At 38.5% G+C, this 144,179-nt stretch overlaps 2 protein-coding genes across 5 annotated transcripts; one reads left to right on the top strand and one right to left on the bottom strand.

Annotated features, from left to right (window-relative positions):
- Nucleotides 1–1,073: 1,073 nt before the first annotated feature.
- Nucleotides 1,074–6,719, bottom strand: btbd10b (BTB (POZ) domain containing 10b). Of its 3 annotated transcripts, none has more exons than XM_029498198.1 (9): nt 6,629–6,719; nt 6,086–6,233; nt 5,493–5,689; nt 4,777–5,092; nt 4,584–4,686; nt 3,917–4,037; nt 2,851–3,048; nt 2,648–2,758; nt 1,074–2,337 (listed from the first exon to the last, which is right to left on the bottom strand). In XM_029498198.1, the coding sequence occupies exons 2-9, from the start codon at nt 6,184–6,186 to the stop codon at nt 2,006–2,008; spliced, it is 1,479 nt and encodes a 492-aa protein (XP_029354058.1). In that variant the 5' UTR covers nt 6,187–6,233; nt 6,629–6,719; the 3' UTR covers nt 1,074–2,005. The 3 variants fall into 3 exon arrangements, with proteins under 3 accessions (XP_029354058.1, XP_029354057.1, XP_029354059.1); XM_029498197.1 differs by having other exon boundaries at nt 6,562–6,701; XM_029498199.1 differs by having other exon boundaries at nt 1,076–2,337; nt 5,493–5,686; nt 6,562–6,701.
- Nucleotides 6,720–60,503: 53,784 nt separating this feature from the next.
- Nucleotides 60,504–124,386, top strand: galnt18b (UDP-N-acetyl-alpha-D-galactosamine:polypeptide N-acetylgalactosaminyltransferase 18b). 2 transcript variants are annotated; one of them, XM_029497934.1, is made up of 11 exons: nt 60,504–60,985; nt 85,301–85,496; nt 87,395–87,561; nt 92,904–93,087; nt 93,797–93,994; nt 94,245–94,359; nt 108,565–108,750; nt 111,690–111,827; nt 115,568–115,663; nt 117,503–117,667; nt 121,154–124,386. In XM_029497934.1, the coding sequence occupies exons 1-11, from the start codon at nt 60,730–60,732 to the stop codon at nt 121,298–121,300; spliced, it is 1,848 nt and encodes a 615-aa protein (XP_029353794.1). In that variant the 5' UTR covers nt 60,504–60,729; the 3' UTR covers nt 121,301–124,386. The 2 variants fall into 2 exon arrangements, with proteins under 2 accessions (XP_029353794.1, XP_029353795.1); XM_029497935.1 differs by lacking the exon at nt 108,565–108,750.
- Nucleotides 124,387–144,179: the final 19,793 nt, after the last annotated feature.

Genomic DNA, 144,179 nt, shown 5'->3' with positions numbered 1-144,179 from the left:
CACTCTCTGCTGCATTTTTCTTAGCTGTTTGCGTCCTTATTAGGTAACTTGCCTATGTGACATATGCTCATGTCTGACAGTTAATGTGCCAGATGTTGCTGGTGTAAATGAGAACAAAATAAGGAGTCTGTGATGGAGGAAGCCTGAAAGTTCGACCAAAGTCTGGAGAATTAAAATGTACGTGTGTGTCTGTGCAGCAGTAATGTATTTGCTGGTTCCATAAAAAGACATGCTGAGTGAATGAAACTAAAGAGAATAATAAGCTGATTCAATTTCTGATTGACTGTTTAGACAGATGGGTAAAAGGTTTTATTACAAAGGTTTTTATGGCTTCAGATTTTGCTAACTCACGTATAAAGTCACAGAAACCTTTATCAAATTAATTGGTTGGAAACTTGGTACATGGTTGGCCCTTGCAGGGGTCTGTCGAGGACTTAAGACAACGTCTGTATGTATGTATATATATATATATATATATATATATATACATACACACACACACCAGCAGAGGACGCTTCACATTTGGTTGTGCTGCCTGCATGTGGTGAAAAGGTTTGGGCAATGATATGAGCTGTGGCCTGGCCGAAAGGTTAAAACAGTGTACATTTCTAGCTATTTCTCTTTGCTCTTACAGTGTTTTGCATTGAGGTGTAAGAGGAAACCCAATTTACACCAAATGTACTTATAAAACATAGAAAACAAACACTCCTTTCCTATCCACAAAACTTGTTAAATATTTAAATGTGAGGAAGAGGAAAAAGCATCAAACCAAGTTGTGGTTGTCACTGTTGATGCAGATTTTCTACTGCTTGTTGTTAAAGAGTGGCTGCTTTGTTTCATATATATATAGCTATATGTAGAGCTTCAGTAGAGAAAGAAAATAAGAAAATATAAAAAATTGTGTTTGCAGAGCATTAAAAGTCAAATAAATATTCATGGATTGGATAGCAAACTGACTTTGACAATTTCAAAGAGTACACAACAGCTTTTCAACTTTTTCCATTGAAAGCTAAATTCACGTTAAACAGAGGATCTGCTAAGATTTCTCTAATTTGCCCATTCAGACAATTTTCAACAATGAGTTACATTTTGTAAGGAAATCTATTATTCTTCTGTAAATTGTCTTTATGACTCTTTATACATATATAATCCATCTAAACCGATTATTGTTTTTAACTAGAAACAAGAACCAGCCCCACTAAAATACATCTCTTTTCAATTCACTCCACAATCAATCCTGTATGGCTTGTATGACCCCTGCCATCAATCATGGATGAAATATACAGAAAATTATTTTGATGTCTTTATTTCATGATTTTATGTTTTATTTTTTAAACAACAATTTCAAGCTTTGCACAAAAAGATTCTGACCACAATAGCCTGTGCTCTGCTTAATATCTTGGCCGCGGGAGGAGCATAACATCACATTTCAGATCCAACCAATGACTACATACCCCATTACAGGATTAAAAGACATCTGAGTGGAGTTCAACTGGAGATCATGACACAAAGTGGTGATAACAGATTTTCTCCATGACCAGAAAGCCCTATTAGAGTCTTTATTTTTCCCCGAAAACACATTTAGTTGCTAGGCCACCCAAAACAACCAGAATCAAAATCACCAGGAAATAAAACCCGTGAGAAAACAGTGACACTTCTGTGCTCAGCTAAACTAACCAAATTAAGGTACAATAACACTGTAAATAATAATGGTAATAATAATAATAATAATAATAATAGCCTACATTTTTTCCACACAGAAAAATAAATTCCTTTGATCAAGTAAAAAACAAAATGAAAATAACTGTGAAATCTTCCTTTCACATTATATCCCTTAAGTTGCTTCTTCTACTGTCACCCAGGTTCTCTTGGGGCTCTAAGGCTGCAAAGGAGGTGTCAAGGCAATATGGTTATGGTGCCCCTGGCGCTCCATGCTGCAGCATGCTGGGAGTAGGTCTAGAGGGGGAGTACGGAGCAGAGGCATTGAAAGAGGATCACTGTGTCCTCAAACAGCAGGTGAAGGTGCATCAGGGTCAGGCTCGTTGCTGTAGTTGTTGCTGTAGTGATTTCCACTGGGCGGCTGATTAGGTAGGATGTCCAGTTCATCCACTTGTGGGCCAGGGTGCATCACCACTAGCTGGTCCTGCGGGATGTCTGCTGCGGCTGCTGCCAGATTGGTAATGGACTTGGATTTAACACACTGGAAGTCCACGTGGCGGCTTTTACCCTCTTCCTTTTCCCAGGACATGCGGATGAAGGGCCTCTGCACATAGTTGTAAATGACTTCTGGACGACCTCCTGGGCGTTTCTTAACCTTCTCTTTATATGTAGGATAACCTGTTGCCAGTGCAAACAGGATAAAAATGTCAGTTTAGTGGATCTGAACAGGTTAATTAACTGAGAATACAATATCACCCCAATCGTATGTGGAGACCAGATCAGGTGAAGTCATCAAACATTGACAGGCCACTCTGATATAAAGAATGGCATATATGATTGGGATCTGATTCCAAATTTAACCCATTTTTCGCCCATTGAAGCCTTTACCATCAAAAAAGTGTACAGAATATTCAGGCAATCCTTTAACTAAAGAGGAGACATGGTCAGATAAATACAAATCAGCATATATATAAAAACGTGCACTTACCTTCAATGCCTAGTCTGATTTTCTTCAATCCTCTCTCCTTTAGAACTGACTTGGCAACATCTCGGTTTTCAATATACTTGAAAAATCTGTACAGTTTTGTGCTGTATATGACTGCAAAGAGAAGAACACAAACAATCTTGTTGGTCACATATTTGTAGTTTGGAAATGCTGAGACCCGGGTGTCTATATTAGCATCTACTCACTCTGTGAATACTCTTCTCCCATCTGTGGTGGATATTCTTCATCCCAGTCCACTACATCATCATCAGTAAGGACAACTATGTGACATTCCCTTTCTCCACTCTGAGCACTCGCCACCATCAAAGGCAGTACCATTTCCTCAAGGTAAAACTCAAACTGTCGTCGAGCTCCATCATTAGACAGCTCATGCATCAGGGCACCTGATAACAAAGGAGAAAATGGGCCAGAAGATGTGAGCCAATTTCAATAAATAGATAATAAGCAGGCACAAATAACGTCTCTAAGAGTGTGTATTGAATTTCCATTTCATTTTCATTACTGGTGCTCTTCATGAAGTGACACATTTTCACAGGAACAAACAATAGTACCCTTGTCTGCATATTTGGAACATATGCAGTAAGCCTGGACTGGTGGGAATATTTTCAGATCTGTTTCAAGTCAAACATCACACTCAAATGACAAACAACATTACCACTAGATGTCAGACTTGACTCAGCAGTGACACCTGAATGGAGCATGTAAAGCATGTAACAGAGGCTCAACTTAATGTGTGAAGGGACTCAAATCCACTTGATGATGTTGACACACTTCTACAATGGTTTGCCAACCACTGATACAGAAATTTCCTCTACTTTTTGTTGCCATCCTTGGCTCAGTAGAAATTTCTGCACATCTCATTAGTCACCAGTGGTTCATTTAGTTTGTTGATTAACAAACATAATATATTAATTACGTTGTCAAATAGCGCTGCAACAACGAGACTGGTTGCAACTGTGGGCTACTTTTTTCCCCAGATTCTGTAATGATGGCAACTTTCACTCATCTTGATCACATAAGTAATATGTGATAACACTAGTTTAAGCTGCAACACCGAGCTGAATTTGAAAACCTGGAAATCCACTCAACTCTAATTTGCAGAGGTAACATCCCACCAACTGTTGACACAAGGCCATCTCAGTTCCAGGTACTTTTCAACCAAACAGAAACTGAGATAATATATATCAAGTTTAGAGGGAACGCTGAATGTGTATAACGACCAGTTTCTGGTCCCCCTGAGAAAATACTCACTAAGGTCTCTGCATTTGATGGTGCTGTAGTCGAAGGAGATGCACAGATAGTCACATGCCTCCCGTAATTCAGGAATAGAAATTCCATCAGGGCAACGGATTATTCCAGATTTGTAGTAGTCCTGCGATAGTTAGACAGAACTCAAAATAAATTCAACTATTACAAGCATTACATCAAATATACAGTACATCTGCACCAAAGCTTTTTATGTTAAAAAAACAAAACAAAACAAAAACCCAACAACTAAAAATCTTAAAGCTGTTTATATAGCATTTTTATGCCTAGACTTCCATGGGATGAACTTTACAGCTTGCAGGGCTCATTTATTAACCTTTGCTTTGCATAAGGTATACTTAATTTACCTATACTGAGAATTGCAATATTTAAAAATAAACAGTCAATATCTTATTTATAGCTACCAGACTGTTATGTACTAAACATACATAAATCATCCTATTGTTGGTAGCAGCAATTGAAAACTTCATGATGTCTACAATGTTTCTTTGCTGAAACTACTTTGTTTAAAGGTGTGCTCATTTAACTTTTCAAAGTTATTTTGATATGGTTGTCATGCTGTTAAACTTGCATTATGTTAATATGTACAATACTAAGAGGTGTCTCAAACGTTTAGTTTGCTGAATATATTTTAATAAAGACAACGACTGACCAGAATTGCTCGGAAAACTGTTGAGTTGATGCCCTCAGCCACCTCGTATTCCCCCTTCTCATTGGGGCGTGTGAAATTATGTTCTCTCCCAGATCCAAACATTCTGAAATAGACAAGCAGTTTGTTATACTTTCACTTGCTTCGGTTATAACTGATAAGAACAAAGAATGATGATACTGAAAGTGTACAATACCTGCCCAACATAGTATTGGGTTGTGCAGTGAAGATTGAAGGATCAACTACAAAGCGTGTGTTATCAACAATCAGAGTCACTCTTTCTGAAGACCTAATGTTTCTGGTTCCAACAGTGGCACTTGCTCCTCCATCCTTGGGATTCTCATAGACAAAAACCATTTCTCCAACTCCCAAGCTTTTGAAGGTGCCTTCAGTACTGGACAGGCTGCTGTTACGACTGCTTACCACTCCACTACTGCTGGAGCCACTGGGAGAAACTCTTTGAGGCCGCGGGCTGCTGGGCCTTGATGAAGGGCCTCCATCTCGTTCACGGTCTGGATATAGAAAGGCAGAACAAGGGTTCAGCTAGGAGTTCTCCCTTTTCCAATCAGAAACACATATTGAAATAAATTGTCATTTTGCAGAGTGATTTGGAGGTTCCTCATAAAAAACATTGATACCACCTTTAGAATTTATGAGTACTGCAACAAACAAATCACACCACTCTTAACGTTTGGTTTGTATCCCAACCGCCAAACTAAATGTCTTGGTATGAACACAACCAGGTGGATTAGTGCTGACTTGACTTATTCACAGCCAAAATAGCAGATATATAAACTGGGTTTGAGCTGAGTTGATAAATACAGTCAGCTGTTCTCAGCAGCAGCTGCTAAGAGCTGCAGACCTCCGACATGACATCCGTACATGCTCTCTATTCTTTCCATACATACATACCACTATTGTGTTGGCGGGTGGGTGAGGTGATGTTGCGAATGCAGGGTGTGAGCTGGCCTTCTCTCTCATGTGAGGAATCCCTGGAGCGATCACTGGAGCGGCGGCGGTCACGTGAGCGGTCATAGCCCCCACTGGCACCATGCATGCTCATCGTCCTCAGTTCTGCCTCTGCTCGAGATGCTCTGGACTGACTGCTGCTAACGACATTGTTAAGTTTTACCCTCTTCCCGAAGGCCAGAATATACTTTTACCTTTAATTTTAACTACAACAGGGAGTCATGTTGTCCAACTTTTTTGAAGTTTAGACACACTAAGTCTCAACACTTTGGAGTATGTAAAATACTGGCACTAGTATACAGGCTTACATATGAATCCTTAAAAGTGCATTTAATGACCACCAATTCACCACACTCTCTAAGCTTGTAATAAGAGGATAACGTTCATTTTTGATGTCTAAGCAAAGTGAAGATAAAGTACTTCTGAAAAATGAACCTTGTAAGGATAGTGACTGAGAAGTGGAGTCAAGAGCAAAGATCAGGGGACGGCAGACCAGTTTCACTACATTACTGCCTTAAAGATGGTCGGAGACTCACCTCGTATGCTTGCAGAGCTTGCGAGGACGGCTTGTCGTTTTTCGTTCCCAGTTTTCTGTGTCACTGGAGTTGCTGTCATTTGACTGCAGACGTGCTGCCATCACATGCACAGAGGGGAGTCCGGTGTGGATCTTTCACCGTTCATAATCTGGTTAATGGCGAAATCAACAAGTCAGTTTGCTACACTGCCGACCAGAGGCAAACCACAGACTCCTAAAGAGATAGGTTGTAACTGAGCGTATGTAAACTTGCAATGTCGACGACGTTGGACGATTGTTGGCGTTAGTAAGCCACATAAGTGCCTCACATCAAAGTGTTGACATCACCACTGTCAGGCTGTGTCAATCTTCAATCAGGTTAGCTAGTCCGCTGTGTTAGCACATGCAGCTAATTAACATTAGCTAGCTTCGCTAGTGGCACTTTACAGTACCATTTAATCTAATATTCAGAGACAGGTTCATATTTGTTGGAGTTACCCCGATAGTACTGACACGAAGGCTGTCACATTCCAGGGAGATATGGCAAAATATTAAACATAACTACCTAGCTGGCTACAGTTTCGGCTGAAGTGTAATTCCAGTCGTTCGGCAGCTAACCAGTCATCTCCGTTCAAAACACTCAGCTGACATTCGACGTGTTGACCGTTAACAACCCGACGTGATGACGCAGCACATAGTTAAAATAAGGCTGCTTTAAGCATTTATTTTATTAAGCTTCTCCTGAAATGTAATTTATCTTTATAATAGTGATATTTTTTTTAAAGGAGACAGTTTTTAACCGGATGGTGGACGATTTATACATTTATCTTGGAATGAAATTGAGTCAACTGAAATCGCGAATCTCGCGATACTTTGAAACTGCATGTGTGGTTTTTTTTTCTTTATTGAAAATCAATCTTTGTACAAAAGTATATAAAAAAGATATCAACAGCAACAAACAAACAAATAACACAAACAAGAGAGAGTTAACAACCAGTTAAGTTCCAGCCATGTAGCAGTTTAATGATTCCCCATCTAAAATTTATAAAATCTAACAGTGACAATATGACAATTCAATATGACAATTCAAATACTTATGCAAGTATTAAAGATATTATCAAGTCAAAAAAAAATCTCCCAAAATCTTATTGTGGAAACAAACCTGTCCAGTTTTTGAGTTCACCAGCAAAAACCTGAAAAAAACAAAAACCAAACAAGTCCTGACAATTCCAAGGACATATTGGAGTGACTCCAGCCATCTTCTGTTTATTTTCCTGAAACCCATGGGGAAAATTCCTCTGCCTTTATCCCATCCTATTCATTGTTAACCTTAACTACATATTCTAGGAACAGCGCAGGACCTTACTCATCAAAGTGGTGCTGATGAGGGAGGGGACAGGCTGGTCCAGGGATTCAAACCAGCGACCTTCCAGTCACAAGCTCATAAAATGATAGAAAATCAGACAAAGAATTTTAATGGCATGAATAAAACAGAAGAAAGTTTTGAAAAGGACATTTGCAAACTGGACAAAGGTGCGAAAGCTTACAGACATGTTCACCTCAGTAGTCCTTGTAGAAGGCCCAGTCATTCATGAACCTGGTGAAGGGATACAGCTGCGAACATTTTCACCCAAAGAATAAAATTATGCAGGCCTAACAGAAATAAAAAAGCTGTTTATAAATATTTCATCAAAATGTGTGCTCCCAACTTGATGTTCAGAGTAATCAGATAGCATCTGAGCAGTTTGAAGTCTGAATTAGCACAACTTTATCGAAACTCAAACAGATCTCAGTGCCCACATGGTTTGCATAAGAAGATTCACTGCATCCTGCAACTTACTGCAGTCTATTTAGAACCTTAAGGAGCGGGAGATGCCCCCTCCTGGAGGGAGAGGTGACTTCTCTGATTCCAAAAGAGAAAAAACAAGCGGAGGAAAAGCCATCTTTAGACCAGGCAGGGGCATAGTTTAATATGCTTGTGTCTTCACTCATAACAGTAAAAAAAAAAAAAGGATCATGCCAATCAAAATTGGAATACAAGCCAAGACTTCATATATTGTATGGAAAGATACCTACGATGGGCAAGTTAAACAATGCATACAATAAGACTAGCTGTTTAGTTGGTCCTTCTGCACATTACAAACAACACATAGATTTTAAGTGGTGAATTTTGACACCTACAGTCAGAAAAAGAAGTAATATTGAACGAAAAAGAATTGTATGAAGGCCAACTTTTTCTTCCATGTGATGGCCTGAGACTTTAATGGATATCATATTGTCATACATTGCAAAATTATGTAAACGCTATACATAGGTGAAAATAATTTAAATGTTTAACAAATTTGTTTGTTTAACAAAGAAATTAATAAGAAAAGAAACACTAACATTACATAAAAAACATGGATAGTATTATTGATTTTTAAAAAATATGATGAATAAATTAAAATAAATAAATAATAAATGAATAAATAAACATAAAAAACAAGAACGGTTAAAAAATTCTGTTTCAGTGTGAATTCCTTGAAATCAGTCTTCTGTTTGGTAAAATTCAGGGTAATAAATAAGTTGGATTCAACTTCTCAGATTTGAGCCATAATTTGGAAAAATACTTTTAATATTCCTTGAGTGTCCATGTTGTGGTTTGACACTGGCAACAATGATGTTCTTTAACTTTTCTTGAAGCCAGTCCTGTCTCTCTCCCACTTGATGGTGTTCCCGAACATTATGCATAAGCTGTACCTCACTGATGGTTCTCTTTCTGTAAAAGTACAATATAAAACTGTTAACTCAGGGAGGAACTCCACTATCAGTGACTTTTTCTGATAATTATTATTAAACCCTGTGCATTTCCACCCTGAAGATGATTTTTCATCTTAAAAAAAGAGTTTACCTTAGTGGTTTGGCCTCTGTATATAAACTGGTGAGGAAGATTAACAGAACCAACATTTCCAAGAACCTCAATGAAATCATGCTGAGTGACTGAAACAAATTAGATACAACAGTGGTTAGTGGCTTATCTAAAACTTCTTCCTTGCTTAAACTGAATAACTCATTCATATGCAATTTTTGTAATCATAAATTGAAATACTGATCCATTTTCATGCCATTCTTACCCAAATTAGGGTCCTTATATCCAGGAAAATAAAAATGTGGCAAGTTTTGTTGAGACTGGACTGTATCAGTGTGGCAAACAAGCCAAACTTGTTGATTAGTCTTTCGTGCAAGGAGGGTTCTCCCTTTTATATACAGCGTAGCCCTCCCCTGGTCATCAATGAGCCATTTTCACTGTTGATGTTGATGTCACTTTTACAATGCATTGATGGGTACAGGCATCTGCATGACACCACCTCCACCACCACTCATTACTAACTCATCTTTCAACACCTCTTGAAAGTATCCTGTTTGCCACACTGTTTTGAACTTGGTACATTTCCACCGTTTCCACCATGAAAAACAATGAGAGGCTTTTTTTATGCAATGCTTATGTGTGTCTTGTGAAACATTAAGTTGAAAGAGCTCTTTGTTGGTCAGAATACCTCTAATTGGATATGTCATAGGCAGTTGGACTGCAGTAAAAACATATGCTACTCTTTGAAATAGCAATGACTGTCATGTTTAATTTATAAGCAATGCAATTTATTTTATGGTTCTCCTCATGCAAGCATCTAAAGGTCATGAAGAGGTACAAGTGGGCCAGCCTGAGGGGAATAAAACGGAGAGACAAGTCTAATTAATAGTTGCTCTACCTAGAGAAGGTCTCACAAGTGAAAACTACTGCTATTTTTGTGCAGGGTGTTCATAAAGTCAAGAAACGGAGCCCACTCTTTGACAGAATTTCAACAAAGCAAAAAATCTTTTAAAGTTTCTGAGTTTTCTGTTCATGACAAAGTCCCACTGTACACCTGATCATCTGGTCCTCACATTTTAATCCAACCAAATCATCAAAACTGATGCCTACTTGACACTTTCAGTTGCCTTTGATATCTAAAAATGGAGCACCGGTACAAGGTACCTACATTTTCTCTTCTGAGACACATCAGGTGTGTTGCTGCCTGTCTGTGAATTATCACAGCGGACCCATTGCTAGTTTCACACATAATATCAGTAACAACAGGTTGACTAGACTTTGAAACTCTTTGACTAACATACAGTAAGCTTACTCTTTTTAAATGTGTAGCATTGCAGTTGCATGATGTATGAGCGGTGGATAACCTTGTCGCAGTCACAAGGTGCATTAGGTAACCATGAAAGACATTTTCTAAATGTGGCGAAGGAATGGCTATGCCATGACTGAAGGAATAAGTGCCATGGAGGGACTTATATCTTTCTGTCATAAATGTGGCCTGCAGTCATTCAAACATTTGTAATTAGTAGTAATCATGGGTATTGTTGGGTTCATTTGCTATGTTTTATTTGATCAACATTAGCTAATTTTTATTTCTCATATTGCCTGACTCAAGATGTGTTTCCATATTTCCCCAACTTCAGAATATGTGACTGTCATATAAACACAGCTAATCCAGTGTCAGACCTACAAATTATGTGAGACTGCTTTGTGTACTGGAAACATCATTGAGCTTCCACAGAAATCCATATAAGAGTGAAGTTATTATAACAGGACAGTCAGCCTGGCTTACACTAGTCTGCTTTTTAGAGAAACAGGGACTGAGTACATATAGGGCCATATTATTGATGCTGACCTGTGCCTTTATCAGCTCCCTCCATCATGCACCTTAAAAGTACTAAGCACCACCTGTAGTTAAAACTGAGCTAGATTTTTTGCACACGTGTAGTATACCCAACCGAGTAGCTCTCATTACCTCATACGGTCACAATGTGAGCCATGTCAGTAATGGTATGTTGCTGGTGTGTGAGAGGACTTGACAGGGATTGATGAGAAGAATTGCATGCAAATCATTAGCCTGGGTCACCCCCGAGTCACAGAGAAAGTAATGCACATAAAAAAGACTCATTTCTTTTGAATTATGTTTAAGTATATTGGCTGTAAATAGACTGCCTCTATAAAAGAATAGTTATCACTCAACTATAAGTTCTCAAAGATTTTCACATCACCATAATTTCTATTTTTTGATGTTTTGCTTGGGAATTTGGAGTAAATAAATACAATCCAAATTAATGACATTTAACCTAACAACCAAGTATGTTTTCTCAATATTTACTTCAGATGTATTCATTTTTCTAGCCTCTGTATTGTATGTTTAAAGGCATGGAAGGACACCAAGTCTGTGTAATGCTTTCCCTGAAATCTATAAATGGAATTAGTTTTGTCATGAAATGAGGTCACCTCATTTGAAGATATCATGTAACGTAATAGAATATATTTAGATTGTTGACATCATCCCACCTTTGCCTGTGAAACCAAACAAACACATAGGATACATATTTAAATCATACCATTTGGACAAAAAATATTGCGTATGATGGGGGTTGACTGCACTGCAGCAATAAATCATTCAGATGTTTGCACATCTAAGTCTTCTTGGAGCTACTCAACAGTTTCCTTGCCAAACTACATGTTTTATTCATCCATGAAACAAGTTCAGAGGGATTTGCCTGCCTTGTCAGTGTCATTTTATATGGATACACACACTCATCAATCTATCTCATACTTTTGCAATGTCCATCTGACTCCTAGGCACAGGTGGTCGAGGTGTCAAGTTAGTAGTCAGTACCTCTTCATCTGTTGTGCACACCAGGAGAGAAAAAAATCACTTGTTCTTCCTAATTATAGCACAATACGAGATTTGACAGGATAAATATCAATATACCAATCTATGGCAAATGCTTTGAAAGACACTTTCCATTTTTTAAGGTGAATTTAAAAATCCTTTAATGGTTCCAGAAAAAGCTGCCTGAAGTCTGATTAATGACCTGAAGTGATGCCTCTTGGGTCAGCCTTGGTTGGGTCTGAGGACTGCTAATTTAAAAATGTAAAAAAAAAAAAAAAAAAGTAGATAGAAGTGAGCTTACCAAAGCTCTGTATCCTGCTCCTCATCTCTGATGGGAGGCTAATGGCTCATCACTACATTAGTTGCTACAACCACAGCAAAACAATAGGTTTTTGGAAAAACAATGTATTAAATAAAAATGACACAATCTTTGGTTCTGTTGCATTTTCCTTTTCTTCCCATCAGTCAGACATTTATGCTGCGGGATAATAAATCCAAGCAATTACACAAATTAAGAGGGGAAAGCTCCATTGATAACGAGTACAGGCAGTCTTGCAACAGTTCAGGCCAACACAGAGGCCTGATTTCCACATGATCAGCTCAGTGTGGAAGCAGATGAAGAAAGAAAAGACACTGAAACAGCCTCAATGCATAGAGGAACTCTGGCAACTTCTCCAACAGCCCTCATGTCAGGTGGGTGCTCATTCAAAGGCAAAGGGCAGTCTCACAAAATACGTTCACTAAACTGAATTTTATTTCTGAGAATTCAGTCTAAAACCTTTGCACTGTACACTCTATATTTTGCTGCCCTTTTTCCTGCTCAAACTTGTCAGCGGCTTATCCACACTGCATGAAACGCTTAATTCAATAGGCTGGATGGCAACTTTTTATATTACATTATATTATATTGCCAAATTCAGCTGGTCACACACTTGGAAAGCACTGGATTTCTACTGGAGTTCATGATAGCATTCTTCAAGTTTAGTTTTGTGAGCTGAGCATGAAGATTTTTTTGTATGCTGGTGGGGTTAAAAGTGGGAATGTTAATAAACATCAAGTACAGCAAATTGTAAAAATATGTCAGTCTCTAGTCAAGAAAGAAGCAAACAAGAATATATATATATGGAAAAGATACTGAGGAAATTCTAAAATGTAAAGAGAGTGGGAAGACCACGAATCAGAAGGACTGCCTCTACTCAGTTCACACACCTATTTGCAACATTCACTTTCTACCCAGCAGTAGTCATCTGTGCACATGCTCTTTTCTGGTAATACTCCGTTGGACATTCACACCATTAAAACTTTACACTTAGTGCCTCTGAAGTTGGACCAGATTTCTCTGAAGTTGTACATGAAACAGCTTCAGGGGAGTGGCTTAGCAAACATTAACAGGACTTTTGGTGTTGAGTCATCATCTTTATAACTCAGCCTCCAGTTTAAATAAACTTCACCAATCAGCAGTGTCAAAACTTCATTGGAATATTATTATTCCATTTCAAATACCATTTCAAATACCAAGCTGCAGTGTCAGTGTCACTACAGCTTAAAAATTGTGTTGTACTATGGCTGGTGTCGCGCTTATCCACAAGAGGTCACTCTGATCCAATTGTTCACATAAGCAGATCCAGCTCCTCTTAAAAGTAGCAGTCTCATCTGGAATAACACTGGGCCTCATTTAAGTAATTAAATCATTTTAAAAAGTGATAGAGCAAAGAATAATAAGAGAAAGAAATACAGTAACAATGAAAACGCAACAAAAGAAGACTGACAATGCAACAATACCAACACTAAGGGCAGAAAGACATGATGATAAAAACACTGAAGTTAATTGGAGACTTGGTTTCTTTGTTATCCTGGTACATCAATAGAAATAATAAGACGTTCATTAAGAATCACAACATCCTGGCAGAATCCTTGGAAAGTTTTGCAGGATAATTGTTTGTTTTATTGCTCCTATAGTCTTGTGTCTTCAGTAGCTTTGCAGATGGGGATTTGAACATTTGCACATTTTATTTGGCATTTGTAGTCTTACAGACATTACTTTATGCCAATATTTATCACCACAATCCTTCCACAGTGTGCCCTGCATGCAGACAAAGACTCATTTTTCATTTTAAGCCTACACAGGCACATATAGCTTTTGAAACCAAAATCTGTTGTCCAACCAGAAAATGCTCCAATTGCCAAGGACAACCATTGGCACAGTTTGCTCAGGTATACACAGTGCAATGAAGCAACGCAATTATACAAATAGGTAGATTAACATATGCTTTACATTGCAATCTAATGTAATTAAATGTAGCCTTTGTTAGCTTCTGAAATGGTGCAAAAAAGCCTGCCTGACTGACTGATATTTACATTGATAAACAATATGTCCAATATTCAGTAGTTGTCAATGTAAAGAGCTCATCAAACAGACATTTTTTGTTTTCTTGTTTTTTTTTTTTTTTTGTGTGTGTGCCTGATTTTAAGTGAATTATATCACAGCAGCCTCGGCTGTGGGAAAAAAGCATAAAGTAAGAGTACAGAAGCATCCATTTTTAGACGAATAGATAATCACCTCCTGCTGGGCTTTTCCAGCAGCTCCAGGTACTCAGTGAAAGTTTGGTCCCATGTGGTATGATATGTTTGAAACACAAATTCAGTGTGGAGGGTTCAGAACAAATGGAACTGAAAATAGAAAAGCTTTACCCAGTTACATAAATATGAGTAATTTGATTGAGTCACAGAGGATTTCAGCATTGACTGTCAGATCTTTTTTAGAATGTTCTAGCTGGTGTCAGTGTATTTTCCTGGTCACAACTTTTCTCCCCTAATATAATATGAAACATATTCATGTATTGATGGATGCAATATATATACAATATATACAGTATATAAACATTTTACTTATCTTCCTCGGCTAATTTAAGCCTGTCTAATAATTAGAAAGCAGGCACTTAAGACAGGATGCAGAAATTGCAGAAAGAAAGTATGATAGCAGTCACTTTTTCTTATTTACTTTTGTTGCTCTCGACAAACGGCACGTCATACTAAAGTTTTAGTATTTCCGTACCGGATTCATTGTTCAGCCTCAGAGTATGCCATTCAGGTGTTACAGATCACAGTGAAAGCTGCTACGAAATACAAACCAAAAATAAACTAATCCTTTCTACCCAAGATGACAACAAAAAATCTAGCCACAACCACTAGCTCACAATAGTTTATCATATTGCAGTTATATGCTCCTCAGCAATGCTGACTGTTTGTCAGTAACATTTACAAACAAATTCAATTAAATTATTGGTAAAGGCAAGTCATCAGTAACATTACTATGCTACCACAGCCAGCCATGAACATACGCTGTATACAAAAATAGATGTAGACACCAGAGCTGAAAAGTGAAGCCAATGCTCAAGAGCCTTGAACCTAACGGCCATCAGGGGGCAACTCCACTGGCTGAAAAAAGAACTCCATAAAGAAATGGCCCTATTACTGATTTGATTTATTGGCTTAATAAATGTATTCCTAATCAGTTTACAGTCTCAGTCTTTCTGGTTTCAAATCTTCTCCCATCCAACACAAGGTTCATTTGACCAATTATGTTCCCACTTAGAAGGAAATAGACCATAAAGCAGGGTAATACTATGTGATAGAATGTGGCACACACAGCGACATGCCTAATAACCAGGATAGTGTCCGGAGCAGGTTAGATCCAGCACTCGGATGTTTAACATTATATAGCATCAGACAGAAAAATCTGTTCTGAGCGAGGCTGGAGCCTTCTAGCACATCTTAGGACTCTCCATATCAGTAAAACCTACTATAACTGTAAATTGATTTCATTGTCTGACTACAAAAGAAATTCAGCCAAGGACCTTTCAGCCGGTATGGGTTGCACAAATGACGCTGATGGAGCCAGTTCAGCCGTTTTTGCTAAAAGAGCGATTTCTTGAGTCAAGGGAATTTTAGAAAGTCATCACCTGAATGCTACTTACACACAGTTTCATTTTATGAATGGTCTGTTCCTGTGTGGAAATTTTAATTCAGGGAGGGTCACCTGTGCAATAGATGCACTAATACATACATGCTACCAGAATGTCCACTAAAACTGTATACAGTGAAAATCATATTACAATGAGCAGAGAGTGACTTGGTTGTCTGCACATCATTCCACTATATTGTTACAAAACAGTTGCTTGTTGATATTGATTGACAATTTTGTTTATAGAATCTTTACAGTGAAATATATGGTGCTGTTGTTTCTTGATGCATTTATGCACAATATGCAAGAAAATTTTCAATCGACTTCAAATTGAATTCTGTATCAAAAACAAATTACAATATTGCAAGTAGTGTACACTCTCTACATACTGCAGAAACACCAGAGCAAGAGCAGATTAGTAAGGCATGCTTGAAATAAAAACCCTCAACACTGTTTGTGCTGGTATTCTGCATCATATTGATTTTCTCTCAAATCTGTTTGGAGAGATTGGTGCAATGCTCAGAGCCCAAAATGAAATTCATGGGTGTCCAAATGAAATTCATAGGAAACTGCTTGTAGTTTCAGATGGCAATTAGTTGTGATCGGAATGGTCAATGTGCGAAAATTATTTGTTGCGATTGATTTTCCATTTTCTATCCTTCTAACCCTAACCACCCCCTCCCCCCCCCAAAAAAAATAAAATAAATAAATAAATAAATAAATAAATAAAATAAAATCAACAACCAAACAAACAAACTAAAAATAAATCCTGATTGATGTATGTGCAACATAAACCTTAGACACAAAGCGTGTCACCTTTACTTTGTCTAAAATAAATCACACAGCCGGTGCACTGTTTACATGAATTCATACTGCTATTACGATTTCAAATATTTGACTTAGTTCCATTTAGTACAGTTGATAGGTAATGTTTAGACGACGCTCACTTCTGTTTACACAATGAAACTCAACAAAGCTGAGAGCACAGTAAGAATGCGATTCATCATTTGAAGCCCAGAGCTTTTGATCGTTTAAACATTTATGAATTTTAAACTGGCCGCATCTGATACTTTCACTGCGTTTTCAGATGAAATAAATAGTACCACAAATGGCTTGCAACACATTTGCACATTTTGTGTCGTTCCATCAAAAGAAAAATTAATCAAAACAAAAAAAAATTTACTCACTTTAAGTTTCCAGTTTGCAGGTGAATACCTGACACGTTTATTCAATGGGAATGGAACCTTCCTCTTTCCTCACCAATGAATATTTAATGCAGAGGAAGGTTGCTTTAATAAAGTGGTGTGCAGGCCAGTCAAAGAAATGTTGGTTGAAGAGTGTCTTGAGGGTAGTTCTGTGGTTCTGTGAAAGAAACATATCACCTTGTGAATACTAAAAGGGACAATAAAAAGCAGGGAAAAAGACCAGGGGTAAAAGAGAAGAGGGAAGAAATTCATCTGCATGTTTATGTAGTACTTTGAAACAAAATCATTTTTGAAACATGATATTTTCCAACAGATTCTGCAGTGGTGTCCGAAACTAAGAACTCCTGATGAGTTGTAATACATGGCTTAAAACTGGCTGCTGTCGCTTTATCTGGCTGTCATGTAACTAGCAATTCAAATCGTGTTTAATTAAGGAGTTAGGTAAGCTGGGGACATAAGCTGCTTTATAATAAATCCTTATGGTCATACCTATACCTATAGGTAGGTATAGGTATGACCTATTTTGAAATGATAGATCACATGCTCCAGGCTTTTGGATTTGACCACCAGCATCACAGACTATGACAAATGCTTCACCAGCCTGGATTGCGGCTCCTCCCTCCCACCCTCCTCCTCCAACAAGAAGAACTGAATAAAGTTGCCCTGTGGCAAAAATGGAAGCAAACTGGTCAGCTACAGTAATATTGTCAATATTATTATATTGAAAATTTAACATGGAAGAGAGTTGGAGTCCTTTTGCAGCTCATATGAAGTCTGTTATTCAAAGTTGGAAAATCTTTCACATTTGCATCATCATCTGCAGTGACATCTTGATGAAAGCTGGCTGAATGACACATAATGCTGCAGTTGCCTGCTCTTCTTAATGTGGGAAATTTTGATGAAGATTGAGTGACAGCTAATTATGAAATATTTCTTAGGATGCCTGGTACACAGGTGAAAAATAATGTCAATCCATTATGGAAAAAGAGTGAAGTATTTGTGCCACCTGTTGACCTCTTACACCAGGGGTGTCCAAACATTATTCAGAGCGGGCTGGATTTGATGAGGGGGAAATGTGTGAGAGTAAACCATTCTGCCTGACACTCTTTGAAACATTAAAATGAAAACCAAATGAACTATTCTATTAAAATTTTATTGCAAATTGCATTCTTTAATTTATTTATTTATCTTTTCACATGGAACACTAACAAATCTAAACAGTTCTTATCAAAATTCCCCTGCCTTTTATATCTTAAGGCAATATAACATTAAGAAAAAGCAGTCTAAGAAAAAAAAACAAAACTTCCAGGTTCATTTTAATGAGCCTGGAAGTTCATTTGAGGTTCATTTTAATTATTAGCCATTAATTGTAATTAAATGTTGTCTGTCAACTTGTTTAAAACATGTGAACAAGTGCATAACACCAACAGTTATATTATCCATTAAAGTGCCATAAGTCCAATTTATTTATCTCGTAAATGATTCTGAATTTCCCTGAACCATCGTGTTAGCAGCCAGGGAAGTGTTGCCAAACTGCTTCTTCTCCAGTCAGATATTCTTTGCCATCATCTTAACACAGTCCCTGATAAATTCACCCTGGGTAAAAATTTTGCAGTACTTAGCAGTTAGTGTCGTCACTCGTAGCCCGCCTTTGGTGTCATTTTCATTTGCCTCACTTCTGAAAAAACTGTTGTGAAGTGAAAACAGTGTCCAGTCATTTCATTTTTCCTCTTTGTTTTAGTTTGTCGCACCCGTTAGCATGTTTAGGCTGGTGGTGTCTCTTCACATGAACTCCTTATACAGAGTCCCAGGTGGGAGTTAATGTGAAGAGTAACTAGACAAAAATAGACAAACACACTTTTTTTTTTTTTGTATTTCTGTGAAAAAAAAAAGTCAATTTTCTGGCAGTACTGGAAGCAGCGGGCCGCACAGTCAACTTTCTCTCTGTCTTTTTTTTCTCTCTCTTTTTTTTTTTTTTTTTTTTTTTTTTTTTTTTAATCTGCAGTCGCCATTTTGGAAATTGTCTTGTAAAGGTCATGGTGAGGGTCAAATAGCTGGAGGCCAGCTGTGCTGCTGCCATCTATTGGTCAAACATTAAACTGCATTTTGTTGGTGTGTATTTAACATTATCTGGTCAACAATGCTGCCTAAAATCACATATTTCATGCCAGAGGCTGCAGGCCAAATGAAATTTGACCACGTCAAGTTTCATAAATTTCCGTGACCTTCGTGTAGGAGCTTCATAACAGGTTTGTTTTATCACTGAACTCTATTAAAACTCACCTACTTATGATTTTGTCTCGAACTGAACACATCTTTTAGTATACATTTTTCAAATATATTTTACAATAATATAAAAAACATTCGATCTGTTAACTTATCTCCGTCTAAACTGACATCGCATCACTGATGTACCTCATTGAGATGAAAGCAGATGCTTTCTGTCATATTTAACAAAGGAAGACCAGACTATAATCATTTTTAAATTTGACACATAATCATGACCAAGACATTGAGAATGTTCTTTATTTGTCTTCTGTGACACAGAAACTAGCATTATTTAATGAAGCTGGACACATTGCATTATTGATTTGATTAATGATTGAAGACTATAGTCTACTGCTAAATAGCCCTCAATTAATGGTGTGATACTAATGGCTGTTATGCCTCAACAGCTATGAAAGAAAAAGACAAAAAAAACATTGTTTCTGTGGCACTTACAAATGGTGTGTCAAAGTACTTGCAGAGACGATTGCCAGAAGAAATACACACATAAAAGCTGAATTAACAAAGGGCTGAAAAATGACAAGAATGGCGGTAAAAATTCAAGGCTAAAGCTATCATACAGGCAGAGAAAGGAGGCAGCAGTGGTCTCGTTTAGTTTAGAGTTTGTTTGGTGTTTGGGGCCCTGCAGCTGTTGCTTTGGCTTGTGCAGAGGGACTATGGATGGCTGTATGGATGGATAACTTTGTCAGTGTAAGACAAAGACAGGAGCGCACTCGAGAGGTGCTTTACCTCAGTAAGACTGAGCAGAGAAGTATTGATTGTGGTCTTTTAGAGTAATTTGATAGCTGTTTAGGTCTGTAAGCTACAAAATGATGTCTAAAAACGTAAATTAATGATGTGGTGAAAACCACAGATTGGAGATGCTGTTTCACTCTTGTTTAATTAATAACTAACAAAGGGAAAAACAGTTTACATGTTTTTGTCTACAAAACCAATTTATTATGGTGACTGCCAAGCTCACCCAGCCTGCACAGAAAATGCTACAAGAAAAGGATAGCAAACATGCCCTAGGCTAATCATGCAAATTTATGTGATATTAATACTCTCAGATATTGTTTATATTCATATTGTATTCTTGAATTTAGTATAATTCATTTTTAGATATACTCACTGTATAAAGCAAACACAGTTATTATTATTTTGACAATTTTCTTCTCTTTGAGGGCTGTCAGGTTGTTTCTTTTTCTCATTTTTCTACATTTCTACATTTTTTAAACAACTTCAACTTAGTGTAAGTTTCTGATATTTTAATATGTATAATATAATATGATATAATATAAGAATTTGAGCTGCACATTTTCACTTAAAAACACAATGAGAACTGAAGTCAGAAATGCCCTTTAATTTCTTTCAGATTTTTTTTTTTTTTTTTTTCTTATTTTCTAGTATTTGCTCTGTGGACCATTCTTCTGCTCAAGTTCCAGAAAACTGAATGACACAGTTCAAAACTCTAAATAACGTTAGGACAAAGTGAAATCAAAAAGGTACATTTTTATTCTAGGCACTCTCTTGCTTCCTCATCAAGAGTGCGTTGTGGCATATGTGTGTGCCCAGCAGTATAGCCACAGCACATCATTTTTGGATGTACTATATTTATTGAATGTTATGAGCTTCTCATGAATTCTTGAATTGATGCTATTTATGCTGCTGGGCACTGTGGAGTCCTCTTCATAGTGTTAGACATGCTTTACATGAGAGTAAAAATAAGAAACGCCATGGAAAAACTACTTACCATCACCATGGTTACCATAAGAACTGTCTAACAATGGTTTGCAATTATTTCAGAATTGAATGAAACACATGTTTTCACAGTTGTATCTTTGAAGTATACATGCACTGGAGACTCTATTCAAAACCAAACAATTGAAAACCATTGTATCTGTATTGGACATTGAACTAGACAGTCAAACCAGGATGCACGGGCTATTGACTGCATGCCAGGGATTTCAGTTTGGTGATCTTTTACAGGTGATACTGTTACCAAGTGTGTTAAGAGATTGGATGCACTTTTGTGTTTGATTTTGAATCAAACTGACAAAAAAAAAGTGGGAATTCTGTAAAGGTCTAACAAAAGGTGAATTCCAACCTGAGAACTTGAAGAGGTGACAGATATGGGTACTGAGGCTGAAATATATTCCAGAGCTGTCAACGAGAGTAAACCACAGAGCTAGCTGGCAAACTGTTTGAGCACAGAGGCTGCATGAGAATTGCATCACCATGGATGAAAACATGTTTTTACCTGGGCCCTCCTGGGATAGTTTTGTCTGAGGCAATGCGATTTTTTTGTTTTAGACAACTTCAATACTTTGGTGTAAATCCCTCTGGCAAATCTAATTTAGGAATGCATCTTCCAGTCACAGACATTGAAACAGCAGACATTAAAGGAAGAAAATGACAGCCCCTAATTTTACAGTAATCCAACTGTAAATTACCACCAAATGGCTATATAGTGAAATTTTAAAATGTTTTATTTTGTTGCAGACGGTGTAAATAAAACTACGATGTCGATCAAGTCATTTTGAACAAAGTATTTAGGAGGTAAAAAGAGGCCAAAGGATAAACTCAGAAAAAGATAACGTTTAGAGCTTTACCTCTGAGAATCACATTTTTGGCAGAGTTTAGTTCAATCAGAAATAAAGCCAATTTTCAGCTTAGATGGAAAATGGGGACACAGAAAATTACTTTTATATTTCTGTGCACATACACTGACTAAAAATTTAATCGACAGAAGACTATAGATTGTAAATTTCATTGATTCAAGGACTGTATACAGCATATACAGTAGGAGTATGTTTGAAAAACAGACGTTCACTAGATATAAAAATTTGAATCAGAATAAACACCACAGTGACAAAATGGAGCATACAAAATGAAACAATGAGGCAGAGAGCGTGATAGAAATATGAACTGTTATCAGGCTCTGTCAGTGCTGCAGTGTATATTGACCTTGTTTATTTATAGTCTGCATTTTTTCAGTATAGGAAGGTGGTGGCTATCACTGTGGGGCACAGCAAGAACCCTCCTAGAATTTGCATGATCTACTTGCACAGGGGCGCTGGCTTCCTCTCAGAGACTCTGAAGTCCCTGTTAAGTATGGTTGCTCGCATGTGTCAGCCCAGTGATAGACCTGCAACCACTGATATACTATAGATACAGATATAAGCCTCATTTATATGTTTCCGGAGAGCTGCCTTTGAACTTAGCAGTGTGCAACTCCTCTTAACTCCCAGCTAATCCACATATGATCAAAGCAGTTCGGTGTCAAGTCCTTGGTGTATGCCAATTTGTGGCAAGCAAACGCTCACCCATCATCCAAACATGCCATGAACATGTCAGTGTTGATGACTCCATATAATGAGAGGGTTAAATCAACAAAAACAATAGCAAATAAGCATAATATAATCCATACAATTACAGCAGCTAAAGAAGAAACGTAGGTAGCCAGCAGTGATCTCGACATAGAGATAAAACTGAGAAAGAATCAATGTTATCAGCAGGGTCCAATAAGTGTCATTAACGCAGCTCATGAATCACTGGATATATCCTCATTACTTGAACAGCCTCAGTACCTGCTGGGACTCATGGATTTGTCACATGCTATGGTTTGCCAACCACACCCGTAGACGATCAATTAAAATTCATTCTGCAAGTCTTTACAGTTATTTAATCTTTATAGGTTGTAAGTGAATCATTTTTCTGGAGGAAAACCAAGCTTTTACATCTTAAACTCCCTTCAGCTCCAAGAATTTTATATATGAACGTTGTATACAGGGCAGCATGGTGGAATAGTGGTTCGTGCTGTTGCCAGACAACAAGAAGGTCACGGGTTCGGTTCCTGGGCCGGAGGCCTTTCTGTGTGGAGTTTGCATGTTCTCTCCGTGTGTGTGTGGGTTCCTCCCACCATACAAAGACATCATGTTTGGGTTAACTGGTAACTCTAAATTGTCTGTAGGTCTGAGTGTGAGTGGTTGTTGGTCTCTGTCTGTCTCTGTGTGTTGGCTCTGTGATGGACTGCTGACTTGTCCAGGGTGTACACCGCCCCTCACCAATCACGAGCTTAGACTGGCTGCAACAACCCAGTGACCCGGAAACAGATAAGCGGATGAAGATGAATGCACAGAATTCAGTTGTCCATACACAGTTATCTGAGCTCGGACTGTAACTTTTCACTGGGCCTGAAGTCATGAAGACACAAGTCACAAGTTCAGAGTCTTGTTATTTTTTTCCATGGTGATATTTGCTTCGGCCATGGAAAATAATGGACACCTGCAGTGTCTGGAGCAATAATGATGGACATTACCTGTGAGGATATTGGATATGCAGGTTTTGCATATGCATAACAAAAAGAAAAATAAAACAATTTTTACAGAAACCATTGTTAAAATGTTTGGAAAAGGTAATTTGCATGATGGAAATTGCGAAGTCTCCTCACATGGAAACCATTTTTACTTTATACTTTGACTTTGACTCCTGTTGGATGAAAGTAATCTTTAAACAATACACAACTAGCTATCAACTGTGCCTCGTGCTGATTTCTAATTATGTACAGTAATTATTAGTCCTGTCTAACATTAGCATTATGAGCAATCTAGTCATAACTGAGTGGTTCCCTGTCATCCACCCTGAATAATAAAGCAACAATCAGCATACACTCATGGATCTGTGCTCAACTATTAAGTCAAAACATAAAATATGTGTTGCTGTTTCTCTGTGGCATATTTGAAAACTGTGTTTTCTGGTGCAGACAATATCAGCTTTTATGCTCATAGACTGATTTTCTTTTTGAGGATTTCATTTGGCTGCAACAGTAAATGAACAGTTCAGACTTTTTTTCAGTTGAAAAGACCAATTGCTCTTTATTGTTGGTTGTCAGCAAGCACAATGCAAACGGCATAGTCCTAGAATGTGTATTGCAAGAAATAGTGTGGATCTTGCAGCATTTAGCAGGGGAAACACAGGTACCAGCTATATTATGTGGAGCAGGGGACTCGACAAAGAGCCTTGTTTTTTGTGATCATTCAATTTCTAAATTCAGTGACACTTTGGCTTACAGGCACAGTAATTAAAAACACATGGACTATGATAAAACAACAGCCTCCACAGCCTGCTTGGTGCCGTCTTCTTTTTATTGTTTCTTATAAGCATCAGTGCTGAAAATATTTCACATTTGATGGGCCCTTATAAAAAAAGCTGAAAAGCTAGTTTACTTGTGCTTGTAAAAATAAGGTCTTTTTACTTCACCTTATGAACCATCTAGGATGGTCACAGTTCCCTGTTTTACATTATTGTTGCAGTGTTTGCTGTTTCTTACCAATGCCTAAAAGATGAAAAGGAAAAAATTGGGATAATTGGGCTGCATGCTTAAGCTTAAGGTAAATCGAACTATACAGAACTAAGTAGACTGAAAAGAAAAACAAAACCAAACAAAAAACAGCTAAATGTGACCTTATTGCCCTCCTATTAGCATAATAGAAAGCTTTATCTTACACAAATCTAAAATATGATTATAGCAATGATATTCCCATTCTCTTCACCTTCTAATATTATGACAAATAGTTTATTTTTAACATATCAGAGCTTGCACATGGAGACCCGCTCTCCACATGCTGTAATGAGACTCTGGCTAGCACCAGTGGGTGGCCAGAGAGCAGAACAAATTCACAGCCTAAGGAAAAGTAAGGAAGACTTTGCTTGTATGTGACTCTCTTATAATGTGAGCCACATTGAATGAACAGCTGTTGGTAGAGACATTTAATGTTTCAGTGCCACTACCCTTCAGCTGCATCTTTATGGAGTTACGAGGCATAAAATGAACAAACACAAAAAAATAAATGAATGCTACATGTTATTCGCTAAACCTCCCACTGCATGCTGCCACTTGTCATGATATGCGTTCAGTTTGTGGTTACACTCCAAATTCTTTGCACAAAAGATCTTCAGTTTTGCACAGAAATGAACAAAAACGGATTGCTAATAACAACTCTTGCTCACAGATTTTAGTTGCCTGCCCACAGTGAAAACTCAATGGACTGAGACACATCAGACACACACATCTATAGTGATATAAGACTGAGGCTAACGTTATCATCCCACACACACAGAAATCAACATCCTCACACAGAGTAATTTAGCCCTAGTATTACAGAATAATAATATAATTAAAATGCAATTTAAATGTAATCCATTCTAACATGACACCTTGGGAGGTTAATCTGACATTGTCACATTATGACAAATTATGACTCCTACTAGTTTAAAGTTATTATTCAAAAGAAATGCATTTGGTTAATGTCATGCCCATCTTCCTTTGGTAATATATTGTTGTAAATATAATGAATTTGCTAACACCACATAAAAACGGAGCTGAGGGTGATGTAGACGCTGGCTGTTAATGGCTAAAAAGTACCCACTTTAGACACACATGAGGCTTGTATTTAAGCCTTTTTTGCAGTTTCAGATATTTGGAAGATAAAGTGAGGAATAAGAGGCTCAAAAGTACTGATCTATCACCAATTTTCAGAAAATTCGATACATAAGGCAGCATAAAAGACATTCTTACGTTTTGTGATTCTTAGAAAGAAGCTATCAGGTAGACACTACACGACTCCATATTAAGTGAGCCAAAAATGACAGCTCTACAACAGAAAGGGAATGTGACACACACGCTTAAATTACTGCCAACAAAGGAAGAGCCTTGCCTCTGACATTTTTTCTTTTTGCCAACTATCCATCTGAACAGTAAATACACAAAAACCTAAACATGTGCACCACACATCTCACAACAATGGCTCTGGGATACAGTGGCTGCTACCTCTTTGAAGTCTTTTTTGTTGAGGCTGACAGAGCTGTTGATGTTTGAGGATGCCATTTATGGTGTTGTTTTTGGATTACAGGTTCACCCCCTGATGTGAAAACAGAAGCTGCCACAGTGGTGTTTAATGTAAAATAATCACTGATGACTGAGATTTTTTTTTTTTTTTTTTTTTTCATTTTCAACAATTCCCAACTTAAGTAATGACCTCTGTGCTTTTTGTCTGGACCTCAAGCTACTGTGTGCTTCACACAAAGCTGTAGGCACAAACATACACGCACAGAATAACACACACAGGCTTTCATCCTTCTATGTGCCTTGCGGTGATGACAACTGTAGTCAAAATTGGCAGGGGTTACAGGTTTTCATCTGTCCTCAAGACTCCTCCTCCAGCCAAACGAGAGCAAATAGTTTCTGGCGATTTCTCCTGGAAACTACTGGAAGAACCTAGATACTGAAATAAACCACACACTGCTGTGAGGTATAGGATAAGTGCAATCATGCTCGTCATCATCTTTCTAAACACCAAGTTCAGCAAAAACCACAAACTACAGGGTTTTTGACATTTTGGCTGATCTTGAATGTTACTCTCAATAATACTCATCATTACACGCTTGTTTACTTTTGTACTGGAGCTGCGTAATTCCCTCAACACGATCATTGAGATAATAAGAGAATAATAAAATTACAATGTAGCAGACACAATAGCCTTAACACTGAGTGTCTGACAAGGAATTTAGTTCATTTGTCATCTCCTGGAATCTGTGTCCATGGTCATAAATAGGTGGTTGGGAACTGAATATCTTGTCAAAGTAGGTGCTTTGATAACAACCAAACCAATCTAAATCGCTGAAATTAGGTGGAAACTTTGTCAACCTCGGATTCACTTTATTTTGTCCCCGGGCAGCCTCCAAGACATTACATGTCCATATAACTAAACTAACAAAGGACCACTTGCAGTTTGCTTCATTGGCTATACCAACAAAATGTTCCCAGAAAACATATCTATTTTCTGCAGAAACATCTGGTCTTGCAGTGCAATGTACACTTATTTTTCACATTTACTTGAAATACAAAGTGCTTCTTTCCATGTAAGAGAAGCCACAGTATTTCTCAATCTTAAGCAGAGATCTTTTGTTGCCTGAATCACGGATGGGACTCTGGATACAAGCCCTAGTCCCTGGTGTGTGCTTTGTATACTTGTCATCCACCTAAACTACAAATCTTGGCATTGCTGCTGCTGCTGTTAGACTGTTAGACAATGCAATTTAATTCATTCAATAAAAATTATTGTTGTATAGAAATGTAATGTAGGGGACAGCGTGGCTCTAGTTTGAGAATGGTGTACTGGGGACATAAAAAAACGCAGTAGTGAATCCTCCAAGTAATTATGCAAAGGTTAACATTCAAAGGGCTCAAGGGAAGTTATTATTTTTCTCCTACTGTACACGCTATATCAGGGAAAAGTTTAGCCAACATTTTAATGGGGGACCATGAGGGAACTGACAGTGTATCTTATCCATAATTTGCCTCGCAGCTTCCCTGTACAATTGAGCTGTGACAAACTACGTACAGAGCGGATACAGCCAGACACCAAGAGACATGTCTTTTGCAAGTAAAGCAAGTCATTTGTTTGTCCGCCCTCTTTTACCCATTTTGTATATTGGATGAAAGAAATGTTAGAAGAAATGTAATATTTTTGTTGAAGAATTGACATCAAATGGATGCTAACAAGGAAGCCAGATTTTAATCAAATTTATGCATGCTTATGATTTTTCTAACAAGAAAGCCCACTCTATCTAATAGATCTTCTTCAGGCATTTCTTTGATTTCATTGTTTAATTACATTATTAAGACTTTATTAATTAATTATTATTCATTAATTGCATAAAACAAGAAAATGAAAACAAACCAGAATGTTTGAGAAAGTTTGTAGTTTACAGGAGAAGACGCTCTCAGCAGATGTTGAGCATAAATCGGACTGCTTGGATGGTGTAGACTCAACCCTTTATGTTTATCAGTGAGCCGGAGGATGCGGATGAAACAACACGGATGGGGTATAGACCATCAAAACACTTGGGTGAATACAGGAAAGCGATAATAAGAATAAATCCAAAAGAATGGTGTTTTTATGCTGTGTGGAACGATGCCATGGCACAGCTCTCATACAGGAGAGGGATAAATAATGGCTCGGGGTGGAGATGCTGTTTGGAAAATAGCGGTACTCACTGGGGAGATCAACAATACGGAATAAGCTGAGGCAAAAATGATCTAGATGACTCGAAGAGGAAGTCAGGACAATCACTGATGTTCTTATTTACTGGAGGTAAATCCCAGGGGAGCATACCAGACCCATCATCAGTACAGTGGCAGCGGAAAGGTAATTAGAACACATTCCCTGCGAACATTTCCATTAATTGGAATTATTCAAGGGTGTCATTGTATTCAGAGGTCAGATGGAGGGTGAAAAAGAGTCAGGCATACGAAGCAGGAGGCACAGTTTCATTTCATTATATATATATAATATATATATAATGAAATGAAACTGTTATAATGAAATGAAATTGTTTCAGGTGCATACAAATCCAGACAAAGAGAAAGAAAGAAATTCTCTCTTATTTTCTCTATGACTTTTCAGAATATTTCTACAACCTTACCATGAGACCAAGGTGTAATTAAATGTTAAAAATTGGAAGTGAGTAACTTTTGTGTATGTGTTAAAAAAATTCAAACATTAGTATAGTACACAATATTAAACATCTATTGCGTTGTAACTCCCTGTATAACAGAGGGATCACTCCCGTGAGGAATTCCTGGATATTCTCATTTGGCTTGTTTACTCTCATTGTTTTTCGCCACACATAGCAGCAGTTTCCAGTGTTTTAAAGCTCTCCCTAAAATCCACTGTGTTATGCTCCAGCACCAACAGCAAAGTTTTTTATTTACTGATCTATCTCCACTGCTTATCCCTTTCCGGGTTTGCGGGGTTGCTGGATTCAGTCTCAGGATTCAGTCAGAGGACGGGAGACACCCTGGACAGGTCGCCAGTCCATCGCAGACAGCAACGTTAGCAAATGGCAAATAAAGCAACTAGGGAGCCACATATTTATCTCTGGAGATGAACACTGGACTTATATTCACCACATCAAACAGAGTCTCTCAAACTAAATGACAGTTGGTCCGATAACTGGATCCGTAAAATTAACACTACATATCAATTTGGTTTTTCTCAGCTTGTTTCTTCTGTTCGTGACCAAAAGAAGAGCTTTTGCATAATGTATGGCTAATTCATTTTAAAAGTCCATTGGCAAACCTGAGAAGCAGTACAAAGCTATCAATGTCACTTGCCGTTTTAATCCATATAGCTCGGCTGTGGTGTAAATGATGTCTGAAATCCCTCTCACTATTCAAGGCCTTCTATGTAGAGGACTATATACTGAGTGCATCAATAAAATTGAAAAACACTTTCAGACACTATTTTTCCGTCTTCCACCACAAGTACAGTGGCTGGCGGAATATATGGTCTGGTCTCTTTGTCACTGACTTTTGCTTTTGACTTGAAGTTAAAGCACAGGCCTGAAAGACGGGCAGTGCCATATACTTCATATTCAGCTGTTTGATTGGTAGCTCATTTAAAATGTTAAATATACCCCCCGAGCCCTTGTGCAACAACTCAGCTCTAATGAAGATGCGACACACTCATAATTTCAAATAACTTATATGTGTCCAGCGTGGGCTCAAATAGTGCCATTGCTCATTCTTAATCACAGGTCAGATCATCCCCTCTTACATCACTTCTACAGTATAAAACCTAATCAAAGACAGTAATTTATCCTGCTGAAGGAATATGACTGCCATTACTGGTGTGAAAGCGCTGCGTCTGCATGTACACCACAGGCTCGTATATAACACCTATCAAACCGCTCATTAATATTTTCTTGCTATTTCCAGCTTCCCTCATGAGGTTCTTGCGCTAACTGCACCGTAAAGCAGCACATGCTTTGTTTGGCAGATGTGGTTGATGTTGGGGATATTGACCCAGTACAGTGAGCGAAGCACCTATTTAAACAAAGCTTTGGACCTGCCAGAACAGAAGAAATCCCTCAACCCCAAAGGTGTCAATGATTTGAATACAATATTCCAATGCAATATTTAATTGCACTTTCTCATTCACTTTCTGGCCGTCCGGTAAAGAATTGCCCGCCTCCCCAGTACACCCACCTCCATCCCATCCAAAGAAAAAGGAAGACTTATTGGTCATCCTGAATAATTTCCTTTCATTTCCATCTACAGCACTCACTGTCACACTCAACCATGCCTTTGGCTTTATACTGCAGATTAAACAGATGGCAGAGAACTGCAATAGAAAGAAAACCAAAAAAGAAAAAGAAAAAAAAAAGACATGACATTTTGTATTTGCTGCCTCAAAGCTCTAAGCCCTGACTCCAGAGTGCCAGTAGATGTCTTCTTTTAACACATGCAGATGGTAACTGGAGACGCAGACTGCAGAAGAAAATAAGATGGTAGTTTTATAAATATACAAAGAAGAATTGCACAAATAGAAAAGACTTAAACGATGGATTTCTTACAGGAAACTTCATATGGTGTTTTTTCTTTTAGTTAACACGTCACATGAAACTAAAAGAAAAAAAAATGTTCCCTCTCAAAATCACGACTATTACAATCTATATAAATACGTAAATATATTTTACGATCTGTACCATTTTTTTCAAATTATTAATAATACACCCATGAGCCACATTGCTCCTGTTCTACCTTCAACAGGGGTACTATATTTCATTTCACTCCACATACACCACCCTGCTTCTGTAAATGTTTCCATAACTGCAGCTGAAAGTAGTGCAAAGTTTGATTCATGTAAAAACACTTCTTACAAATCTGTATTTGTTACCTGTTTCCATTATTTAAGACCATTGAAGACAAAGATAGGGACAAATGTGGGAAGTAATGAGAGAGGGATGAATAATGGTTTCAGTCTTTCCATTTTATATGTCGACAACAGGAAAAAACAGAAACACACCAGCCTCATCAATCATGGATGTGGTCATACTGTACAGATTTCCCTGGCATTATGAGACTGCTTCAAATATGGCTGATGTGTTTACACTGTGCATGAATATATGTTTTTCTCATAGTGTATATAGATACAGACATTTTGATATATTTGATATATATAGATACAGACCATATTGCTTGGTGTTCATCATCATTTGTTAAGCAGTAAACTAACACAGGGGGGGCAGACCTACCATGTGAGATCTGAATGAAGAATGAAGATCTGAATGACAAATCGTGTCAAAAAATAAGAAAAGACGAAAGTTAGGAGGGAAGGCTCATGTCCTACAATTTGAACAGTGTTTAAAGATGTGTAATGAAAATAGAATAAATAAATAAATAAATAATCATCATCATAATAATACTACATGCACTTTTATAGCACCCACTTTTATACCACTTTTCAAAACGCTGAAAATATCTCTGTATATTACTGATGAACTCCTCAGATTAACTTTCTCATGTCTCTTGATATGGGCGCTGTGGCAGCATAGTGGTTAGCACTGTTGTCCCACAATAAGGTCGCAGGTTCGGTTCCCAGGCCTGGGGCCTTTCTGTGTGGAGTGTGCATGCTCCCCCCGTAGGTTGTGTGGGTTTCCTCCCACCATCCAAAACATAATGTTTTGGTTAACTGGTGACTCTAAACTGTCTGTAGGTCTGAGTGTGAGTGTGAGTGGTTGTTGGTCTCTGTCTGTCTCTGTTTGTTGGCCCTGTGATGGACTGCTGACCTGTCCAGGGTGACCCCGCCCCTCACCCAGAGTGAGCTGGGATTGGCTCCAGCAATCCAGAAATGCATAAGCGGTTGAATGAATGGATGAATGCCTCTTGATATTGTTCTAATAATTTTATTGTTAAACCATGATCACATTTTTTCTCTTATTTTGGTCAAGTGGTTCAGATGCCTCAACTAACATACAACTAACCAAGCTGAGTGTGTAACAGGTTACAGGCTGCAAGATAGATGGGGATACACAGAGAAAAGATAAGGCAGTAAGAAATCTGATGAGGTGGATGGTGCCACTTGAGCCAGGATAGCTTAGAAATGCAGCAGCTGTCTCAAGGGGATGAAAGACAAACTGGCAGCTGAGCACACTCTGCTACACTCAGCAGGACACACACACTTGGTGGAGGCTTATATAAGCAACGCACACTGTCACACAGACAGCAGGCAGGCAGTGACTGTAATAATGCATCCATAGACTGGGCTCCTCACAGTCAGTGAGTATTTTAATGCTGCGTGAGGAGAAGGCAAGGGAAGAGACTGACAGTAGACAGTGATGACATGTTTGCAGTGTTGTCCGTTTTCTTATCTAACGAAACGCCAATAAACAAAATTATTGCCGTTTTAGCTAGTGGGAAAAATGCTATCTCCCTTGAACAATGCGAAAAGAGAGAACTCAGATAAATGGGTAGAAAACACATACAACAAGATTCCTGAAGCAGTTTTAAAGTGACATCTTGCTTGATGATTTACATTATTCATTTCAACACAAACTGACTGCACCAAATCATCATGCACTGACAGACCCATTTAGCTCCATTCACAGGTGACAGGAGATGCAGAAAAGCACAGATGCTCCTACTGACTCATTGGCCTGATCAGTTTGAATTAATGCAGTTTCCTACAAAAATTCCTACAAAATTCAGATAAAAACAGAATAAAAGTGTTGTCAGACAGACACCTGTCTTTGGTGAACTCCTTTAAAAAGAATCTTAATGCAGCAGAGTCAAAGATATTGTTTTCTGTCTTGGGGCGAAGTTGGTCAACAAGAAAATGTAAGTTAGAATATAAGAATAAGAATAACCTCGAGAATCCTTTTGTTCGTGAAAAATGCTCTCCTTCATGTGTGGGCAAAACAGAAAAGATTGAGAGGACGTTCTCTGATTTACAGCTGTGGAACTGAGTCACATCAAATATTTAATAGTCAACTGAACTCTGGTCAGGAAAATAAACCATTAAAGGGTATAAAGAGACATAATTATAGTTCAAAGAACAGGGTGCATAGGTATGACATATGAGAAGAACTAAACTGAATTAGCTTCAGGAAACTAATTTCTGAATTTTTTAGGCAAAACCAAGCCACTGCTATGTATCAGTTTAAACAATTCACAGATACTTTTCAGAGGGGAACAAGAAAATATACAGTGCAATCTCGCGAGACAAGTTCAGCAAGCTCTTTCTGTGATAGTCGACGACGTGGGAAAAAAATTGGATCAGTAATATCAGTTGTCTGTACAGAAAAAATAATGCTCGCAATGAATAAATAGGAGAAACAGTAAAAAAAAAAAAACTAACAGCGGCTGCTGCCGAACTGTGAAAAGGTAGCTGGAGAAAAACGGCATGTGTAAGCAAATTGGTAAATTACTGTCAGATGATCAAAGCGCTCTGAAATGTTTATTTATTAATACACTGATATTTTCACACTGAGGTGGTAGAAGGATTGTTAATTCGCAAAGCTTGCTATGCTGTGTTTCCTCTAAAGGCTGTGCTGGCGTTAACCTGAGTTTTTTCAGACATTCTTGAGACTTCATTAGAAGAATTTCACCTGACCTTATATGCAACAGTACATGTAATTCAGCTAATGTTCTCAACCGGTAAGTCCCTCTTTTGTAGTCTGAAAAAAACAAAAACAAACAAATAAAATCCCATTTATATTCCATCTATTACATTCACAGGACAATGGCCTTCCTTTTCACTGAGTTTGTGGCATTTTATGTTTTAATTTGTGCAGCCTGAGCAGGTTGTCTTAGTTGAACTGAGTCATTGTTGTGAGACAGAAAAACCAGAGCTAAGCCCAACTTTAGTTTGCTAACCCACTAATCCTGCTTCGGGAGAAAGACCTTTGAAAGCAAAATCTTAAAGTCACATCTAATCCTAGAAGCCTCCATACCCCCCCAAAATTTCAGCTAAGCTTCTTCATGTACGCACTTGCAAAGTTGAACTTGTGAGTGGAGAATAAAGTCCTTTCATCTTTGATGGGCTTCATTTTGACTTACTTTATAAAAATGTTTGAAACCAATGTGGTAGCTAATTATTACTTAACAGCTTGTACTTTACAGAGGCGATCAAGTTTATGTTCTAACACAAGACAGATAAATGTGATTAAGTTGAAGGAAATCAAACTGTTTTTTAAAGACTTTTGTAGATTAACTCAGTGTCGTAGGTCAACAAATGATGACATCCTTTAAACGAAAAATGAAAGGGAAGTTATTTGATTGATTGGCTATTCTCTGTAAATGATATTAAACTGATAAATATGGCCCCATCTATTAGTTTAGCCTGGTGTTTGTCAGATTTAATTATATTTCCCTCCGGTGATGGGGGAACCACCTCACCAGCTAACACAATGAACAACAGGTCCTATAGTGGAACCACCACACTGACCTCAAACTCAACTTTGTCCACACACAGAGTCTCTTCTGTGTCTTTATCAGTTCACCGACTCATATTATACCTTCATTAACATGCTAAAATGCTTGAGACACGTGATATACACCTGCTCACTCCTTTAATCTCACTCAGTGCAGGTGCTGTAATATGAGGCAGATCAGATTAGTCTCCTGTATTATGTGTGTTCCTGTCACGCAGAGGTGGGCCATTTATGATAATTAACAATCACTGAAGTGAGAGATTTAACTGGTAACTATTATTTATAATTGCATTATAAATGCATGCTTTGAAGAAAATTTGTTAACCACTTAAGCAGTAGAAAGGTGAGAATGTAAGAACATTTTTGAACAGTCTCTGACCAGTGAAGATTCTGATGACAGTGACTGATGAAATGTAATGCTTTGTAATACAGGATTGTCAGCAGAACAAAGTGCACATGCGTTTATAGATACATACAGTGGACTCTTCTCATTCTGTTGTGGAATATATTACTGTAAAATAAAAAGTGAAGTGAACGACTACTTGATTATTCAATTTTTGCTGTACTGCTATAGCAAGGTTCACTCCTCACTAACTTTATTCTGCATTGTGTTCAATGAGCACAATGTTCACTGTGAGGAAAAAAAAAAAAAGAAAAACTGGGGCTGAAAATGATGGATTTTGCCTCCATGTTGTACTGGTGGGATTTGCAGTTTTTTTTCTTGTGGAGCCTTGTGCTCAAAGGCTTTCTTCGCTTATCTCCACCCTGAGCCCAGGATAAGACAGGACAGGATTTGTTTTTTTATGTTGGCCCTCTTTGGGCAGTTTGACTCCTCGCCTGTACCCTATGCTAACCTAGAAATGAAAAGCATGGAGTGAGGGCTCTGTAGAGATGACAGAGCTATGTCCCTGTCTTCCTGACAGAGCTGATCTTTAATGCTTCTTTGCCTCTCCTTAGCTGTCAATCTACTTTCCCCTCAACTAGTAACTGGCTGCACTTAATTGTGTCTCTTAAGATTAAGTTTGTGACAACGTACTGGCGCATGGCATCATGGCAGGTTTGAGCATGGAGCGCCTCGACTGCTCTGACAGCTCAGTCCTTGTCAGTCTTGTGCTTCAGAGGCCCTACAATGAAATTGAAAGTTGTTTTTTTTTTTCTTCTTAATCTGTGTTCATATATCAGAGACTGAGACCACATCGTCCAGCCCCCTGCAGCGGCACAGCAGTCCAGTTTAGGTCAATGTTAGAGCAGCATGACTTCACCCATATGGTCACTGGGCTTCAGAGTCAGTTTTCCTAATATAGCATATCCTATATTATATTATGTGGCCATCCTAGCAGCAACTTACTGACACATTAAGATAGAAAATGTTAGTATGAAATTTGTTATAATTAGCATATACGGGATTAAAATGGCAATAGTTTTTGGTCATTGGCTAGTTTATGGTTAGTAAATACACATTTAATTAGATAAATTCTGACCAAGTTGCACCTTATGGAAAAAGAATGAGTAGCCAATTTTCAGCTTTACTGGGGAATTACGTTAATATGGGTACTACTTCTCTCAATCTCAGTGTAAACCAAATAATTACTGTGGGGAACCTGTCATGAGATGGGCACTCACACTGCAAAAACATTGGGAATATTTGCCACCAATTTTTTATGTTAAGTAAATATTAAAAGAATGCAATATATATAACGTCCTGTATACAGATACTCTGAAATAAAGCCAACATATGACATGTGTTACACTTTTCATCCTTTGATGTTAAGCAATGTCCCTTTGCACTGAGGTGCAGGTTTAGTAACTGGTTTAGGAGATCAGAGGGGATAAGTTTCAGCATCAACAACTAGACTTGCTGTGTTTACAGAGCAGAACAGCTACCAGACTGCCCATATCACTGCATTTCCATCCTGTGAGTCATGCAGTCTGTAGGGATTCAGCCCCTGATTGAACATCAGATAACAATGTTTTGCTTTCGATTGGCTGTCCTGTTTTCCTGATTAATAATTTGTGTTGAGGCCAGGAAATGGGTCTGTGTTCTTATCTGTATTTTATTTTTGGTGAGGCTTCTTAACTTCTCACAATCCAAATACACAGAATTCTAAATATTGTTAAGGCATCCTCTAGCCTGTTGTCATTGTCTCCATCAATTTCAATTACTGATTAACAAAAAAAAAAAAAAAATCCTAAAGAGGGCAACATAATATCGATACAACAGCTCAGATATCTTTAATTCTGTTGGTTTTTTGTTCTTGTTTTTTTTTTTTTTTTCAAATCTGCAGCACAGGACTGTGCAGTGTGTTCCAGTGTCTGAATGTGATATGAACAACTTTGACGGTCTTCCCTTACACTAATAAGGTATTTTTTTTCACAGTGACCTTTAGGCATATTCTACATGCAGTAGGCATAATACTGTTCTCTGTACTCCAATTCCCCATTGATTCTGACGGCACTAATCAGTGTGACATGTGCCACAGCTGTCTCCAGATGCTCATAAAATTAAATTCAGTAGTCCCCTGTAATGGACCGAAGTGCAAATAAACTAAGAGTGAATTGATGAATATCACCTTCACTGATGTCAGCTAATCAAGCACTTCAGCCCAGAGAAACAAGCGTAAATAGTTTTTGGAGAAAACCTTGTGATATCTGGTTTGGCTAGTCAGGGGTTTTTCAGGCAGTTTTGTTGATGCCTGGACCTTTTACATGGCACCACGTTACATGTAATTTCAACTAAAGGCTGGATTTCTGTGACATTTGCTGAGAATATTCATCGTGCTGTGATATTTCATCTAAAGGCACTGCTGCATGTTTCGAATTTCCACATGTTCATCAAACCTAAATCTTTAAAGTTGGATTGCTCTGAATTTACTGGGCATATTTTTACTTTTGGGACATGCAGTATTACTATTTTGGAGACTCTACGTAATTTGACCCCATTTTTGGGCCAAAGAAATGAGATTAGTTGAGCAGATTCTTTCTTCCAGTGTGTGTATGTTAAAAAAACGAAACCTTTATGATTCTGTGGCCTTTTCTTCTTACACCTGCCCAACAACAAAATTTACAGCTTACCTGCATGTGGTCAGAACAATGAACAATAATAGCTGCCAGCCTTGCAGGACTGCTGAGTTTTGCCCTGTTTGTTTTTTCTTATTGCAACAGTATATTAAGCACCATGCTTGATTACATCTGAAAAAGAATGTCGAGGAGCTGATGTTCATGAAACCTGCGTTTGAAAATTCCAATATTCCTCATGCTGTAGCGTGACTGTTTAGTCTTTTTTTGCTGGCAGAGTATGAGGCCAGCCCAATTTTCAGGCAATAAATGAAACGAATTAAGTTACTGTGGCCAGTGAATACGAGTTAAAATGCCCCTACATTCTCAATCACGTGTAACTTTTGTGGTTCTCATTGTGGCTCACTATGAATGTGTTTTTGTAAAACTTATCAGTTTTCATACAGACATTTCATTTTCTTATTCAAACCATTATTCACAAAGACTGCACTCTGTGTCTTCACAACGATGCTGAGATGCCCAAACTCAGGGAATCCATGTGAAGCATTCAACAGTTTCCCATGGCTGCTGGTCAAATGGGCTCAAAGTCAATGTGGTCCAGTTGCAGATTTTGATAAAAACAATCCATTGTCAGTCAGCCAAAGAGGAGTGAAGGCAAGTGATAGAGTGTAAACTGGACTAGCCATGTGAATATCTTCTTCCACAGTGGGCCGCTCAGCCAAGACCAACTCCTCCTGGATGACAAGGTCATATGAGCAGGTCAATAAAGGTGGATTGTGTTTGCCAATATTAAGATTATGCAATGAATATAGAAATGTATTTTATTATAAGTGAGACACAAACCAGTATTTGACAAACTATGAGTCGTCCTTAAAGCAGCAAGAGGTGCGTATTTTCTTCTGCATCATCTATAAATATTTGGCTAGATCCTCCACAGTTAAAAAAATATTAATGAATTAACCTTCCATCCTTTTATATTTTCTATCATTTCATTTAGCAGCTGCTTCAGTTGGGAACAAAGTTGTCGACAAAACAGCATATTGCAGCAATTATGTCTAAAAATATTCATTCATATGCCTTTAAAAAGTTTTATTGGCAAAAACTTCACAGTTCTTTGAATTCTTGAGTGCCGTTGCTTGCTGTTCATTTAAATTTGCTACTGCCAGTAAAAATGTATAATGTTTTACTTGACACATTAAATTGCCATTGTTAACCAAACACTGCCAGTGATTATTTTTCATCAGTGAATTGCTGAAAGCCTCTCCAAACACAGTCTATTTGTATAAGAACAGATGGTGGTATTAATCAAAGATTATTCAAAACAGTAAAGATATCAGCTCTCCATAAAAATGACCTCTAAAACAAACATTTGCTTTTTCTCATTAATGTACCTGCATCACTCAGCCCTCCATGCAATACAGACTCATATTAAAGACAAATGGATTTTTCCAGATCAAATCAAATACTACAAATTTCTGCACTTCTTCTTACCATTTATTTCTCCTAATTAATTAGCTTCATTGAGGTAAACTGGCCTGACTCAGACACTGTGTGGAGGCTGTTAGGGAGAAATGCATGAATGGGAAATGGTTTGGAAGGAAAAAGCTTGCAGATAAAAACGGAACAATAGAATCCCTGAATGCAATTAAGCAAAAGAATTAGAAGTCTCTGTAGTGAAAAAGAAATGTCCTGCCTCAGTAGATTCTCTTGCTCAAGCAAAGAAAAAGAACTTTGGCGTACTGATGAAGTAAAGCCTCACATTCCTTTATTCTGGGAACCCCTGGTGGCAAATTTCGCACTTCATTTTTATGCTGGAGCTGAGAACTTAGTGTGGATGATGTTAAAAGCACCTTCATTGGTACTATATTTTTGCCTCAAAAAAGCAGGCGCTTTTTGAACAAATTGATTTTACATGTTCCACATGACTGCTGGCAAATACTGACCCTTGGGCTTTTCTTGTTTCTGCTAAATTTGCTCATTGTGGGTCTCCACCTCCATCCATTGTTTGATTCCTGATTCCTATTTCCTTATCAAACATGAAACAGCTGGCATATGAAAACACGGCCTATTAGTTAAGTGACAGATAGATGTTTTCCTTTTGTAATTAGTACAGAACAGCACAACAACACAAAGTCCAGTCATCATCAGCACCCTGTCAGTCATGACCATCAGCGATGTGCATCATGATAAATTTATGCAGTACTTTTGGCAGAAATTATAAGAAAGGGAGGTATGACAGGTGCGACAGAAATAAAAAAAAACTTGCGTAGCCAAAGGGCAAATGGGTTTGGCTCTGTTTGTTTTGTTTTTTTCATAGAATGATAAGAGCCTGAAAAAAACAAAGGAAAAACAATTCATCTTCATTCTATCATCATGAACAAGATTTTTTTTCTCTCTTTTGTATTGTGTGTTTCTGTGTCTGATTGCTGTTAAGGTTTTTTTTTTTTTTTTTGATGGTAATATTTCCTGAGATTAAATGGATTTTGTGCGTTATTTATTTTTTTGCCAATCCACACTACACGCTACAGCAAAATGAGTGCGTACTGCTGTATTAACTGCCGAGTAGAAACGAGGTGTCTGGGGGTTAGGGTTAGGCTAACCCTAACCCTAACCCTAACCCAGCTTTAGGGGGCTTCCAAATGAAAATCAGGTGTTAAAAAAAACTAAAAAAGTAGAGAGGAAAGGGAGAGATTTACACAACAATGAAGTTTTTAGCTTGCTGCCAATGCTGACCATTAAAAAAATAAATAAATAATATCAATAGCATGCAAATAGCGTTAACCATTATTTAATTAACCAAAACTTAAATACCCACTAATAATGTTTTGTTCCACAGCATTAAAATGTATTTGGCTGAAAAATGGCCATCAATATTAATATAATCAATATAATCAATATAACAGAAATCAATATGTTTCATCCATTAAAAACATCATGAAAAGGTTGCAGCAAGCTTCCAAAGCCTTGTTCACAAAGTTGTGAGAAAATCACAATGAATTTTCATCTGCAGTTGCACATCCTCATTAATTCATCTTCCCTCTCACCCAGCAGATGACACATTGCAGGCACAGAAGCAGATGTACTAGCTGATTGATGTGATTTGTAGAACAGAAGTGTGCCACGCATGGAACATTAGATCACACAGTTTTGCACAGTTAGTCATTTGGTGTAAGACAGATGTTGTCAGCAGACAGAGGATGGCTCGACTTCTAAATGCGGCTTTAGATTCACTCTCAGTATGAAAATCACATTTAACTGAGTCCTGCACTTAAGAATTTACTGCTTTATTTATTTATTTATTTATTTATATATTTATTTTGAGGGGGGGCATTTTTCAACTATTTTAAAGCCAAAATGTACTATTTTCAAGAAAACTTTCTCTTGGTCATTATACATATCAACAAATGTTCATTGCAGTGCCCAGTTACTTTTGTGTGGGTTTTGTTTGGGGGGTTGGGGGGCAACAGCAGACTTCAGTGGAGCTGACCTCAACATGCGCTGTAAATTTTGAACAGTCAGATAGGAGGACAGACTGGGAAGCAAAGTCATAAAGCACTGGAGGAGGCTTTGAGAGGATCCTACCCTTTAGCTCCATTTACAGTTACTATGGCTGAATAAATTCAATGGGCAGGAACTTCAGTCAGGGCAACATGTGATGGAAAAAACAACTAGATTATAATTCACAAGTCAACGTTTAGCAACAACTCACTGGATACATTTCATGGTACTGCACTTGTGCAATAGAGCAATGACTGAGAGTGTATCTCTTTCCACTGCTTTCAAGTTGTGATTACTGCAAACGGATGAACAAGAAAGTTTTGTTTGTTTTGAAAGTTTTTTTGTTTTGTTGCAATTATGGCCCACTAAGAGTGGAGACTAGTCAGCTGTCACTGCCATGACCAGCGTGGGAAGACAACAACTGTGCTCGGTCTACCGTCAGATCCATCCTCCTCTGTGCTCTTGTTTCTTTATCAACGATTGGTAAATTGATTCCACAGAATATTTTGGTTACTGAAGAGTAAGAAAAATAACAGACCATATATAATGGATACATGAACCCGGTGAGCACTATGTGCAAATTGAGTTCTTTAATATTTGAAAATGCCATAAAAAGCTACTCTCCAGTAAATAAAGAGAACTATGCATCAACATTCTCATTAGAGTTCAGCATCTATAGATCGCACAGGTTTTATCCTCCCTCATTTGTGTGTACGCAGTGGACATATATTAGTTGTTTGTGCACTTGTTGGTGTGCTAAGAGCAATTCACATCTCTTCCAATAACTATTACATTTAGAAAATCCCATCTTGAACAGCCTTTCTACACAAAGCGTAATGGGCAGCCTTTGTTAAGGAGCTGAGCCTTTCTAATGTCCTCCTTTTACCAGATTAAAAGGAGCTTATGGCAGGTAAGTGAGACTGTGGCACTCGGAGAAGTCTACTCCTGAGCAAAGCACTGCTCGGTCAGACATAGGGTACTGAGCAGTAACGTAGTGCATGAACAGCTCTGGAGGACTATCAGTGCCCACTGGCACAAAGGCAACAAGTGAAGTCCACCACAGATGCAGCTCAAAGAAGCGACTGTATTCACATTTTTGAATGATTTGTAAACTCAAACTGTGTTATTTTGAGTTTAAATGGTCTGCCTTTCAAGGACACTTGTTCAATGTGCGGGTCTGGCATTGGTAAACGCTGTGCATGTTACTGTGACAAGAATCTGAGGAAGATCAAGAAGCCTTTCCCTCTCTTTTCATTACTGCCATTCAGTTTCACTTGAATAATCATGGGCTGCTAACAGTGAGAATAAACTGAACATTAGCTATGCATGAATACAATATGTCTTTAAGATATTCTAAAAATTAGACCATATCATTTCAAGATATTTTTATCAAGGTGTGGACGCAAAACATTAAATAACTATTACCTTCTTAATAAAGAATCAGTTGTTTTTTTGTTTTTGTTTTAACAGGATTAATATTTTAACCCACACTAAATACACAGAGGAGGTGTATCATGTATGTAATCAATACACTAACAACACAATGTACAATACATGCTGCATAGTGTGTTTTGCACATTCCCAGTTAAATTAGAAAGAACTTGCCATTGCAGTTTGTCTTTAGAATTTAAGTCTCTTTCTCAAGGAATACTTCTTGTATTGTGCTCTATTGATTATTTTTTCTTTTTATTCGCGTGTGCTTGGTTAGTGGAGGAAATATTGATTGTTCCTCCTAATGAACATTAGTTGCAGTGCATAACTTGAGGTTTAGGTTTTATCACTTGATGTATTCCACATTGGGTCTCACATGGTGACATAAATCTATGTAGGATCACCTCTGGCCAAACAATGTCGTTGAATCCTGGAACCCTCTTCCTTCTTATGGAGACGTTGTGTCCTCACATCCACCACAACATAATGTTGTGTAGTTGTACATGAACACAATGGCCTGTTTACTGGACACTACATCAATTGCCAGTTGGAGAGTGACATGTTGATTTATGAGACCTAGGGGGAAAGTAATGAATCAATTAGGCTCATAAGATGCACCTCTCAAGGTCACTGTCCAGTGATTCATATGTATGTACTAAGTTCCTGTCTAATTCATATGTGCAGAATGAGAATCAACAAACTGCATCATCATCATCACTGTCCTGTCATCCTTTGTTTTAGCTTCATTTACAGCCATTAGAATAGTTGATCAGAACAAGAACGCCCAGTTATTTAAACATGATTTTACCTTAAAAAAGTATATAGATAGATAGATAGATTGAAAATGATGTCAATGCTGTAGATTTGATGCGGAGCAATTAAGATTCAGCACATACTGTAATTGAGCCGCTATGAGTAACAACCAGAAAAGGACAGTGTAAATGGGGAGGTGGTAGTGTCAGATTAAAGAGGAATTAATATGCAGTCTAAATTACAGTAGGCACAGAATTCAAAGAATTGTTTTTTTCAATGCACAACAAATGAACCATATGCCTCTTGCATGTTACATTAAAGCTTTATATATTTCCCTGTGTGGAATAGCAAAAATCTTGTAATATAGAATAGAATTTTGTCAGTAATTCTACCTTTATTTAATAGTTGTAAGATGTACATATCTATCTTATATTTCATATTTAATGCCTGGCTGTACAGTATCCAAGGTAACGATGCAGACATAAAGCCCATCACCAGGGGAACAAGTCAGTCCGGGCTTGTATTCCCCAGGTGAGTGTGTGACTGTTAAAACCTTTACATATGTACAGTTGGTCAAAGAAAGCATTAAATACTAATTATAATTATACTGACATTCAGAGTGATTATCTATGTGAACTGATTCATCTCTATCAATAGTCTCTTTTGTAATATAGTAAGTCCAAGGTTAGACTGTTAAACATGTCATTTTTTATATGTAATGGTTTTTATGCTTTTACACAGAAATCATTATACCAGTATTGTAAGTTTCCTTTGATTATGATTTTATTTATTATGAAATAGTGTTACTCAGACCGGGATGGATGTCCCAGATTCCAAAGTGCTTGTAAGCAATAAACAGTCTGTCTTCGTTGGAGTCAACTGCTGTCAGCCGTTAGTCATCATTATCATCACAACACAGCACAGAGACTGTAGACTGTCATTATTATCAGGAATATAAAAGAAGCTTAACAAGGGCAAGTTAATATAGTCCCCCGTTACACAGACAACACACACATTTGGTTGTTTTTATTGGTCACAGTCTATTAACACATTACAGAAACACTAAAATAAAGTGAACTGATATTTTGGCCACTCAGAACATATAAAGTGGTGTCAAATGAAATTACTTCAGGTTGACTAACTAAGCAGTTTAGTTCATGAATAATAATTCAGTTTAACTATTAAAATAAAGTATGCCCAATATTCACTTAGCTTCAGCTTTCTGGTCTCCACCAGCCACTGATGGAAATTTGTGGCTCTTTAGCTGGCAAGTGTCCTATTTTGTTCAACAAATAGTTTCAAACTGTGTGTCACTGCTGTTGGGTTGTGGGCAGCCAGCAAAGAGCTTCCTACTGCTGTGATAGAAACAAACAATGTGAGACCAGGGAGAGTGAACCAGAACAGTCGCATTATCGGCTGGTAACTCACAAATACCTCACTGTTGTACTTCAGTAAATTCATCCCTGTAGGATCAATACTATGAGCAACACCTCTCGCATGCAAGTATCTTGATTTGCTACAATTAGTAAGAGTTGATTTAACAAAAACACCTGAAGAAAAACATGAAAGCTCACAGCTTATGAGTTAAGCAGTTACAGTACTTTCCTATGGGATAAATGACTTCTGTGTATTGTTTTTGTTCTTTGTTGGAAGAGGAGAGAGACTGTGAAGTTTCCTCCATGGTACAAACATTTTTCTTTCACCTAGACAGAAGTTTCCTTCCACTCGGTAAAAGCCATTAGCCGAGCACTGTCCCCCTTACCTCTCCTGCTTTGGAGACGTACTTTCAGGAGAATTTAATTTAGTCTCAAAATGAATCTGTCACCTGTAGTATCGGTCAATTTCTTCAGGTTATCATGGGAACCAGTGACTGTGGAGATTCAATTGATTGGTCACAGGAAACTAAGAACTTCCACTTTGCTCAGCCAAACACCCCAGACTCCTTCCCATGGAGGCCATTAGCGCTCTGATCAGGTGGGGTGAAGACGGGCAGATTTTAGCAAGGCTGACGCTGTTAAATAGAGCCTGCCTGGGGTTTGCAGGTTTCATTGACAATGCTACTGAACGTGCTCAAGCTGTGTGAAACATCCCCAGTGACGCAGCAGAGAGCTCATGGGGAGAAACTACTTTGCCAGCTTGTGTATACACCAAGAATGCACCATTGCAGCCTATTTGTAATCACTGACATCAAGACTGAGAGAGCCAATCTAATATAACAACCCAGAAAGGCTTAAGGCCACAGCCTTATCCTGTCATTTTACTGTGCACAGCTGCTTCCTATATTGTATTACACCACTGTCCCCTATACTGTATATATGTATAATACACATATTTATATGTTTATATATATATTCATATTTTTTGAAAGAAAAATTTTATAATATTGATATTGTTGTTTCAGTTCTGCATTAAAGTCATTCTCCCATACGCAGATTGAAGACTTTGTGAATGGCACTATGGCCTCACTGTGTTCAAATCTTGATTCTGTGCCTCCTCCTCCAAAAAAAAAAAGTAATGAAACAGGGTGGCACCTTGGCAACCTCAAATTAGTGCCTTAAAGCAAATGTTCTGAAAATTGGAAATGATGTAGTGCTCCAGTAATGCTGATGAATTCTACTTATCCTGGAAAGAACGCTTAAAAACACAATTGCCAGATGCTCCTACTATTGAGCCCTGATAGAAGAAATCCCAGGTTTGCCTTCAGTACTGTAGCCAGGCTGACAGAGCCATAGCTAAGCGGAACCATTGATTCCTTTAGCTCTTAGCAGGGATGATTTTATGGGCTTTTTACTAATAAAACAGCAACAATCAGAGCCAAAATTCAACAGCTTCCACCTACAATTGGCAGCAGTCCACTATCAAATGCAGCAGCTTCTCAGTCGACTGTAACACCTGATCTGCATTAGGAATCTTTTTCACCTTGAAATCTCTCTGAACTGGTTTCTATGGTCTCATCATCTAAACCATTAACTTGTCATTTAGACCTGACACCTACCAGGCTGTTTGAAGATTTTTTTCTACTAATTAACATATATGCTGAATCTGATCAATGTGAGTCTATCTCTCGGTTCCACAGCCTTTCAACATTGCTATTTTTAAACCTCTCCTCAATAGACTTAATCTTGATCTAAATGTTTTGGCTAATTATAGAGCCATACCTAACCTCCCTTTCATTTCCCGAATTTTTGAAAAAGCATTCATTCATTCGTTAATCTTCTACCGTTTATCTGTTTCTGGGTCGTGGCGGCTGCTGTACCTCGCCCTCTAACAGCTCACACTGGGAGAGGCAAAAGTATTCATACCCCTTGAACTTTTCCACATTTTGTCATGTTACAACCAAAAACTTAAGTAGATTTACTTGGAATTTTATCTGAAAGAGCAACACAAAGTGACACACAATTGTGAAGTACAAAGAAAATTATCCATGATTAAATAGTTTTTCTTTTTACAAATAAAAAACTGAAAAGTGCAGCGTGCAAAAGTATCCAGCCCCTCTGAGTCAATACTTTGTGGAACTGCCTTTTGCTGCAATTACAGCTCCAAGTCTTTTGGGGTATGTCTCTACCGGCTTTCCAGGTCCTGAGAGAGAAATTTTTGCCCATTCTTCTTCGCAAAACAGTTCAAGCTCAGTCGGATTAGATGGAGAACGTTTGTGAACGGCATTTTTCAGATGTTGCCACAGATCTGAACTTTGACTGGGCCATTCGAACACATGAATACGTTTGGTTTTAAACCATTCCATTGTAGCCCGGCTGTATGCTCTCGGTCGTTGTCCCGCTGGAAGGTGAACCTCCACCCCAGACTCCAACAGGTTTTCATACCAAGATTGCCCTGTATTTGGCTCCATACATCTTCCCTGTCCCTGCTGAAGAGAAGCACCCCCAGAGCATGATGCTTCCACCATGTTTGACAGTGGCGATGGTGTGTTCAGAGTGATGTGCAGAGTTAGTTCAAGGGGTATGAATACTTTTACAAGCAACTGTACACTCTGGACAGGTGGCCAGTCCATTGGCAGGGTCGATGATGTGAATATCTGCATAGGAAAGGCTTGTTTGAGTTTTAGTCAGGTTTTAGAGAACATCATAGCACAGAAACAGTACTGGTTAAAGTTACTAATGACACTCTGATGGCTTCAGACTACGGATTGGCCTCCATACTTGTCCTGTTAGATCTTAGTGCTGCTTTTGACACCAGTGACCTTAATACTCTGAAACAGGACATTTGGATCAAAGGAACTGGTCGAAATCATATTTTTCAGACAGATACCACTTTGTTCATTCTAACAATGACTCTTCCTCACACATTAATCATGGAGCTCCACACGTTGGTCCTTGGACCAATCCTTTTCACCCTATATATACCTTAGGCAATATCATCCAGAAGCACAACATCAGTTTTCACTGTTATGCAGATGATACGCTGTTATACTTTCCAGATGAAACTAATCAGCTAATCAGACTTCAGGCATGTCTTACAGACATAAGGACCTGGATGACCTTCAACTTTTTACTTCTGAACGCAGACAAAACTGAAGTCATGCACTTGGCTCTAAGCACCTTAGAGAAGCATTATGTGATCACCTAACCGCTCTGGATGGCATTAGGTTGGCCTCCAGTTCCACTGTTAGGAATCTTGGAGTCATTTTTGATCAGGATTTGTCCTTTGACCCTAATATTGTCTCTAGGACTGCCTCTGATTCTGTATTCAGAAACATCCTGTCTCAAGAGGATGCAGAAAAACTAGTACATGTATTTGTTACCTCTAGACTGGACTACTGTGTTTCATGACTGTGAGGATTTACCAACAATTCTCAGAAAATTCTTCAATTGATTCAGAATGCTGCTGCATGAATATTAACAGGAACTACAAAAGAAATCACGTGCTAGCTTCTCTTCATTGCATGAAGCACTCCTCTCTCTCTCTCCCCCATGCATGTGCATTACATCATTACATGTCTCTAACTTTGTTTCTTCCTGTAGTCTGTGTTTTGCCCCACCTGTCCCTGTCCCACAGGTGCTGAATCATCTCTACCACACACTGTTCATAACAATTGCCATCAGACATCATCCTAAATAAAACAAGTTAGCTGTGTTCATACTTTTCTGGCACACTGTTCTGGGTGTCACTGCAGATGAGTGTTCAATGTGACCACCAGCAGCTTTTACAGGTGAACAGGTGTACACACTTAACAGACCCATACACACATTAACAACAGGTGACACTCTATTAATGGAGCAGCAGTGATCACAGCAGGGAATGTCTTCTTTCTTTCTTTTATTTTGTGCTGAGATGGAATTGAAAACTGTTTTCACACCACTGATATGGTACCAGCACAACATAAAGCTGGAGTCTTGGGAGCTCACAGGTTCAGGCAGTGACAGTTTGATGTTACCTGTAACTTCACACCAACTTAAAATACAGTCTTTGGTGACCTTTTATTTTGCTTTGATGTAGTTTTGTTCCACAAATTTGTTAGTAATAACAGATTATGGGAATTAAATGTGGCTACAATGGACTGCATCCCTACAGACAGTGATCCCATTTTGCCCCATGACACTGAAATGTCTTTCCATAGCAATGGCCACGTAATATCATGCTTGTGTGTTATGTTATCTATGACACATGTGCTTTTCCTGCCAAAACAATCCAAAATGTTCATGCCCTCGAGAACAACACATAAATATTCGCTCATGTGGCAACCAAACCTGTCAGAGGGAACATTGGTATTTGTGTGCTCCTTCCAGAAATCACTGCAGAAATCACCTTCATTACCATAATATTCTTGTATTCTAACCTAACCTTTTTATTAATTTACAATAAATATGGAAAACCGCAGAAAGAACACATCACAAACACTGCGCAGTCATTAGTTGATGATTCTGAACTGTGCTGGAATCAGTAACTTGTTTTCCGGCAGGTGCATTGAATGTCCATATGTTATCACAATGGTTTCCATGGTGACTTGAACCCACACAGCTTTTGTAACATCAGTATATCAGTGGCCTGAAACCTCATGAAGCTTCTCAGCCATCAATGTTAAATTAACTTCTGATTTATTTCCTAGTGAAGAGCAGAATTGTATGCAGTATTTACCTCGCGGCGTACAGAGAAAACCCACACTATTCTTTTTTTTTTTTTTTTTACATGTAATCAGATAAAAGAGCCAAGATGCAAAATGTGGACAGAGAAGAAATCTTTAAGACATTATTTTAGATGGGATCTGCATCTTTATCTACTGACACCTCTGCAGTCAGCAAGACCCTCCTCTGCTATTATTTTCATATTTTCATTGATTTGCTGGTCTGGTCATCATCCAACTTACTGTAGTGTTCAGTTTGGCCTGACGACTCAGTGGTGTTCAGTTTATAATAAAATGGTGTCTTTTAAGCTGGTAATCATGACCACCCGCTCCTAGGGAAGAATTCACATTCACATTTAGTGACAGGCATAAAATGTGCAATGGAAAAGGCTTGTACATAGAGAACTTGTCATGTTTTTACTATCATAACGTGTCGTGGTGCGGGTAAATGATTGTGTGCACGTCCAAACATGATTGGGTTTGATGAGTCTGGCACACAAACCAGCAAAAACTAACAGTTAGGATGACAGTGAGAACCAGTGGGTGTTAAATAGGACACAGGAGTATAACGCTAAGATTAAATTAAACTAATATATGCCTGAGCAGGTCAGACACACCGTAGTTTGAAGAATCAGATTTTTCCTTTATTATATCTTATAATTAAGACAGTGGAGTTCTGCACACATGTAAAGAAGATTAGATTGTTTTTGTTTCACCTCTAAATAGGTGCAAATGGGTGATTGCTGTCTCCCTGTTTCCTCTATGGATGATTTTAGTCATTGAAGTTTGTCTCTAAACTACTCAAGTTAAATTAGGTCTTTTGTCTTATGCTGCTCATTTCTGCAGACTGAACATCTGTCCACGATTGTTCACTCCACAATGAACCAACATATGCCCCTAAATTGTTTAATAGGCATGACTGGTTTATTTTATATGAGCGAGCTGAATTAGCAGATAAAGGAACAAAGTCTGTATCTGGCTATAAATCTACTTCTAAGAGTCTGTATGTGTATCTTCTGTGGTTTATGGATTAAGGCTGTTTTCTACCATCTTTGTGGTTCATGGGGAACTTTTCAGTCAACTACATAAGAAGCAAAGTTTGGGCATCAGCATGTGGTAAAAAACACAATACATAATTGTATTATTCACGTGGTTTGTGCCCTGTAACCATGCAAAATCAGATTCTCTTCAGAAAGGGATGTGTGTTTCCTTGTGATCCAGTTTAATATAAAGTAAATGGTGTCTGCTATTTTTATCAGAAGAAGGTCAAAACTGGTTTAAGTACAGTAAGCAGCACCGTACCACCGTTAGGTTCGACTGTAGCTGTGCCTTATGTCGATATGGCAGGTCTGACTCCATGGGGATGCGTGATAAAAGGAAACACTCCAAGTTTACGGCTTTGGCAGAAACAAAGGTTAGCAGCTCATAAGCTGACCCCAGGCAGCCAAAGAAAGGAGGGAAAAAGCTAAAAGGAGCAGAGGAACTGGAAGCTCGGGATTGTGTCAGTAATCAAGGCTAAGGCAGGATGAGCTTCTGAGTGCGGAGACTCACCTTGAGACTCATTAACCTACTGCGACCAGAGGGAACAAACAAGTACTCTTTAGCCTTATGTTCTGCTTCCTAATGTTGATCAAATGAAAAGTAAGCCAGGGGCCACTCCATTCCACTCCTCTTTCACTCCTTATGTCTCTTCCTCTTCCTCCCCCGTCACCCCACACCCCCATCTCGCTGTGTTGCTTTGAAATGTAAATCAGATTCTACTGATGTACAAGTGTGAGGTGCTGACTGTACACCGGAGACCGTTTTACTGTGCTGAGGGCATGCAGGCTGTAACTAGATCCTTTTCATCAAACGTATAGGTCAATAATTTTTTATATAATGTGTCAGTACATCTGTAAAGCCACTTACCGCAGGACCTCCTAACTAAAATTTATGAGTCCTCACAGTTAGGAGAATTTGTACCTCGCCTCTGTATCAGCTACTGTGGGCAAATAAGTTTCACTTTGGTTTGTGCTTACTCTTTTGTTCCATCTATTTGTGTTGTTTAAATATATAGATGCTAATAAGACTCTATTTTAACAGAAGGCTTGTCAGGAAGTCTCTAATCACTTAGCTCCATCCTGAAGTTCAGTTCAATCCTTTCTACACTGTCTGCTTATTTTAGAGCCGTTCAGCATCTATCTCCCCTTGCTTTAATCTCCCTCCTTTTGACTCATGGGGATTTAATACAAAATGAATTAATGTGATAATATCATTCATGTAAATTCACCTAATTGGCATACATCAAGAGAACAACTCATTGTAATTAAAAAGGCAGGCATACAATCTGTCCCATGTTCGAGTCACATGTTGCTCATCATCCAACACTATCCAGAACTGCAGCATATTTTATTCTGGCCTACAACCCTCATTCTTCCACTGTAGGAGACAAGGCACATAATATTTTACAGACATTACTGCGTGTGTGTGTGTGAAAATGAAATATCACAGATGTGCCATCACCACGCAAGGTTCATGTACCCTCCAGGGATTGATTATGGTGTCTTCTACTTTACTGTGTGATTTGGAATAAAGACATGTAAAGAAATGGGTCTGTCATTCAAAAAAACGGCCTGCAGCATGTGCATTTTTCTAGCACTGCAACAGGTCTCTGTTTTCATCCTCCTTGACACACTATTTTCTTTCAGTGAATTTGTAATGATGTCACCCTATTAAGCTTGACAGTCAACCATGAACATGTTGGCTCACAAATGCTAGAAGTGTTGTCATTTTTAATATTACCCAAAATCTTTAAGTGAATTTGCTGCATGATTTTCTGCCTGTTAAACTTCAAATTTTTGAGGTTGTGTTTTTTGTTTTTTGTTTTATTTTATAAGACAAATTGAGGTTTAGTGTGAAATCTTTAGGCTTGTTCGAAATAGTGAATCATTGCTAGCTCAAGGGCTTATAAACAAAAGGAGATTAATTTTTTTCCTACAAAGATCATATTATCAGGATAAATTTAAACCACCCAAAGATAAAAAAAAACACAGAGAGCACTGACATAAATAAATGTGCAGGGAGAAAGAGTTCATTCATGTACTGGGGTTATAGCGAAAGGAAGCAGTTCTGTATATTCCACCTAATATTCCTATCGGGTGAAGGTAGTGGGCAAGAAGGCTCTTTTAAATTACTTACAAATGATCTAAACCCATTTGATACCACAGAGTTTTTACCTGCACACAAATTATAGTTTGTAGAGGTTTTGGGATTTTTATTTTATGTGACATGGTATATTTATAAACCAAGCACTCTATTGAGAACACCACCATCACACTGCAGGCAGTGTTCGCTGCCTTTATACAAAAAACTGCATCAGTTCTTTGCAGCATCCACCTGATCTATATGCTCACTGCATGTCATTCATTTCCTCAGGTGTGCCAGTTGCTCTTTCATGCTGCCAAGCTCCTGTTTTAGTGGAGTGAAACCTGGTCATTTAGGCAGTGGACTCTTTCTCCCGTTCATGAACCCAACGTGAGGTTTTGCTTTGAGATGGTGAGAATAAGGTTGGGGATAAGGAAACACATTTCAAAGAAATTATTGGCATAGATTGATTTATTATTTTGGCAGAAGCTTCTATCCAAAGCCAGTTACAATTTAGGGCCATCAGGACCATGGAATGCTGCCTTGATGTCCGTCCATTCATCCTCAACCGCTTATCCAAAGTCAGGTTCCTTTTTCCCGGCAATCTGGGCTAACTCTGACTGGGGAACCCCGAGGCACCCCCAGGAAAGTGAGGAGTGATCTCTCCGCCTGGTCCTGGGTCTGCCTCCTTCCAGTTGGACATGCCAGGAGCACGTCCTTAGGGAGGTGTCCTGGTGGCATCCTAACCACCTGATCTGGCTCCATTCCATGCAGAGGAGCAGCAGCTCTACTCCAGGGGTCTCCCGGATGACTGAGCTTCTAACTCTCTCTCTAAGGGAGACCTTAGCCAACCTGCAGAGAAAACCCATCTCGGCCACTTGTATCTGCGATCTTGTTCTTTCGGTCATGACCCATCGCTGATGACCATAGATGAGGATTGGAGCGAAGATTGACCAGAAGACAGCTTTCCCTTCTGGCTCAGCTCTCTTTGTGACATAGCAGTACATGAATGCAGCACCGCACCTGCTGTCCTGATTCTCTGGTAAATCTCACACTTCAAAGTTCCCTCACTCATGCACAAGACCCCCAGATACTTGACCTCCTTCACTTAGGGAAAGGACTCATTCCCCAGATGGAGTAGGTAATGCATCGGTTTCCTACTGAGGACCATGGCCTCAGATTTAGAGGTGCTAATCCTCATCCCAGCTGCTGCTCCAGTGAGTGCTGTACAGTAGATCTAAGGTCGAGGGTGCAAAAAGGACTACATCATCTGCTAAAGCAACAATGCGAACCCCTGGCTACCGACCTGCAACCTCTCCACACCACGGTTGCGCCTCCAAATCCAGTCCATGAATATCACAAACAGAACCAGGGACAAGGCACCGCACTGGCGGAGGCCAACACCCACCAGAAACGAGTCTGACTTACTACCACCACACCCAGCTCTCACTTTGGGCATATAGGGGTCTGATGACCCTCAAAAGTGATCCCGTCACCCCAGGCGAGGGGGTTGAACCTGATGGCCTTCTGCTTTTGTACCTCATCCACCTAAAATTTTACCATAACTCAAATATATGTGTTAAACTTTATCTCTTATATAAGAATATAAATATTTCCACTGACAGTAACTCCGAGGGAATTAGAGGACAGAAAAGAAATTATTACATTTTTATCTGTATTTATTTATGCAATATGTTGTCTTACTTGATATATACATTTTAAAGTGGGATTGTTTTATGTATTTAATGATTCTGTCAGCATAAAAAATGCCAGAAAATATTTTAATTTTATTTTGGAAGCTATTTCTCCAGTTTTTACTGCCAAACATGTCATAAAAGTTCAAAGATATACATTTTCACAACAGAGGAATGTCTTGTTTGGTATTAATTGGATGATCGGATGACTTTTATAGTTTAGGGTGAGGTTGAGTCATCACAGCAGAACTTCAAACCAACGTGTCTTTGAGTCAGAGGTGATTTTCTTTTTTCTTTTTCTTTCTTTTTTTTTTAGGGGAAGAAAAACCCCATTAAACTGAGTAATAAGGTTTACTTACTCGTCAACACAACCCTGATATTAACGCTTCTATCACACCTACTCTGTCTCTTTTGTCTATGGTGTCTTTATTTTTAACCTTTTTAACTCCAGTATGTTTTTTTCAGTGCTTAAAGTATGTTTTGAACAGAAAATATACCATGTGACGCTTGCTGGATTTGTTGCTACTTGCATGGAGAAAGTCCCCAGACTTTATATTCAGGGCACCACACTGAGCTTGTATATTCAATTTCCCCTCAAATCCATGTGAATTCATTCATCTTTCTCCCCCAATACTCTCCCAAAGTCAGCTGTTGTGCCACGTCAAACCTTTTGCCATTACTTTCTGATACATCGGCTGATTTCTCCCACATTTAAAAAACATCTTGAGTCCCTCCATTGTTTCTTTCCCAGCATGCAAGGTTGGATACCCTGGTTCTGGTTCTTCCTTTTCAAACAGGAGCCCATTTAGTCTGCAAATACTAACAACAAATACTGCACATTTGAGGACTTTCTTTGTCTCTTTCTTTTTCGGTCCATTGCACCTGTGTGCCTACTTTGGAGTTCAGTAGATCCTCATTTTTGGTTTTATGTTATGAGTTCTTCGACTTCACATCTAGCCTCCATAGCATCTTTTTAAGATTAAGAACACTAACCTTGGAATGCACAGAGAGGGGAGACCACGGTTAAAATAAAGTTAAAGGATATCATACCCCAAGTGAGATTTCACCAAGTGCCTCTAAAGATGAGGTTCTTCTCCTCTTTTCTCCTCTCTTCTCCTTCTCTTTGCAGTTAAAGTCAGTGGTATCAGGCAGACTTTGTCACAGCCTATGGTATGTAAAAATAATATTTAAATTACATAAATAAATGAGCTGAAGGTTGTTTGAAATGCTGTTGGTCTCATCAGCTCTACAGCAATATATTCATTTTCATCCAAACACCGCAAAGCATCGTTTATCTGAGTCAGCTCTTAGCTTGCCCTCTATCAACAGCAACAAAAATTACATTATAGTGTAAGCTTCAAAGTGAAATTATTCTTTGCTCTGTCATACAGTGTCCCAGGTTTGTTGATTAATTGGACATGGAAGGTCTTGTGTGCTTTGTTTGCTACCTTGGGTTTCACCTGTTTCATCATGTATTACGGCATTTCATTTCATTTCACCATGTGAATGATTGTGATTGAGAGATCCAAATAGGTTGATGCTCTCTCCCTGTCAAGTCAGTTGAGACACACTTGTGCTGAAGTGCTCTAAAAATAAATGAAGTTGAACGTAATGTGTTTCTCAGCTCATAATCCCTGTGTCCACATCGTACTTACCTTAATGTGAGAGTTTACTTAAAAGTGCAAACATTTAAAACACATCAGTGAAGAGTGGAAGAAAACAAAATCTGCATCAAAAAAATCTTTTCCCTTCAAGTGTGACTTAAATTGAAAACTTATAATAGAATTTGGATCCATGTTTTTCAACATTGTGCAAGGATAGAAGGAGTCAGATAGAGACAGGAAGCTCCAAGCTGCGATATTCCTAGAAACTGTCATCCATCTGATGATGTGCAACAATGAATTGTAGGAATAAATGTTGCAACTCTGCATGGATCATCAGCCATGATGATTAGAAAGGAACATAAGTTTCTGATATGTGATTTCATTGAAATGCTTCTCTTTCAGTTATCTGCTGTTTGAATGCCAAAGTTTAAATATTTTGTTCCTGATCAAAACTTATCTAAACATGCGTAGCAGCTTTGAAAGAGGAATGAGGAAGGAGAATTGCTTTGGGGAGAATATTTGAGCTCCACAAAGATAAACTAAAGAAATCCGGAAAACAATATCGGATAAAACCCTTACACCTGTCTCCAAAGTAATTTTATATTTATTTCATTGCTGTCAAGGTTTGTTGTTGTTGTTTTTTATCTAATTTCTGAATTTTTTACGGCCTCTTTTCAACAATCAGCACTATAAACTGTGTCCCAAGGGAAATTTCCTTCCTATTGTAACAGAATAAATGAGCGCCCATCCATTCCATATGAAGGTGGATTTGCGTATTTTTTTAATTTGTGTTTTCTGTCATTTAATGGGGGGATGTAGAGACAATCAGGGGATCAAACCAGTCAGGAATGTTTTTCAAGCTTTTCCAAAATCTCCACTAGTGTGATAAAATTGATTTCATTTAAAGGCATCATTTCAGAAAAGGCTATCAGTTTGATTCACATCACAATTATTTATGTTTTCATTTCTTATTTAGTCTTCTGCTGTCTTGCTCTGATACCTACATGTTGAGGGTGTGCTCTGCTGATTAATGGCCACTATCTCCACAAGTGAGGAACTCATGGTGGTAGTGTCTTTGTCTCCGGGACCTCGCAGTAATGATTATTGGATAACCTCTTGCACAAAGTAATTAATAAGTCCGGAGGAAGGCCATTCGCACAGACTGAATGTGACAGCTGCTTGGCTGGGGGATCGCTCAGTGGGAGGATCACAGGTTCCTCGTACCAGCCAGCCTCTGAAGCTGGCTCAAATTCAAAGGAGAGAAATCAATAGTTCCAGGTCTGAGACCCTGCAGGTGTTTATGGCTTGTAAATTAAATTTGCTCACAGCTTTGAGGTGACAAGTCTTCATGACAACATCTTGTATTTGACGTCCAGTGGTTGTACTCAAGAGGACACATTTCGCTTTTCAGCAGATGACCTCTCCTCACAGAGGAAAGGTTAAAGGTATAAAATGAATCCAACAGCAGAATATGATACATGGTACTGTAGGCCTGTGCTGCTCTGTTAGTTAGAAAACAAACTAATCTTTGGATCTGCCCTTCAGAGGGACTGTGTGGTGGCATGGCCCAGATATAATTTTTCTCATTAAAATTTCAATCCACTTTAATTGCATTCATCCCTCCATTTTGCAGTCTGATAAGCACCACACAGTGGAGAAGTTATTCCAACATTTGATTAGAATAATTACATGTTTCTCAGAAAATACTTCTGCTGCTCTCATCTCGACGGTTTATTTTTGGTGATCTCAGATTTGGACGGTGGTCAACATCATGTGAGGACATACTATCAACAAATATCCATTAAGAAACTTGAAAATCATGCTGACCTTGGGGCTACTTTTATAGCTGACAAATAATTTTCAAGGAAAAATTAGAAACAGTATGAGTCTCTGCTGTGTAAAATGTCAGTATTTGCTGCTTTATCAGTTTTGAACTGTTGGTTGGACATTGGGACAGAACTTCAGCTTTGATAAGCAAAACGAGCTGATTGTACAAGAAAAAAATATTATTTTTGAGGCTAAACTGATGGACTTGCTTTGTCCAGGTATTCAATTTATAGAGATGTTTGGCAAAATCAAAAGTCTATATATATTTATGTTAATTGAATATCAGATCTGTGAGTCCTAAATGTGAATTATCTTCTCCAAAGTCTGCACTTTAATCTTTAAAGACCTGTTTGTGACTCAAGGCATAAATTCTTCAAATCATTTATTGATTCCCAAATTCTCCTGGGTTGAAATGAAAGATTAATCAGAAACAAAAAGGTAAAAATGGGGGGGGACACATTTTTTTCATCACCCTGCAACTAGTAAACTGAAAAACACTTCTCATATTGCCGACCAGAACGAAAAATCTTATTTCACTCCAGAATCAGAGATGGATGAGCAACATGCTCCTGCATTGATCATGTCACAGCCATAAACGGATACCACTGAGCAGACAGCACAGAGGAGGTGGTCTGTCATTACATCTGGATTACACAAAAATCTTGTCACTTATCCAGGTTGTAGGTTGTAGTAATCAGAAATCGCTTATATGAAAGGCAAAGACCTTTAGATTATGATTACTATATCAAAATAATGTTGTGCATTATTCATTGAGTTTTATCATTTAATTAGGGTGGAAAGGTCAGATTTTGCTTGGACAAAATTCTTGCCGTGTTTTTAAACAATTTCACCCAATCACAGATTACAGCTCCACCTGTGACAAATACTGTAATGGACACATTACCAGGTGTGTATAAAAAGAACCCCAGCACGCCAGACCTTCATCAAATCTAATCAAACCAAATCAGATTTATTTGTATAGTGCCAAATCAGATCTAGACCAAACTCCTTATAAAATGATTTAAAGAGACCCAACAGATCCCCCGATGAGCAAGCACTTGGCAAGGAAAAACTTCCTTTAAGAGGCAGTTGGGCAGAGAGTGGTGCGGTGGAGGGGTGTAGTGTGGGGAGAGAATGAGAGCAGGATATTGAAACAGGTGTAGGCAGGAACATGATGCTGCATGAAATTCATGTGAAGCGCAACCTGACACAGACCACAGACCAAAGTGCTGATCATCAAGAACCTGAAGACCAAGTCTGCTGCTGAGGTGGCAGACATCTTCGATGTATCCAAATGTCAACAGGAGAGGATAAAAGAATGGCGACATTCATGACAGGCCCAGGTCAGGCAGAACCCGTAAGACAACTGTTTGAGAGGACCGTTTGTTGCTTCAGCAGTCCGGGGCCAGCCGTTTTTCAACTGCAGCAGAGCTACATTAGAATTGGTCACCAGAAGCTCCTGTATCTACCAGAACCTGTATCTCCCACACAGTGAGAGAATCTGACAACAAGAAAATCGTGTTGCATTTTGCCAAGGCCCAAAGCTTGTAGAAAGGGTGGACAGTGGAAAAGTGGCAGAAGGTTGATTTTACTGATGAATCATCCATGTCTGGGATAAGATGAAGGCGGAGGCTTGGAAGATGAAACCAAAGAATCTTGATGAATGGTATGACGTATGGATTCAGTCCTCCATGCTCATGGGAGTCATACACGATATGAATTCTTTTTCCCAAGGCACCATAACTTTATGTTCTGATGTTATTGTAGCATTATTTTTGTATTCAAAATAAAGTATAATTTCTACCATACATTATGTTTGTATGGGACAAGACCTTTCTGTCCCAATTAAATGATAAAACTCAATGAATGATACACCACTTTATTTTGGTACGATAAGAATAATCTAGAGTACTTTGCCTTTCATTTCTGATTCCAATTGATCAACTGCAAGTCATTCTTTGTTGTTCCTACAACTTGGATAAGCAACAAGACTTTTGTCAGGGACTGTAGAGGGAAGGCCCAATCGGGTGACTGACCTGGCCGACAGGATGAAGGTTATTTGCAGATGATATTGGAAAATACTGTGAAGATGCAAATGCTAAAAGAGTTGAAGGCCTTACACGGATTCAAATAACGGAGATTTGTGTGTTTCAGTGTACATTTAAAGGAACCTCAGTGACAGAGGACTGCAAGTTATCTTCAAAAAATATTCAATGTTCTTAAAGAGTAGAAGGATGACTAGCAAGAAATGCCAACTCACTCAGGCTCAGTTAAATGAAAAGGAAAATAAACACAAAAGCCAGAAAATCTGTTTGTGCTCCTGCAGATGTGAAAATTATTGCATAGTGTTTCAAAGGCAAACTTGCCTCCTCCACCCCCCCCCCCCCCCCAAAAAAAAAAAAAAAAACCCAAACAAAAAAGAGAAACAAAACTCAAAACAATGGCTGCTTTTCAGGCCTTTTTGTTTTCGCTGTGCCATTTAATGAGCTCTATTCTTCTCCCAGCTTCAGAAATAACAAGAAATGAGACACACACACACACACACACACACACACACACACTCTGGGATGGAAGTACAGTTTGGTGGGCAATTTGCTTCACTGAGGTGAAACTCAAGCTCAGTTTGTCTGCAGTGCTTTTCCTTGAAGCAGGTTTGCTGCTGTGTGTGAATACAGGAGGATGTGACATCGGGGTCTCCTCTCTGCAGACCAGAACCAGAACCAGTTCCTCCTCCCCATCTCGTGGTTTGATCCAGCTTTGCATTTTCATCTCACCTCATCCGGCTTTATCACTTAAGGTGATTCTTTGGAAAAAAAAAAAAACGAAAAAAAAAAAAAAAAAACGAAACAATAAGCAAACAAACTCTGGATCACGGGGGGGAAGGAGAAAGGAGAAGGCCTCTGGGTTTGGGCTGACATTGCTGTTGGGATGTGTTCATGCTCTGCTCCCATTGGCTGCGGCAGGATGCTCCGCGGCCACCCGGCTCCGCTCCTCCTGCTCAGGCGCAGCCGGATCCAGCAGCGCAGGGGAGGACGGCTTCACCTGTAGATCTCTGAAAATAGCCCCAAACCACCTCAAAACGAGACGCGTCTGGAGGAAAAAAAAGGCTCGGCGCTTCGGATGATGCACAGCCGGTGGAAATAACTTGATGACTGCGTTTGCTCTTCTTCTTATTCCTGATTTGTGCCATCACTCTCCTGTCGCCCGCTCCTCCGGCTGATCGGGATAGAGCGGGCTGTATGTGGAGGGATGTCGCTATGGCTTGCACCAGGAGAACCAAAACTTTGGTGTCCACATGCGTGATCCTGAGCGGCATGACCAACATTGTCTGCCTGCTTTACGTCGGATGGGTGACGAACTACATCGCCAACATTTACATCAAAGTCCCGATGCCTTTACCGGAGAGAAAGTTGGAAGGCGACAAGAGAGGCGACACTCTGCGGATCATGGAGAGGCTGGATCGGCTGGAGACCGTGGTCAACCAGCACATACAAGGTAAAAGCCTCCCTTATTTCAACTTAATGCATGAACTCTCTACATGTCTTTACTCCGCTATCAGGAAGTTTCAGTCCTTTAACACCTTGGACTTCAAGTATGTGTTGCACCAAGTGTTTGTTGGACAAGGACAGAGCAGGAACTTCTTTTGTGCGTTAAAGATCAGGTTGTTAGGAGGCTGTGATGGAGGACAAAACGTTCCCAGAACAGAGAGGCTGCAACCCAACACGTCTGAGAATGACACTTGACACCAGCAGCTTTGTAGTTACATTCCTGCCACAAACAGAAGAAAAACAAGTAGGATAACTGGGTGAATTTATCTGGTCATTTTCAGCGAGACTGGCTCTGATTCAGGAGGCTGCTGCTAAATCTAAATACTTCTGCCTGTATTTAGGTATACGGGAATGCTGGTTCTGCTCAAACTGTAATATATATATAATTCTATGTTTGTGTATCTTCTGTGAAGAATAAATAAATAAACAAAATGCCTCCCATATCGTGTACAAACATTCCACCTGAAAATGCAGCGTAAAACAGCATTATGCATCCTGGCTGAGAACCGTAATCCAATAAGGTGATAGATTTCATGCAGCAGTAAATTTTATACCACCCCCGGTAACTTCTTTCCTCATATGAATGAACTGGGATTATAGATTAAAAGCAAATTCTCCGCACCTTGTCCCCCCCCATACCATTTCACTTGGACTTCTCTTGTGCTTTTAGGAATGTCTGGCATCCCTTTTTTCCCAAATTCCTCCAAGCCTTTCCTCCACTCCCAGACTACAGTTTCTTTACGCCTGATCACACACAGTTCATTTCTCTCCACTCCGTCTTTAGAGGAGCTATTCTCGTCAGCACAGGGGGGCTCAATTTGGGCAGGTCCCAATTCGAAATGGCACCAGAGCTGGTGCAAAAATATAATGCAGACAGAAATCTATGCATACTTATAGGGTCTGTAAAAATGGTCACTGTAGTGATTGTAATAAGAATTAGGGTTTGTGCTGAATGAATAATTTGTTTTATCAGTGGTAGTTTAAGGAGTCTGCCACTGGAGGAAATATTCTTTCAGTTGTATTCAAAAGTGTTAACCATTCAGTCTTTTGGATCTCTCTGTGTTTTTTTTTTTGTATTGCGCTTTGAGAAGAAATACATTTTCTTTTCTCTGATTTTTCTCCCATAAATAAAAAAGCTAAAAAGGAATCCCCACTGCTGAGCTAAAAAAAAAAAAAGACTGAAAACAACACTAAACCGCTGGCCCAGTCCATCAGAAGCTATGACACTTCCTCACAATTAGTTTCACGCACAACCATCATAAAATCAACACTTGTTGTATTTAATAGTATGCAGTGATGTATATGATGTTAATTTGTGAGATGCATGGATGTCCTTTATGCTTAGAGAACTGGCTGCTGACTGTGTAGCTTCATGCTTACCATAAAGACATGCCGGTGGCATTAGTCCTCTCATCTCATGCTCCACCAGAAAGGCATTAAGTGCATTTCCCCAAATGTTGAATTCTTACTTAGTCTTGGCTCATTGTATTTTTATGCTACTTTTAAAACTAGGACACTGATTCTGTAATTAGTTTTTATAAAGTCTTGCATATGAGGCATTTTCACTCCTCCTGCCTTCATTCTCTTGTGAGCTCAAACACACTCAGCCATCATCATTAGTGGCTTTGTGTTCATTTCAGTTTACAAACCTGTTTCCAGGCCCCAGACGTTAACTGCAGGGAAGTGACAGAGATCACAATAACACCAGCATTAAGTTCCTGTGCTTCTCATTTTGGAGATTTAGAGTGCAGAATTGTTGTTGACAACAGAATCTGCTGGTGATAATGGGGCCGCAGACTGTTCATGTCATCGGTGCACATTTGTAACAATAAAAAACTTTTGCAGTAAATTGGGCAGCATGGCAGCACAGTGGTTAGTGTTGCCCCATAATAAGAAGGTTGCGGGTTCGGTTCCTGTGTGGAGTTTGCATGTTCTCCCTGTGCCTGTGTGGGTCGCCTCCCACCGTCCTAAGACATCATCTTTGGGTTAAATGGTGAAAATTGCCTGTAGGGCTGAGTGTGGGTGTGAGTGGTTGTTTGCCTCTGCGATGGACTGGTGACCTGTCCAGGACGTACCCCCCCTTGCCCAATGTGAGCTGGGATTGGCTCCAGCAGCCCCTGTGACCCCGAAATGCAAAATAGGTAGCAGATGATTGAGTGAGTGAATGCAATAAATTGACCTGTCACTTTAAGCAGGAGTCACATTTTCCTGATAATTGCACCAAATTTATTTGGCACAAATAAAAGGCCATAATCTGAGTCTGAGAGTGGCTGACAGCATCAGCTGGCAGAGAGCTTCGTTAGTGCACTTTTGACATATCTAAAAATACATTTCTTTCCTGTAACAAGTGAAGAAATTGTAAGCTGTATTCAGACACTTGCATTCCCCATTTCAATAACATCCTGCTCACACAGTCACATACTGTACTTGATGCACTTAGTTTTAGTACTTTGGAGGCCGTTGTGAGACAAGTGAAGAAATTGTAAGCTGTATTCAGACACTTGCATTCCCCAGTTCAATAACATCCTGCTCACACAGTCACATACTGTACTTGATGCACTTAGTTTTAGTACTTTGGAGGCCGTTATGAGCTCCCACATCACAGAGCAACATTGCATGTGAAAACTGAACATTGCATGCAGCTGAATCACTGTGGACAGTAAATACCTCTGGTGTCATCTTCACAGTCACAGATGAGCCAGAAATATTTCACGTCTGTAGCTGTGCGATGAAGTCAAGTGGTTTGTTACCACGACAAAACAACGTGGCAACAGCATGTAAGGTGGCTGAGATCTTTCTTGTATTAGGTAGAGTCGGCCGAGGAAAATTTATTGGCCCGAGCAGGTTAACACATGCCCACCGTGAGGGCTGTCTTTTGTATTCTTTACTTTATGCTACCCAAAAAAAAAAAAAATCTGCAGCTGCAATCCTATTTGTTGGAAAATCTGATAAGGGTGATTCTGTCAATGCAGGATTTGTATTGTTAGAAAAGCTTGAATTGGTCTCAGATATTCTGTATGTACATCACTGAACGGTGTTTTAAAAAAGGCCTGCCCTATAAGTGGTGGCGTTCATGTGAAGGCAGGCTGCTTCGTGGGTCACCGTGACCTCTGAGGATGTGCATTATCATTGTGCTGTCTGGTGGAAAGGCCACGAGGCCTGTGCGAGCTGGTCATTAACACAGTGCTGATTTTGCTACAAATGATAGAGACATTCCACAAGATGGCTTTGAGCGAATCTGGTCAAGTCGATGGAGAAGCTTAGTGAGTCGGCTCTCCTGCTGATGCTGAGAAAACAGTTATGTTTGGGTGTTTATCTGATGTGATTTGCCAGACTGACAATGAATGCAGCAGTAGAACAAATGAAAGGATGGCCAAAAATAAGTGGTGTGGAAGCCTGTGTGTACTTGTGGACGTGCACTGGTGTTTGTGTGCATGCTTGTGCTTGCAGGCTGTGGAATGCATGTCAAGAAAGCACAAGTTACACTCGTGCATACAGTACTTCCAGTTTCAAAGCACTTGTTACATAATAAATATCATTTTTTTATAAGAAAAACCCATTTATTTAAAATGTGAATGATAATATAACACCACTAGGAAATAAAAAGCTTAAATGGGTGTCACAGGAGCATTAAAACAATATTAACTGCAGTAGAAGTTATCAATGCATGCATATTGACACGACCACAGGAACGTGAGAATATTTCTCCTTCTTATAATGGACTTAATTTGCAGAGACCTGTTCACTTCCAGTGAATGATTCGGTTGTTTCAATCTGTCATTCAACTTCCTCTACAAAAATAAATTCATTTGGCAACTGTGAGGGCTCATTACCTCAGCAGGTAGGAGATTGGAGTAACAAACCGCAGAACTGCTGCTGCCATGGCAAAAGCAGGTTTTTGTTTTGTTTTTTTTTTTTTTTACTTTTTTCTTATAGAGGCAGTATGAGGGCAGATTTATTTAAAGTGGGTGATGATGATGATTTTCCCGTTTTGTTTTGAGGTATAATATTGTATATTACTGCAATGTGCTTGTACGCTGTGTTGACAAGGGGTAAAGGCACAACTCGGACAAACAGGACCAGCGGGCACAAAAGTGAGTGGCTGAATAAGGTGGCTGAGGAGCAGGTGTGCTAGCAGGTGATGATCAGCTGACTGCAGAAGGGATGACAAACTGAGAACAGTTGCTGGGTGGAGAGAGGAGGCAGCGCTGGGCACGTCACAGCTGAGATGGCAGCGATGGGAGCAGAAATGCAGATGTAAATTGATTAAGATTGATTTTCTTGGATTCTTCAGTTGACCTTTGCGTAGGAGCGCATATGAGGCACTGTCAGGTCATCATTAAATACATGTTAGATTTTTTACACCTGTAAAATCCAATTCTCACCAACACGATGGCTCATAAATTCCACATTTATAAAGATAATCGTGTCCAGTTGATTTAAATTCACTATATGCAGCAGTTTTCTCTATTCCAGTTGAAAGAATGAGGCAGGCTATTGGGTGCTCATTTCAGTATAATGCAGTGCAGCACAACACTCCAACTTTAGGTTTTCAAACTGAAGTCCACTTACTGAAAGTACTGAGAATTGGCTTCTGTTGAAGAGAAGGGGCTTTACTCTTCACATAAAAATGTAATGTAACTAGGGTTTCTATAAAACACTCTGCCATGACTTTATTATAAGACTGATAATCTCCCAGCACTTGCTGTTTGCACTGCTTGTCAGTCGGCAGAGTTGCAGCCAGTGTGAGAGGGACACAGTTTTGGCTGAGTGGATATATAAAGCAGTAGATATTGGCGGTAATTCCCAGAAATTGAGAAGTTATTGAAATAAAGGGATGTTTTGCACTGGAGAATATTTTGAAATGAAACCAATTAATTATCCAGATTCCAGAGGGCAAAATCTTCACGAAGAAAGTAAATTAGATGTGTAGAAGCCTCAGACAAGAGTGCCGATGCAAAGGTTGTCCCTCGACAATTTTTATTAAATAGATCAATTCACTATTGCTAATATTCTCAGTGCATTTGTTATCCCTGCTGATTTTCTGGAACCTCAACAAAAATGTGAAAGCAATCATTGCAAGTCAAATGGAAATCTAGTTCATGTGTGTATGAGATTTACTTAAGAGCTCAAAATGACACGACAGCAAACCAACCTAACAAACTGGGATGTATTTTTACTGACAAGCATTTCATTTGTGGGTCAAAGAGATGCTGTGGATAATTCCAAGCTGGGCTCTGTGCGGCGTTTGCCCTCACCCAGTGTGAGCTGGGGTTGGCTCCAGCAGCCCCCACAACCCGGAAATGGATAAGCGATAGAAGATGAACGAATGAATGTTTTGAAGAAAACATCACATTGCCTGGATATTTTTTTCTTTTTTTAAAGAAGCATGTTTTTGTATCTGCAAAGTGAAAAACATTACCCCTCGACATTGTCGCAACAATCTGCTCCCGGGGTCTAAATAATTAATGTTTTGAGGGCATACTTTGTCAAGTTAAAGCACTATAGTTCACCAGCCTAGCCAGAAAAATAACACTGGGTGTGTCTTGGAAGAATCGAATGTACCACTTTAATTGTCTCCATCTGCTTCCCCTTCAGTCTCTGAGACATCCAAGTAAGATTCTTCCGACTCCATAACCAGCGCAGGCACCAGTGGTGCAGCAGCACGTGTAGGGGGAAGGGGTGACGGAAAAACATCCCTCTCACCTGTGGTTGTAGGTTGGTCATCTGACTTCTCAATCCCCTGTTTTTTTACGTTAAAGTGGAAGACCACTGTCATGTCTAGGCAAATATGTAGGTGTGCCAGGTCTATAGTTTAGCCGCCATCCCAGCATCCTGTCTCCTGGTTTGCGTGGCATCATCTCTGAACCTTCTCCCTCCAGCCCCCTTCCTCATCCTCAAGGTTTCTGTCAATCAATCTCTTGAAATTCGTGCAATAACTAGATATCTGCTGCTGGTTCTGCTATAAATACAGCTATTTTAAGATAATACAGCCACAACATTTTTAATGTTGTAGAGCTGACTTTGTGTGTTTGTAAATGAGTAATTGTTGTGCATGTCAGGTTTAAAAGGAGAAGCACAGCCATCAGTTCTGCCTGTGGGGTTTAAATAAGTCTCAACAGTCTGTAGTGACAACGACTCTCAAATAAGAAACATAAAAGATTATCACCAAATTTATACCCGCTTATTTGGAAAACTCCAGTCGGAGTTTATTGTGAAAATTAAGTTCCCGTGTGCTACCTCATGCATCACCTACCCTGCTTGTTAATCTTTTTTTAATGTCTTTTTTGCCTCGTAGTTGCGGTAGTAACACAGTGATTTCTCCTAATTCTGAGTTTGGGTGTCATTATGAGAAAGTGCTGCTCTTACAATATGTATCTCAACCTCCACTGTAACCACGACCGCTCCACAGTTGAGAAACCTCCTGTCCGTGCAGAGGAATGCAATGGCACCAGGACAAAATGTGTTTTTATGCTTTATGCTCTTCAAATTTGTCAGCAGTTTTTATCTCACGCCTCCTCCATACTTTCTTTTTCATAATTAATGGCACTAAGTGAAGCAGTATGCTCTTTTTCAAACACACCCATGCCATTATGTACAAAATGGGAGCTGCTGATAAACAAGTGTGGACCGTCATTTCCTTGTCAGTAAACTAAAATAAAAAAATAAAAAATAGGAATTGATTAAAACTTTACTAAGCATTGTGATAATATATATCGACAACAGCTTGCATCTTATTTGCAATTGTTCTTAAACTGATCAGCAAATGATTCTCACAATATAAAATGAACGCAAAGTAAGGTCAGCTTAATGCTCAACACATCTCAATTAAATTCCCATAAAAGTGTTAAGTGGCAGCAGAGAACGATCACCCTGTATGCAGCAGCACACCGTGTTGTATCAGCGACATCGTCCGTGATTTTTTTGATGAATTAGTTAATAGTTCTGCTTATGCATGCAGTGTGCATCCTGCATATCCAATGTATAAATGTGCAGATCAGCATACATGTGCTGTCACTACATAAAGTTGATCTGTTCAGCCCTTCACTAAATTAAATGAAGTTATATTAACTAACCTCTTAACCTGACTGCATGAATTGTGTTTGCTGAAACAACATTTTTCATGCATTAGATGGAAGCTGTATGATTCCACTCAGCAGATCCATTTGCCTATACAGCGGTCAGTATTGGATTCATCTTATTGAGTCAGCTCTTACTGATGTGAGGTTATGATGAGGCAGGGTGGCAACGGATCACAGGATGAGACTCGACAGCAGAGAATTACTGGTGCTTTGAAATTAAATTCATCAAAGCTAACTACAATCCAGATCCTCCATCGAATTACATTTTCCCAACATTCATTCATCGTTACTCCATCACTAATACAGGCACAATTACAACTGTCGTTATTTCCCACGAAGCATTACACTAAGGAGCTAAAGACCCTCAAATTCATAAGAAACATAAAAGTAGGCAAGGATGTCGTGTTGCTGTTCACCCTCTCTCGCACCACAAAGGTCTGAGCATCCTTGAACACTGAGCCAATGCAAATTTTCATCTCTACAGCTTATCATAGCTCGGCTCTGTTCACTCAGGCCAAGAATTACTTAAGGCCCTCATGTGATTTGTAATAACTAAAGAGGTTGTCTGTCTTTGTCATTCTATGCAAATCTGTCAGCTTTATCTGTAAAATAAAACACAAAGCTCTGTGAGCATTTCCTCCTCACTGGAAGGACTTTAATAATCCATGTGTGTTCGGCAGTCACCTATCTAGAGTATGTTTGGATTTACAAAAAAGTAAAATCATGGATAGCGTTTATTATTTTCCTCCTTTCATTGGCAATTTGGCACAGGTACTGAGAATTTTTTTAAATCCATGTGTTTCTTGCCCGCCACAGAGTTCCTTCATAATAAATATACGCCACTTAGGTTTTCAGTGCAAAATTCCTTTCTACATATTACTAAGAACTTTGGGAATCAAAATGTCTTATCTCTTATCTGCACAATCCTCCACCAAATTGCTGATGGAAAAAAACACAGCACACTTCAAGTAAGCAGTGTTTGCTTCAGATTACATACTGTGAAAGGTGCCACTAAATAGCTGTAAAAAGACCAGCATCCAATCTTCAACTGATTTTATTCTAGTTTGAATTGGGCTTTAGAAACGTTTCTTATATTACAAAATCCTTTTATGGGTCTAAACATGCTCAGTGTTTTACGTAAAACATATCTGATACGCCATAATGTATGTGAAATATTTGCTTTTCTCCTCTTAAGTCTATCATCATTTGAAACCACAAACACATACAGCCACTCTACAAAGGCTGACATTGAGCCCTCGTCTGAAGGGATAAGCTCCCTTGGTACTCTCTTTTCATACAGGTTGATATGTCCAAGTAAATGTTAAAAATTAGGTTGCAAGCTTTTACTGTGCAGGAAACAGTTTAACTGAATCATCAGAAGCAAAAGACAAAAACTTACGGAAAACATAGAAGCGATTTTAAGAGAATAATCAAGAATGGAAAGAGAATCATTTCGTGCAACTTCACTGTCTGTTTACCACATGGATAAACAGACATTTTAAAACAGTATGCTAACATGAAGACTGGTGACGCTTCAAAAAGTAGTTCATCTTCTGCTAGCTGTGCTTTTGCTCCTTGTTTTGCATTCCATCCCAAAGTTTCATGGCTCTCTTGTAGTCTAAATCACTGAGAGATTTTTCTCAGTGATTTAGACTACAAGATTCATTTCATCTGAAATGAAGAGCTTGTTTTATTTCTTTATTCTCAAACCTCTAAACCTTTCCTACACATCACTGCATCACTGCATCCTAAGGCTCAGGATGGTCACTGTCTGAGGGTGTCCTGAGAATCTGGTAAATGTGAGTTTGTACATGTACATGTTTCTGATACAACGTCATGTTGAAGACAGGCTGTAAGTGATGAGGACTCTGTCTGTGACCTTGGATGCTCCATATGGTGTACAAATGCATAATTTAGAGGTGTAGTTTAGTTGATTCATTGCTTTGCGAGTCAACAAAAAACTCACCTGACTGAACACTTAATATCTTTGGATTTTTCACAGTTTGCACTTGGAACTGAAGTTTTAAATAATGTTCTGATTTTAAGAGTCGTTGTTTTACAGATTTGAAAGGTTAATGATGATTCAAACAAGTCATTTGTTGTTCAGATTAACTATTAGGTAGAATTGACGTCCGATTTTTGATCATTTGAGTTGAGCGAGGGAAACGTGTTATGGGGAAGCTGGTGGAATGGTAGTAGAAAGAAGCTTGTATTTTCTTTAATAATACACCCCTGACTTTGTAAAAAAAAGAGACAACATAAGAAAGAAAGCATTGAAACATTGTCACATTATGAAACCTCTGAATAAAAATGATGAGGGATGGAAAGACTGTAAAATAAAGAAAAAAATATAATGATGACACAGTTTTTGTACTATTTCTGAATCCCCTGCTGCTTTGTATCAACAATACCATGAACACACAAGTGATTATGGAACAGTTGATGCCTAAAGCTCTGTACCACTATCTCTTCACTGTCTGTGCTTCTTCCTGGTAAAAGTGCAAGCTATCAAATATTCACATGCCTCTCCAATGCAAATGCTTAGCATAAAAATAGATCCAATCCATTTTAAGGAGGTGATTCGATGCAGAAATGAAGTCATTACCTCCCCTCCCAAAGATAATACTCAGAACTTGGTCTGTATTTGCATCGGGATGTCTCAGCTGAATTATGCTCTGCAGAGAACAGTTAGTGCGTCAGAGCCCGAGAATGATCCCTTTACAAATCTCATGTACCATCTGTAGTCCTGTGAATGATGCCCTCAGAAGTGTTGAGTGTAAGGTGTGCATGTATTGTGTACATAAGTGCGCACTACAATATGTGGTCAGACACTCACTTGTACATCTTGTGCATCAGTCACATAACTTAGAACTGAGGAAGGAGATGATGCAGGTTTCAATTTTTTATTGAAAAATCCATCAGATCCATCACAAAATTGCATGGATTTTTTTTTTTTAAGATTGCCCTCTAAAAGCTTTTGAGAAGCTTTTTGGATCTTCTGTCAAAACATGATATGGGAATGAAGCTGAAAGGCTGTGCTTTGTCAGCCCGCTACAGAGGCCAACCAGCAACTAGTCTGTCTGGCCTGAGGTGCAAACCAAAACTGCGCTAAACCTCCCCTGTCAAATGCTTTTGTGGGGCATCTGCTGTGCTGTGATAAGAGCTGGGCTGTCTCACTTTTTGCAACACAGCACCATGTTGGATCTAATTATTTAGCTCATTGTATTGTTGTTGGAATTAATGTTCGATAAAACTCTCAAAGTATACGTTCTGTCGAAGAGTCATGACTGGCGAGCACGCAGCAGGATGCTCTAAGTAAGGGCACATCTGTTACTCTCTGATTACAAAGCAACTAGACCTTCATATTTTTGGGCTCACAGCTCTGATATTTCTTTACCAGTGCATCTGAATCAGCAGCCTCGGGTCGGCTGTTGGACTCCGTGACCTTGTCAGTGGTAACTGTGGCTCTACTGGCTGAACTGTTCATATATCATGTTCTCTTTGTGTATTTGATAACGATGCTAACGTTGTAACAAAGAAATTATGTATAGCATTGAACAGTCACACACTTTCCCTTTTGATTTTCAAATTTTTCTTACTTTATTTAGTTAAAGAAGCTATTTTGCGAGGGGCATTTGGCACTAATGAACACCTGTGATTAATGTTTTCATCCTGTCTACTGGAATAAGCAGGCTTAGAAAACATATTATCCAGAAAATAACCTTTAGCTGAAGTATCATAGTCCAATTTCATACAAGAGATCAAATTCAAATTTCACTTCAACACTAATATTCTTCTACCAAATGAGAAAATCTCTTGTAAATATTCATACGTATTAATGTTTCTTGTCTTTCATTCATTTATCACTGGTAGCCATTTTTTGCTGATTTTTATCAGAAGCACAGGAGAGCCTCATTACTGGCCTTTAGCTTGTTTCTTAACCCTGAACGGGTGTTGTGAAAGGTGTAACACATTTAGCCAGCTGGTCTTGCAAACGGAGACAGCCTGAGGCTATTTTCTCGGTTTCTTCATGAATGAGCTCACCACTTTATACTCGCATTTGGGCTGTGAGGTTTTATGTGATGGAGGTTAATGACAACTATGATAATAAAATCTATGTCATTTTGTGTCAGTTTTGCTTTCCTTTTTTTTTTGTTTGTAGTCTTTTTCTATCAAGTGGATGTTATTTTACTACATTTAAAATGTACAGTGTGCTGTTTACTTTGGGCATTAAAGTGGTAGGGAATCAAAAATACCAATATCAAAATAAATTGTTGAGTGCCTGGAGCAATCGATTTTTTCCATATGTTTTATAGTCGAAGCTGAACTTCTCCAGTTTTTTTCCCCCCATTTTCTCCTGTCTGCCTGATATCCATCAACGATGGGACCCCCACTTCCCTTCCATCTAACTTCTGTGTTGAATTCTGTTTCTGAACCTTGAGTCCATGATTTCATTTATTTACAGGATACCATGTTCGAGTCTACATGAAAGCAATAAACCAGAAGAAATATGAGCGAGGGGAACAAAAAACCTCAAAGGGCTCATTAAAAACCCTCTCCAAGAAAGGCAAGGGCAAACAACAAGTAAAGACATTGAAAAACCAAGTGTAATGGCTGGCAACACGGGGAATATTTGTTTTTCTCCATATGCTGTAAAATAACACAAAAGTTGATGACCTCTAGGCTGCTTTTTAAGTGATTCTCTCATTTCAGGTTAGTGTGGTTGGAAATTGTCCATAAAAGGGCAGAGACCTGTGATAAGATCAGCATCATGTTGTAATATCGAGGAAGGCCATGTTAGTTCTAAAATAAGAGATAAGGTCCATGTGTGAGTAAATGAGGGCGCAGCAGCACCTTTAAATAAAACAAATTGTGAGTGTGAATTATTTTGCTTCTGCGGCTCGAGGGACTGATAGCCACTTTATCACATTTCAAGCTGCTGTTATCACTCCTCCACAGACAGGTCTACAGGTCGACCCACAGGTGACTTCACCTCCTCTGAACAGAAATGGAGAAATCTTGATAGATATCATTGCCGATGCCTGACCTAACTTGCAGATGTTCAGAATGGACAGTCGGTTATAAAACTTCAGCTTCAGAGCCTCTCTGCACATTTCAGCTGATCTGCTTTCTTCTCACTTTTCTCATTGCACTTCTCAACAATTTTAGCCAGAGTAATCTCAAAATATCCTCCAATGATTTTAAGTCGCAGCGATGAATCATGGGCATCACATCAGTTTGTTTTGGTTTTTTTTGTGTGTGTGTGTGTTTCTCCATTTTTACATCTCCCAGAATTGGACTGTGCTCGCTGCTTTTTATACGTCATCAAAATTACCTTAATTCCCACATAAAGGCATCATGTATCTACAGGGTTTGCCTAATCCGAAGTCCTAATTATTTCATCCCTTGATATCTCTATTTTCTGAAAAGGAACAAACGGTCTTACGGGATCACCTGTGTCAAGCAGTCAGCTGGCCGGAAAAGGGCACCAGGCTTAAGGTCACCCAACAACCACACCGGATCAATAAGATATCATCTTGCTTTAGTTTAGGAATTCATAACAGCAACACGTTTGTTTTTATCGCAAACGCTTTGCACATATGTGTATGGTTTTACACAGATGGTCATTGCCATCACATGCACTCTATGGATGGCACACACGAACACTCAGTGTTCTAATAGAGATATTGGCTTCCTAAGTGGTGTGGGTATAACCCTGTCTCTACAGACAATACATTGACATACTGATCAGTAAATTTAGACACACGTACATGTAATTGTTATTCTCTTATCATAGTTATTGAACCACATATTACGGAACATATATGGCATTTCAGAAATTATTTGACAGAACAAAACACATACACGCAAGTACATGAAATCTCAGTGAGATATTCCAGAGTCAGCGCCTCAGTGTTTAATAAGTTTTTGAAAGACTTCAAATAGTTCAACTGTTCTGAATGTTTAGTGACCTGTGTCTTATTTTTCTGAAAACATCCCAAGTAAAGAAATCACAAAGCTCTCCACCTCAATAATTTATATATGCCCTGTAGCAGCTATGATCCACGAGACCATGAACAAAAAAACCAAAGCATGAATTAAATTGGGGAAGTCTGTCTCTGCCATCCAAATCCATGCAGACTTCATTAATACAGAGCTAAGACTTCTGTGTCTTTTGTGCAGCAAGAACAAGAAAGAAAATCTCTGCAGTGTTTTATAGATCCTGTTAGCTCTCATCAGTGAAATGTTAAAGAAACTTCCGTGCTTCTGAATCTTTTCAGAATTATCTAGTTTTCATTAATTAACGAAAACAAACAAACAAAGAAGCATACAAACAAAAAACAATACATGGTAAAATACGTGCAGAAACTAATTGACAGATTTTCCCTTATTGCTTTGTAAAGCTGACCAACTATAATGAAGAGGCTGATCAGATTTTTTTTTTTCTGTCTTAAATTTGTTTCCCATTCCTAAAGCACCTTAAAATACACGGAAACATGCAAACACAAGACCTTTAGCTATAAAACTGAAGGACAACTGTTCTCATAAATAAGTTCATTTGATGCAACAGAAAAAGAGGCAGAGGCAGACCTCAACCTGTGTTTTCCTCCACTGCCATCAGTACAAATATAATCATCCTGACAAGTATCTTAACATCTACTCAGTGGATTGCGATGAGATGTTATGCACAGTAACCTTCTGACTTTGGTAATCATGGGATTGATATTTGTGTTTCATGGGATGAATTAGAAGGACTTTAGTGATCCCTTGATGTTTGATTAAGCTCCATCACATGGTCATTACCAATTCTCCAGGGCTTTGCTTTATGAACACGTCTGCAGCACTAATGTCTGAGAGCCATAGCTTTCTGTATAGTGCTAAGAGTTATTTATGCTTAATTAGCTGGTTTGATGGTGAACTATTCTGTGGTCCGAAAGCAAAGTAAGAACCAACACGCGAGCTCTCATCTGTCAGCTACACTTTGAACAAACCCTGACTTGCTTTTTCTCTGCGGGGAAGAGGCTTATTTTAAGACTGTTGGTATTCTCCTCCTGCCTTTTTTAGGATATTCTTTTTGTTTCGTGACTCTTTAGAATTATTTACAAAACATCAACATTGATCAAAATGGTAAAGTAATATTCCATTTATCTTTTCTCAAACAGAGCAAAATGTTGAGTATTTCACCATGTTCAAACCAGTGTTTGATGGACAAATACAGGGGGTTAAACTTGAAGCATCTCCACCAATAGATAATTGATATTGACTCAGAAAGATGGATGCTCTGTGTGACAGATTAATGGCATTCATCCCCCTTTGCTTTTCCATGCCTTTTAAGTTTATTTTTCTCACAAGTGAATGTTGTGAAATGTTTCTGATTTATATGCTACCTTGATGGGTGCTTTTCTGAGAAGAGGCAACACCCTAGACACCCGTTTGTAAAGTAAATAACTCCATAAATGACAAATGGAAAATGAAAATTGAAAAGGCATCTAAGATGATTCAATAGAAGCAAATGACAAGTCTAATGTTTGTGTTGAACGGTGGGAATGAGAAATGTGGTCCAGGAGGCAAAATGTCCAAAGCTTGATATTAAATAATGCCAGCATTGTCTCATAAGATCTACCGTTGTTCATAAGAATGAAAGCATTGCAGCAAATTGGTCAGAATGTGTAAGATTTAATCACATTGGATTTCAAGAGGAGAGTCCTGTTGCTTCAAGATGAAAATGCACAAATGAAGCTATTGTAGCCCTCTAAAGGGCATGAGTGATTTCAATGTTATGAATGAGGAAACAGGAACAAAAGGGCTAGAGATGAGAAAGGCCTCTGCAAGTAAACATGACCCACCGCCTAATGTCTGCCACTGCACATCCATTCTTGGGAATAAACAAAGAGACAGACTAAACACCCCGTTATTTATTTATTTATTTTTCAAGAGGAAATTGTCAGTGTGACGTGCCATTTACTGATGTATCCTAATGAGAGAGCCCTACCCGACTCCAAAGCCAGTCAAAGATTCTGTAAGGCATCTATACAGTAGTGGACACAAACAGACTAATTGGTTATTAGCTGTATTTACTGTCAGAAAAGAAAGGACCTCTAGGGAGCAAGTCACAGTCAGTGTGTAGAGGAGCAGTTTTGTGCAAACAGTAATATCTCCTTCCTTAGATACTTTAAAGGAGTGTATAGGTAGATAGGTAGGGCATAGGATAAAGAGTGGTGTCACCCCTTATAAGGTGTGTTCACAAGCTCTTCTTCAAGCTGGTCATCAGCTTGTTAAACTTCTCTCAAACCTTGCCTTTTGGCCACTTAGGGGTATCACATGGAGTTGGAAATACAACATGGAGATTCAGAGTCATGTTTCAAGACATCTGAGTTAATTCAGCGTTCCCTGTCGTTTTGCCTCTGCTCTGTTCCCCACCAATTCCTGAGAGAAATATGTCTCTTTAGCAGCGAAATTCTCCACAGGATTCACCAGCTGCTTGCTTGGTGTGATGCTGAGGTATAATTAAATTGTATTTCTGATAGGTATTTCAGTGCATACGCATGTTGCTGTCAAGAAGAAGGCTGATAAGGTAATGAAAGTTGAACAAAATAGTAAAGCTGTGGACAAGAAACCTGACAAGTCGGTGAGTAACTTGATAAGTCTCTGCAGGGTTGTCACTGAAAGCTACACTTTCCTATTCCACATACTTTTGACCTGATTTCATGGTAAAGATTTTGAATAGCGCAGCCTGTTATGAAAACAGGACTACTGTCATCCAATGAAACCAACACTCAAAAAACCCTTGTACATCATTATTGTGGTCTGCTTTCTTTGCCTGATGCTTTACAGATTACACATTTTCATAGAACATGACGGCTATCCATAATAGAGCTCTTACTCATAAAACATTTCCCACCTGCAGAAGATTAGTGTCATGAAATCCATTTGTGCAGTTTGGCATGCTGTCTTCATAGGGTGTCATTTAAACCACGATTTGTAAACAAAGTAATTATGGTAAAAATGAAAACCCTATAGTCCTATTTATTTTATAACTGACTCAGAAGTGGTCCACATTATTCTGCTCTACTATGTTATACATGTTATATATTTCTGTAGATTAAATTACTTTTCTCTGTGGGAGTAGATCATCTCCGTTTTTAGACTAGATGAAACAGCCAGAAGCTTGTTTAGCTCAAGGAGAAATTAAGGATTAATTTTGGATCTAGGTGAGGCTGTGATCGGTTCAATCTCTAAAATATAGTGGCAGTTTAGAGGAAATCTTACAGTCAGCAACAAACTTTACACTGTTACTCACCAAAAGCTGCCTCAGGAAAACCTAGAACAAAACTAATTCTAGCTTTGCTTCTGTTCTTTTCTGTTTGCTAATGAACTAAGCATGCTAATGAGCTAACCTGGCTCTTGTAGTAACACTTTGTGATAATGAGTTGCTGTAGTATCCATCTTGTCCCCACATACCATGGTGGGAATGGATGAAGAAACAGCTTTGATCAGAGAGCATATTATGGCAGCTGAAACTCTGAGCAAGCAACCATCACTCACACTGATCACTCCAGGCAAGAAACGTACCTATCTGCAATATTTTGATTTAAGTGCAACTGAAATGTAACTTGTTTAGCCAAATGAGAGCAACACTGTTCTCTTTCAGTCGAGAGTTAAAGCATTTCTAGCAACAATACTTCAGAGTTGAAACACAGTTCAACCTGTCTCCCTATTTGGACACAAACACATTTAGACAAGAGGTTTGAAAGAGGCTTGAAAGAGGACATCCATATCATGCTTCTGCTGAATTGAAGTTGTATTTTTATGTTTACTACTCTATGTGAGTACCCTGAAGAGATTGCAACATGGTGAAGTGGAATTATGTGGGAAATCTCTAAAGACAAACACAATTCAAGCACACCACATCAAGCATAACATAAACACACAGGAAAGATTACCACTTAAGATTTGTGACACAGGCTCAAAGCATGTTCACGGCTTCACGTTTCACAGTCATGTGCACACGTGCTGCACTAATCATAACACCACACCTTGATTTGTTTTTATGTTGAAATTCAGTGTAACCAGTTCAGCTATTCAGCTAACCATAACGGCGTTACTTCCCATCTTTATAACGCTGTTACCGTTATTGCTAAAATGCGGCGGGTTACTATAACTGAAGCAGCTTTTTTCATCAGACCAACCAGATCTCTGAGCTGAGAGGCAGAGACAGTTTTTACTGTTCTTCTTTGGTTAGTGGGGATGACACAATCGTATAAATGATGACGGTTGGCTGAGGTAGAGAAAAATTTCATGGTGAGCCAATCAGAGGTAGAAGTGGGCGGGTGTTCATTACAGAAATTCCAAAGCACGCATTGTCGGACACACAACGACCGACACAAGTGAGTCAGTCAACTAGAAGCAGGAATGGCAGCCCAAATAATCCAAAAGTAGCCTTCTCTAAATGGAAGTATAGCCATCACTTTTCCCTCCAAGAAATGAAAAGAACAAATGGAACAGTGAAATACACATTATGCCCTGGACAGATTTGCCTCTCCACGTCACGTTACTCAAAGATCTTCTAATTGAACATGCACATGTACTTTATCTTCCGTAAATGAGGGGTGGAGGGGGGCTGCAAATTCAGACACATCTGAGGGTTTAAACGTTTACTTGAAAGTAATGCAATGGTTACTTTCTGCAGTTACTTTATTCATTTGTGATTGGGGGAAGTAACTGGTTAATGACTTTTTCAGAGTAACTTGCCCAACACCGCTGCTAACAGACAACCTCTCTGACAGCAGGATGGTTGCTGCCATACTGTGGCTGTCGTTGAACATCTAGGATCTATGGGATGAGGCAATCTCTGCCAATATGGTATTAAATCAGGAGATCAGTGTTTGAATGGTGAAGGGGTGTTCTGCCGTTCTTACATCTATTGATATGTTTGCCATCATTTACAGTCATTTACAGTACACTCTGCATGTTGTGTGTTTGTTAGTCATATGTTAATGTGTGAGAGATAAGTATCTAGCATTTGTTTTCTCGAAATCAATGAATTAATTAAATAGCCATTTAGGAATTTCTTTGAAAAAATATCCATGAAATCAGTGATATCAGGGGGTGTAGTTGTGACACTAACTAAAACAGTTCAAATGTGACTGTGGAAGTATGCAGGGAAATTTCTGGTCTATTTTCAAATGAAAATGAAAACTGAAATGGTCTGAATTATCTGACAGGTTTTATAGAACACTGAAGAAACACCTGTGTCCTGAAATTTTTATGCAGGAGAACTGTTTTTTGAAGTCTTCTCTCTCTTAGTCTTGTCAGTATGAATGTACAAAGGATATTTTGACTTCACCAGGTGTCAAATGTAAAATGCCACGGTGATAAAGATAAACTGCAAACTGTCTGCCTTAATTGTAGTTTAACTCATAGGCTTCTGGCTCCCAGTCTCAGAATAATCATTTATCTTATGAATTAAGAAGCATATTCATGCGCTTCATACATCAATGCTTAAGAACAACCTTTTAAGAGCATCCGTTCAGACAAAAGTGTATTTTATATTTTTCTGCTAGATCATTAATATATCCTGCTGTGACAAAGTGAGAGAGAACACACAATTGAGAACACTCATTCATTTACTCATAGCTTTCCTTATTTAGCCACGCTTGTTTGTTTCACCATTTCTCTGCAGCATGCGTACATGCTTTTTTTTTTTACATTGTATTTGGTTACACCTAAAATACAATGATAATTTTGGCTACAATAAAACAGACAAGTATCGGTTGGTTGTGTTATCCAGAAGTTAATTTTCTGTTTTTCCTTTTCTTACCATACCGCCATGTGTTCCAGGGACTGAAAGGAAGAAGCAGCTGATCACTTCCTGCACTTATACCTGTGGTGATATCATTCATGATGTCACTGGGTTAGACTAGATATGTGGGGATATAGATCTTTTGACGTGATGCATTATTGATTTTAGTTGATTTATTTATGGTTGAGAAGAGGTTTTATTTTATGTGGTCAACTGTGTGTGTGTGTTTTTCTGTGAATTAGTGAACACAATTATCTTCCTTACTTATCTGTTGCAAGAAGAGACAGCACTTACCTCAGGATGGAACAGCTCTGATAGAGGGGCCTATATAAGCAGTTGTATTTAGCTGCCGAGGGGGGGAAGTCATGTGTTGCTGTGTGTTTTTTTTTTTTTTTTTTTTTGGCTTTTTGTGTGTGTCTTTGTGACCTGGATGCTCCTTTTTCTTTCTAAGTCTAACCCTTCTGCTACATGGACATTGTTTCCAACTCTGCCTATCAATATCCAGCCACTTCGGGTCAGGTTTAACACACCTGCAAATCACATTTCCTTTTGATTAAAAAGAAAATCTTTTATATTTGTTGGTTTCATGATGGCAAATTTTTTCATCTGGATCATCAGCAGAAAAGTTTTTTGTTTCCATTTATGCAGACAGAAACCTCTCAATTCAGCTGATCAGATCTTACATCACACACAGTACTCCAATGTACTGAACCACACAGAAGCAGCTACACAAAGCTATAGACAACAACTCAGTTTTCTGCTAAAAGCCTTTTTACCTCCTTATTACATGTCTTGACCTGCTCTACAGTTTGCGGAACTAAAGAAAGGATCAATTAAGAAATGTCCCGTGAGAACATCAGATATATTAATAATGTACAGCATACTCAGCATACAGCAGCACATAAACATTTCTGCAAATGTCACTTTAGTCTCTTTAAGTGCTTGTGCTTGTTGTGTTTGTTTTTCAGAAAAACAAGCAATACTTCTCATGACTCGTAGCTCCAGTCATGTTGTCTCTCCTTCCCTACTGCGAATGTTGCACTGGCAGCCTGCCAGCTGCTGTCAATCTTAGGTGTCAACATACACAACAGGAGCATGTGTTCCCCAAAGACCCCTTTTTAAGGTGGTGCTGAGGCTGCTGCTCAGTAGACGCTTGCACGCTGCAAGGTCTCAGTGAAAATATTTATTTACAAACAATTTTAATACTCAGAGCTCCAACATCGACAGCATCTGGTTCAAAGTAAAGATGGCTCGACTGCCGTCCCCTTCTTGTTTTTCTCTGAAATTGTTATAATAGCCAAATGCTCCCTTCCTCTCCCTGAGAACAGAGCAGAGGCATTAGAGAGGCAGGTAAAAAAATTCAGCCTTACAGCTTTTTTATTGCAAGTCTACCTCTGCCACAGTGGCTCAGCAAAGCACATCAGAGACTTATCTCTGAGGTGTCAAAACTGATAACGATTTGCATTGAAATTCAAAACATTTTCCCCTCCAATGGCAAAGGTTGATGAATAAACATAATTTGGTACAAATCTTTGTGCATTCCGGTTTCATCACTGTGAATAATTTTTTATGAGATCCAATTTAATAATTGAACATGCATTGCTGTGGGTCTAAAAAGTTTATGTAAGGCCTGGAGGTTTATTGTTCTTTGTAAGTCTGTTGTTGAACGTCCTTGAGTTTGGTATGTAGCATTTTTGTTTTCGCCTGTGTCATTTCGCCAATGACACTGAGCGTGCACACGTCATAAGTGCACATCTTTTCTGCTGGCTCTCATCTGACTGGGGGAGCGGAAAGCTATAACTCAGTTGCCTTGCTGTTCACGCAGTGAAAGCACACTTCCCGCTGCAATTCATGCATGCACAGTGTGCTGCTGGGAAGCTTAGGGAATATTTCCCGTCTACACACACACACACACACACACACTTATGCATATATACTGTTCGCTCTACTTATTGCCTCAGGTATTTGGCTGTGCTTTACTTGGGTTACCAACAAGGTTAGTTGACTGAATGTTTCCTGAAGATGAAGCCATTTTCTGAACACAAAGGTTTGGCTTGATGAAACACAACTCCAGTGATATACAATAACAGCTTTCATAATTTGTGTGCTTTATTTAAAAGATTCCGTTCTAGCATGTTTGTCAGACATCTATTGCGTGTATGTTGCCAAGGTTCCTTTGTCCAAACAACACCAACCTGACCTTGCCATTGCTTTAGGGATTGACTACTGAGCAAACTGTCCCTGTGGACTTAATTAACCACCACCACATGAATGGGCCTTCAGGCACTCTTGCCAGGATTGAAAGAGTCTCAGAACTTTTCATCCTGTCTTTAGTCTAATCGTTGTGTTGTCTTATCAAGAACTGAGAAACTTTCCCTCCGCTTCACAGCAGTGAAATTTTAGCAGCTGTCCAATGTTAAATGTGAGGAGTTGATCTTATTCTGCCTCAGGCCCGTTCTCTCGGCTTGGATGTTGGCTGGCTTTTAGATTTGTTAATGTTTCATCAAGTATAATTCTAACGGACAGCTATATATTTCAATATGGAGTGAAGAAGATGAATAACTTCTTGTTCTTGCGTACATCGGCTATTGTACATTTGAGAGAGTGGTTACTCAGGTATTTTTTAATTATTAATTGCAACTGGACTTTCATTACAGTTATAATACATAGATTATAGAAAATAAAGTTGTTTGCTGCATTCCAATCTTATTGCTATTTTAGATTATAACTTATTAAAATGATAGAGATAAAACACATATATAGTCTGTTATTGCAAAACTGGACTGCAAAAACTGCATCTAAATGAAGTTTTTTCAAATTGGTTTAGCACAAATCTGCCGGCATCATCAAATTTAAATGCTTCAATAACTTTTTTGGAGTATACTTGTTTTCTTTGTTGCATAGACTCACACAAGAGGAGACTACTTGTGATGTATGTTAAATATATATTGATGAAGATTACATCCAGTTAACTTCCCTGTAGCTGTGAAGCACTGAAGTCAGTAAAACCAAAATGTGACAATTATATGGCTGTTTTTCCATACACCATCACCAAATTTTGAGGAAAGTTATGTTGTCCTTTTTTTAAATCTTACAGAATAAGGTTAAGTAATTATCATATTCACAGGACTTTTTCTGAAGCTCAAGCTCTTGCCTTGTCAGAGGCAGCTCTTTTAATTTTGATTCATAATGTAAATTCTACACACCTGCCTCGATGCTTTCGTCTTAGCTGCTGCTTGGCTCACATGGATTCCACTTAAAATAATTTCTTCATGAATTTTAACCTTTCCCAATCTACTTAAAACACACTCACACGTGTGCTCTCTCGCTCTCTCTCTCTCTCTTTCTCTCACACACACACACACACAAAGCTCGTTTATCTAATTACATTTAAGAGGACCCATCATGGACAATACATATCCTAACCACTCCTGATGGCCATTGCCATCACAACTGAATTATTAACACTGATGTGGACATGATTCTAGCCCCCAACACCAAACCTTAATCCTTTATATGTGTAGGGTTCAGCAAATTTGTCAGAAGTCATTTGTTACAGAAAGCTGTCAGACCCCACAAGTACAATAGGTCTCACCGTGAGCATACAAAAAATTTAACCTTGTCCTTTGCATGTTGTTTCAAGGTCTCAAAGGTTTTTTCTTTCTCCATCACACTAAGGCTTTGAAGTTTTAGGATTCTCAGATTACAGATCTCAGATTTTCACTCTGAATTGTGTCTTTATTTATCAGCCAGAAGTGTTCTTTCATCTTCATCCTGCTCCCCTTCTTAAACCTAAAAGACAAAATGATTTAAAACCACTCAAATAAAAACTGACAAATATAAATATTAAAAGAATAAATCATTCTTGTTACTCATCTTTTAGCTTGCACTTAACAAAGCCAAACTGTTTACTATGCCCGGTAAGTGGTGAATTATTCCTGATAACCTCTGTCTGTCAGCAGCAATTTCAAATCTTTATAATGAAACTCGTCTGCTTACTCTATGGTGGCACAGCTTCAATTTTCTGCAGGGTACTGATGTCTTTGTGTTTAATTAAATTTTTAAAAGACAGTATCAGAACAAATTTCATTACATTTAATTTCCTGCTGATTAGGACATATAATTGACAGTATGTCATTATTATCCATTACACTGTATTCAATTTCACTCAGACCTTTTAAACTAGGTAAATCACTGTAAAATCTATTATTTTTCCGACCATTTTTTCCCCTCTTCATTTCCTGGCAGAAGTGCAGGTTGTATGAGGTTAAACTAGTTTCACTACTATTGTAACAAAATATCGCAAAGCTAACAATATTTGTTACTTAGCTCGGTGCACATTAAACAATATTTTCTTTTCTCATTACATCATTAACATCAACATTAAACCTTTGCAATATCTTTGCAATATCTAGACCTGACGGTTGCACATTGTGTAATATCCTAACAGGTACAATGACTCAAAACTGCTGTCCAACAAAAAACCTTTGGAAGCTTTTTTTCTATTTACATGTCGTTTAAATGAGAAACTACACTTAGATGTGAGCCACTGTAATCATGGAAGCGCAGTTAGGAAACTTTGAAATGAACTTTTCAAGATGTGTTATCTACTTTTACCTACTGCATTTGGAGCATTTAAATCCCAAGCCTGTGGGTGAAGAGCACACTCACAAGTTTGCCTCTAAAGTGCATTAAACCTCCTGGAAGCAGGACAGAATTTTTAACATTTTTTTTATGGAGTCCGGACATGAGCAGAGTCTATCAACAAGGACCACAAGCAGCGATAGACTCTTTTTCACTCTGAGCTTATGTCTGTTAAAATGCCTTTCTCCTCCCAGTGCTGTCAGCACTACCCACTTATACAAGCCAGGACTGTACTCATTTTCCGCACTTTCAATACAGAGTTTTTGTGTGGGGTAAGAACACAAACATGGGAGGCTTCTCTTTCTTAAAAAATTATCACGCACTTGACTGATTAAATTATTAAAGCTCTTGTCTTGGTCTAAAGTTACCTTGAGAGAAATTAGCCTCACTTTTCTCTCTCTTGTAGGTCAAAGAGCAAAGCCAGCTTCAAACAGTTCACCAGTTGCTGATAAGGATTGAATCCTTTGTTCAAGGACATTTCAGCTTCTCATTATGAGTGTGAACTCTCGAGCACTGTTGAAGGACAGTCAGTGTTTTTAAATAACAGGCCATCCATCTCCAGCTTACATACATTACAGCTCAAAGAAAACAGCATTTGTCACTGTGATGACATTAACAGTCTTTTTTTTTTTTTTATATTCCTTAAATGTCATCTTACACACAACCTCACTGGTGGGTTGTGAGCCTGTGGCCAGACAAATACTGATGCTATTTGTCTTCCTGTGCATCCTAGAGACTCCAGGGAAAGGAGATGATGCTCAGGTGGACACATCATTCTCAGATTCATCGCTGTTCGCTCACTGGGGTCAGGAGCTCAGTCCAGAAAACCGACGGGTGGCACTAAAGATGTTCCAGTACTATGGATATAACGGCTACCTCAGTGATCGTCTCTCTTTAGACAGACAAATACCAGACCTGAGGCCTGATGGGTAAGACTGCATAATGCTTGCTGTTAGTATGGTATGCTGGACGCACACACACACGATTGTGTGCAAGATTATATGGTTACTCACTTGCTCCTTTTTGTGATTACATTTTCCCTGAAAAAGATGAAGCTCTATGTAGGAGTATTAATACAGATGTCTGGTGTAGTATAATTGCAGTACTATGTTTGTGTCTTCACACAGGAGTCAGCAATATGATTAATATATCTAAGTATATCTACAAGGTTAGATAACATCATCTTGCCAACATGCACTCAATCACAATGTTTATATGCTTATGTAAGTACATATAACATTTATTTTGTACCATCCATACTGTAACAATCGAAACTGATTGACAAAAGATAAGGTACAGTGAAAGGTGATGTGGAGGTAACTCAAAACTTTTGTAGGAATTTGGTGATAAACCAATATATTTGATAAGCTTTTTTCCTGAAGGTGGCACTAGATGAAGTCACTAAAATTCATCATTAGGAGACACACAAACACACACAAATATATAATGTTTACAGTTTAAAGTGAGCTTATAGTGAATGTTTACCCCGAAATTATTGCAGTTTTATTTTTATATTGGCAATTTGCACTATAGGGTGTTTTCTTTTTTTTTAATTGTATGTTTGGTCATGCAATGACATAAAGTCCTATTCTTTTCTACTCTTATTGTACCAATTTTTCAGATATCCCCAGTACTATCTGAAGCTGGCAGGAAAACGTGCATACTTTGTGTTTCCAGCATATTAATTAATCAATATGTGCATTTTCAAAACCATCTGCTGTTATTCTTGCACTGCAAGTCTTTTGATTTGGTTCAAACCCTAAATTGTTTGCAGGGATTTCTAACTATGCTGTTAGGCTGTTATTTGGTTTTCAACCCCGCTTTGAAGTTGACATCACCAAGGTCACAGTAGAATACAATCTGTGACACCTTGGTGTGAAATTTTACACATCCTTGGGATCTTCAAGGTCTTTTTGTAACTGTCCGTCAATAAATTCCCCCCAGACCATCCATTCCTGCTAATTCTGGCTCGGTACACTCACCCAAAACAGTTTCAGGGGATAGATTAATAACTCATATTTTTTATCTATTTTTCTGAGATATTTTCAAGAGATTGTGCCTAAACCATACTTTTCTTTAAATATAACATGTTCTTGTCAGTAATTACAATGTGTGATTTTAATCAGATGCAACAGTCAAGTTAAAATAGCTTCATCCCAGAAATGACACATTTAAATTGAATGGTAAAGTTCATTGTTGACACTTTTTCTACCACCATCAACCAATCATTATTGAGCAAATAATTGACTTGCAATGCATTTGGGTCCTTTAACTCAGAAAACATCAATTAAAAAAAACAAACAAACAAACAACAAAAAAAACATTATCTGCAGCTTTATGGCACTATTTTTAGAACTTGTTTTGTCTGCACTTCTTAGACACAGACATCAGTTTTCTCTTGGGATAAGAGACTGGCCTCCTCATTCACAATGAAATATCAGCATGTGGTAGGAAACACTGGAAACATTGTTTTAAAATGGAAAGTGAGGGCCTTTACTGACAGTCCTTGTCAGGCAGCCATTTATTTATTTCTCTATGTAAAACCAGTCCCTTTATAACTGCATAGCAGGTGAACCATGATAACAGAAGCACTCAGGTAATTATATTTCCAAAAATGTGTTGGCAACGAACTGCTGGTAATGCCTACATTTACACCTTGATTTATGAAAATAGGGTCCTGATGCGGTCTGCCATGTAGCTGGGTTGGCACGAAATCTGACATTATCCTGCTCTTCTGGACTAAATGTCAAATTTATTTGGTAATCCCTTAGACAAAATGCAGAACTAACTATTGTCTCATTAAGGATTTGTTATTTCCCCTCCACAGGTGCAGAAACATCACATATCCTTTGAATCTTCCTCAAGTCAGCATTGTGTTCATTTTTGTAAATGAAGCCTTGTCTGTCATCCTGCGGTCCATTCACTCAGCAATCAACAGGACACCACCGTATCTTCTCAAAGAAATAATCCTGGTTGATGACAACAGCAATAACAGTGAGGACCATCATTTTATATTACAGCATGACTGTGATAACAATAGGAGCATTGGGCCTGAAACTTTTGGTTTGTTATATGTGTGTGCATGTTAAACAGTCTCTATAAAAGCTGTCAATAATGTTCTGCTTTTCTCCACATCTAAAATTAGGGACCCAAAGAAGCTATTGTTGTAACTGTTGCATTTCCTGCACTCTGGTGTAAGTTTTTGCCAATTCTAGCAACGTTTTCAGTAGGTTTGGGCTCCAGAAGCCCTGTAGTTTAGATGTTGTTGCTTCGTGAATGACAAAATCTGTATAAGTAAAAAAGGTTTCTAAACACGCTGTTTTCAATTCGAGCCTGTATTCACTGGCTTTAACCAATAGTTGAATGAGCACAAATTAGCTACAAGGTCTGAATATTTGCCCTGAGGCTGATAACAATCCAACAAGGTGATGAGGTGTCTGCACATATCTTGTCTGCATTTGCAATCCTAATTCTTATTCTGTATGCATTGGGTGTCGTGCAAACACTATCTGGCTGAAAAGTATCTGGTAAATTTGACAAAGTGCAACTGCTGAACTCTGTTCAACCATCATTAAAGAGCCTGGCTGTGACTGATGTGTGAGAGCGCTGATGAAGGGACTTAAGTTTGTCATGCAAGAACTAAACTTAATGTGACCCGTGAAAAGTGTACCTGGTGATTTGGAGTGCAAGACATGGCACAGTTACAAAGGCAGAAAACAGACAATAAAACCGTAACAATGGCATGCCAAGGTCATTTACAGGCAATACAAATTGGCTATGCTGCTTGTAACCATGACTTAGACAGCCATTGGGGGAAAACAACATGGAAAATACTGGCCTGGGAAGAATATATTTACCAAAGTCAATAATGCAAAGTATGTAGCATGTAGCTGTAGCTTTCCGGACCAGAATATAGGCCATTGTGGTATTGTCTTGCAAATTAATCTCAGCATGTTGGAATAAGAATCATTCTGTCAGTCTGTTATTGACCCGAAAGCTGAAAATATACAAAGTTATTCATTCATTAAAACATGGTGAGAACCGAAACGTTTCCTCCTACTCCTCACAACACAGAAGGATTATCATTTCGCATTCCATAAACGTTCATATTCCATCACATAATTGAGACCAACTGTAGGAACAGTTGCCTTTATCTCCCTCAGATACCCAAATCAGGCCCTGACATTTTGCTGATGGCATTTTACCTCGTTTGTTTTAGCACACTGTCACACTGTGTCTGATAGCCTGGTGTTATCATTATCACCATGAATGTGAATCTTATCTGTGCTAAATGTCATTAGACCGTTGACCCATGATGCTGCTGAGATTGCTGAGGGGGCCATTGTCCACAGCTAACCTTCCAGACATCCACAGCTTTACATTAGTCATCCACTACTGTCACAGCTCACCTCCAAGAGGCATTAGCATGCAGGAGGATGTGTGGCTATCAAGGGAGAGGAGGGCAAATTGACCTAGCTGATTCCAACTTAATTGGATAATGTCCCAAGCTGTGGCCCAAGAAAGGCTTGTGTGTGTAAGTACTGTGTCAGTGTAGAGTTTTGAGAATGGCTCACTTACTAGACAGGCTGTCAGAGGGCTTATGATTCAATAATTTTACTTATGTAATTAATACCAAGAACTCTTGCATATATGTTATGATTTTCTGGTAAGCTGCTCATTTCACGCAAAATGTGTTCTCTTTGAAAAACAAAAATGTGTGTAACTGTCTATGACAATATCTATTAGTCTCATAATGTCTTTTTTGCCACTGATCTGTTTCTAAAATGTAGAAATATTTAATAGTTTAACTGACAAAGAACATTTATTGTATAACAAATATTCCGGTGAATTCAATTAAAAATCCAATATTAAAATTGTCAAATGATAGTTAATTTATTGATAGTAAGACAGGTTTGGCACTACTCAACAACTCTCTTTGACACATTGTACATTTCAAGTGGATTCATCCAGCAATATAGTTGTGCAAATGAGTTCCAGCAACTGTCTGAAACCAGTTCGTTATCCAGCGAGCAGTCTCTGCACATCTTTTCACTGAAAGGTGAATACACACAAAAGCTGGGACAACTAACAAACCTGCATTCACAGCACATTCTGCCAACTATAAAATACGAGCAGTGTCCATTTGTACTTGAACTTCATCACCTTGTGTGAAATGTTTTTAAACAAACTTCCACTGAATCAAGGCTTTGACATAAGACTGTTGGAATTGTGGTTGAAGAGCAAGCATCAGTTGGATATTTTAAACATGGATTTTCACAACTGTTGAGTTGTGTTAGAAACTGCCAAGGTGTGTAGTGCTAACTGCAAAGCAACTGTGAGACCTGTATCCATGTAGATTTGCCATCTGCTTGGCAAGCAATAAAGTCAGCGTGGTAATCAGTAGTGTTTAGTTTAAACATGCATGAACAGATCATAGAATATTTGGCACTTAGACAAACAGGCTCTTTTCAGACATACAGTAATATACAATGATGAGGCAGGAAAAGGTCACAGATTAAAGGATGTGGTGTCTAAAATTCCATTAATCAAACATCTTTTGAATCGCATACATTTGGCACTGTAACAGCTCTCCACACATTTTTGTTGTTGGGAATTTAGAAAAAAATTACTTCCATATTTTAGTAGTTCTTCATACTACTATTTGTGAATTTCCCCGTTTTGGGATAAATAAAGGCAAATCTAATCTATTTACCTTGGTGACTCCTAATCTCCCATTGGCATGAAGTTGAGCATGAATGGTTGTTTTTCTCTGGATGTCTCTGTGTCGACTCTGTGACAGCCCGATGACTTGTTCAGGTTGTACCCCATCTTCACACAATATCAGCTGGGACTGGCTCCTGCAGCCCTGTAAAGTGGTATGGATAATGCATGGATGGATAACTGCACAGTGCTGTTCCACTTTGACTCCATCCCAAATCACTTTTCAGCTGAGCTCATGCAGGAGATGAGTCCTGGAAGACTGATGACTTTTGGCCATTAGCCATTCTTGGCGTAATGAACTGTGCTTATGATTTGATATGAAGCATTACACTGAATCGTTCGTTTTTAATTCAGTCTCACATCAGAGTAATCATAGTTTTTAACAGATTAAGAATTATTAAACACTGTCTAATCTGGTGGAACCTCATGAACCACTGCTGATGAACTACAGTGACTTTAATTTTGGAAATGTCCAAGTGATTATTTTTATTTTTAGTTTATTATTATTATTATTTACTAAAACTTTAATGGAAGGAACTTAATTCAAAGGTCTAAACAACATTGCTTTAAAGCCATCTTGATTTTTTTGGTTTTTAAGGTGAATGCCTGTGAAGAGACACAGGCATTCACCTTAAAAACCAAACCCATCGATACACTAACAAAGGGAAGCTAAACTCGACCAAAAATGGAATTAAACATTAAATGTTTCATAAGGAAGTTAATGTGTTCAGGATTCACAGAATGCAATCAGAAACTGGCAAAGCAGTTTTCACTTCTCAATAACTCATTGATTCATGATGAACATAAAAGTCACACAATATTTAGATTTTTCTTTGGGTGCATTGTTATTATTCATAGTTCAGAAAAACACATAGCGATAGTTGCCATTTGACACGACATTTTACTTTATTTTTATGAACTCTAAATTAGTTGGTTTCACAAATTGCAGAACTTACCTTTGGGTTTTAAGTGTGGATATATCGGTTTAACGGTGAGCTATGGCTCCTGTACGTTATTCTGCAAACAGTCTCCGAGAAAAACGCATAAGAGCGCCCCAAAAATGAAACAAGTGCTAATTCAGTTTGTTTGCAGTTCGGAGTCACTTCACATGGAGTGACTGCTTTTTAGCTAACGAGGCTAAATTGAAAGTTATCGGAGACAAATGGAGCTCACAGTGAGCTAATGTGATTGAATGAAGCCAAAGACAGACGTCAAACTAATGATAGCAGCGCGGTGCTAATGCTATCCAACCGAAGCTACGGTCCTCAAAGCGCCATCTAATGTGATCTAAGTCAAGCTAATGCCAGCTAACTGACGCTAATGGAAGAAAAAAGTGAAGACAAGCTAGCCGATGCTAGTTCTAGCTAATTGAAGCTAATGCCACCAAACTGACGCTTCTGCAAGCTAACTGAAGATTGATAACCGAGGACACCAATTCCTCTTAAGACTTTGAAAGAATTTCATAAAATGTGTCAAGTTCACTTACAGAGCATTTTGATGTGTCAGTGACAAAATATGTGACACATTTTGTATGAATTAAGGCCAAAATGCGTTAAAGGACTTGGTGCGATGTTTGACTTGACTTGTGTTTACACTCACTAAATGCGGCTTTGACGGTAACAGTTGTGCCAACCATTAGCAAGGATTGCTAAAGAAAAGATGGTTATTAAGGTAATTATTTCATTTTACATTGAATTGGTTTGCTGTGAGATGCGTTCCTGAGATGCCAATACAGGATGTCACCCTAAACCACATATGTTCATAATTTGGACAGAATGAGAAAATTGAGGTTGCTGAAAAAGTACATGAATTTTAACTACATGCTTTCGCCTGGCTTCACGTTTGAATTCATTAGTGGCAGGATCGCATGTCACTGTATAAAATATTTCTCTCAGAAGAAAATTTGTTGATTAATTTATATTTTGTACAAGGTTGAAAAGTGTCTCTTCTTATGCGCCCAAAGGCACCAGTGATAAGTGAAATAGAGAGAACACACTTGTAGGTAATTTATGATGAAACACAGTGCTTATAAAAGTTTTATTTTGAATTGAATCGAACTTGTCTTTTTATTTCAGAGCATTGACTTTCACTGGGCTTGGAATTTGTTTCTGTGAACCACATGTGGAACCACTAATATGCTACCATAATTGTATTTTTTAGATGTACCACTTCTAACTTGAGAGACCTATGATTGTCTCATGTACAGGTAGTGGTGCTTCTCTTGTCCTGCAGTGTATCCATCACGCAGTGTATATCTGAAGTAATGAAATAAGTAAACATCAAAGCCAAACAGTAAGCTAGACGGACCTCAGCCATCTTCTCCCCCTTGTGCTGTGAAAATCACTGCCAGTTGAGTCCTCTATTTTGCAGTATTCTGGTATGACTGGCAGTCCGCAATGCTGGCTCAAGCTTCTGCTTTTGGTCCACTCATCAAAGCAGTCAACCACTAGTATTTTTGGTCCAATAAAATGCTGCCCAGTGAAAGAAGACATGACAACATCTTGTGGGAGGAAGTTTGTTCAAAAGCAGCTCTCTAGCTTACTCACCTATCTCAAATGGGATCCTTAAAAACTCTTCAGCGATTAATGTAACATTTCTGTCCATGTGCTTTCTAGATGAACTAAAGGAGAAGCTACAGGATTTTGTATCTGAGACCAACCGCAAGCGTCCAGGTTTTATTAAAATGGTACGGCATGCCAAGCAGGAGGGTCTGATCCGGTCTAGAGTGAGTGGGTGGAGGGCTGCCACTGCCCCGGTTGTTGCCCTGTTTGATGCCCACGTCGAGTTCAGCATCAGCTGGTGAGTCACATACATAGTGTGGAGCATGAGGTTAGCACAGCTTAAATCAAGGGCGCAGGTTCTTGAGTCATATCACTATGTGTGGGCTTATGGCAAGTAATTCACAAGCAAATATTGTAGCTTGACTGTATTCTGTGCATCAAAAAAGTTATTCATAGAAATACACTGCACTCTAGATCATAACAATCAGTAATGGGCCATGGTTCTCACACTTCATCAACTCAAATCCAGATGCGAGCATTTAAAATAAAATTTAAATTTTCGCTTTCTTCAGAAAGACAAGGCAAGAAAGTTGATGCCCCTTCTCATCTCCTCTTCCTTTCAACATGAAAGAGCATTAGTTTATAGTACATTGCTTTGTAAATGTATTTAACAGTAAATTCTTTCATAATATTAAAACTTACAACTATCTTATCATAAATGTGGTGCATGAATCACTTAATGTGTTCTGGAGACCAGAACACTTAGTGTTTTATGTAGTTTTTGAATCACTGCATGACAAGTTTGCAAATGAAAGACACATGTTTCATCCTCTATTATTTTAATTAAAACAATAAAATCCCTCAACATATCTTGTCAAACTAATAAACTATACTGTATCTCCTTTTTAAATTGTTTTTCAAGAAGGGCACTCAGATGACTGACATGATCACTGCACTAATCGAGAACGTCTCCAAAAAATAATTACTTTCTCTCTCCATATTTGAAGGGCTGAACCCATTCTGCAGAGAATTAAGGAGGACAGAACCCGCATAATCTCCCCATCATTTGACAACATCAAGTATGACACATTTGAGATTGAAGAGTATCCACTGTCTGCCCAGGGCTTTGACTGGGAACTGTGGTGTCGCTACCTCAACCCACCCAAGTCCTGGTGGCACAAGGGAAACAAGAGTGCACCAATCCAGTAGGTGAACACTACAATGTCTCCATAGAATATGATGAATGTATCATATTGTATCTCAAGTCAAGTATATGAATATCAACCCTACTTAAAGGGTAATTTATGCGCCATTTACTGGAAATTATATGTTGCACAAGGTCACATTTCTTTTCATGTTGCTGCTGTTTCCATGGCAACCATTACAGTTTAATTACCGGTGCAGACAATAGCCTCAGATAAATAAAAATGATTTCCATCATCTTCAATACCCCAGGAGCCCAGCCCTGATTGGCTGCTTCGTGGTGGATCGGCTGTACTTTGAGGAGATTGGTCTGCTGGATGAGGGGATGGAAGTGTATGGGGGAGAAAATGTGGAACTGGGCATTAGGGTGAGTAATAACATCTCTGTCATGGCCATGGGCTGTTTTTAATGTGAGGAAAATTAACTATAATAATGAAATTTAATGGTTGTTTGACACAAGGTCACCATGGGCCTCATACTTGTATGTAAAATGCTCATCCCTTGAAAAAGTATAATTTGATTTCAACAATGTGGGCATGCATTTAAAAACTGTGTAGATCTAAAGTGGCATTAAATGGAGTTGAGAAGCCGGATTTGGGTAATCCAGGAATTTTTACTCTTTTTATTGAATGCTACGTTTTAACTTTAAAAACACATAACTATTTGTATTAAAAACAAGTTTGTGGAACCAAAATTATTGAGCTGATTGTGACTCTATAGTCACTCTATAGACAATGCAATCGCACCTGTTTCGTCTTCACCAGAACACTGTATGCCAGTTGTCCAGTTGCTATTCAGTTTACTTTCAGATCTAAAATTTTCCCGAATTCATATTTCCATTTTCTCTGAAGACAGCCAAAGACTTCCCATCCATAGGTTGGAAGTTGACCATCAAAGTTAAATCTTTAAAAAGAGTGGCAGAGAAAACAAACTCATCCTATAATGCGTTTACAGTGGTACCTAATTTGAAGCTTTTGTTATGCAGTATGACGAGATTTTAAGTATTACTTCAATAATAATGTCTAATAAACTGTGTTAGATCAGTGTTTATATTGCTTGTTTTACTGACCTTCACTAGATTAATGGAAACATTTAGTGAAGTACTCACCAGGACCACTCCATGAAAGTTGAACTTTGGCTGGATGAAATTAATTACAATAATAACACAGAAAATAAGAGAGAACCAAATGCAGTCCGTGCCTAAAATGCTGTTGAGTGACATGTTTGAGCCATAGGGTTGATGTTGATATTTTCTCCTTTGTTTATCTAAAAGTCCAACCATTGAAATAATTTAATTTACTCATGATAAACACACCAGTTTTATGTTTTTAATAGTGCGATATAGTAAACACAAAAATGTAATACTCTTATTTTCATAATCATACAAAAATGCAAAAAATTCTTGTGATCCTTGGACAGTTGGGAATTTTTGTCACTCTGTGACCTGTCAGTATGAGGAGTGAAAGCAGTGGAGTAGCATTCATTTTCATTTTTCTGTCATCATAGCTAGAGAAACCAATTTTTGACGTGATATTGTCATATCAAAAATGATTCTTCATCCTTCATCCCAACGTAGGCCACAAGAAATTAGCGATCTAGGTAGATTTATAGATTTCCTTTATTGATCCTGAATTCGGAAATTCCTATCTGTCTCCGACCATGTTTCATCCCTTCCTAGTCAAGCCATTTTTGTCTCTCAGCTCAACAACGACATTGCTCCTCTAGTATGTTTCCCTTTTACAGGCACAGTGACCGTTGCAGATGGTCCAAAATTTGGCATTTAGTCTAATCGTTAGTCAGCCCAAATATACACATGGTCTCCTTGCTGTTCATCAACCCATATTGGCTTCCTTCCTTCTGTCAGCCACTATGTTCTTCTGTGGTCTCTGCTTCCCCAATAAGCTACCAAATGCTATCAGAGCAGGGGCATCCCTTTATATTTCAAAGAATGTCTCGAAGTCTTATTTCTATCAAGAGCATCTCCTAACATATTTAACACTAGTATGCCTAACTAGTACTTACAATGCAAATTTAATGCACATCTGCATTTTAGTACAAGCTGTTATATGTATAGGTGTATGTAAAAAGTGTCAATGCTATTTTTGAATCACATTTTCGTTTTGAAGTTAGTCCCTATGGGCCTTCATGTAATTGTGATATATCTTAATTTGTACATTATCATCAGCTTTGACTGGGGCTGAATATTACTGTGTGTTCAGTTCAGGACTATCACAAGCAGACGGGCAGAAGAAAGAACAACCATCCTTAGGGATTGCTAATGATAGCTCACATCTATTGTACAAAGATCATTAATACAGCGATGAGCCAGTTCAATAGCATAGAGAAATAAAGGACATCTCTTTCGATGCACTCTTACTTGATTGCGCTCTGAGAAGGAAATGGAGACAAGCTTACAAGATGTTAAATGTGGAAATATCCATTCTCACTAATGACAGAGATGCAATCATCAGTCAAGAAGGAAGATTGGTCCCTCAAGTAATTTTCCTCCAGAAATAACATACTTTTAGAATTCCTAGTCTTGAAAACAGCCCTACCAACTGCTTTATATCTGGAAACATTGATGATTTTATCACATGGCAGCAGAACAGCATGGTGGTTAGATCTGTTGCCCCACAATAAGAAGGTTGCAGGTTCAGTTCCCGGCCTGGGGCCTTTCTGTGCAGAGTTTGCAGGCTCTCCTATGCTTGTGTGGGTTTCCTCCAGGTGCTCCGTTTTCCTCTCACTGTCTCACATCATGTTCACATTGATTGGTGACTCTAAATTGCCCATAGGTCTGAGTTTCATTGAAGGCAATGAAAAACTGTTATAATAATGGGTCTGGGCACAGTATTTATTTAAGCAACAATAAAACACCATTACTGTCAAAATAATGATTTGCATAATAGAGCCTTTCCAGATATTTTGCATGCAATTTGTACTCGGTATAAACAATGCATCATATAATTTGTATTAGCATTTTAAAAACAATGTAAAACACATGAAAATTTTATTGAACTATGAGTACAAATAAATAATTATTTCTGCAACTCTTTCTTATTAAAGGTCTTATACTTTGACTTTGACTTTGACTTATACATGTACCAAATGCAGGCTTATGCATACGTCTGAAGGTGTGAATGGAAAAGATAGTCAGGCGCATTTCATATTGATACTTTTGGAAATGAGTTTTGTATCCAGTTACAGTATTTTAGTATAGATACTTTTTGAGTATCAATAACTTTGACAACCTTAAAATATACTTTGCAGGTTCCCTGTTTGATAGGCTCAACTTACCTTTCCGCCAGCAGTCCATTTCAACACTGCTGTGGGGTTAGCATCATCTGATCTTGACAGTGCACAACAGCAGAGAAGCTAGGTTTATGAGGAGCATTGGAGGAGGGAGGGGAAGGAAGTTTGTAGGAGTTTAAGCTAGGAGATTAGTGTGCTCTTCGAAAAACAGTCCAGACTCCAACAGCACTCCAGCCAGTCGTTTTGGCATTGCAGTAATGCCCTGCAGGAAAGTCCTGCTTTATCTGTACTTAATTTGCAGGACCCAAGTAAAATATGCTCAATTCTCGCAATTCAGAAGTGAAATTCAATCCCCAGGAGAACAAAATGTATGCAAAATGTATTTATGTCAGCTTTTTAAAACAGGTTCCCTTACATTTGGCCTCAACATTTTTATATCTTCTTAAAATGAAATGTAAAACACAGTAACTGAAACTACCACAAAAGATATGAGCACATCCACTCGACATTAACCAGTGACTCAGCTGTTTCTCATTGATCTTACAATATAGGTACTGTAAAAGAACGGTGCCAGAAAAAAAGAAAAAGCTGTGTTAAAAGGTGCATCAGATTTTCAGTTTCTTCCCTCGTGTGTGACTTTATCAATCATTTGAAAAGTACAAAAGTACTAGACTATTGCATATTCATCCAGGATGAATAGCAAAATGTTGCACCATGATGACTCTGTAATTGGAGAACAGCACTGATTGAGTTTCATGACCCCCATGCTGCAGAAAATCTATTGAACTCCACTGTGTAATCTCAGACCAACAGGACAATCAATGAGAAAGTCTTTTGTCTGACAAAGCGCAAGCCCTCTAGTACAATCATTACACATAGCACTGCTTTATGCAATATAACATTGGCATATTTAATAACAGTAATGCTGTTTGGACCAGGATCTAATACAAAAAAAAAAAAAGATTTCCAGTAATCAAAAAGCAACTACAGTATTTTCTATAGTGAAAATGTGGGAATATTATTCTTATAAGAACTACATTATCAGTATTCAACTACATGCTACCATGACTTCTAACAAATGTCCACCCACTCTCAGAACTCTGATTAGCTTTGCTAGTCTGGTTCATTTAGAACTGATTGCAAAACTATTTAAATTGCCTGCAAGGTATTGCATGAAAAATACCAACAGTAGATGTTAACAGTTTTAAATTATACCTGCTTTCATTTTGTTTATTTATTATTGTTTGTAATTACTTTTGCACCTGTCCTTGCCTTGTTTTTAGGTGTTCTTCTTAAAAAATACAAAAATCATGACAATGGTATCACAGTGGCGTTAAAGCTATTTAATGTAGCTGTTATTCAGTGTATCATTGTTAGAGCTTAAGTAACTGATTTGTTATCATGAAAATTAATAATGTCGTATAACTGCGAAACAGAGAAATTGGTTGTGAACATAAATTGACAGTTATGGGACTTTTTCATCAAAGAGCCTGATAAAAGGCGTCAGTAAATTAGACAGCAAGCCGTGATGTATCAGTTTCAAATTTTTAGTCTAAAAGGCAAGGTCCAAATACACAGACTTGCAATACACTGCCTAACTAGGGACACACACACAGAAAAAATGCTAGACTTTCATCTCTTGAATAAGACACAGGGATACAGAGGGAAAGGTAAAGTCTAAAAACAGTGGGGCAGGAGGGGCAATGAGACACAGTTGCAATGTATTGGGGCTGGATCATGGTCATCACACAGAAGGGCAGGTAGTGAAGTGGCATGATATAAGGTTGCGTATCACAATAAACAATAAACACAATTCCATTCTGTCCTCTTTAACCAAGCTTATAGGAAAACTTTGACCCATGTCAAAACATGGAGATTGAGTTGCTTCATTCAGAGGACAGAAAGGGCGAAAAGAACAGTCATCCCAGTTGTAAGGGAAATGTTATACTGGCTGGAGCAACAACACTAATCCAGAGAGATGCATTTCCTCTTGGTGTCTTGTTACCATAAGCATTAGGGAGTGATATACAGTCAGAGGACTTGGGGAGATTGAACACCATGTGGCAGCAGGTTGTGAGTGAGCTGTGGTAGCAGAGTTTCAGCAAAGTGTGACTTTGTATGATATATGTTAACTGGTATTTCATTTTTCAAACCGCTTCCTGAGCTTTTATTCTGCATTTCTAAATTTACAAAACAATATCTCAGAAGGGATCTCTCTGCCATAGAATATTTACTGCAGGTTTCATTTTCCGCTGCAGTATGTATTGTGACATGAAACCTGATCTGTTCCTTGATTTACATATTCATTACCTCAAATATTTAAACAGCTCCAATGGGGACTAAAGATTTTGGATGACCTTTGGTGCTTTTGACCTACAGTAGGAGGGTAAAACCAAATAATAATTTTCACAAAGTTTGACTGATCTATAGATAGCTGTAATAAAATAATTTGCATTTCTAGCATTGTGGGGCCACAGATGCTGTTACGCAAGCCCCCAGTTTGCCAACCTACAATAGAGAGATTCCTAATCCCTTAGATGATCCACAGTGAAGCCACAGCTTGTTATTGTGGTTCATTTCATTCCTACATCTACATTTGTTTTTAAAACGTAAAAGGAATAAACAAAGTTAAGCACAAATTGGATCATGCCCGAAGCTAGTCACAAACCTGCAGTGTTCGGGTCAAGAGTCAGCTACACTCACCACCACACCAAAAGATGGGTGACATGCCTAGCATCATCTGTCTCACTCGGTTACAACTGATAATGATACATTTCCTTCGATGAGCCTGACCATTCATCATTGGGAGCCTCCTACAGTCGTGGCTTAAGAGCCCCTATGCATTTGCATAGTCTGCATATAGCAGGAAACTGCCCTGAATAACGAAGAGACAAAAGACAAAAGGGAGGAAAACTACAAGTCTGTGAATGTGGCTGACTGTAAATTATAGATATTGCAGATGTTTAAGCCAAAATGGCATCTGAGGTGTTTTATGGGGGACACCTTAGTGATACATAAAATGTGTTTTGGTGTGAACACATCCTGAGTGAGGGCACCTTAAAGTATTCTAGTAAACACCATAGAAAGCTCAGATATTTGTATGAAAATATTATGGGCCTATGTAAAAGTCCTAATAACTACTGGCATGAGTGTGTTTGATTATTGTGTGAAATGTTTCGCTCCACAAGTTGCTCCTGTGTGTACAAAATGCCATCATCTCTGAGTGATTTACACTTGGTGCTGATGGTAACAATTTTGAAGAAGGAAACTGTTTAGATTAAAAAAATAAGTCAGATCCCTCATCACAAAGACTTTTTTTCTCAATGGATTTAATTTCACATCCTCATAGCAAATCCGTGATCTGCTGCTCTGACTGCAGGGTTTTATTTGGAAAGAAGCATCTCTGAGGTTGGTTCGCCACTGTTTGGATTTCCCCAGCATAGATGTGCCGAGAGATACTTGTTATTAAAACTGCCGAATTAAATTCTTTATTGCTTGTGGTCTGCAATAGTCGGTCTCCAATATTAAAGCAGTCGAAGGCATTTTGAAAGAAAACGCTTGTCAAAATGGTTATAAATGTTATATTTTTCAAATAAAATCAAAAAATATTACAATTAACTCAATAGTTTTGAATGCTGAATTGTTAAAGTATTTCCTATTTGTTTTCATTATCCATGCTTAATGAAAGACTGGATGTTGCTTAAATTTACCTATCATTACTGAAACACTTATTTAGTCTCTGAGAATATAATTCAACTCAAATTAACACATCACTGGTTTCCCATGGCTGGGTGTGCAAAGGAATAACATTAACAGGGCTGCATAGTGAGAAAACAAACAGCCAGTGAAGAAATATATCTACAAATCAACACCTCTGCCCTTCTAGAAAATTCCATGTTTTTAGTTAGGCAGGGAGATGTGATTGTAAGTGCGACATTAATAATTCAAGGCTACGAATGTTGACTGGCCTGTATATGCAACTCTGTCGCCTACAAATTGCTTTTATATGCATTTACTCCTTGTTAGCAGTTTATGTTCAGGGTAAAGTGAGGGTCATCAAAATCAATGTAATATAGGTGTGCAAAACATTGATCCTCAACATTGGCAGACCGTTAACTTTTTCTTTGTCAATCTAATAAAACCTTCTAGAATTTTTTTTATTTTTTATTTATTTATTTTTTTCTGTATACCGACTTTATTTCAGTCAGAAACTGGCTAAACTAGACTTCTTTAGTACAAGTGATTTGAGTGGCCCTACAATGTGGCAGGAAATTTTCGGCTTGGGGCATGGGAGAGCTGGTTTGTGGAGATGAAAGCAGATAGACTCAGATACAGTATATAAGATAGAAAAAAACCTTCCTGAGCACATTTCTAAAGCAGCATAGTAAATCACAAGAATATATGGAGCACACAGCTCTTAAGGTTCTGCTCATCTTGTCAGGTAGCTTTAAAAGCATGTCTTTCCAATGCTGGTGCATTTCATTTATGGTTTGACAGTTGGTCATTGAGATAACGTCTCATTTTCACATCAGTGATTATTATTTTGAATATCATTGCTACACATGCTTCATACAAAATCCCTGTTTGCAAGCCATTTTTCACAGGATTTCTGTTTTGCTTTATCTTGATGTATTCTAAACCGATTATAGATATTGTGACTAATATTGCTAGAAATGCTGTAATTTCTACAGATCTACCAATAAACCCAGGTTTCCTGCAGGAAAAAGCATTTTCAAGGAGGTGTGCTTTAGCCTTTAGCTATAGCCTTTTTCAAATGTCATTCAGTTTTTGTTAATGGATATGATGTTTATGGGCAGCACAGCGGCATAGTGGTTAGCACTGGCACCCCACAATAAGAAGGTTGCATGTACAGTTCCCGGCCTGGGTCCTTTCTGTGTGAAGTTTGCATGTTCTCGGCGTGTCTGTGTGGGTTTCCTCCGGGTACTCCAGTTTCCGCCCACCGATGCATGTTTGGGTTAACTGGTGACTCTAAATTGTCTGTAGGTGTGAATGCGAGTGTGAGTGGTTGTTCGTCTCTGTTTGTCTTTGTGTGTTGGCCCTGTGATGGACTGACGACCTGTCCAGAATGTACCCTGCCTACGGTTTGTAGGCACTATAAAGTACTTCTCACGATGCATGCACCATGTAACTTGATAATATTAGCATTTCATTTCTGTGTTAGGGCATTAATGGGCCAAAATACCTTAAGGTATCATTTTAATAATGTGTTAATGAGGGGGTACCCCATAATCACCAAGGCAACTCCTATGAAGTCTAATATTTTGGCTGGCAGTTCAAGATGAAAGTAGTGGTAGGTTGTAGTCATTTTAAAACAATGGTTCTCAATGACACAGACATACACTTAAAAGATTTTTTAATGTATATGTTTCAAAGTGAATATCATTTTGACCCACCGTTTAGTTAATTTGGTGACTTCCCAAAAGTTGAAAATTTGTCCAGTGAGTTTGTTTTATATAGCTTGCAGAAAGTCAGCAATTTTTTTGATGAGCTATTCTATTTTGCAACAGTGGTTTGAGGTATTTTATCTACATCCTGACCATTTTTGGGCCTTTTTTTAATCTGTTGCTACTGACACAACTTCAAGCTGCCGCTTTATACAGCAAAGAAAAAATACAAACACGTTACAGCCTCCTGAGCCTGCAGGGGGAGGGTAGCTGACACTAAAAATAGATTTTTCATGGAGTTACTTTCATACAGCGAATCATATACAAACCAAAGGTAGATGAAAGTTCATCACAGTAAATGAATGTCTAAACATTAAATTTAAACATATTACTGCATCATAAATATGCATCATTATTATGATTAACAATTAAACTTTCTGAATATTCACATCAAAATCCACTGTAATCCACTAGATTATCTGCTTGCTAAGTGAAACCCACTGTACATAGAAAAACTAGTAAAAGGCATTACATACCCATTAAAGGTATTTAACTTTTGCTCTTATCCCAAGCACATTACTATGAAGGCAGGAGTAAAATACACTTAGGCTCATACTGATGGTACCCTGATTATAGATATGAGCAAACACTGATAAAAATTGTGCATTTCTCTGCCAGAAAAAGTTCTACTAAAAGGAATTTGATAATGTATGGCTGGAGAGCGAGATAGATCAGATTTAGGACCATATTTGCAGGGGGGATGTGGTATTAAGGACTTGGATATAGGAGAGGACGTGTAGGAATTTTTGAGGAGGTGAGTTTTAAGTTTACAAAGGAAAAGAAAAATTGTTATGCTGATGTAAGGTGAAGGCTTGACTTTGTTTAATACCAAGTAGAATCAATCGTATACCAGTGATGTGTCTATACCACGCTGTGCATGAACTATGATATCATCTCCTAAATGACACGGATCACATGTTGCTATTTTAAAACCTTTTTTGCAGCATAGAGGTGGAGTGCACCTCTAAGAGTAAAACAGTCTTTTATGCAGTGTTGTTGAGCCATGCTCTTGGTGTCAGCAGTGAACTGGAAATTACATTGTGCGAGTCATTATGTAAATTAGACAGTGGGTTTGATCAGGTAGAGTGCGCAATTAGAAATATTCAACTCTATCAAATTGCTTTATTTTGAATGGTAATAACAATATAGTTCTCCCATAGTAATGGACGATCCTGACGTCTGTCTTGACAGTAATTAATTTCTTGTAATTAATTCAAAATAGGCAACAGAGAATTAATGGTTAACTACAGGGGCGACTTAAAATTTCAGAAGCATTGTTTTCATTGTCAGAAGGGAACACTGACACTGAGGAATGGATGGTGGATTATTTTTGGGTAGAGGTTGCATACAAGCTCTAATTGAGTGTGTTTTAGAAAGTGCTGGCATTATTTGCCTTCAGTGTTTTACTGTACTGTGGTATTTCAGCTTGACAAAAACTCCAAAATTGTGTGTTTACTAAGCTGCAACTAATTCATTTATTATTTCCTTATTTATTGATTTTTGTTCAAAATAGTCACACTGCTCTAGGAATTGCAGTCAGTTTCCCATTTTACTTCAGCCTTAAATAGCTCAATAACTGTCAGATGGTTATTTGTTGAATATGGCACAAAAATTCAATGCATAAGGACTTCACTTTTGATCTGGTGCCATCATCAGGGCAACATTACAATTAAATATTTCAGATCAGTTGTCATTGTGTCCGATGTGAATTAGGTAATGTTAGGGTGAGGATTAGAGAATGATGCGTACTGAACTATTTTCAGCATGCTAGCATTGTGAATGTGTCAGTAGATTGTACTCCAGGAAGAGTAATCGTCACTCTAGAAGTACAGGAAACCAATAATTAAATAATCAGCATTATGCACAAAGCATCACTCTGAGAGTTACTAACAAGGCTGTAGGCTCCTCATGTTTTTTTACAGAATGGTGTACACCTACTGAAGAAATTCCGCAATTCAAAAGGTTGAATAAAGTCGATAGAAGTCATTGTTGCCATTTTCCTTTTTAAATTAATCAATTATCAAGCAATTGGAAGCTTCTTATACTTCTCTAATTGTATCCGCATCATGGCAATTAGGGCTTAAAGCCCTTTTAAACTACTTTTTTGCTGTTTTCTCAAGAATACATCATATAGGTTTACCATACAGATGTTTTTCAACAGTACAATAGCATAATACAAGCAAAATTGCTATTTGTATTTTTGGCAGCTTTGTTTTTTCAATTGAGTTTGCATTTTAGTGCATTCAGAAAATACTGCACATCAGAAAATGCTGATATGCAGATTGCCTGAAGACAAAGTAAAAGACTTCGGGCTCCAGACTCAAATGCGTACAGATAAATTTGAGTCACAGCCATCTCCAACCAATTATATCATGTTCTAAGGTAGTTTCAGTTTGCTTTCAGTGTCTCCTTGGTGCTCACAAGATGTGGCGGCTGCAGCATCAGGAGACACTTGGACGTTGGCCAATCAGGTGAAAGTAGGCAGTCAGATTTTAAAATGCTCTGAGCTAATAGTGCCTATTTCAGTCAAAAGGCTTCACTGTGAGGCTGCATAACAAGCAGTGTGACATAAACAAGGAAATTCTTTCATTGTGAACCATACAAAGCTACATGGATTCCTTGGAAAAAAAGTATAAAGCTAAAACTTATCAATTCTTTAATTAGCAAAGTGATTTCTTAGCATGACAGTTAGCCCCCTGATTATAGCTACTGCAATACACATTCAAGTCTCTAGACTGACCTGTGGTTAGGAATTACAGATTATTAGGCATTTCAGCCAGCAATTTGGAGTTCAGTGTGATCTCAGGAAACCTCTGCAGGTGCAACTAAACAGTTTCTCCTGAAGCACTGGTGTTTAAAACCACCTGATCCTTTAATTCACATTTAATCCTATAATAGCTAATCAGACTGAGATGCCAAACTTGATTTATGCCATTTTAAAGTTACAAAATTAGAGTAAAACAAAGTGGCTTTTAGATATAGTTAAAATTTTTCTATAAATAGCTACAGATATATATTTTGATCCCTGCCTTTACAGCTCACGTGAGACTATACGTATTCGGGCGTGTTTTAATGCCTGTTAATAGCACACCCCAAGCGTATGTGGAAAATACATACAGTGTATCATTGCAATGTGTGCAACCGAAAACAGGTCAGAGCTTTACTCTTGCAAAAGAAATTGAAACACACTTCATCTCTTAGAGAAAGATTTTTTTTAGAAAGAAAATGGTTTATAAAAACACTAAGGAGAATAATTGTCTGTGACAGCACATCAAGAGGTCATGGGAAGAATTGTTTGACAGCAAGTGTCACAGGCACATCCACAGTTGTCGTATCTAATATTTGTTATTCCTGTTTGATGATGGAGAAGAGGACAGGATTAAGTACAAGGATGGAGCAGATCACACAGATATGATGGATCCTGCTTAGTATTTAGTTGTTTATTTTTATTTTTTTGTTTGTTTGTTTGTTTTGATTTTTGAGGAAGACAGTTAAATTGATGTATGTGGTCAGATTTTCTGGATTTAATTGAATTCTAGCTACACAATCCAATGGAATTTGTACAAGGAAAATGTAGAAACTGAATCCATAGAAAGCAGATGACCATTCATCACTTTAAAAATGCATTGATGCGACAGGCCCTGAACACAGACTTAAAACATTAAAAGTGTTTTATATATATAAATATGTGAGTGTGTGTGTGGGATGAAAGCTGCTGAGATGCAAGTCTTAGCATTCTTAAACAAAGCTTAGATTGATACTTATCTAGTGGTCCTGTATTAAGTTATGGTTTCTTCAGTAAGCTTAACCATATAACATATAAGTGGGACACAATAAGAAGGTCACGGGTTCAGTTCCTGGGCTCGGGCCTTTCTGTGTGGAGTTTGCACGTTCTCCCTGTGCTTGCATGGTTTCCTCCGGGCACTCCGGTTTCCTCCCACTGTCCAAACACATCATGCTTATGGTTAATTGGTGTCTCTAAATCTTCTGTAGGTCTGAGTGCGAGTGGTTGTTGGTCTCTGTCTGTCTTTGTGTGTTGGCCATGTGATGGACCTGCGACCTGTCCAGGATGCCCCCCCCCCCCTCACCCAATGTGAGCTGGTATTTGGTCCAGCACCCCCACCGGCCAGAAACATATAACTCTGGCAACAGGCGGACTCAAATTCACCTGCTACCTGTCAAAGTCCCTAACATCAAACATGGCTAAAACCTCTGTCTGTATTTCTAGATAAATATGGTTAGGCTTCGTAGTTGACAATCTTGTGGGATATTTTCTGAATTAATGTTGTGATCAGCATATACCGGTGATTCAGCATGTTCCACAGGTGCTGGTAGTGACATCAGGATTAATATGAGCCCACTTTCTTTCCTCCTGCTTAGTCTTTGAATTGCTTTTAGATGCCAAATTTTAGTAATCATCAACCTTGCACAGTCTTATTCATTCCCTAATTCAATCTCATTTTGTTCTTTTCAAAGTTTGATGTAACGCAGAAGTACATCTCTTTTTCTTTATTTCTTTTTGTTTTGATTTATTAGTCAAACAATGGCACAATTATTTAAAAAGTTGATATAGGGATTGTGATTGCTAAACACAAAATAATGTTCATAAAAATATAGATCAAGTGGGTTTACGTAAATCATCATTTCTACATAACTAAATATTTCAGTCTTAATTTTAATTAATTTAAAATGTGAAAGTATGGAAACAGCTTTCTTTTGTTTCTTTGCTTTTTGCTGCATGCAAGATTTGAGTAATCTGAGAACATAATCTTGAATAACATCTAGACTTTAACATGCACATGATGCTGAAAAGCCATTACAGAAAGTAAAATTGCATTTCTGGAAAAGCTTTTAGTCTCTATGAAGAAATTAGCTTTCCCGGTCAGCTGAATTAATGTTGGGAAAAGTTGGGGTTCCTGTGCCTCCCAGAGGTCTTCATTATGTGGGCGCTAAGTGCCACTGGCATTTGGTCATCAAGGACTCTGGCTTCTCCTTCTGGAACCTGGGACATTAACATTTTACACCAGCAAGACTTCTTTCTCACAGTCAAGGACACATTAAGATACAGCTGTGAAAGGCCTCTGCTTATCAGCCAGTACGGCCAGTATGGTGAAGTCTGTGAGCTACCTAGAGGTGATGTGATCAGCGACAACCATACTGACAGTTTGGATTGAGATCCAAAGTGTTTGCAAAAATGCCGAATAACTGTACTGTAGAAAAAATGAAAAAGAACAAATGTTCACCACTGCGCTTTCAAAATTTTTGAGCATAAAGAAAAAACTCAGACATAAGATTATGGTCATCAAAAGATTCTCTTTTGACAATGTACATTCATTCATCCATTATCTATACTGCTTATCCGTCAGGATTGCGAGGAGGCAGGCTACACCCTGGACAGGTCACCAGTCTATCACAAACAACCAATCACGCTCATAATGATGCCTACAGAGAATTTAGAGTCACAAATGAACCTAAATGTGCATGTCTTAACTGTGGGAGGAGCAGGAGTAGTGAACTCACCGAGGCACAGCCAGGTTCAACCCACACAGTCATAGAGTCGAACCTTGCTCTGCACTACCTTAAAACAATTTGCTTTTAAAGTAAACTCGAGCCATTTCTTCAGCTCTCCACAGAAACTAATGCTGAGTTATAATGGATGAACACCATGTGAAAGGCTTGCAGTAGGTCACAGTATATCTGTGCAGCTTTTATAATAGCTGAGGCCTTGAAAATGATTAACGTGAGACCATAGATGACCTCCAAAAAGGAAAGCTGACTGATCAGACTTTTATCAGATTATTGCTCTAAGTGCATGTTAATTTTGTCTCTTCATTTATATTTGTCATGTTTAAAACCAGGTTTGGCAGTGTGGCGGGAGTGTTGAAGTCTTGCCATGTGCTCGCATCGCCCACATTGAGCGCGCTCACAAACCTTACACTGAGGACCTAACATCTCATGTGCGGCGAAATGCTCTCAGAGTTGCAGAAGTTTGGATGGATGAATTTAAAAGCCATGTGTACATGGCCTGGAATATCCCCCTAGAGGTGAGTGACCATATCTCTGGTGGTCTTTTACAGAATACAAAGATCGCAGTGTTTTGGGTTTTTTTATGTGATTTGTGTAACTGCATTTTAATTACTTTAATATCAAACAAAGTAAAACCCATGAATCCCTAACCCATGAAATAAAACAGTTAAATTAAATTATTGAAAATAATTTTAAAGATCTAATCAGATTTTGAAAAATGTATCCAACTGTGTGAGCACAAGGATTTATAAACACAGTGCCATTTGTCACTCAATAGTTCCAGTGTTGTCTGATCACTTTGAGCAGCTCTGGTGTATAACTAGCAGGTCCCACTACCAATTTTTATGCAAAGATCATGTTTCTGTGATGTGGGTTTGGCGTTTAAGTGGTATGGGAAGCATCCTCACCCTTTATCCCACTAGGATTTCAACATTTTCCATTTGCATCTTTATTCTATGGAACAGTCTTCTGAGCAAACTGTTTACTACCAAAAGTCAATCTTTAAAATAAAAATAAAAATAAAAAATAAAAGAAAATTTCAAATAAAAACAAACAGAAGCCGTAAGTAACTGTAACTGTAACTGAACAAGATAACATGTCCCTGAAATTGCTAAATGTTCTGAGCTTTGTTCACAGTTACAATAAGTCAATGTATGCCATGTGGCGAAGCTTCTAAACCTTGTTTGTCAGTTTTAAATTGATTGGCTTAATTGATTGATGTCAGGTCAATTAATATGTGCAATAAAGTAGGTGTCACCATATTAGCGTTTTTTTCCAAAAGGCCACATCACAATATATGGGTTGTGTATGTGTGTGTATTTGTGTGTGTGTGTGTGTGTGTGTGTGTGTGTGTGTGTGTGTGATTAAAGCTTTTTTGTATTATAAAGGGACACGCAGGAATCAGATGTGGAAAATGACGCACACACCAAAAAATATGAGTATAGATAATATCAACTACTGATACCATCATAAATCTGCTTAGCCAACAGGCAGCTCTGTTTTTCAGCCATGGACTTTGAATGTTAGAGGGTTATCAGCTATGCTCCTCCCATCACAGATGTTCAGCTAAATCATGCCCCTGACACCTCCAGAAGGTTCCAATGAAATCATTTCTTGTCACTTACAGAATGGGCTGAATAAAATACATGGCACAGAATAAATTATTACATTATTATATTTAATAGGTCCAAATGGAGAAATTAGCAGTTAGAAAACTCAATACAAATAACAACAATCAAAATTTAAAGGGCTACTTAGTAAAAAGAGCTGGATTATAGTAATGCAAGGGATTTACTTCCTTGAATCTCTGTTTTAGCCTTTATTGCATGATCAAATATGCTAAATAAAGATATCTAGAGTGTCAATAACTCATATAGTTGAAATATATCTTCATATATCAGTCTTAAGATTTCATGACTCTAACTGATGCAAAGTGTGTATGTATATTAGTTAGGGGTTTTTTTCTGAATTTTCAGAGGGTATAGATTTTTGGCAATGGATTCAGTAAATAAAAATAAATAATCAAACAATGTCATCTTATGTTAAATTTGGCATCCCTCAAAGGCGAAGTCAAGCGTTTGTTCACTGAAGCTTTTTTTCTTCCCCTGCATAATCTGTTTGAATATGTAAATCCACGTTATGAATAGATGAACATCTGCAGGCAATTCATTCAGTCAATAATGAGGCGTTTAACAGAGTCTGTACTCAAGAAGCATGAAATTTAGCCCCAGCTTTAGCCTCATGATTTAACTACACAGCAAAATTGTCAGTTTTAATTTGCCTCTGAGAGTGTAAAAATCAACATGGTGCTCAGTGTTAAATCGGCACCAATCTGAATTCTCTTTCAGTCATCAGCAACACTTGCAACTCCTGACACTTTTGAGTTAATCAAGAGAGGAATCAATGACATGAGTTGAAATAAGGTGAGCCAATATGGAGCAGATGATGAAAATGGGGATAATAAAGGAGGTGACTGCTCAGTTTCCATATTTTAAATGCAAGTATCAACACTGAGTTAAATACTGCATTATAAATCTTCCTAGTGTAAATAATTATGAGCAATTAAATCTGTCTATCGTAATATTTTATTTTCATTCTGCTTAAAACTTATGCCAGAGCTGAGCATGTACGGGAAACTATCAGGTCTCTTGTTATTGGTGAATCAAGTTGAATTTTTTGGTTGGCTCTTCAGGAGGATCTGTTTATCTACGTAAGATGCCATTAGGTTGTTTAGTGCAGTCCAGTTTCACGACCAGGGATTTATCCTCCCTAAATTTGTAAAATAAATCTAAGGTGTGTCAAAATAATTAATGGGAGGCATGTGAGTGGAGAAATGTCTCATTGGATACATGACAAACACTCCAAATACAAAGGTCCCAGTCCCAGGGTGTTTTGAGTCTGGGGTCTATACTGAGGGCCTCTGTTTCAACCCCATTCACTTTTCAAATAAATTGTCATATCCAGCTCCACGTGAGTTTTGAGAAGATAATTAGATTAATTAATTAATTACTGAAATCCTCAGAAAATATATATTAAAATAACATATTAACAATGGCCATCATGTAAGAAGAGCACTGTCCAGTAATCAGTTACTACAGCCATCAGATAAATGTAGTTGAGTACAGCAATTCTGTCTTCCATACAAGTCTAAAACACCATAAAATGGAACCCCTAAGGAATGTTCAAGAGCCTCGCAACTTCAGCTCAGTTTAGCAGTTGTGGCCGCATGCTGTGGCAATTTGAATACAACAGTAGATTAGGATAAAAACAAAGAAAAAAAACAAAATCCCGAGGTTACAACGCACCTCAATGGTAGATCAGCAGATTCACTTCTTCACAAACTGCAGTTAATCAATTTTATGCTTTGTGTCCATCTGTCTCTCTCTCTCTCTCTCTCTCTCTCTCTCTCTCTCTCTCTCTCCTTGCATGTATGTGCGTGGCTGTTGAATAATTCCAGGACTCAGGAATTGACATTGGCAATATCTCCGAGAGGAAGGCTCTGAGGAAGAGGCTGCAGTGTAAAACTTTCCGTTGGTACCTGGTCAACATCTACCCTGAGATGAGGATGTACAGCGAAACCATTGCATATGGAGTAGTAAGTCACTGGCTCCTTCTTTATCCCAAATTAAATTCAGTGCCTGTAAAAGCCAGAACATGGCTAAGCCGTGGCTGAGCAAATCATTCTAATCCCTCGTTTCGAGATCCGGATGGCTGCAGTCAGCAACACAAACAGTTCACAAAGACAATGCTGGCTGCAGCAACTTTGTCTCTTTCCTTGACTCTTTTCACCTGCTTTATAGAAATATTAGTATATATAGATACACTGTTTTCTATGTTCTATGGATGATTTATTCTTTTTTTTTTCACCTACCAATATTGGATGGATACATCAAAGAAATGGCCAAGACTCATTCCATTATTTTTTCCAAGTTAGTTGACCTCACTATTATTAATTTGTGACATGGCTTAGCTAGTCTTGGTAGTTTGAGGTACCACTTCATGAGAGCAGAATGTCACTAGTAAAAAAATATATATATATATCATAATGTAGTATGTCAAAATGCAAACACTTGCTTATCAGCACTAAATGCAAAGTTGTCTCTGTCATGGTAATCCAACCACTGCTTGTTTAGATATTTCATTTTAATCATAAATGCCAAACTCGTGGTCCCAGATGAAAAGTCATAGGATCACCTGAGTCATTAAATCTAATCCTCTGAAAAATCATGAATAGCAATCCATCCAATAGTTGTTGAGCTATTTCTGTCTGGATTGAAGGGATGAATGAACCTGACAGACCAGCATTGCCATCCCCAGAGCTCTGTTGCTTTTGTTGACTGTCTATCCTCCACAGTTTTGCCTGTCACTACATCTCTGTATCTATATTCACAAAGCCACCCTGCAGCAGAACAGTACAATCACATCCAAAAGATTTAATTTAAATCTGTCTAGCAACCTTTTTTTTACTTTTCTTATTTAGAAAGATGACACAATACATGCTCTAACTGCTGCTTCACTGTGACTTTAACCTAATGTTGTCCACACTAGTGTCATTTAGTCACCATTTTCTCACTCACACTGAGGAAATGCTTAGATCTGGACTGTTGCACAGTCTGCTGGCTGTCTGGAGATTTAATGATTATCAGACGGAAATAAACATCTCTTGATCGAGCAGGGAGCTGAGTCTTCCCAAGCTGAGTTCTTTAGATCTAACATCTTTACCTAATTCACTCCTCATGCATGGACCATTCTTAGATCTCACTATGGTGCCATTTGAGTCGGGCCATTAGGTAGACCTCTGTCATGACATGCATGAATAACCTGCTGGGCCTCAGAGTTAGTCATTTTCATCATGTGTAATGTGTCAAATAAAAATTTTTATGAAGACGAAATAAGTGCAATTTTCTTAAGATAAAATATCGTTAGAGGGCAGCATGGCGGCGTAGTGGTTAGTGCTGTCTCTCCACAATAAAAAGGTCGCGGGTTCAGTTCCCAGTTCCCTTTCTGTGTGGAGTTTGCATGTTCTCCCTGTGCTTGCGTGGGTTTCCTCTGGGCACTCCAGTTTCCTCCCACCATCCAAAGACATGTATGTCTAGGTTACCTGGTGACTCTAAATTGTGCGTAGGTTGGGATGTGAGCACGAGTGGTTGTTCATCTCTGTTTGTCTTTGTGTGTTGGCCCTGTGATGGACTGGCAACTCGTCCAGGGTGTACCTGCCTCTTGCCCAGAACGTTGACCGGGAATGGAAAAGCATTAAACAATGGATGGATGGTTGAAAATATCATTAGATTTCTGCTCTAAATAAATAATTTTCTTTTGTTTTATGGGGGAGTTCTGTAACGCTTTTAGCACTTTAAACATCAAAGCAAGCAGAAATGATCACTTTATTAACAATTTCTACTCTCTGCAGCAGGAATATTGCACAGTAGACGTGAAGAGAGCAGGTGCTAAGCGCATCTTTGCTCTCCTCACTGCATTTTTGGCTGGTCTGATCTCTTGCCATTTTTCATAATCCATCAAAATTCAAGCATGCACCACTACTCTACTGCTTTCTTAATCCAAGTGTACCTTTCCTCGCCCTAATCAGTGGTGGTGTTTTTTTGGATTTTGGAAAATATTTCAACTCCAACTCCACTTAAACAAATGTATAGACTATTAACTTATATATATATATATACATAGATACACACAAAATGCTTTTCAATAAAAACACAGAAGGTTTCAGCTTCAGGGTGGACAAAGGTCATGATAACAAAATCTATAAATAAAACATCAGCATAATTTACTAAATATAAAAAAGTTAATTAATTACAGTAACGTCCAAGCTAAAAAGAACAAAGAAAATGGTTTAAACAAATGCTAATCAACTATGAACCTTCATCAGGACATAAGGCACAACAAAATCTACATGGGTGTGGAAAACAGTATTGCTGGCTGGGACAGGACATAGATATGATTCTCTCCTATGAAGCGCAGTTGTGAATTGTGATTCAGGTTGCAATGTGCCCGGTATGGAAGGTGTGTAAAGAGTTGGTTCAGTGAAGTCAAGTTGAGTTGAGTCCAACATGTGGACGTGTATTTGTAGTTCTGAATTATAAGTGGCAAGCACACATATTGGAGGTTTTTAAGTCACTTTTCAGTCAGACAGAAAAAGTCGAGATAAGAGCCAGACAGACGATGAGTTGTGATGTTGCAATTAGTTCCACATGATTGATAGGTTGAAAAGTTTTGAATTTTTTTTTATCTCTGCAGGATTCAAGGATTCTCAGGGGTGTTAACAGCAGATTGTGGACTTGTTAAAGCTTCCACAAAATGAATAGCAAAAAGTTCATGAAGCTAAATATGCTCCATGTTAACAAAGTTTAATGTGTTAAGCGAGGCCAAGCTGAGAAAATTTTTACTGACTGTGACTTACACTGGACACAAATCAGCACCAGAGTCGAGTGGAGCTCTGCAAATCACTGAACCAGGATTTAGTTAGCTGTATATCTCCCAGAGAGACGGGGTGGCAGACAACCGGTTTGTTGGATCTGTGATTTGCTGTAGCTCCTCAGCTCTCCTGTGCAGCAGGGCACTGCTCAGTGCCCCAGAGTGTCCAGTGGTCCAGCTGTTGCCCATCTGTATTAATTGCTCTAGCTATACAGATGTGCACAGCAAATGCAGCTGTGGTAGCAACAATATTTTTTAAATCCCAGGTCTCCATGGTGATGAAAACTGCATAGACATGATGTGGTTTTTGAGAAATATGCTCTGGGGTACAATAAATGAATTTTTGGTCAAACATGGCATTGAAAGGTCACTGGATCTGCCTCACTGCACTGATGCCATGTGTCATATATACATTTTTTTTCTGAAAAGTGCTTCCTGGAAATAAAGCAAATACTACCAGGGGACATCAAAGCAATGTAGTCTGCTCCTCCCCTTATTCCTTCCACTGCTTCTTCCACTTTTTTGTCACACTCCCAACCTTTCTCTGACATCCTCATTGGTTTCACTCTTTCAATTTATGCTGGAGTCAGCAACTTGCTGGATTTACAACGAGGAAAAGAGGCAGGCTAAGAAACCAAAAAAGAAACGAAACAAGCCAGATATCATCAAAGTGAAAGAATAATTCTTTCACTTTGATGATTGTTAGTCACTGAGATCATTGTCTACTGTTGGGGAGCATATTTTAACTTTATACCACATAGTGTATACATTATATCATATCAAGAATCTTCTCCATACTGTATTTTAAACTGTAAACTTGTCATGCAGTACTTGAGCATGTTTGCAGAATAATTAATTTGCTGATACTGTTACCTAATGATGGATGTGTTTTTCTTTATCAATCAGCTGAAAAACTCTCTGAAGAATGATCTTTGTCTGGACCAGGGGCCCGACAACGACAACGTCCCTATTCTGTACCTCTGTCATGGGATGACACCTCAGGTCAGAGCATGCTCTCTCTTTCACTGTTTCATATAAAATGTAGCATATAGCCAGATTTAATATATCATATATATAATATATAACATGGTGCTGATCATCATTCACTTTCTCCAGCCTCTTGTGGCTCCAATTGAACCCTTCTTCCTATTATGTCTGAGCATGTGTAGAGATTGTTTTACATCACAGTGACAGTTGTGAATCTTATAGAGTGAGGTTGGATGACACATAATCCCTTCTTCTCAAAATAAACTATTGAATGTGTCACACCTGTGTTGATATTTAGAATACACTGTACTTCAAAAGTAATTCAGACCTATTTTAGTCAAAAATATCAATAATCTTGTGGCTTTTTATAAGCAGTTTTCCCAAAAACATTCAAGACAAGTCAACTCCTGAGACCTAGATAATACAAAATCTTGCTAAATATAAATATACTATGTGTTATGAATCTTTCATAAATCCAGGCATGTCAAGCAAAGGTTTGGAGTAGCGGCAGCGTTTCAAATGAAATTAGGGATGTCCTCTGCAAGACAAATCTAGTCTGCTCTATTTTTATATTTCAGTATTACGTCATCTAGAGGAATTAGCCTCCGGTTTGCCTCAATAATAGTTCACACAAAACAGACTGTTGTTAACTTCTGCTGTAGTCAGTCAAAATGTGCCACTGCAAGTGTCAGCTCTTCTCCATTGATGGTACTTTGGTAGAGCTTGACATTGTTCCTGAGGTGCTGTGTTATATTCAGTACATCAAAATTTCAAAAGAAAATTGCACGGACGGAACCTCACGATGCAACACATGGATGATTTTACAAGAGCACAGTGAAGGCAAGCATATAGTAAAGTCCAAGCAGTAATAAATTTACAACATACTTACAACAACTTACAACATACCAAGCACTGCAACAAGAGAAAACCGATTCAGTGTAGCAGCCTGCGTTCCTCCAAAAATGAGCCGCACATACAAAAAAATCACACTTGTCAGACTGTTAAATGTTTACTGTGAAGGAGGCCGCTTGGTTGTTATCACACAAACAAGATGAGAGTATAAGATTAAAAGCAAGTCAGGCAGCAGAGGAGGCACACAGGGCCTTATTTTTCTTTAGCTTTTTTGGAATCAGAAAGCAATGTTATCCCTGTCTCACTTATTCACCGTAGGAATTTCTTCAGACTGAGTCTGTGTTGATTCTCTCCACCCAATTATCACTTAGATAGAACAAACCTATTAACATGCCAGAGGAACAATGTAAAAATACTCCATATACAGCAGAACATAGTTTTCAGCAAATTTAATGAAAATATCAAAAGTTAAAATGAAGCAGGCTCCTCCAACTGATGAATTATTTTATAACATTATGAGATACATCCATATTTCAGTGCTACAGCTGGCCAAAATGCAGATGATTTGACTATTTTACATACCACAGAACTGTGATATTCATTGTATACTAAAGTGATTCTGACACTAAAACTGCTTACAAATATCACTGTCACAAATTTCTGCGTGAATTTCACTCCGTGCACTAAACTCTCTTGTCACTCACAAACTCAAACTCAAACTTCAAACTGTCTGCCTCACTCTCATGATTGGATCATCATGTCCTTGTTTTTGAAAACACAACATGCTTCATCTGTTTCTTTGCTGTAAATAATTTTTGTGTTTTGTCAGTTTAATATGGGCAAACAACTGTATTCATTTGCTGCATAATATATTAGGTGTATGGTCATATACAGTTCTGGGAGGACCGTTATCTAAATGTCAACTCCAGCCATCTGAACATTTAGTATATATTCAGTAACACAACACAGTTTGTTCATAGCAGGATGTGGTGTCTTTTGCAGAATGTGTACTACACGAGCACTCAGCAGCTGCACATTGGTCTTCTCAGTCCCACCATAGACGACGAAGACAACAAGTGCCTGGTGGAGGTGAATAGCAGACCTCGCCTGATTGAGTGCAGCTATGCTGCAGCCAAACGCATGAAGTTCCACTGGCTCTTCACTCAGGTGACAAAACATGATACTGCCCCACACATTCTCTGCAAACACAACAATCAGTGTCATTTAAGGCGACATTAATTCACCTATGAGTTCTAGTTCACTAATTGATCAGAGTTCCCCTTAATTTTGTACCTCTGCCATTGAGACCCAATCACTGTCTTTCTTCATTTGTGGTTCTGTGCTTCCAAATTCTGGTTTAGCAGAACAAGCAGCTGCCTCGCAAAATGCCCCGTGACAGTGGGTGATTTGGATTTACTGCTTTGACGTGGGCCAAAAATATCTTGCACTGTTAGCTGTTGGGACATTTCTAATTAGAATTGTGGGTTGTGTTTTTTTTTTTTTTTTTTGGGGGGGGGGTTCCTTTTTTAGTGAAGACAAAGACAAAGAAAATATTACTACAGACGCGTCTCCATTGCGCTGCTGCTACATGTGTGTCTGTGTGGTTTTATAAGGTTTTTATAAGCATTAGCACCATCAGCAACATTTGTATGTGCGGATTAAAACAGCAAACATAGAAATATGTTCAGTGGGTGGGATTGCATGGTTATGTTTGCTGGTGTGAATGTGTGTGGGTGATGCCTTTTCTTTTTATGTTAAACATACCTGTTCTGTTGATATGCTATATGCCCTCTTATATTGCTTTGTTGGACAAATCATGGAGACTGGTTTAAGAAGCAGCACCAATGTGTTACTTTGATCATTTGGCTGAGGAAACACAGAGAAAAACATATATCATCTCCTCTGGTCTGAGAAACTGTCAGCTAATCAGAGCCTCAGAGAGACTGGGGTTGTCATCTTTCTGAAGAAAAGCTACATTTATGAAATTGAGTTTGCAGCACAGGTTGTGATGAGTTGATGTACAAAAATAACAACTTTTAACAAATCAACAAAGATAATACCTGATATTATCATTATGTTAATGACATGAAACTAAATTTATACTTATTATTAAGATGGTTTTACTCAGCACATGGACAGTGATAAACCAAACTTACATAATAAACATAACCATAAACAGTCAATCCTTGTCCCTGAGGTCTATTCATACATATAAAAACTCTTCCAATAAATTTAATCTCACCTTTTTGTTAGCTGGACAAATTTCCTTTCAACTATAGAATATAGTTGCGACTATAGGTTGCTGCTGCCTCGTGTGTGGCTTTTGTGGAAAAACACCAGCAAAAAACCTTTCAGTGCTTCCTTATATATGTAAATTCAAATACATTCAGTTGAATTACTTGCAACCTTTGGGTCTGCAGTCAACTGCGAGCCCTTTTAAATGTAGTATAGCATAGAACTACAAGGTGATAGCCTGGGTTTGCTGATAGTCCATTGTCCAGGAAAGGCTGCAAACAAAGCGCTTTTGCTTACTCTGAAAGCTTAAAGTCGTTTAATAATGTATATGTCATATCTAAATAACAGGCATCAAGGTAGTATGAAGACGCAATGAATAGGAACTAAACAGCTGGTTTAACATGCAGGCATCAGGAATTTAACTGCAGTGCACTCTGCCAGAAAGTGATCAAGTATTTGACAACAAGAACTATGGAGGTTGTGGAGAAAAATTCTTTAAGAAATATTTTTTTTATCTCAGTCTCAAGTGTTGAACTCTTTGATAGTTTGGGTTCTATTCTGCTCTTAAAAAAATAAAAAGCCAAATTTGAAATATTGAAAGACTTAATGTTTTATTTTGTTGCTTCGGTTGAATGTCAGATCAATTCAGCTCGAAGGTTCGCTCCTGACTGTGCGAACAGCAACCAAAGAGAAATATCTGTCTTGCTTCTTGTTTCCTATGCTTCCAACCACATTGTGTGGTCTCAGTCAGCACAAAGTTGCTCACTAATCTTGGAGACACTGTAAATTGGATAATATCAGATACTATAATCTAGTAGAAAATTTTCATCTGCGCATTTCACTCATGCATAGCTCAGCTTACAAAAAGTGGACCAAAATGGGGATTCAGCAAACAAATGCTCTTAAATGGACCTGGATTAGCAGAGATATCCTTTTTATCTTGATTGCTTTTATGGGATAGTTTGGGGCATCTCAATACATTGGTCTAGAAATGCTGACTTCCAGCAGCTTACACCAATTTAGTATCGATAAAACATGCCTCTTGGACCTCAGAGACAGGCCAGACTCCTGTGGAAATACAGAAAGAATAATTTAACTCATAGCCAGTACAACTTGTCCAATTCTTGGGTCTATTTTTCTCCCGTATCCCTCTGCTTTCCTCTAGCAGTATTGGAAAAATCTCTCTCACTCCGCACACCTATTGAATGTTGATGGTCTCCTCAGTCCCTTGCCTTTTGTCAGTCCTGACACTGTAATGAGAAAATCCTGCCTTATTTCACCAGAACATGCAGGAACATTTTCTGCCCACTCAGTCCAAACTCACAACTGCTGGAAACTTCGGTCATATTAAAATTTGTAAGCTTGCTTTCATTTTGCACATGTTTTCCTATTCTTTCACACTCCATACAGTCCTGAGCGAGGTTTAGAGTTTCAGAAGTGATTAAGTGATTGAAGTCGGAGAGCTTGCTGCTCACCATTGAGCAGGACACAGATCCTAAAAAGTCAAACCAACTGAAGAACAGAGTGAAGAGATGGAACATCTTGAACCAAGCCAAGTCAGTCATGCAGTCTCAGTCTGGATGAGCTAAATCCCACCTACAAGAGGCAGATACTCCACAACCAGAAAGAAGAGTTATAGGAACAAGATATCTGCTGAGATCTGTGGGTTAAAGACTTCATGTAATCACTGACTGCAAAGGTCAGAAAGTTGTCTGTTTTGGTCATCTTGGTCTGACTGAGGCAGAAACATGGAGTTTCACTGTTTTTTCCTGTTAACAGGAACAATCTTGATAATCACTACTTCTTTACTAGTTTACCAAATGATTTTTGTGTCCACACTAAAGCACCAAAACTACAGATGTGACACTTCTTGTAGTCACCAGTTGGGGTCTGACTGACTATCTGCTAAGTTTCCTTTTCTAATTATATTGAAATGCACTGCATCAAGTATATTTCAGACCATTTAAAAGATTTGTGGGAGCAGCTTCAAATTTTTCCATCATAAATCCATCATAATGTTGCATAAAATAGCAACATTATGATGGATTTGAGCATTCCATACATCAGTACCACATGTCTGTGTTGGTCTGTTTTTTGTATTTCTTTTTTTTTTTTCTCTCTCTCTCTTTGGGTTCAGTCTGTTCATCTTGCGTATTCTCTCAATCTTGAAGAAAAAAATGTATGGCTACACTGGCAATTGCACTGTTGTTTCTCCCTTGAAACTGTGTTGATGCTATCTGGTGGGTCTGATGAGGATGGCAGTGTGAATCAGCCAAAAACCCCCAGAGCTTAGAAGCGACTCACGTCCGTATCTGTTCATAGCAGTGTGGATTTGAAAGAAGACAAGTTATGTTGTGCACACAAATTGTTTGTCTGGAGCTCAGAACAATTTTAACCATCCTGCTTTTATCTTTTCAGGGAGGATCCATTCAGAACATGAAATCAAAGAGATGCCTAGAGCTTGTCTCAAACAGTGACAATGAGTTTGGCTACCAACTGGCCCTGCAAAAATGCACTGGACAGAAATGGTTCATTACAAACGTGCTGTTCAGCAGCTCACTATGATTGACCGTTGAATAGAGTACCTGAGTGAATCGCACACAGGACTGGATGAGGATGGGTTTTTACTGTGTGTGTGTGCGCACGTGTATTAACAAAACAAAACGTTGCCTGGTTGAGCACGTTCATTTTGAACACCACAATGTCCTTGGATGAGCGGTCAACATCACATCATAAATGTTAAACATTTTATTTTGCATACAGGATCAGCCATAGTTGGCAGATATTTTGCAGATTTCACAAGGTAGTATATTTAGTATATTTTCTGGTAAATACAGTACAGTCCAACTTCGTTGACTTAAAAGATGTTATGGGTTCAATGTGTTTCTGTACTTGGTTTATATTTGCTACTGTGTAGCAAGCTTATTTTATTTTAGTGTCTCAGGTTTGTAGGTTTATTATGCGATTCAACTCTACAGTTCTGGGAAGATGTTGGAATAAATCAGAAAACAGTTCATAATTTTCTAAATCTAAATATTTAAAACATTTGTAATATATAATAGTAAAATTACCGATGTAAACTAATGTGTGCAAGTGCCTCTTTTCCTTAATCTTGAAGGCACAAGGATGACCGTCCTTAAATTGAAAGGATTTGAATATGTTTTCAATCCTAAATAGATTTTTGATTTCCAAAGTGAGTTCAATTCACTGCAAAAAAGAAAAAACATGTATGAACATGTAACATTTTTTCCACATCTGTTGTAAAAAAATAGTCTGGTGAATGATGAAATTATGAAAGGTTTTTGTTTGCTATAATTGTCCCTCCTTTTCGTACAGGTTATTAAGTGATATCTAATGTGTTTCCAGTGTGAGTAAAGGGGGATAAAATCCATGCTCTAGGTGCATTTTGATTGTGATATCTGAATTTTCTTGTTGTGCACTTTGTAAAGATGTTTTCTTCATTTTCTTGTGCTCTGTCTATCTGCATTTGTTATCTTAAATTGAGCACCCTGATTAGAGGGAAATTTGAACTAAGAGCTCTCTTTGTCCAGCCTGTTTCCCGAAAATATAATTTAGCTCAGTTTAACATCAATATAAGATATTGACAATTTCCTTCTTCTTAATAGTCTCTCCTCCTAACAGATTTCCAAGTATCTCAGCCCAAACACAATTAGGGTTCACCTCAGTTACGCTTTTCTTTCTTTCTGTTCTCACTGCTCTGATCTTAACTTGTTTGAAATTGTCAACTCTTAAGATAACAGTAGGATACCAAAGAGAACTTGGCCTATAAATGCACCTGCAAAAGTCCAGAAATTGAGATTGTAATCAAATGAAGGCATGTAAGTACAACAAAAGATCCCTTCCGTTTCATGGGTTGTGTTCATCTGTTGTCCAAACCTCTTAAAGTTTGACATGCTCTCAGCTTTGCGAAAACAGGGCAGAATTTAGTTGGCTCCAAATAAGAGCTGACTAAATTCTGGGAAACAAAGAAAGGATATGAAAAATGTCCTCTGGGAAGTGTTGAACTCTCACAGACTCTGAAGATCTGGCTTTTTGTTGAATATGCGCATACACACATACAGTGCAATGTAAATGCACATATACACGATCCAGAGTGTGCAGAGAAGTGGAGGTGATGTTAACTGAGTCTGTAGTGACAAATGCAGAGGCAGAAGCTGAGTAGACGTGTGGCTCTCTGCGCTGATTCTTGTGTGCACCTTGGGAGAAGACGAGTAGCACAGCATGTTTCCAACATGCCAGACCTCATTACCGTCCACATTCAACCAGAGCTCTGCAAACCATGGCATTAAATATACATGGAAACCCACTTTCTTCAAAAGGGCATACATATCTTAATATATGCAATAAGAGCGCCTCTGCATGCCTAACTTTTGAATGAAAGAAATCCGCAAAAACAGAATTCCCACGCACATCACTCGCATCCTCTTTTATTTTACCTCTTGTCCTGGCTGCCTCTTGGTGCCCTGTGCAAATTTTACTCTCAGCCTGAAAATGACTGTAGATTTGTTTGATATTGTATTATCATGCATACATTTATCACTCTTGTATATTTAGCGCATCATTTTGTGTCACAGAATGACTTGAAAGGGTTTTTGTTTTTTTTGTTTTTTTTCTTCTAAGTTGGCACAGAGTACACAACAGAGACTTAAATTCCCGGTAAATCTGGAGTAAAAGATAGATCTATTTCCCACAGTGATGGAGCTGTGAGAGCACGACTCATCTGCAATATTCTTTCAGTTATTTTCTATACCGTATCAGTCAGGGTCACAGGGGGTGCTGCAGCCAATCCCAGCTAACGCTCAAGGTAAGAGCAAGGTCACCCTGGACAGGTCGTCAGTCTTTGTAGAGACATGCACCCATTCACACCTGCAGGCGTTTTAGAATCACTGACTAACTGAAATGTGTACGTATTTGAACTGAGGGGGGAAGCCAGAGTGCTCAGAGGAAACCCACACAGGCACAGCAGGAACACGCAAACTCCACAGAGAAAGGCCTCAGCAGGCCTGGGAATCAAACACAGAACCTTTTTGCTATGAGCCAGCGGCACTAAATCCACCATGCCACCCACACACCTAGTATTATTCCGAATAGTACTGTCCTGATTTTGGGGTGATGATGTCTGTCTTGCCTTTCAGATTCAAAAAATTGCGCAATTTTTCCTTGCTGTGGAATTTAAATGCTGACTTTTACAGACACATCTTCATTTCTGAACCAACTGAAAATTTATTTTAGATGAGCGGCCTGTCCTTGAGTGCGTCTTTCTTCCATTTAAACTTTGCAGAAATACGATATGGACCAAAAGGGGACTGTATACTATTAGTGGGGGACTCCTGTGTTGTCCATTCCCTTCTGTGGGCGTGTCTGTCTCCTGTCTTTGTCCACGTCTGTCTGGAGCTGGGGGCAAATTCTGAGATCCACTCTGATCACCTGCACACCTGCTCCTGACCTCCCAGTCAAGCCATCTACACTGCTGCAGGATAAAGGATGGCTTCATGCCTCAATTCATCGCCAGATCGTCTGTTACCCTCCTGTGGTACCTATCAGGCACCTACTTGCTACTAGTCTTCGTGACCCTTATGTGATCCTGGGAACTCCTGCCTCAACTCCACTCCTGAGCTGCATCTGCCCACTCCCGGCAGTCCCTCTGGAAACCCACCGGCTCACTGGCTCCCTTTTGGCCATCCAACCCCCAAAAGACCGATCTGGTGAACTCCTTTATAATAAACACTGATTGACTTCACCTAAAGCTGCCTGTTCTTTGTCTGTATCCTGTGGTCCAGCCTTTAGAGTTCTTAGCACATATTTGTTGTCGGATAAAAGAGAACGCTCTCTGAGTGAAAACAAGCTGATGTAATCACTCCTTTTCATGAAGTAGTAAAAAGACAGGTTACACCTTTCAGTGCACTTTGTGTACACTGTCATTATGTGCTGAAGGTCTTCACACCAATCAAGTCATAGGTGTGTTCTCCCATTCACCTTTGTATTTCTCTTCACATCTGATAGTACAACATAATATTTGCAATCTAAAATATAATCTTAGCACACAATGTTGATGACTGATTAACACCTTAAAATTAATGAATGTGTTGTTTCATTTGCACAAAACAGAACAAAATGGAAATGTTTTTGTTTTACGCTTTCACGGTACGGTGTTCTGACACAAACTCCAATGAATGTTTGCCCAATATGTCAGACTATTACTTAAAATGAAATCAAATTGTTTCTCTGTCTCTCAATTTATCTCTTTATCTCCGTCTACCTGCTTGATTCACCTATTTGCCTCTTGTCAGAAAAGGCTCTAAGAAACAACTTACCATGTCTTGTCATTATATTCTGCCCCTAAAACAGAGACAAAAAACAGGGATATATTCCTGGCAGAAGTCACAGTTTGCTCGGTGGGAACCAGCTGAATTTTGAATACCATACAACAAAAGGATGTTCTTGTCAGAAGTGGGAACATCTGAATGCCCCCCAGGATCCAGAGAGGCAGCTCTCTCTGTTTCCCCTACTGAAGGTGAGCCACAGGTAGCTGAGGAGGAGCTGTCAGTATCATGGGGTGGATGGGTTAACACACAGAAGCACATCCAGCTATTCTCGAGCTGTAAAAAAAAAACAAAAACACAATGACATGACTTTTCACATGCAATCTGAAGGGACCTAGCAGTGTTAGCAGGAGACTCTATGTAGATAACAAAATAAAAAATAACTAGCAGGGAAATGGGCGTCAGAGTGGAATCTGCATCCATATCCCAGCCAAAAAAAAAATGCTGCACATGTGGATAAATGTCACCATTAATTGTTTTCTGTGAGAGTGAACCTCAGCTGTGGCTGTGTTGCTATGGCTACAAGTCCTACACTGCATATTTCTCGGATATCCCCAGGCGGCAAACCGTAGGTGAGCATATTAAGTGAAAAGACCTGACAGGATGTAATTGCCTGCAGATGCAGATGTAGCTTTAATCTCTGGCTTCTTTTTATGTCACGCTTTAATATCTTGACCTATGAAAATGATATGGCTGACAAATGTTTTTGTTTTCATGCACATCAGTTTCTGCTGCATGTGAAATGAAAGAGCGAACCTGTGGATTTTCTACAGTGGCAATAAAATCCCCAACAAGAAAAAAAAAAGTGAAAATGAACACAAGATTAGACAGCATTTGATTCTTTCAGCTACAAGAAATGAAAATTACACAACTTTCTAAAGTACTTCATTACTGTATGAAACATTTGCAAATAATCCTAATGATAAACTAAACAAAATTCATAATTACTGACACAAAATAAATCATACAATTTTATTCTGTGTTTTCTCAAGTTGCTCAGTTAATTAATAAGATGAAAGAGAAATAGATTTCAATTTTCTCCTCTACATCTTCAGTCTTTACAATTTATTATCACCAATACATCAACAACACAGCACTCGATTGCAGACAGCATTTATGGAGCCACATTAACATTCACAGGAGTCATGTTTCTGGCCACCTGACAAATCTAATCAGGATGTTGCTAATTGTTTTTGCTTTGTTAACCAGCGACTCTTCTGGTGTGTAAGTCTCGTATTCAGTGCGGGGCAGGTAGTGAGCAGAGGGGTTTTGAGCATCTTCGCTGAGAGCAGCTGTGAACAAAGCCAAAACAAAGACGTGAATGCTGACTGAATCAGAACAGAGCGGCTGTGGGCTAGGCTACCGAATGATTCGCTGAAAGAACTGAGGGAAGCTGCGACGTCTAATGACCCTAAGCTCAATTTGATGACCAGCACATTTCACAGGCCACAACCTTTCAATGGATTGTTAACGCAAAAAGCCGGCTAGTCTTGCTGGTTTTCTTTTTCAAAGTTAAATTTCATTGTCCCTTGATAGGCATCTTCTTTGCAACAGTTACAGCAAAAACCCAGACTGTTATATAATATTATCATATACTGTTATTCACCCTGCAAAAAAAAAATAATAAAAAAAAAATTCAAACCCAATATGGCTAATTGACTAAGTGAGTGGGATCCCAACATACAGTGCTGCTCTTGTCTTATTCAATAAATGTTAACCAGTGAGAGGATGTAGATATTGTGGCATTTTATCCATTACAATTGAACTAGCCTTTGACAGTGATAGATGGGACTCCATGAGGAAGCCAATGAATCAGAGTAAACTATGAAAATGGGCATTGACTGTGTTATCGTCAGTCTATTTGCTTTTAGCTATTTACCCAAGTTCACTCCCTCTTCCTCTGTGAAGGCTTCATGGGTATTTTCACTCTTTTGAAGCACCAGCCGTCACCAAATCAGTTATTGAGCATCATCTTCTTCAACTTCTGCCGATTGTTGCAACAGCTTGATGTTTTCCTCAACACGTATTCTCCAAATGATTCCTCTTACTCGAAACATTTGTTCTGGATGGTGGAAATTAATTCAGCCATTCTGACCAACATGCCAGTTGCATGCATTAAATTGTATCTACTCATAAAGTCCAATCAAACCACACCTTTGTAGCTGAGGTTTTGAGTCTTTAATTAGAACTATTAATCAATAATATTTATATTATTAATAATATCCTGGCTGCAAGATTTTCTGCTCATACAATCTTTGAGTTGCAGAGCAGTATTTACTCTTTTAGCTCGCTTTTTTGGTCTCTACCAGCTCCTGAGGGAAATTGCTCTTGAGTTCTTTGATATTTTCACCAGCTATATTAATAGCTCCGTCTGTTTGGCACTGACTGGATAGAAATAAAGAGCACTCAGGACTTGAGTAATGATTTGCTTTTTTCCATCGTTACGTTAAAAGTCTTTTTAAACAGATTCCAACACATTATATTCTTGTTAAAGCTATTTTAAAGGTTTCATCATCAGTAGAAATTGTATTTGTGCTTACATTTTAGCCTCAGCTTCTTTCAGTGAAATTGTTAATCAACTCTAATATGCTTCAGAGGTAGTTTGTGAAATGCAAAGTCACTATAAAACTGTATGGATTTTAAAAAAAAAAAAAGATTTTTGGCATTCCTGTTATGAAGATAGAACTCTGTAAAACATTTGGCCCAGTCACAGAGTCCAGGCCAACATCAGTGAATCAAAATTTAACCACGTCTTTGGCTGATTCCGTGTGTGCATTCGTGGTATTTATGGTTCATTTGACTGTGACAACAATAGCCTACTTTCTCACAGCTCGGTGACAGTACTCCATCCTGACACCACTGAAATGATAGGGTTAGGGTTAATTTCAGTGACATTCATGAATGAGAAAGCCTAAAATCCATGAAATCACATCCAATTATGACTAACTATTGTTATGTCAATGGTGCTGTTCTCACAGCACCATTGAAAACATTTTTTGAGCATCTTTGCTTGTTCGCGGTGTCTGTGTCTCTCTGTGAGCAGATTTATTACCAGCACTTGTTATTTGATATTTCTACGCAGGACCTACTTGTCGAATGTTGTGCACCATGCTGTGAGTGACCTCTCCAGACACGATGGGTTGATCCCAACACACTGATACCTGTCGTACAGAAACAAGTTGCCTAAAATGAGTCTGAACAGATAAATGTGTAACATGGCTTTAAAAAAAGAGCAATACTACAGCCTATTTCGTGAGGAATCAATCAGTTTCTGTTTTCATTTGAATCCAATTTGAATTTCATCTTCATATTATAATTTGTATGATGTTTTAAAATTCATCCAAATGCGCTGACCTCAGCACGAAATCTATGTATTCTCAAGCAGATGGAGAGCAATGATGTAGCAGTGTGTAATTTAGGAGAAGACCAGCTCATTCCAATGGCCACCTGGCTCTGAATTCATCACGAGTACATGACACAATAAGCTCTAATCCTCTGTATAATGCAGGAGAAAATCTATCAGTAGTCTATTCTTGAATGTCCTCACACAGCTCATTTAGATGAGCCTTGGAAAACAGACTGCTGGTCATATTGAATTTCAGAAATAGAATTCTATCCAACAATTTAGTAATACTTTAGAACCGCCTCATGAAACAACAACTCCCGACCACCCCTCTTATGAATTATAGGGACATTTAAAAAACTATTTCCTGTTTCACCGAACAGAGTTCACATTGGCTGCAAGAGATGGAAAGATAAGATGGTTCCTATGCAGATGTAGACTCTAAAGGTGAAGTCATGCATATCCATGAAGGACACGTATATGAAAATGGGGTGTGGGTGCCTGCAATTTGCATTTTAATTCTGTTTGGCAAATCAGGAACTAAAGAAATATTGTCTCTCTTTAAGTACTCAAATGCTATTTAAAAGCAGAGATTAAGAAAACAAGACATTAATCACTGAGGGAGTGGATCTGTTATAATCAAACTCTGTGAAGAAAATAAGCACATTTCAATGAGCAAGAAGTTAATCTGAGACTACAACATGTCCAAATGTCAGTAACTTTAACAAGTGGATCCATTAGCTCAATTTGGTGGAGCTCAAAGGAGAGAGGATGGCAGGTTTATCAGAAAGGGGAATGGGTTCAGATATGTCCATGTTTCTGAACAGCTGAGCCAAAGTTTGTGCTAATTGGAAAGTGAATGGAGGTATGTCAAGAACATGACAAACGGAAGGCAGTGTGTAGCATGTACAGCCGCGGGGTTCAGAAAGAGAGCAGCTCTTTTCACTTAGATCAAATGCCAGCAAGGGCCATGTGCAAAGAAATCGTTCTTTTTTTAATTAATCTTTATCTTTTTAGTCCCTCTAAACATCATGCCGCTGTTAAACATTTATGTTTAAAAGATACACAAATCTACTGCTGGAATGTGCCTTTGAGCTCCCATTCATCAGTCCAACGCAGCATTTGTGTAATTACCTGACTGTTTTCTTGAAGCAGACTCTTTAAGAGCAAAAGCTAGAAATTGAAAGCTTTCATGTGGCCAAATCCAGCCTTTGTTTTTGTTTTTGTCAACCAAAGAGAAAATAAATTGCATTTTGCCATGTAAAATCACAAATCTACAAGGTTTACATGAGATTAATTGAGGCATTTAAATACAGTTTATTATAAAACAGGCTTTGCTACAGTTCTGCTGCGCTGATGTGAAGTTCACAATGAAAAAAAAAACAAAAACCTCTGTATTGAAGGTTTTTATTAATTGGGCTCCTCTCATTTTGATAGAGGGAGAGCAATAATCCTTCATTGGGCTGATTACTATTAGTCAGCAGTCTGTTTTGGTGCACACTGGAAAACACAAACTGTCAAAGCAGGGAGTTTGAAAATACAGGGGCAACGATAAGGAGAGTGCACAGATCGATCATCACCCAGATTACATACCTTAACACTTTGGATGACTCCCTGCTCCCGTTTATAATCAGGGCTACAAAGTCTTTTGGGTAAACTCAAAACAATTGGTTAACAATTAGTCACTTTTTTAGTATGCTCCTCACTCTGACGTCCTCAACGAAAACAAATGAGCCGAGACAAGACATAGGGGTGAGCAACTCTGATCCTGTTTTCCCCAAAGAAGAGAAGTGACAGATTTTCAATGCTGAAGCTGTTTGAAATGCTAATACTAATGAAAAAAACATGAGCAGTGGAGCATGTGTAAAGTCTGCATGCCAACTCACAAACAGCTGAAATATTTGTCGCATGATGGATGGTCAGTGTTGTGTTCAGAGAGACTGCTGCGACTCCGGAGAGCAGAGATGTGCTTAAACTTCTGCTGCAGAGTGTAAACACTGATTTTAGACATACAGGTGAGGACACTCACCTTGAGTACAGAGAGGTCACTCAGGGTTACGGATGAAGAGAAGGAAGAGTTGTGTGATTGATGGTTGTGGTATATGACTGCCTGCCAACTCAAGCACCACCCACTGTGGTATCACATTTTGTGTGGTGAAGAAATGACTGACCATAAATCAAAGCTCTTGATTTACTGCCCAATCCTTGTTACGTCCATCATCTGTACAAGCACCTGAAATTAGATGCTTCCGAATGGGAGCCGGTCGTGCTCTGACTGACAGGATGAGGAATTTGCAATTTCACGGGACCTTGGCATCTAGCCAGTACACATCCCTGCTTAGGTAAGCCAGCTGAAGTGGTTCAACATCCAAATCAAATCGCCCTGCAGAGGAAAAATAAAAGAGGAAAGCCTCAGTCAGGATATGCTGATGGGTCAAAATCTGACAGTTTTGTTAACTTCACTGTTACTGTTGGACAAAAGGACAGCTTCACCTCTTTTCCAGGTTTGCCCAAACAATATTCAGCCTTACTGAGTATCTCTTGTTGGCAAAAGGTTTGAATGCACATACATACTTCTTATTAGTATTTGAATGATGAAGTCAATCATTCATCACAATATGCTCCACGCAATAGCCTGACTGGTGCAAGTAAAAGAAGTCCTATGTTAAAGACATATACAAGTTTTCTTTACAAAACTGTGAGACATGCTTTGTAATATTCCTAAAAATTCATCCTAACAGCAATGATTTTCCAGAACATCACTGAAAAAAGTGGTTGGAAATAAACGTAACTTATCAGAGGCTCTTTCAAGGTTTTGGCTATAACTGAACTGTAAGCGTGAGTGGCAACTATTTAAAATGGTACCATGTAGCTATAATAAGTTGATGATAAGTTGATGCAGCGCCGAGTCTGTCTGCAAACTGTTGCAGTCTGCTATCATGAATGGGCCGTCAGAAGATGCAGCAGAATCACCACGCTGTAACAATGATAAATTCTATCTCTCAGCATGGCCTCATTGAGGGTCAAGAGAGTGAAAGTGAGATGAATGAGATTTATTTTCAGAATGACATAAAATGAGGCTGTAGTTCTTTTCAGTTGCCCATTTGCCAGCACTTTACACTTCAGTGCTGTAGTTGGTGTGTTATGCTAAAATGTTCAACCATAACAGTCAATGGTGGGGAAAGTATACAGATCTGTTACTCCGATAAAAGAACAAATAGCAATGTAAAATGAGTCCTGGCTTTAGTGCCCTAATCTAAAAGCACAGATGTTTTGTTTTGCTTTGTTGTTGTTGTTGTTGTTGTTGTTGTGTTGTTTTCTTTTCTTTTTTTCAGATACATATAAAAGTACTTTGTCTGCTGTAAAACATCCCCTGTGAATGCAGTATGATGACATGTCTTCATAGGATTTTATATTCCACTAAACATCTATTTTTAATAATTACTTTGGGTTCCTAATTTGATCTTGAGAGGATCATTAGAGAGTTAATGGAGCACATTGGACTGGGGGAGACTTGCGAGTGTCAAATCGAAGGAAGTTGATTTAGTCACAACAACAAAATGAGTGGGAGGTGCTGAACCAGTCTGAGATTAGGCCACAGCCATTGACCTAACAGCACACTGATCACACACTGGGCCTGTGGAGGAGCAGAGGAAAACTTAAAAAAAAAAACAAAAAAACAACATTCATTTTTCCTCATTTTACCTGAGTGGACTTAAAACCCCTCAGTACACCCAGTTGGTCTATTAGATATATTAAAAGATCATTTACTCACTGCAGCTGGAGCTTAAAGCCTTAAGCTCAGTTGAGCTCTATACCTCTCCTGAAGCACAAAGCAATATTTTTGTCAGATTTTTAAGTGTTTCTCGCTGTCTGCTAGAGAAATCATTTACAACTACTGTACAACTTCCATGTTTCATTTAACATTCACGAGCAAACGGTGTGAGTGACTGAGACATTCTTTGGTCATGTTAGATAGTGTAACTAGATTGTGACTGAAAGGTTATTGGAGGTGCAAAGAGCTCCAAAAAACAATGAATTGCTTTGTCTACACTTCACTATTTAGTCTGATTTCTTCCACACACTTTTCACCTCTCGCTTGGAGAGACAGAAAAAACAGTTGCCTCACAGCTATTTGGGGTTTCCATGTTCTCCCTGCAGCTAAATGGGTTCCATGCATCTTCCTCCTTCCTCAGTTCAGAAACATGCACATTTAGGTTAATTGCTGACTGTAACATTGCTTGTAAGCGTGAGTGTGAGCGCAGATGGTTGATTGTCTCTATATGTCTCTGTATGCCCGCCCTGTAATACACTGTTTATCAATTCATATAAATACAGTAAAATGACTCCACCTCGCTCATTAGGTATATTGTGCAAATTCTCATCACCAAAATGTCCAACACCTGCAGCCCCTCGACTGGATCCTGCTGCTCTCACCCTGTTTGAAGTGCCTGCTGGTGTGTCAAAGACCCGAGCTGAAAAAAGATACCAGATGATAGCAAGTACAGCACATCAGAGTGGGAAAAAGGTGTTTGGCAGAAATAAAAAATGACGGAGTGGTAGCATCACGCCTTGTGGTTATTTTGACGAAAACAGATGAAGAAAGTGAACGAGAACAAAGTGGATATTTATTCACATTATTCTTCACAGAGAGTGGTGGGTGTCTCGTACAAATGTGTGACTATTTTCTCTGCCAAAGTTTATGCTGTTTTTATTGCATTAGTTTCCCGAAGCTCCAATATGGGTTTGATTACCCGTGAGCTGAGTTGTCCCAGTGGAGTCACCTCCCCTTCTAATGAACAAGCTACAGCACCATCAGAGGGCAAAGGGATTGGTGTGATGTAGGTTTATTTATAATATCAATGGGAACAAATGTTAATATCAGATGCATTTAGTGTCTCAGCGGCAGCAACATGATTTGTTGTCTCTTTGTCAGAAATCCTTTACAGCAATTTATCCTATTCTTGGTTTCAAAACAAGCTTCAAAAGCCATGCCAGTAATGAGAAGCAAGAGGGTGACAAAATGAAGTCGGAGTAGGTGGTGTTTGAAGAGAGTTGGATGTGGTGAACATACAGCACTGTACAGATTATAATGTCTGTTGGCCTAATCAGGCTAAAGTGTGTCGCAAAGTAGCTGAAAGATAAGTCTGTTAATTCTTCATGTTTTTGTTACTGTCGATAGATTTCGTGATGACACTAAATACAAATGTGTCAGTCCATCTTTGCGCATTATGTCTCTGGTGCTCCACTTCCTGCCGATGAAAAAATTACAGATAGACACAACACAAATCATAAAATCCAGAGCACAAAATGCAAAAGTCACTGCACAAATATAGATATAAAAAACAGCTTTCCATCTACGCCATTGGTCCTGATTAGAGGACTGTTATCGCAGAAAGGCTGACTGTTTGACGAGGAGACAAGAAGGTTTGGAAGACGAATATGCCAGCAATAATAATCCCCCCCGTTGCTGCTTTTGCATGCATGTATTGGCTTTTGTATTTGTGCTGTGGCTTTTGAATTTGTGTTGTGGATTTAGCTTTGTGTTGTACAAAATCTTGTATGACAAATATGCTGCAGTTTAATTATTTGTCAGGCCTGCATGAATTCCTACAAAGGCCACACAGTTTTTATTAAAGAATCTGAATCTGATGGCTATTTTCTGCCAATTATTGTATGTGTGATAGTGTCGGTTGTTACAAAGGCAGTGGCCTGTGCTGATTACACAACCGTGGAACATTTAGTTCCTGCACTTCCAGATTTCTTCATGCCATTCTTAACGCAGCAAAATATGGTGTCCTTGAAACTGTTGTGAAAGATCTGTTACTCTTCAAATGTAATAATTGGTATCTTCTCCTGCCATTGTACCCCTTTGTCAGGATCCTGTGTGTTCTCTGTTGGTTTAGTTTTTTTTCCTGGCTATATCTGGCTGGGCGTGGCTGACCCACTTCTCTGCTGCATCTCCCCCTCCACCACCTGAACTGTATCACCTCTGACTGCCACTCGCCCTCGGCTGCAGCTCAAATACCAGGTCTGATCCACCGCTCCTCGCCAGCTCGTGGATTGTCCTCCCGTGGTAACCAGATCGGCCTTTTCTCCTGCATTACTCTACCTTGTTTGTTGGATCCTGCTCACCTCATACTAGCCCGTGTCTCCGTTTCTTTGTCCTCAGTGCCCTGTCATACCCACCATTCACTTTTTTGCCATGCTCTGCCATCCTCCTGTCTGCCTCCCTGGATGTTCCCCAGCTCTGTTGTTCCTCTCCTCTCCCCCTTGGACTCTTTGTTAATAAATTCATTTTCGTTAAGATCTGCATTGTGGATTCAGCTTTGTTATTAAGTTTCACACCCTTGCATTGAATGTGACATCAGGAGGGATGTGTGATCTACTTCATCATGGCCTTTTCCAACAGGTATCTGCAGATACTGTAGCTTTAACCCTCTTTTATATACAGTATATCTGCTGAGTGCTTCAGAAGGGGTCACTCCTCACTCCTTGCAGAGTTCTGAGCTCGGTGTGAGTGCCCATCGCTGCAAGATATGTAATGAACAAAGACAAAGATGCCAAACTCTCCTAATGTTATTCTCACCAGAAGAGTTTTGGGGTTTTGCCTCCACCACATTGTTCCCCCTTTTCCTTACAGGACTGTTTGGCGTTATATACATAAAGGCAGTGATCTTTCTTTTTCACTTAACATGGATATTTGAAGACATCGAGCTTTCAGAAAATCAGACCAGATGACAAGTCGGTGCCACACCACACCAACAGCATAACACATTGCCTGGCAACAATGTTGCATCCTGTCTAAATGTGTGTTCTGCAAGCTGATCTCAAAAGGATGAGTAAGGCAGAGTCTGGAGCACCTACTTGATAGATATCCAAAGTGACACCAAATGTTGCCTCCACAATAGTGTCATTATGAAGCCAACACATGATCTAAAGGATGCTACATGTTGTGTGACACATTCTCAGCGTTCTCTTTCATGGATTAATTTGTTACTTCACATCAGATGTTTCTCATTATCTCAGTCTAACTGCAGCTGTTTCATTAGCAGCTTTTAGTTTACGTAACATGAACAAAATGTTCTTATTGCTTTGCACTTGGAAATGAGATGTCACCAACTTGTAGAAGAAATGAAAATCATATCGTATTTGGTGTGAAAATTTTTATTTGAGGATTGGCAAAAGATATTTTGTGCAAATATCCAACTGCAGTATTAATTGATATTACTATTGGCTTTGTGTAGAGTTGTAATGTTCCTTCAATGTCTCTATCATCATTTCATTTGTTGCATAAGCGTTTGTTTCCTTTTGAACTCTTTCACATGTATTTAGATTGGTGGCTTTAATCAGAGATAAATCTGTAATCTAAAATGCAATCTTTGCTCAGTAATAACTGCCATCCATTACGTTGAGATTACAATAAGTATGATACTTCTTCAACTTAACAGTAAAGTAAATTAAATGTGATAAATCACAATCAAAAAATTTATTCTAAATTAAAAGTGTTATTCAAGTCCATAATATCTATTTCTTTAGAATACATTTGATGTTGATTCACATTGATTCTGCACCTTACAGGGAAATAATCAAGTCTCAGCTTCGTCCCATGCTACTGGAGGAGAAAGTGCAGGGCACAGGTCTCCTCAGCTTGAGGATGAAGAATTGAGCCCTAGAGTGTCCTTGAATGTTTGATTTCAATTATTGCCTACGTGCCAAGTAAATAAGCCTTCCCTTGATCATGCATTTAGCATTGACAGGAAGCCAGTTCATGTGAAGCAGGAAGGTGGGTCTGTTATGCGACACATTTTCATGTATAGATACAGATTTTGGGACTTTTTTTCTGCCATGTATATGTATTTGTATATCATAATTATTTCCAGCATGGCCTACTGTTGTCCAACTGATTAACATCAATAATAAAAATCAACTAAAACTTTTAATCCCCTTAAAAAGGGATTTAATTTTACTTTCAGTTAGCCCAGAACACCGCTTGTTGGAACTGAGAATGAACGGAAAAGTTGAAATATTAAACTCAAAATAATTCACAGATACCGACACCGTAAACTAAACGTCTGGGTAATGTGTTAACAGATGGAATTGGTGCTTAAAGTAATGGATAAAGTAAGAGCTGTAATATATAAATGGAATTAATTAGCTAATTAAAATATGATTAAACATATTTCATTGTATGCTCTAATGAGTGAGCAGTTGGTTGGCTAAAGGTCTACAGCTGAAGTGATTAGCTGAAAGTAATGAAGAGTTATTTGGTTAGCTAAAACAATTGTTAACAAATTATAATGCTAAATTTGCTAAAGACAGCTCCAAGAGGAACTCCTGTGAATGCAAAATTGAATCAAGTAAATAAGTGGCTTAAACCAAAATAGATTGTACAGTATCTCCTATTATGTGTTAGAGTTCCCATTCCTTTTCCTTTAACAGTAAGGCTTTGTCCTAACTGCAGTCCTCACTTTATTTCCTGCCTCCCTCTCTCTATGGCATTCTGAGAAAAAGGTGAGAAATGCCCCCCCCCCAAAAAAAAAAAAAAAATAGCACATGAAAAAATCCCTTTTATTTGAATTCTCCACCTTGTTGATATTCTCGGGGGCTGCGGTGATCAGTCAGTGAGGCTGCAGGTAAATTGCTACCATGCTTCTGATCTGTGCCTACAGACTGAAAATGCAGACAGGACTTCAGAGCATCCTACAGCGGAGTTGAGTACTCAGACAGACAGAGATGGATAGATAGAGACCCAAAATAGGCATAGAGAGACACAGCTCTCAGCAGACGTCACAGGGCCGGCCACATTACCTCAGCCTGAATGGAGCTGGTCTCCCAACTCTTCTGCTGAGTCCTCACCCTGTCACTCCACTCCCCTGGGATCTATCTCTGTCTGGGTCTATACTGGGAGACATCTGTCAACACGTGTAACACACTCCAAGAACACAACCAAAGCCTGTACCATGTGGGAGTCACCTATCAGTGCCGATGCGTCTCAACCTGCAAAGAGAAACCAGGCGAGTGATGGGAAGAGAGACAGAGGTATGGAATGGAAAAACAACAAAACAAAACTGTCAATCATTTAATAATCTAAATCAAAACGCATTGAAATATTTAAGATATTCCATGATTAGACATATTTAAGGCTCTTCAAGGATGAAAATAATTTCTATCATTTGATGCAGATTTACATTATACAGGTTTATTTCTATAGTATGTGGTCTAAAAGTGAAAATATGTGCAATGTCACATGAATCAAATCAATGTCAACATCTAGAGCTATTTCCCTCCTGCCATAAACCAGCATCAGTAATATTGATGCAGTGTACACTGCAGGTATAATGGCCATTTGGCAGTTTGATGAAAAGACCGTCGAACAGAGGGAAGTGAGTGATCGAGTGACAGACTGACCTTTTTAACCACCTGAAATCTCAGCTGCCTTCCAAAAACTTCTACCTGTTTCAGCTGATTAGTTAATGCTGAATGGTTCCTGTGGCCCGACCCTGCAAGGCAGAAAGAGTGCTAATACATCGAATCATATTTGTTTGATTAAAGCAGTTATTGCGTCCAGCCATGCAATACATTCAGCTCTCGAGTCCTGACTTTCCCTCTGAGGATAAAAATCGAAACCGGAGGATAGGATCTAAACTGCTTTTCTACGTATTTGGTGTTTTTGTGGTTTCGTTATTTGACAGAGTAAAATAAGCCTCTCTGTGTTTCTCATATTTAGTCATTACTGCTCTCAGAGTCCGAATAATCTTAAAAAGGCCTTCTATTGATTGTCTTTCTTTTTCTTCTACCTCTTTCATCAATGTTTCACAAAAAACGTTTTGACTAGCCCTTTTGACTCTTTTCTGCATAAAAGACTTTGATATAGTAAAATGCGTTCATTGTTTTTAGGTCATGCTCTGAGCACAAAACATATTATCTGCTGATCACCAACATTCAGGGCATGAAAACTGAGAAAGTAATCAGCCTTTTCTGAGCACAATTCTGAAACAGATCTCAGTATGACATAAAAACAGAGAACAACTGACAGTTCAAGAGAACTTCAAGAGTTGAAAAATACCAGTAGGGCTGATACCTCATCTTTGGAACATTCAGTGCTTCTTTTAAACTGCGTCACATGCCGATGTCTAAGTCTTTAAGGCCATTCATAGCACATAAAATTTACTTCACAATTAATTGACACCCAATGTGACATGGTGCACTAGATTTGTTCAGTGTAGTAAGTCATTACATTCAGTAATGTGATTTTTAAGTCTGTTCATTGCTCTATCGTGCTTTAGTTACTGTGTTGAATTCCATCCAATAAGCTCTTGTTAAACACCTAATAAGCCTCGTAGCTGCCTTTTCTTTAGACTCAGACAAGAGAACTGAGCTTCAGTGCTGCTGCCATGTACTGATTTTGATAAATGGCTTTATTACTTGTTTAGCTGTTGAGGGACAATGTTTTTCTGCCACTCAGTATGCTGGTACTTACAGAATGAAGCCAAGGAGAGAAGGCAGAAGGTGCATTACACCGGCTGGATTAATACGCAGGAAGGACCTTTTATATTTAATAAAGAAAGTCTATCACACAAAAAAATGATCTAGCTTTTGTACATTTTGTTGTGATGAGTTGGTTAGGCTCTTTTGGGAATGAACATTTTATCCGCTTCCTTTTTTCAAAATGGCTCACTGAGTATGGACATTGTCTCAAAGAAGGTTACAAGTGGAGTCCTATTGGTGTCTGTCCGACACAGTATGTCCAGAGCTCAAGGACTCCCACAGTGAATCTCTAAAGAATTGGTTACTGCACATGAAAACGTCTGTGTTGTATTATTAATTATTTTGCAATCCAAATGATATTTTGTGGAGTTACTGACAAAAGATGGCAACCTCACAGTGGTGGTACAAGAAAAAACACTGGAGATTCATCCACAATGAATGATGTGTACGGCGATCCATACAGCTATTGTTGTGGTTAACCTAAAAAAAATATTTTATGCTGCTCTTTTAAAATGTGTCAGTCAGTGGTGATGAGGTTTTGTAAAACAATATCAGAAGAAGGGCTACTCCAAGTTCATAGTTGTCCAGCTACATCACTGAAAAAGAGTAGTTTTCTGCACACAAAAGTGTTTTGATTACTCACAATATAATATAATGACTCAGTAATATCAGGGGTCACAAACCCTCTCTGCCATGTATGAGCCACTCCATCAGCAGCAATAAGAGCCAATTAGATAGCAAGCATGGAAAATCTCATATCATAAATGAGAGGGACATGGCTTATGAGAACAGCAACAACAGCAGCAAGTCAGGGAAGCACCTATACGTTTTTTAACACAAACTAGACTGTAATGTGTGCCAGTGGGAGGGGATTCAATAGGCCAGGATGTATGAATAATTCAGATAAACTATGGTTATTCCTAATGTGCTTCCTGTTCTCTGTGCCGAGAGTTCGGTCAATTACATTTGCATCCCAAAGAGTGCTGTTTTTTTTATTTATTTTTTTATTTTTTTTACTGCAGTTCCTATTCCTTAATGGAGGATTTTTAAACTTGTTGACTCATTCACCTCTGTGGGAACAGCCCTCTAATAATCCTAAAGGGGCTTTTCATGTTCCTGTAGTATATGTTTATGTCTGCGCAAAGATGGATGGTCTGAAACAGCAGCTGCTTGGACATTGGATGGCTTATACATTCAAGAGTCACACTTTCACTGACACGTGCGTGTGTGTGTGTGTGTGTGCCCTTTTTTGTTGTCTCACTCAATCCACTCCACATTATTAAACTCCCATGCGAAGTGAAACACAACTGAGGTGGCCCATTATGATATTATAGTTTATGGCCTCATTATAGCAACTTGGATTTTTATTATTTCAAAACGGACAGTATTTTACCAATAACTATATGAAGCAAGGGAAAATGTAAACTGCATATGACCATTGACTGACCTTTTTTTGTTTGTTTAACTGTGACAGGAGAGACAGATAGGAAGAGCAGGTAAATGAAGGGAGACAAAGAGAACCACAAGCATTTTGTGTCCACGTCGGTTATGCATTAATCAAATGTTTCTTTCTCATTTGCCATTATGATGTGATTAATGATTCCTAAACACAATGTACCTTCTTATCAAGAAGGTCTTTAATTCTTCTGAGATCTGCTGGTTCATTCCTTCCTGTTACAAGCTTCACAGACTATTTCTTCAACAGTCCACTCATCACAAAACTTGCTGTGTATTTTACAGTCACCTTCATATTCAATTTCACAGCTACACTGTGCCCTCTGCTGAAATTACCACACAAACTTGGAGGAAGCGCTGGAGCTCCATCTACTGGCTTTGGCTTTGGCTCAAATCAAGAATTCAGCCAGAGTCAAATTAATAGATAGTTGTGAATTTTACTGGAAAACAGCTTTAACAGACTGAAGCTCATACAACGGTTTCTATTAAATGTAAAAAAAAAATAGGTATGGATTTCATTCTTGTGATATTGTGTCCATTCTCAGATTAAGATGTATGGCTGATATTCACATAAATATCTGATTGTTTACAAAACATTTAACATATTGAACTTACCCACTTGATTCTGCTTTCAAATATATAGGGGAAGATAGAAGACAGTGAATGATAGTTGTATTTCCATATCGCAGAGATACATCTATCAAATGTCCACTCCTGACTAACAAAAGCCTTCCTACTGCATTACACGGGCACCCTGATACTCGAAGGAAAAGGGAGTGCAAGATGGTTGCCGCAACATGCTCCCACTCAACAGAGCACTTGGTCTGATGTTTGATGAGTTCATTTTTATTTCATCAAAGTCTGGAAACTCCAGACTTACCCTCTCCCATTTCTTCCTCAGGCCAATTACAAAGGCCACAGTTTTATTACTTGCTGAACTTGCTGGCAAGAAACACAGTTATTTTGGATTCCAGTCATTATTTTCTTGGTCCACTCACTGATCACTGGGTTATCTCGCAGTTTGTTATTTCTTAAGTATGTCTTCTATAAGGCTTCTTTAAACAACAGGTACTTTAATTTGAAATCATTGCAATATATTTCGAATCAGATCTATGAATTATTACATGCAAGGCTGGCTTTAGTTATAAACCAACTAGGATCCAAAGAGGATGAAAGTATAAACTAATATTATCACAAAATGTGGTTAGGGACTGCTTCAAGTTGAATATCAGAACACCTGCAACAACCCAAACTCACTATAATCAAATACACAGTTTAATAATAATCTGATATGAATAATTAGATTATCTTCCATATCTGAGACATGTTTAAATCCAAGATAATGCATTAAAAGGAATTAGTGCATGCAACGACAACTGACAGATAATGGAATTACACAGAACAGAGGCTGAATGGTTATATTTGAAGGAATAAATGTATCAGGTTAGTAGGGTGCATTTATCAGCATTATCATAAAATATTCGAATGAAAAAATGAGACCCTCTGGAGTCCTAGCAGATGTCTGGCCTAGAACATTAAAATGCCTAGAGACAGCCTTGTTCACATGTCTGTCTCTGAAATCACTTCAGTTGACGTCATGGCTGAGTTTGGGCTCCGATGACACAATGGGGACGTATCTGTTTGGTTCGTGTCCAGTCAAATGAAGGAATGTCACTGCAGCCAGAACGATCTTCCCCTCAAGGGAATCGGGATGCACAGTGACTTTAAGATATTACTGCAAAGGACTTAATTATTATTTCATTGAAGCAAGTTCTAATTTTCTAAGTTTCAATTTTTCATTTGAATGTAAAAAAGTAAAAACAAAACACCAAAAAAGAGAAAGAGAAAAGAGAGCGAGAAAAGAAAAGAATGCTCTTGAGAAAACTGCAACTGAAAGTGTGTATGTGACTGAAATTGAAACTAAAATGTACTGCCCATGTTCAGATTTCCACAAACAGGAGAAGTTTTTCAGCCTCAAGAAAGTGCCTTAACATCTGTGGACACCATCTACCTGGGATTTAACTCCATGCATGTTTAACATACACTGTATTGCCAAAAGTATTCGCCCACCTGCCTTGACTTGCATATGAATTTAAGTGACATCCCATTCTTAATCCAGAGGGTTTAATATGATGTTGGTCCACCCTTTGCAGCTATAACAGCTTCAACTCTTCTTTAAAGGGTTTCCGCAAGTTTTAGGAGTGTTAGTGTGAATTTTTGACCATTCTTCCAGAAGCACATTTGTGAGTTCACACACTGTGGACGAGAAGGCCTGGCTCTCAGTTAGGGTTAGGCTAACCCTAACCCTAACCCTCCCAGGAACAGTTTGGGGATGGCTCCTTCCTGTTCCAACATGACTGTGCACCGGTGCACAATGCAAGGTCCATAAAGACATGGATGAGAGAGTTTGGTGTGGATGAACTTGACTGTCCTGCACAGAGTCCTGACCTCAACCCGACAGAACACCTTTGGGATGAATTACAGACTCAGATCCAGTTCATATGCAAGTCAAGGCAGGTGAGCAAATACTTTTGGCAATATAGCGTACGTTCATACGTTATTCAACAAATAATCCTGGACTTTCTCTGGTTTTTAGATATCTGCTTTACATTTGGAGCTGGTCTCTGTGGGCAAAACATTGTAGGTGACTTCTGTTTCCAATGCTAATTTAGCTGCATTAAAAAGCAAAATGGTGAATATATAATAAATCTACAGCTCTTACCAACTGAGGGAACAGCACACTTAGGTATGAAGATCATTATTATTCCAATGATGATGATGATGATGATATATAGGAAATCATATGTAGAAAAGTGGTTGTATGTATTCAGCATCTTTCTACTTGATACCAAAGACCCAACAGTATTAATGGATCATTAAACTCAAATCAGAGAAAAATACACCACTCCATTGATAACCGACTTCACATCAGCTCCAACTGAAACATTACTGCTTTTCCACAAATGCAATGCTAGCCTTTGCTGACTTTATTGGCACACTGGGCCTAATTAACTGTGAGTTGAGTGTTTACTGTCAGACAACTGGCTTCATTTTGTGTTTGATGAATGATTGATGCTCCTCAAGGGTGAAGCATCAAATGAGGACAGGCAGAGAAAAAGGTCTACTGTTCACTGGAAAACAGGAAAAATGATCAAAAATAAACATCATGAATCTAGAATCTTTGGAAGGTATGGGATTAGATAAATCAGCATGTGTCAGTAAGGATACCCACAGGGAGGAACCTTCTAATCGTTTACCAGTAACCAAGACTTTTTCAGATAGCTTGTTTAATTGTCTCTATCATTTGTCAACTGACCTTCTGATGTATTCGTCAGATCAAGATACAGCTATCAAAGTGGATTTTGAGGCTTTAAAGAAACCTCAAAGAAAGATCTAAGACATGAGACCTTGGGGTTTTACCTCACACGTGCTCTCAAGATAAATCTGATGAGTTGTGACATGATTAAAGAGATTAAAAATAACAGGAAGAAAAAAAGGATTTCTGTTTCTCATTTATAAATATGCGTGAGAAAGTAACACAACCCAAGACTTTCCTCACTCTTTTTGATATCAGCCAGAATTTTCAAAAAAAATTCACGACATAAAGACATGTTCATTTTCATAAACATGCTTAGCTGACCTGCTCCAACTCATAATTGTTCAGCCCATCAACTCATCACGAACCTGTATTATCTGCTGTGAAAACATTTGAATTTTGAATAAATACAATAATGAGGACAGCATCCCTTTCGATAGTCAGCTATGTACCATTTCAGTTTGTTTTGGGAAATCAGGTTGCACAGATCTTACC

The sequence above is a fragment of the Echeneis naucrates genome, chromosome 3, assembly GCF_900963305.1.
Source record: "Echeneis naucrates chromosome 3, fEcheNa1.1, whole genome shotgun sequence".
Taxonomy (NCBI): Eukaryota; Metazoa; Chordata; class Actinopteri; order Carangiformes; family Echeneidae; genus Echeneis; species Echeneis naucrates.
This window is presented reverse-complemented; position numbering and strand designations above follow the sequence as displayed.

What these genes read in the sequence shown, in the direction of transcription:
- btbd10b (XM_029498198.1), bottom strand. Translation starts at nt 6,186, where the DNA reads ATGGCAGCACGTCTGCAGTCAAATGACAGCAACTCCAGTGACACAGAA. An exon ending in AAGCTCTGCAAGCATACGAG is followed by an intron (nt 5,690 to 6,085) that starts GTGAGTCTCCGA and finishes CAATGTCGTTAG; the next exon opens with CAGCAGTCAGTCCAGAGCAT. An exon ending in AATCAGACTAGGCATTGAAG is followed by an intron (nt 2,338 to 2,647) that starts GTAAGTGCACGT and finishes CACTGGCAACAG; the next exon opens with GTTATCCTACATATAAAGAG.
- galnt18b (XM_029497934.1), top strand. Translation starts at nt 60,730, where the DNA reads ATGTGGAGGGATGTCGCTATGGCTTGCACCAGGAGAACCAAAACTTTG. An exon ending in TGATGACAACAGCAATAACA is followed by an intron (nt 87,562 to 92,903) that starts GTGAGGACCATC and finishes TGTGCTTTCTAG; the next exon opens with ATGAACTAAAGGAGAAGCTA. An exon ending in AAACCATTGCATATGGAGTA is followed by an intron (nt 111,828 to 115,567) that starts GTAAGTCACTGG and finishes TTTATCAATCAG; the next exon opens with CTGAAAAACTCTCTGAAGAA.